The sequence below is a fragment of the Danio rerio genome, chromosome 16 (genome assembly GCF_049306965.1).
Source record: "Danio rerio strain Tuebingen ecotype United States chromosome 16, GRCz12tu, whole genome shotgun sequence".
NCBI lineage: Eukaryota > Metazoa > Chordata > Actinopteri > Cypriniformes > Danionidae > Danio > Danio rerio.
In genome coordinates, this window is record NC_133191.1 from 26,212,143 (window position 1) to 26,334,038 (window position 121,896).

General features: G+C 38.1%; 5 protein-coding genes and 1 long non-coding RNA gene across 10 annotated transcripts in view; 4 read left to right on the plus strand and 2 right to left on the minus strand.

Moving 5' to 3' along the window:
- The window catches only part of spaca6 (sperm acrosome associated 6), a 76,988-nt gene extending 74,896 nt beyond the window's left edge, over nt 1-2,092 (plus strand). For 2 of the 3 annotated variants that reach the window (XM_073924516.1, XM_073924515.1), the window contains exon 10: nt 846-1,913. In XM_073924516.1, the coding sequence (XP_073780617.1) occupies nt 846-900 (55 nt within the window). In that variant the 3' untranslated portion in view covers nt 901-1,913. Of the gene's footprint in view, nt 1-845 lie in introns of all 3 variants that reach the window. The other variant, NM_001397778.1, reaches the window with a different exon arrangement.
- An 18,886-nt stretch (nt 2,093-20,978) lies between these two features.
- has1 (hyaluronan synthase 1) lies at nt 20,979-29,353 on the minus strand. Of its 2 annotated transcripts, XM_021466667.3 has the most exons (5): nt 28,501-29,353; nt 27,070-27,765; nt 25,692-25,917; nt 24,902-25,034; nt 20,979-23,453 (listed from the first exon to the last, which is right to left on the minus strand). In XM_021466667.3, the coding sequence occupies exons 1-5, from the start codon at nt 28,621-28,623 to the stop codon at nt 22,778-22,780; spliced, it is 1,854 nt and encodes a 617-aa protein (XP_021322342.3). In that variant the 5' UTR covers nt 28,624-29,353; the 3' UTR covers nt 20,979-22,777. The 2 variants fall into 2 exon arrangements, with proteins under 2 accessions (XP_021322342.3, NP_001157502.1); NM_001164030.1 differs by lacking the exon at nt 28,501-29,353 and having other exon boundaries at nt 22,778-23,453; nt 27,070-27,750.
- Nucleotides 29,354-54,175: 24,822 nt separating this feature from the next.
- fpr1 (formyl peptide receptor 1) lies at nt 54,176-57,069 on the plus strand. Its single transcript, XM_003200188.6, has 2 exons — nt 54,176-54,247; nt 55,172-57,069. Exon 2 carries the CDS (start codon nt 55,185-55,187, stop codon nt 56,301-56,303), a length of 1,119 nt encoding a protein of 372 aa, XP_003200236.2. The 5' UTR covers nt 54,176-54,247; nt 55,172-55,184; the 3' UTR covers nt 56,304-57,069.
- A 3,588-nt stretch (nt 57,070-60,657) lies between these two features.
- si:dkeyp-84f3.5 lies at nt 60,658-75,260 on the plus strand. Its single transcript, NM_001326353.1, has 3 exons — nt 60,658-60,891; nt 62,697-62,772; nt 71,559-75,260. Exon 3 carries the CDS (start codon nt 71,996-71,998, stop codon nt 73,736-73,738), a length of 1,743 nt encoding a protein of 580 aa, NP_001313282.1. The 5' UTR covers nt 60,658-60,891; nt 62,697-62,772; nt 71,559-71,995; the 3' UTR covers nt 73,739-75,260.
- A 6,836-nt stretch (nt 75,261-82,096) lies between these two features.
- LOC137487903 (uncharacterized) lies at nt 82,097-94,298 on the minus strand. The gene is made up of 2 exons (XR_011006703.2): nt 94,177-94,298; nt 82,097-82,601 (listed from the first exon to the last, which is right to left on the minus strand). It is a non-coding gene; the product is annotated as an uncharacterized lncRNA (long non-coding RNA).
- A 122-nt stretch (nt 94,299-94,420) lies between these two features.
- Nucleotides 94,421-121,370, plus strand: znf1035 (zinc finger protein 1035). 2 transcript variants are annotated; one of them, XM_021466685.3, is made up of 4 exons: nt 94,421-94,642; nt 95,333-95,367; nt 112,350-112,403; nt 112,483-121,370. In XM_021466685.3, the coding sequence occupies exon 4, from the start codon at nt 112,593-112,595 to the stop codon at nt 120,585-120,587; it is 7,995 nt and encodes a 2,664-aa protein (XP_021322360.1). In that variant the 5' UTR covers nt 94,421-94,642; nt 95,333-95,367; nt 112,350-112,403; nt 112,483-112,592; the 3' UTR covers nt 120,588-121,370. The 2 variants fall into 2 exon arrangements, with proteins under 2 accessions (XP_021322360.1, NP_001315144.1); NM_001328215.1 differs by having other exon boundaries at nt 94,453-94,642; nt 95,333-95,410.
- The last annotated feature ends 526 nt before the right edge of the window (nt 121,371-121,896 follow it).

Genomic DNA, 121,896 nt, shown 5'->3' on the forward strand with positions numbered 1-121,896 from the left:
TTAGTATAGCATATTAGGGATAGTTCACCCAAATTGAAAATTCTTTCATCATTTACTCACTCTTGACTTGTTCCAAACTTTATTAGTTTCTTTTTTCTGTTGAATACAAAAGATGATATTCTGAAGAATCTTGGAAAACGGTAATCGTTGACATTCACAGTAGAAAAAACTAATACTATATAAGTCAATGGTTAAAGGTTTCCAACATTCTTCAACTCTTCTTAATCTTCCTTTGTGTTCAACAGAATAAAGTGAAGATGAAATGAAGTTAAATCGAGTCATGGCAAAAATATAAAAACACACAGCTCCTCATTAGATATGGTCAAATTCATGAAAGCACCACCAATGGCAGTAAAAAGTAAAGGAGACAGTTTACAAATGACAGTTTACAAATAATGGAACAGTTTGTAAAGGAAACAACACCCTACAATCTTAAGTACCAAACAGAAAATTCATTATTAAGGAAAATGTTCTGATCAGAGACAAATTTGGCAAATAAAAATATGGCACAACAATTTAATAAAACAATGATAAATTGTACCATTTACATACAGGGAATGCATTATTGTTTCAGTATGATTTCATCCATTATTTATTTTCTTTAACTCTGTTAAGAATGTAATTAGAAAATAGTTACGAAATTAATGTCACAATGTAAAAAAAAAAAAAAAAAAACATTTTAAACAGGCTTAATAATAGACAAAAATCCTTTGTGCACAAAATTATGAATTCATTTTTGAGGGGTTGATGTTTTATTTTTGTTTATTTTTTTGTTATGTTTTGTTTTGTTTTGTTTTTCCCAAAAATGTTGCTTACTGTTTCAATTTGTCTCTCTTTGTCCATAGAGCGATGTGTCGGTTATGGTATCAGATTAGGACCAACGTTTCTAATCCAGCCTAAGAAACAATATTGACAGAAAAGAAGAAATACTTGATTCACTGCTAAACACAGTGTTTCAACAATAAATGCATTTCTAATTAAAACTGAATGGACTATTCAGAATTAATCTCTTCAAATACTATTAAACAGAAATGAGCTTTTGAAGACTTCTGGGAGAAAATGTAAGAGGCAGTGAATCTGAGCGCATGAATGCGACTTCACCACTACGTTCAGTTATAAAGGCTTCTTTATGCTACTAAATATAGCCAGACATGACTCAGGGCGTAACTCCTTTTACAGTTTTTACTCAGTGTTTTGATGCTGTTGTCCCAACAACCCATTAAGTCAAATCTGGGCGAGGAAAATGCTTTATTGTACAGAACTGCAATTTTCCATAATGTTTGTTAGGACAATGTGTATTTTAGAGCTACAAACTTTATTACAATGTCTGGATTTTATCACAGTGCTTAAGATTTAATGGCCTTTTCAAAAATTCAGAAATCTAAACATGCGGGATTTAAGTGATGACCGTTGATGATTATCATCATTTCCAACAGTCAGATTTCTGTTTTTCGTCTCCTTTGGCACCTCTTACCCCTATTTATCTGCAGTAAGATAAGATGATGTCCGCCAATTCAATGCTGAGGTCATGGCTGTTAAGAGAAAACACCCAAAATAGAAGACGGCTTGGTGTCAAAGTAAAGAGGAAAGTAAGATATTTTAATTCAAAGACAACCTCTGCCCTTTTTTTTGGATTTCTTGTCGGGTGATTTATTTATTTATTTATTTATTTTTTTTGCGTCTTTATTCGATGGCTGTTAGAATGAGTATCAAACTACAAAACCAACAACCATCACCCAAAGTCTCAGTTGCAACTGTAAAATTATTGGTACATGTGTGATGCAACAAAAAGATTTAGACAGAGACAAAAATGTAGGTGCAAATATTGTTTTATGAAACTTCTATTCTTTTTTCTTGCCTTGATCGAACAATTACAATGTTGTGAAAGTGTAAAATAAATAGCCATGTCTGATCATTTTGTTTCAATGGTTTCATTAGAGAATTATCTAACTATTAGATGTGTCATAGAAACTTTGTCTTCAAAGATGTTAAGGAGAACTTTTCTGTTCAGAGTTTTAATAAAAAGAGCTGTTAAAATGTTTAATGTCAGTCGACATGAAATTACTGTGGGTACAGAATTTAATAAAAAAAAGAAAAAAAAAGAAAGAAAAAAAAAGAAACACAGCTGGAGTCCCGCAGAACGTGTCTGTAATTGGATGTCAATGAAAAAAAACTAATTATCTGTCAGTTGTAGTCAGAAATATCAAATTCATATTGATCAGAAAAGACTATTAGCATAGTAACATGATAATATAAATATGGAAACCCAACAAAACTTTTTTGATAGTTTTTTTTTATATTCTAAGGTAAATATTTAATTTAAATGTTTTTTAGAACATTCTGAACTATATTATTAAACTGTATATTTGCTTATACTGTAGGGAGAGCTATCTAGAAGCTATCTATCTATCATTCATTATATTTACAGTTGAAACCAGAAGTTTACATACACTCTAAAAAAGGAACATAACCATTTAAAAAAATGTCTGATGGTAAATCATACTAAACATTTACTAATTTAGGTCCTTTAGGATTATCTAAATGATTTACATTTGCTAAATGCCAGAATAATGAGAGAACTTTTTCAGATAATTTTTTATTAATTTCTAGACAGTCGAAAGTTTACACACATTTCCTTGGTATTTTTTTTAGCTTTACTTTTAAACTGTATAACTTTGGGTTAAATGTTTTGGGTATCCTTCCACAAGCTTCTCACAATAGTTTGAAGGAATTTTGGCCCATTTCTCCTGATAGAACTGTTGTAACTGAGTCAGATTTGTAGTCTTGCTCGCACAAGCTTTTTCAACTCTGCCCACAAATTTTCTATAGGATTGAGATCAGGGCTTTGTGATGGCCATTCCAAAACATTCACTCTGTTGTCCTTAAAGTACATTTTAACTAATTTGGCAGTATGCTTAGGGTCATGATCTGTTTGGAAGACCCATGGCCCAGTTTTAATTTCCTGATGTCTTGAGATGTTGCTTCAGTATTTGTACATAATGTTCTTTCGTCATGATGCCATCTATGCTGTAAAGTGGACCAGTCCCTCCTGCAGCAAAACAGCCCCACAACATGATGCTGCCGCCCCCATACTTCACAGTTGGGATGGTGTTCCTAGGCTTGTAAGCTTTCCCTTTTGTCCTCTAAATGTAACACTGGTCATTATGGCCAAACAGTTCAATCTTAGTTCCATCAGACCACAGGACATGTCTCCAATTTTTTTTTTCTTTTTCCCAGTGTAATTTAGCAAATTGTAATCTGTTTTTTTTTTTTCTGGCTTGTTGATTTTCCCATGTTGTCACAAAAGGAAGCAGTGTGTTTGAGGTTTTCCTTAAATAATATTCTACAGTTGTGCCTCCAATTTACTCAAATGTTGTCAATTAGCCAATCAGAAACTTCCAAAACCTTGACACCATCATCTGAGCTTTTTCAGAGGCATAATAATATTATTGTATGTAAGCTTGACTTTCAAGAAAAGTTATAGCAATTTCTCAAAAAATCTCTCTTTCATTATTCTGCTGTTAAGCATAACAGAAACAAATTTGGTAATCCTAACTTACCTAAAAGAGAAAAGTTTACTCACATTAACATCTGACTTTTTTTTAATTGTTATGTGCCTTTTAATACAGTGTATGTAAGCTTCTGGTTTCAACTGTAAGTGAAGATTAAATAAAAATATTCTATCACCATTTCCTACTCCTCCTCTTCCAAACCTGTATAGTTTTAGTTTGAACATATTTGGAACGAGTTTTCAGCTATTTTTGTCTATAAATAAAAGTCAGTTAGTTTTAAAATATTGTTTACCGTGAAAGATGAATGTGGCATCTACTTTTACACCCCTCCAAATCATTGAATTCAGATGTTCCAAGCCATTCTATGCCCACAGGTATATAAATTTAAGCATGCATGCAGATTGCTTCTCGAAAACATCTGTAAAACGATGGGTTGCACTTAGGAGCTCAGTGAATTCAAGCGTGCTATTGTGAGGTACAACTCGAGTCAATCCATAAAATTTCCTTTCTACTACATATTCCACTGTCAACTTGGCCCCTTAGTTTTAAAAGGAACTTAATGCCAATTCCAATGCTCCCAACTTTGTGGGCATAGTTTAGGAACATAGTGTTATAGTTTAGGAACATATGCTAAGGGCATAGTGTCTTTCCGATCCACACTATTAAACAAAGCAAAGTACTTAAAGACATGCATGAGGGAGTTTGGTGTGGAGAAATTGACTGGCCTGCATAAAGTCCTGACCTCAACCTGAAAGAACATAAAGAGTTAGAATTAGTGCTGTGAATCGGGCTCAGGCACGGTTTACTTGGCCGGCCCTGGCCTGGTTGGAAGAGGTGTGCCAGAGCGCAGTTCATTTGGGCTTTGGCATGGTACGCTTGTGTGTGAGTGTAAAACGCTCCAAAGCCCAAATCTGAAAGCAAGATGTGACTTTTAAGGGACTGTTTCATAAGTGTTTATTAATAATATTTACTGTTTAACGAACGCAAACTGCGTAGTTTATTAAAGACGCAAACCCCTCACTGCACGACAGCTGCACCTTCAGCAAACATCAGCAAACCTCCTAATTCCTGCAGCACATGGACTTTATGATAGTTTATGATCGTCAAAAGTGGCTGATCTGTTCGGCGAAATATTTGACTGCATGTCACGGCATATCAAATGACATAGACGATATAACTAGAGAAATCTCCACTGTGCTGAGCGAGAGCGCTTATGACCAGCACATCATCGATGACGTAAACGTGACCAGGCCCGAATGTAATGTGAGCACAGGCCTTCTGGGAAACGGGAGGGGGGACAAGCGTGCTTTGGCCCGGTTCAAGGCAACTGTACATAGTGTGAGTACACCCTTAGAGCAGAATTAGACTTGTGTGCCAGGTCTTCACATCCAAAATCAGAGCATTTCCTTACAAATGCGCTTCTAGAAGAATGATCAAAAATTCCCAAACACACTTCTAAATCTTGTGAAGTTGAAACAGTTATATCTGCAATGGATGGACCAAGCCACATTAAACCCACTGATTAAGATGTCATAAAAGTTCATGTGCATGTAAAGGCATGTCTTAGTTATATGCGATAAGGATGCAAATATCAGTTAGTTGAATTAAATACCAGTACAGTGAAAGGTGGAATTAGCTTTATCAATGACTCTGAATCATTTGTGGTTGCTATGGTAGTGCAGCTTTGCTGTGGTGAGGCCAGCGTGTGAAAAGTGAAACAGAAATGACAGGATGATGAACATACTGTATGAAGTCTACACTGCACGTCTCTTACTCACACAGCTCTGCTTCCTCTTTTAATCATTGCCACATGTGCGGTCTGGGTCTGCAGACCCTCTGACGCAAGCAGGCGAATGGAGACTGGGTGGGCAGGAGCACAATAATTGCAAACATTTGTTGAGGCTGAAGTGTAATTTTTGCCATGGGCTCACTACCAGTAACAGAGGTTTCTTCATTTTCCTCAAGTGTAATCACGATGAGTGTTATGTCTTTAGGTCATTGTATCTTTATATCACTGCCAGTGTGTATCAAGCCAAATAAAACATGACTAAATAAAACAGAAACTTTTGGTTGGAAAATCACTGGTTAGTGTCAGTGTTGACCGCTTATCAACCTCTCAGAGTTCAGTGAGTAAGAATGATTCAGGGCAGGTCTATTACTGGAATTTAACACGAAATAAGGCAATTTTTTTACAAACGGAAGTACTATATCATATAATTGAAGAGCTCTAATTGGTTGTTTGCATCATACCATATAAGATGTGAGTTTTATCTAGTTAAAGGTGCACTCTTACTGTTGCCTGGTGGTCATTTTAATAAGAATAGGTGCAATTAGGAAGATCACCTTAAGGTGAAAAAGTTCCCCTACACAGATTTCTTGCATATTTAAGCAAACCTTCAAATTGACAAAGAAAATTTTCAACCACAAAATCATACTAAAATTTTGCTACATTGCTAATATTATGTTAATTGTTGCTTGTCAAAAAAGTACTTCACAACATCCAGTCGTTTCAATACAAATCCTTACTCGTAAGATGGATTTATTAATAGTTACACTAATAAATGTGAAATTTCACTAACATTATCACCACTCTTACATTTGTGCTTGTTTTACAACATGTAAAATTTCACAGATCTTAGTCTTAACTTAGTCCTGTATTTAGAATTCAGAAACTTGACAATTGCAACAATGACTGTAAAGTGAACTGCAGCTTGCAACAACTTATAAGTCATGCTTGCACTTTCAAAAATAACATACAAGAAACTAAGAACTTAACAAACTAAGCGCAATTGCCTAAAGTGCAAGTTGCAAAAGCATTTAAGTCACCCAAAAACAAGGTTTGTGCTCCAGCACGTGTCTAAAAGGGTTGTGCTAATCCTCTTAATGAGTTGCGTATGTGTTTTGAGCATAAATTGCAGTATTGTACTTTTACTAAAGTACAAAAAAAGAAAAAGGGTTATATCCAAAAACGCTTCCTATTCCTATGCCCCATATGATGATGCATACATCTTCAAACTTCAAACCCGACAGGTGGAGAAATCTAAACTAGTTTTTATTAAAACAAAAATACATATTACATAATACTAATAATAATAATAATAACAGCATACAAATGCAAATTATCATTAATAAGCTGACTACAACATAGACAGATTTCAAAGCCCCTCGAGGTGAGGAAGGTCCAACCGTAAAACGTGATAAAATACAAAAGACAATGGAATCAAGAGGTTTTCTTTTAAGATTTATTTTTGACCTTTTTTAGATAGGACAGTAATCAGACAGGAAGAGAGGTGAGAGAGAGAGAAGGGGGTAGGGTTGAGAAATTACATGCTAACTACTAGGCTATTGCGCTGACGAATCAAGATGTGAAAATAAACCAAAAACTCACCTTTTAAAGTCCACCTACAACTTCACTAAGCACTAGTCACAGCACAGTAAACAAGTACTGCCCTTGAAACATTTCCGTTGTGTTCCGTACTATTATTAAGTGTTGTGAGAAAATGCAGCGCGTTTTTTATGTTTATGCCTTGTAAGGATGAAGATCTTTTCTTAATTTGCTGCTCTTTTTTATAGTTGTTTTCTTAAATTGCAACACGTTTACCTTTCTCAGCCTGCATTCTGGGTGCAAGCCGCTACTCATTTGAATTGAGAAAATATTGTCACATTAAAGTGAATTTGATATAAAATCATGTTGTACACAATAGTCTCTGGACTTGCTGCATCACAGACATCAATATTTTAACAATTTATAAAAAAATTAATCACTTTCATTAGGCATGGATATATGTATATATGTATATATATATATGTATATAATATATGTATATATTAGGGATGCACAATATATCGGCGACCATATCGTTATCAGCCGATAAATGCTATTTTTAAGATTATCGTTATCGATCCGATGTCTAAAATTAGGCCAATATCTTTAAGCTGATAAAACACGTAATTGTACAGACCTGTCTGCCTCGCGCACGCATGGGCGGAACATGTTCAGACTTGCCCAGTGCACTATAATGGTGCTATCCTCACAATGTTTATTCCATCAAAGTCCGTCCTTTCTTTATGTGGTATTGCTGTGCGTCAATAACTCAGTAAGTAACCATGTTCCTTATCATTGTAGATATGTTTGATTGAGTGTCATTGTGTATTTTGCTTCAAATCGCCTCATGAAAAAATATTACATGTTTAAACCTTTCCTGCTTTGACTCTTTGTTACGTTAGAGATAGCAGGGGAGATTCCCTTATTACTTCAGGGACGAATAATGTTAGTTTCGGGGTTAACTACCTTCTCTTTTAGTTGCAACCGGTGAATGAACGAGGACACATGTAACTTGGCCCAATCACCAAAGAGGGAACATCACTGAAATTCTCATTGCGAAAAAAACGCTCCCCTTTTCTGTCTCTCCCTCTTCGCTTCACACACTAATGTACTCATGCTGTGTTAAATAGCTGCGTAAACATTTGAGGTTACTCGATTCATTCGCGCGTCAAACCCCGCTTCATTCGCGTGTCAAATTCACTTCAGAACAGACGCGGATTTGCGTGATGGGCAGGGTTTCTATCTGCCCCGTGACTCTAGCTTCATAGCTAAAGGGCTAACATTGATTTTATAACGAAAAAACAGTGTTTATGTGCTTTATGAAGGATGATAACTAGTGTCGATACGTTTAGGACCGTGTCTGAGACCACTACATCATTTCAGAGGTGCATCCAGCTCTTTAAGCTCATAGACTCCTCCTGAACCTGGCTGATGGAGGTTTTCAGCGGTGCTTCTGACTGAGCCCAGCCCAGTTTGATGAACTTCTTGTCGGTGTCTGCTGGGGGATTTCCCCTGGGACACCGACAACAGGTGATACGTCACAATCACGCCCCCACAAGAACAAGCTCCTGATTGGTTAACGCTGCGTGAATGTCCGCAGAAGTTCAGATTTTCGAACTCGAGTGATTCGCACAAAACGCGCATTAAGCGCTTCAAATGCACAAAACGCTCAATTCGCGCCATGCCATTCGTGTCATGTGCACCGCACAATTCTCGCCATTCGCGCGTATCGCGCCGCAGGATGTCTATTCGCGCGTTTGCATTGACTTAACATGTAAATTACTTGCGCTTGACGCGCGTGCCGCGTCTGGTGTGAACGCAGCATCACACATACACCAAATGACCTGCACACATGACATGCTAAACAAAAACTTGTCGGGCTGTTTGTAATCCAACATGAATATTTGTTATTATCAACGCGCTGCTTGCCATGTGTTGTTGATGTAAGAGTGTATTCAGTTTGGCTCTCAACTCTCCAAACATTCTGTCTTTATATTGTGCTCTGTGTTTGTGATAAAGTCATCTGAGCTCAACTTTCAGGTTTGTTTCAAAATCTGACTCTGAGGGCAAATCTGCACCCTCACAGCGGTTTATCATAAACTTTTCATTCACTTTTTCATCATCAAGCGTTAATGCTACATGTGTTCAAAATAAGAATTTATGCTGCATTTTCTAAAATAATACATTCTGTATTTAGCTTTTCACTTGTACGGTGGCTCAAAAAGGTCAAAACACCTCTAAAAAGGCTTTTTCGAACATGACATATTTGTACACATGTGCATTACTGTGACAAGTTTTATTCAAGAACATTTGAGCTGGTTTTAGTCCTTAGCTCTTTCATTTTCATCCTATTTAAAATATATTTAACTTGCTTGTTGATTATAACCTATTATTTTTATGCAACAGTCAAGTTGCATGTTAATTTGCTGTGAAGAAAAGAAAATAATGTATTGTTTGCATGCTGATTAGTGTGAAATCGTGAATATAGGTCTATAATCACCTTGCAATTTTGAAATGATAGCTTTTTTGCTTTGACTATAGACTATTCAGTTCAAAAGAGCAGTTCAATCTTTTATGAAGTTTGCTGTATAAAAATATAACATTTTGAAATATTTATAATTATCGGCCTATACATATCGGCTATCGGCCTTCAAGTCTGAAGAATTATCGGTTATCGGTTATCGGTATCGGCCAAAAAATCCGGTGCATCCCTAATATATATATATATATATATATATATTTCAATGGTGTTTTTATGAAAATATTACATCACTTTGTAAATGTTTATTATTACCATTTGTCGAGTCTCCCTATACAGTTTGATAGAGCACTTGAACCCGGAAGTCACTTTGCGTGATGTCACACTTAACAAGCAGATAAACATTGCAGCACTATTGTTAACCAGCACTACAATTCAGAACACAACTCACTGCAATGTTTAGGAACAGAACACTACTGCCAGGCAATACTTTGACATCATTAACACAAACAGATTTGCAAAGAAAACTGAATTTCTTTGATCTAAAAATGTGCAATATTTCATGCATGCATGTATCGCGGGTCTCACTCTCTCACACACTTTGTCCTAAAGAGACTACTGTATGATTAGTGGTTGGCTGGCAGCATGCAGGAATTATCCTTATTACTAAGCCATACTGACATGCTTTTTCAGACCGAATATTCAGAGTAGCATATATATATACATACAATATAGTAAACGAGTCACAGGCTCTTATTGTTCAAAGATGAACCAATGTGAATATAAAACCATCTTCACCTCAGTAAAACAGACTTGGCAGCGCTATTTACTTTTGTTTGTTGTTAAACTAAATTAAAATCTACATTATCGATGTTGGCAGGCCATTCCGCTGAGGCGACCCCTGAATAATGAAGGGACTAAGTCGAAAAGAAAATTAAAACACAACATTACCTGCTAAAAGAAATACTTCAGCAATGGTGTCATCCTTCCTCCAGCATGCAAAAGTAACTCCAAAATTGATTCAGGATTTTAAAGTTTGTTGATCTGAACTACATCAATGTTTGTACTGAGCTGTGATTGACAAGGAAAGGAATGAAGACTAGGCCAAAGCCTTGCACAGGTTTAGGTATGGATTAGGAAGACTACCATCAGATTTTCCTTTTGACCTCTGACAGTAAGAAACAGGGCAATGGCCTCAGTTATTTATAGGGATGATGATGTCACATTCTCAGGAGCTGAAGAAACCCCCAAAAAAGTATATATTTGAGGCAAAAGTTTACAAGCCTTTGTCTTCAGGTCAAAGGTACCTATTTTTTACCAAAAATGTACCATGCTGACCAATAGAATTTTGCTTGATTTGACACTGACTTCTGTGTGTTTTTTATGCTTCCTGTATTACAATAACTACTGCTGGTGATGACCGTCACCAATGATATTTCTTCCATGTCTTAAACATATAGAATTATTGCAGTGAAGATTGATGTTTAACATAACAAGACAAGAATATTTGTTCCTCCACAAGTTTTATCTGCCCTGCTTAAGAAAATCAATTCAATAGGCTGTTTAAAACTTGTTGTAGATTACAAGAAAACCTCTCTTGCCCCATGCCTCATGGCATGTTTGAATATACATAATTTTTGACATAAATCATTAACATGGTTGATGTATATATTTGCAGGTCATTTTACTACTATGAAGAATGGTTATTTAAATGACTTGGTTATTTACCAAACCCTACAATGATAATATAACATTGATGGATCAGTGTCACCAGTTACATAATTTGACGTTATTGTAATTTTTATGACAGTGACAAACATGGCAGTTATGGAAAAGAGATTGTAAACATATTTGAAACTCTTTAACAAGAGTCCAAATACTGTAAACCCCACTGATGAATAATACTTTTCTTAAGCACTTCCATTCACTTACCATTTATTCCGCATGACACAAGCTGTTTTGCCTTTGCCATTTGCGTGAAATCAAAATTTACAATGTTTAATTTACTCACATTCTTGAATAAGTAATCTGTGTAAGTTATTCCACTTAACATAAATGTTTGTTTTGATCATCTTTAGAATTTTTTAGTCAAATCAAACTCTTTCGTGTTTGAAGTGGTGGTCCTTCTGTTGACATCAACATGAGGGCTTTCATAGTATCTGTGTAACAGAAGTTTGAATTAAAATTGTGTAAAAGTTCTTAATGTGTGGGTGTGGAAGAAGGCAGGGTTGGTGGAAAAAAAAGAATATTTATTGTAAAATTAAATATGAATAGCAGTGAATGCTCTCTCAGGCTGTCCCCTCTCTCCTTGTGTGTTCCTCTAGCAGCTCTAATCCCAATCTCTCCATCCCAATCACTGCAATGACACAGGAGAAAACAATGTTTTTGATTGACCTACTTTTCAGCCGCTGGTCCTCTTCCGTGTGTGCTGGTATCATCTTCTCCTCATGAAAAATTGTATATTAATATCCTTAACCATGCTCCTTTTACAATTAGTTGGCTATGAGAGAATGTTTTTGGTGTGATTTGTTGAAATTTTCAGATAAGCTCAACTCTAATTTTCACGTTTTGAGCCACATTGTTCATTCATTCATTTTCTTGCCGGCTTAGTCCCTTTATTAATCCGGGGTCGCCACAGCGGAATGAGCCGCCAACTTATCCAGCACATTTTTACACAGCGAATGCCCTTCCAGTCGCAAGCCGCAACTCTGGGAATCATCAACACACACATTCACACACACACTCATTCACTACAGACAATTTAGCCTACCCAAATTACCTGTACCGCATGTCTTTGGACTGTGGGGGAAACCGGAGCACCCGGAGGAAACCCACGCAAACGCAGGGAGAACATGCAAACTCCACACTGAAGTGTCAACTGAGCCAAGGATCAAACCATCGACCCAGCCACCTTCTTGCTGTGAGGCAACAGCACTACTGCGTCGCCCGTGCCACATTGTTTAAAAAGCAAATCCATTTGCGCCACTTTGTGGACTCACAGGTCTTCCAGTCTAAAAAGGAGGTGTTAAGGTGCATTGTTTCTATTTTGAGGAACTAAAATACACTGCTCCATTGACAAACTGAAAGCTGGTCTGAAGTCCGGTGCAGAACACGTTAGTTATGCACCTCTACCATCCAAACGCTTACTCATTGCTTAATACACACAGGATGTACAGCAATACACAAATATCTTTACAAATATCTTTACACAAACAAGGTTTAAATTGTTGCAAAAAATATTTTCTACATAAATATAATAACCGCTATGCTGTTTTTTCAGTTTATTCATGACAATTTGCATTTGTGTAACCAAATTTGTTGTTATTATTATTGGCAATATTAGCTATTATATGCATATTTATATTTGTTTTAATAAAAACAAGTTTAGATTTGTCCACCTGTTGGGTTTTGGAGATCACCATATGGGGCATTAGATATAAGTAAATGTTTTGACCACACTTTGTTATTATTGCTCATTTATTAGTTTGCTAAAAATTAGAACTGAATTTACAAATAGTTTTGAAGCAAATCTTTGCACCTAACAAACTAAATTAAATATGTAGGCTAATGTATGTCTACATTTGAGTGTGTACAACAACGTTGCCTTATTCACGAAAGTAAAGAAATAAAAAGTAAAAGTAAAATAAAGAGAAAGTGAAGAGGCCAAATGGAGAAGGCCCATATTTCTCTAGTAAAGCATTAAGTTGTTCCATTCAGTTTTTCCATATACAAAGTCTGCCTTGTAAATAGCAAATGCGCCATCAAGGGAATGTGACTCTGACTCTTCAAGGGAAGGTGAGAGGAGACTCTAATTGGATTAATGCATGTTATGCTCAAAACACATGCATACAAGAATAAGCACAACCCAGTTAGACCATGCGCCATTTTTCTGTTCTTAAAATAAAAGTGCATTCGGACACGCCCTTAATACTTTTGCGCCATGCGTTTTAGACTTCGATCGAAAAAGAGGACAAAATCTCAGCAACTTCCAGTTCAAACAGACTTCAAAGGTATAGTTCACTCAAAAAAAATTATAATTTGCTCACAGTATACTGTACATAAATAAAACTAATTTCACTTTCTTTTACCCCAAAAATTAAAACTCACTCACTATTTTCTCACCTTCAAACTTTCATGAGTTTCTTTATTCTGTTAAACACACAAAAAAGATTAAAGCAATAACCATTGTCTTTCATTGTAGAAAAAATAAATAATATGGAAGTCAATAGTTACAGGTTACCAGTTTTCTTCAAAATATCTTCTTAAGGGTTCAACAGAGAAAAGAAAAGAAAGAAAAAGAAAGAAAGTGTAATTCTGCTTCTGATTCTACAGTAGATCTTCATTATGTTTTAAAATGTTAAGTTTTAGTACTGTTTGGAAAAAAAACAACTTATTATGTAATAAATTTGAGTAAGAAAGCTTAAATATATTACATTCTCGTAAACACATTTTTATATAGCTTATGTTTAAAGACATTATTATACTGTTTTTCTGTTTGTTTTTGTATATGGTTTTATTGAAACAAATTTTAACCTATAATTTGGGATCCTCCTTGGTTGCCTGTGGTAACAGTCTAAACATGTTTAAACTCTATAAATGTTTTGTATAAAGCAATAACCCCCAAACGGCCCCCACCCTGCTCTGATTCAGCCTGTGTTCACAAATGACCAGATGCCCTTAAATCACACAAGAGGGTAAATCATTTACTTTCAATTGATCGTGCATATATAATTCCACAGGTCAATTATGGGGAGCCATAACTTATCCTTCAGTGTTATTGATTCTGCTGTAAATGACACTCAAACTGATTTATGTCAGTGCTGATCTGGATGTACAAATGTCAGGGAATCCTCCCTTATACTGTCTTTAGTTCAGACATTGCAAAAATGTGTAACCACTTGCTATATAGGAAAATGCCATGTTGTGTTTCAAAAACAATCCAATTTAAATTAGTTTGGGGTGATATTAATTCACATATCATTTCTCTGTGTTAGGGCACATAAGTTATTTGTTTATGTTTTAAGTGATTTAAACATTATTATGATGTGTTAAGGAATTGGATTTTAACATAATGGAAATAAAAATTCTATTAAAAATCTATCTATCTATAAAATTAATATTCATTTTTGCATTTATATAATTTATGTCACACAAGTAGTTAGATGATCTTTGAAGTCTGGCAACTATATTTCAATGCAGCAAGCACTTGTAATATTGATGCAAGAACCAAACCAGCATTATATCCGTAACTTGACTTGTCTACAATCTCTAAATATCAAACTCTAAATTTCTTTTATCTTTAAAATAAACATAAATTGATTCAAATTCAAATTCAAATAACATGCATGCAGAATGTGGTTGTGCATTGCCTCTGTGAAATATGCATGGGTGTCCCTGGAGAAAATGGCAGCATATTGTACTCTAAAATATATTGCTGATAACAGTTTTATGATTCTTTTTTTTTTTTTTTGGTCCAGAGCACACAGGATCCATTCGTTCATTCATTCATTCATTCATTCATTTTCTTGTCGGCTTAATCCCTTTTTTGTTGACACAGCAGTATGAACCGCCAACTTAACCAGCAAGTTTTTACACAGTGGATGCCCCACACAGGATCCATTTCTTCCAAAAAAAAAAACCCTAAAGTACTGACTCATCTGACCACAGTACACATTTCTACTGTATGATGATTCATTCCAGATGCCTCGAGCCCAAAGAAAGCAATGGCACTTCTCGACACTGTTAACATAGGGCTTACCTTTGGCATGGTGTAGTTTTAACTGGCATTTGTGAATGTAACTACAGTACTTGACAAAGGTATGCCAAAGTAGTCCTCAGCTCATGTGGCAATATTATTTATAGATGAATGTGTCAGGAATGGGACTGGAAGGACACAAATGCAGGTTCAAATTAAAGATTTTAATGAACAACAAAAACAGTAGTCAGAGCCACAAAATAACAGCCAAAAAATAACACAAAAATCCAAAGATCAAACAAAGTCTTTAGGGCCTCCTCAGTTACCGGGTAAGTTAAGAAAAAAAAACAATTTCAGAGTCTCTCGCCAGTGGAACGCTGCACACAAGGAGAAGAACAACAAAAAACGGCCGGGGTTAAGACAGCGAAAAACATACAGAGAAAAGAATGTCCTTACAAACTCCTCTGGTAGAGGGCGCACTATGGCCCGGCTGTTTCGGATGTGACCGTGGAGAGCGAGCGAGGGAGAGGGGAAGCCGGGTGGCAGGTGATGCCGGAGTGCTCAGTGCGGAGGGGATGACGGTGCCTGAGAACAGAGGGATATGAGCCAAGAGGGAACATTCACAAGAAGGACAGAGCGCTAGAGGCTAGATGACGGCCAGGCGAAACACAACTGGAAGGGAAAACACCAACCAACACGACAGGACTAAAGAGACAACCCGGAAGACAGTTACACGGACTGACACACAACGATCTGACACAGGATGACACACAAGAGGAAACTAAATAGGGGAAGGAGCATAACTGAATCCAGGTGAGACCAATTAATTCATGATAATAATAAAATAAGGTAACAAGGGGGAGGGAGGAATATTACGGTGATCACTTGGTGACAGACCAAAACAAACAGTACCCCCCCCCCCCCCCCCCCACGGGCGCCACCAGGCGCTGCAGGGAGGGGCTTACCTTGTCGACGATGGAAATCCTCGACCAGCGCCTGATCAAGTATGTCCCGGGCTGGGACCCAGCTCCTCTCCTCTGGGCCATAGCCCTAACGGTCCACTAGATACTGGAAACCCCTGCCCCTGGGTCTAACATCAAGCAACCTTCGTACAGTGTAGGCTGGTGAGTTGGGGGGGGGGGAAGGGGCAGAAGGGACAAGGGGGGAATGTAACACAGGTTTAACCCTAGATACATAAAAAATAGGGTGTACCCGACCAAGCTTGGGGGGAAGCTGTTTGTTTCCTGTGAGGGAAACAAAGGGGGTTGGAAGCCAACAGAACATTCAAATGGGTCTGAGGATGGAATCCTGATGACAGACTCGTTGAAGCCCCGATCTGTCAACAGAATTCCTTCCAGAAGTGGGAGACAAACTGGGGACCCCTGTCAGAAACCACATTAACCGGAAGACCATGAATCCGGAATACGTGATCAATCACCACTTGCACAGTCTCCTTGGCTGAAGGAAGTTTGGGGAGGGGAATGAAATGGACTGATTTAGAGAAACGGTCCACCACCGTGAGAATGACGGTGTTTCCTTTAGATTCTGGGAAACCAGTGACAAAATCAAGGGCCACGTGTGACCATGGGCGGGACGGGATGGGTAGGGGGCGAAGCAGACCAACGGGAGGTGCATTAGAAGTCTTGTTCTGGGCACAAACAGAACAGGCCGCCACAAACTGCCTGACGTCCTTGGCCATGGATGGCCACCACAATTGTTGGTGAATCATAGCCAGCGATCTCCGAACTCCTGGGTGACAGGCTAGCCTGGACGAGTGTCCCCACTGGATGACCTCTGAGCGAAGTCTGGTTGGAACAAACAGACGGCCCACTGGGACCCTCCCTGGTACTGAGTTCTTTTGTATGGCCTTCTCCAACCGTCTCTCAATGTCCCAGGAGAGAGACGCCACCACCATTTCATTTGGTAAATTAGCATCAACTGATTTCTCCTTTCCTGGGACCTCAGAGAGACGGGAGAGGGCATCGGGCTTGACATTCTTGGTTCCAGGTCTGAATGATAGGGTGAATTTAAAGCGGTCAAAGAAAAGGGCCCAGCGAGCCTGTCGAGGGGTCAGCCTCCTGGCCGAACGGATATATTGGAGATTCTTGTAAACCGTCCAGACCAGGAAAGGTTGGGCTGCCCCTTCTAGCCAATGACGCCACTCCCCCAGAGCCAGCCTGACTGCCAATAATTCTCGGTTCCCTACGTCATAATTCCGTTCCGAAGGGTTTAGGTGGTGGGAAAAGAAGGCACACGAATGTACTTTCCCATCCAGGCCAGACCTCTGTGATAGAACTGCACCTACCCCGACATCAGATGCATCCACCTCAAAAATAAATTGTTGTTCAGGATCTGAAATGGACAAAACAGGAGCAGAGACAAAACGGGACTTCAATTCATCAAAGGCCTCCTGTGCATCACTATTCCACTTGAACCATACCTTGGGAGAGGTGAGTGCTGTTAAAGGTGCAGCAATCTGGCCAAAGTTCCTGATGAAACGCCTGTAAAAGTTTGCAAAGCCCAGAAACCGCTGCAGAGTTTTACGAGAGTCAGGAGTTGGCCACTCGGCAACAGCCCTTATCTTACAGGGATCTGCCTGGATCTCTCCCGCTGAGATGATAAACCCCAGAAACGGAATTGACTGAGCATGGAAAACGCACTTCTCCGCTTTGTCATAAAGTTGGTTCTCCAACAACCGTTGTAGCACCTGGCGTACGTGTTGAATATGTATCTGCAGGCTCGGGGAAAAGATCAAAATATCATCGAGATACACAAAGACAAAACGATTAACCATGTCTCTCAACACATCATTAACCAGGGCCTGAAAGACAGCCAGGGCGTTGGTCAGACCGAACGGTAAGACCCGGTATTCAAAGTGTCCCGTAGGGGTGTTAAAGGCTGTCTTCCACTCATCCCCCTCACGTATGCGGACAAGATGATAGGCATTCCTGAGGTCAAGTTTGGTGAAAACCTTGGCTCCCTGCAACAGCTCAAAAGCAGACGACATGAGAGGTAAGGGGTATTTACCTGTTTTTAACGGTAATGTCGTTAAGCCCTCGATAATCAATGCATGGACGCAGGGAGCCATCCTTCTTCTTAACAAAGAAGAATCCAGCACCTGCAGGAGACGAGGAGGTTCGGATGAGACCGGCTTTAAGGGATTCATTAATGTACCTGTCCATAGCCTCTCTCTCTGGACCAGAAAGGGAAAACAAGTGTCCCTTAGGCGGAGAAGTGCCTGGGAGGAGCTCAATGGCACAATCCTACGGTCTGTGAGGAGGCAAGGAAGTGGCCCGGGACTTGTTAAACACCTGGCGCAGGCCGTGGTACTCCACTGGGACCCCAGTCAGATCAGCAGCCTCTGCCTGTAACACAGAGCACACAGAAACAGGAAAAGGGGCACTGCCCAGACAAGAAGACAAGCAATATTGGCTCCAAGATAAAATGGCATTACCAGACCAATCAACATGAGGACCATGCTTTACTAACCACAAGTGCCCCAACACTATGGGGGCACTCGGGGACTCCAGAAGCAACAGAGTGGTCACCTCGTGATAATTGCCTGAAACAGGTTAACAGGTGGGGTAGAATGGGAAACAGTGGTTATAAGGTAGCCGTTGAGGGAGCGAGCAGGGATAGGATCAGGAAGAGGGATAGCAGGAATTCCCCACAAAACAGCTAGGGAGGAGTCCATAAAATTTCCTTCAGCCCCCGAGTCAACCAGGGCTGAACAAGAATTAGAGGAATCACTGAAGTGTACAGGAACAGGAAGAAGAGAGTTGGAGGAGGAATGTAGGAAAGGGGTAGTGCTCACCAGTAGCCCCCTCTTCACTGGTGAGGCTTGGCGTTTAAGTGGACAGGCTACAGCAAAATGTCCAGGCTTCCCACAGTAAAGGCAGAGTCCCTGGACGAAGCGTTGCTGTCTCTACAGTGGGGTGAGACGAAGACGCCCTACTTGCATGGGCTCCGGATTCATGGGAGCAGAACCAGGCGCTTCTGCAGCCAAGACTGGACGGGTATCCTCCACTCTCCGGCACGGAACATAGACCTGCACGCGCCCTCGTTCCAGTCACAGGATGCCGCCAGAGTCTTGAAGGCGATGGCGTATTGCGTAACGTATTGTCCTGCCTGGCATAGACGTGCCAGCTGGTCCGCTGCTTCCTGGCCCCAGACTGATCGGTCAAATAATCTCACCATCTCCTGGCGAAAATCTTCAAACGAAGCACAGCAAGGGGCTCTAGTCTCCCACACTGACGTTCCCCAGTCTCGAGCTTTACCGGTGAGGAGGGTCAATACAAACGCCACTTTGGATTTCTCAGATGCATAAGTGCGGTATTGTAAGGTAAAAACCACTGCACACTGAGACAAAAAGGCTCTACAAGAATTAGGGTCTCCGTTATAGGGTGGAGGGTTGTTGCAACTGGGCTCAGGCTCGTGATGACGGGGAGGGCCCCCCTGGACTGCCTCATGCTGTAGGTCCTGGACGTGTGCAGTTAGTTCTGCCACTTGATTTGCCAGGAATTCCACCTCCCTGGTGGTGTTAGTTAATCTAGCCTCATGCTGGCCTAAGACTGCACCCTGCTGGGTGACTGCGGTTCTGACCGTGTCAGAACCTGCTGCGTCCATTCTATGGTCAGATCGTACTGTCAGGAATGGGACTTGAAGGAAACAAATGCAGGTTCAAATTAAAGATTTTAATGAACAGCAAAAACAGTAGTCAGGGTCACAAAATAACAGCCAAAAAATAACACAAAAATCCAAAGATCAAACAAAGTCTTTAGGGCCTCCTCCGTTACCGGGTTAGTTAAGAAAAAATAAAAAAATTTCAGAGTCTCTCGGCCAGTGGAACGCTGCACACAAGGAGAAGAACAACAAAAAACGGCCGGGGTTAAGACAGCGAAAAATATACAGAGAAAAGAATGTCCTTACAAACTCCTCCGGTAGAGGGCGTACTATGGCCCGGCTGTTTTGGATGTGACCCTGGAGATCGAGCGAGGGAGAGGGGAAGCCGGGTGGCAGGTGATGCCGGAGAACTCAGTGCGGAGGGGATGACGGTGCCTGAGAACAGAGGGATATGAGCCAAGAGGGAACATTCACAAGAAGGACAGAGCGCTAGAGGCTAGATGACGGCCAGGCGAAACACAACTGGAAGGGAAAACACCAACCAACATGACAGGACTAGAGAGACAACTCGGAAGACAGTTACACGGACTGACACACAACGATCTGACACAGGATGACACACAAGAGGGAACTAAATAGGGGAAGGAGCATAACTGAATCCAGGTGAGACCAATTAAATCATAATAATAATAAAATAAGGTAACAAGGGGGAGGGAGGAATATTACGGTGATCACATGGTGACAGACCAAAACAAAACATCCACGCGTGCTCATGACATGAGAACATAAACAAAGGCGACGTGATCAAACCAGGGGTGTGACAGAATGTGATTCTTGATGCAGTGCCACCTGATTATCAGAGATCACAGTAGTTCAGCTTAGGCTTGCGCTCTTGTCGTTTACACACCGAAATTTGTCCAGATTCCTTAAATCTTGTTAAAAAATGTTATGCGCTGTGGAAGGCGAAATATCCAAATTTCTTCCTGTCTTTCTTTGAGATACGTTGTTTTTAAACATTTAAATAATTTTTTTCATGTATTTGTTGGTAAATTGGTAATCCTCTGCCCATCTTTGCTCTTAAATGACTAGACCTTTCTTGGATGCTGCTTTTATAACAAATCATATTTACAATCACCTGTTGACATCACCTGTTTCAAATCACACCATTATTTAACAAAGTTGCCTGATTGCTAGCTCTAAATTGCTTCATTTCTAACTGTTTTTGGAATGTGTTGCAGGTCTAAATGACAGGAAAAGATGTTTATAAATGAAATAAAGTTGACCTGACAAAACATGAAATATATTGTGTTCATTTTGAAATGAAATACGAGTCAAAGTAAATTTGGAAATCATTACTTTCTTTTTTTATTGGGGTTGGGTTGTACATCCTAATCCTATACCCAGTGCTTAATTTGTTAGTGATTAATTTCCAGAACAAAACCAGGAAATAAAAGTTACAATGACTGACGTCCACCAAACAATTTAAGGTTTCCCAGAACATGACATAACTAAGCGGTTATAGCAAAAAAAAAAAATTCGGAATGATCTTTAATTTTTTTGTACAATATAACATTATGGGTCTACCATAGATTAGAAAAACATACAAACATGTAGCTACAAACATAAATCATATAAAACATTATTATTCAGTTCTCTTCAATCCTAAATGTCTCACTCTGTCTAATCTTCAAGAAGAGTCCACAGTCACCTCATCTTTAAGATCTCAAAACTCAGGGCTTCTGGTAGAACCCAGAATAGCAAAGTCTACTAAAGGAGGTCGTGTCTTCTCATTTATGGCTCCTAAACTCTGGAATAGCCTTCCTGATAATGTCCGAGGCTCAGACAAACTCTCTCAGTTCAAAACTAGATTAAAGACCTATCTGTTAGTAAAGCATACACTTAATGCATCACTTAACAGTATGATGCACGAGTGTGCTCCTTGCAGACGAGTGAGCTTAACGACCACCTGTAGGACACACTCCTCCTGTCTTAATGCACAAGACATCTTATTAGAAATGCTCATATGCTAGACATGTTTGTTTCTGTTTGTTTATATAACTGCTGTTTTCATGTATAGCACTTCATTTTTGCATTTTTTGTTTAAATATACTATGAACAGCAGCTACGTTAATTACTTTCTTTATTCTCTTTATCAAACTAAACTCTGAAAACTGAACTGACACAATTTCAATTTACTAGAACTTCTATGTTTAGCTGGTTTGACACAATTCACATTGTAAAAGCGCTATATAAATAAACATGAATTTAATTAAATATAGTGTTTCTTTTAGTTTAATCAGATAAATAGTGTCATTTAGTAGTTTTGTCAGTAAATAGGTTTGAAATAAATGCCACACATCTTTGTTTAAAAAAATAGTTCATTTAATCGTATGTTGTTTCAATAAATATTTGTGAGTTCACATTAACAAAACATATTTCACAATAAATACAGACATAACAAACCTCTTTCAAGTGCTAAAATACAACATAAAATGCCCTGTCACTGTGACGTTATCAGAAAAATGAACACTTATTACAATAAACATTAGGAAATTCCTGCACAATCACTTTTTTGTTAGTAGTCATTCTGCAAATTCATGGTCAGTGCTGTTCACTGTGTTAGGTTTTTAACTCAGGACTATAAATAATGTGTCAAGAAGTGTTGTAACAGGATTTCTTAGTGTTTCCTTGGTCATCTCAACAGTACATGAATATCACTTCAGTAAGTCCAATTGGTGTTCAAATCCCTTCACTAACAACAGAATCTATTATTTAGATTTAATGTTCTATTATCACTGATTACTTTCTGCACATTTCACACGGTCATTGTTAAACTTCATAAAGACATACATTTTTATCAGTACATGTAATACTGATATTATTATATATATTACAATTGTTATACTTCATAAAGACTGGTCACTTCAGGGTGGTCATTTTTAAATACTTTCATATTTCTGGCACTTAACTCGCTGCTAATTCCATAAAATATAATAAATACTACTATCTCCTAAACCAAAAACATCATAAATAAAATTGCAAGTTAAAAAAAATCTATAAATAACATTGAATGTAAACTGTGGAGTTTAAAAAAATGTGCAAGTGTTCGTAAATAAATAAAAAATGTGCCCAAACAAATTGTCTTAAACATTCACAGTGTAAGTCTGAGAGCGTTTGCGGAATAATCTCCGAAACCAAATCCAGTAGAGGCAGATCATTATAAGCCAGTAGCAAACATAAGCTACGGCTCCAAATATCAAAAACTTGATCTCTTCTTGTTTTGCTTCTGTCAGCCAACTCTTTTTGGCCTCCCTGTAAATCGTGTACCCCAGGCCTCCCAACAAGATGGCCGCCCACACTGAAAGTGGTGCCAGGGGAATGTAGTTGCCCACCATCTTACGCCGACCTGATGTACCCCAGCTGCTTTTGTTCATGGTGATAATGGCGAAGTATTTGGCAGGCAGGAGGCTGGTCATGTAGAGGGCAGAGTATAAGGACATGAACAGCATCACTATATCTTGTCGTAGGAGGCAGGCATAGCCCGCCTTTATAAGCCCGATTAGCTGGATGGAGCACAGGACCCACAGAATGTCCCATAGAGTGCCTGTCCAAAAGAGCTTGATGATGGTGGCCGTGACAAAAAAGGGAAATATCCCTGAGACGATGGATTCATAGGTCATCCATAGGTGATGCTTGTGCCACCACATAGCATTATAGAGCCATTCTCGGAAGTAGGATTTGGTCCAGCGGGTTTGCTGGTTGAGCCAACGCAGAAACTGAGCAGGGGTCTCCGTGTAGCATTTGGAGAGGGCTGTGTACCTTGTGAGAACAGAAAACAATAGTTAAAACATGCTTGTTGGAAATGAACTGTGATTTAAGTAAGTAGTTGACAGGACTATATGATGTGGATACTATTGTTTGTTGCTACAAAATCTCAATTAGTAACACTTTCTACGCCATATTGGATTATTGTCGCTTGGTTCTCAGCAGACTAAAGCTCTCCAAAGACTCCAAAGTTTGAGGTTTTTAACTAGATAAGTTTCGATTTTGGGCTCAAGAATATGGTTTGGTTTTAATCAAATTTGTTGCCATGTTAACTTTCATTACATGGCTAAAGCAAGTTTTATTCTGGGTTAGAAATCACAGACCCAAACTTGACCAATCAGATGAGAAAAGTGATAAATCTGATGTAACAATGCCACTCCTAATAAGTCTAAAATTATGACGAGACATTTTTACATATATACAAGTACAATACAAAATATTTTTTGTTGTTGTTAAAAAATATTGATAAAATGGCACCTGTGGTTTCTGGAATTTTACTGTAAAATATACCGTGGATTAGTAAATATATGTAAAAGTTTTTTTTTTAATTTTACGGTGGTATTTTCAGTACTAATATCTGTATAATGCACTTATGTTACACAGACAAAAACACAACAAGGAGGTGTGGGTGAGAAACTACACCATCATGGTAACACTAATGACACTATTGCAATAAACATTATTAAACGCTCTTTTTTAACGTTCTAGGTGCAAAGTCTAAAGCGCATGGCACAAAAGCATAATGTCATGTCCGAATGCAATTTTGCTATTTTAAGGTCTGAAAAATACTGTCTGCGCACTGGCGCATGGTCTAACAGGGTTGTGCTTATTCTCTTAATGAGTTATGGTGTGTTTTGAGTATAACGTGCATTAAACCAATCAGAGTCTCATGTCCCATCCCCTTTAAGGTTCAGTTGCATTGCGCCATGGCACATTTGCTCTTTACATGGCAGACTTTGTAAGTGCAGAAACTGAACGCTTCACTAGCGAGAAAACAGTTAAACAGACCATCTGCAATGAGGATAAAGAATGAGCCTTCCCGATTTGGCCTCTTTACTTCCTCTTTTCTTTGTATTTACTCTTTAATTTATTCCTTTACTTCTCTGGATATGGAAACGTTGTTGTACGCACCACTGAAGCATTTTTACTGTAGCATTTTTAGTTTTTTACCTTTGAATGTTTTAGCTTAAGGTGCTAAAATATCCCTTAAGGTACTAAAATGCTCCCAAGAGAGTTGCAGGAAAATACTGTGTAGATAAATACTTATAAAATACTTGATTAGAAAGCTCTTTTATTGTGTCAATATTGATGAATGTTTTTTTTTTTTTTTTTTTTTTTTTTTTAATGTGCTAAACAGAGCTCAAGTGGAGCTTATTGGGCTAATGACGAATAATTGATCATTGTTTTTATGACTCACAAAATTATTCAGCCATACTACTTACTTTGTAGCATAGCCCATGCTTAGCATTCGATTGGTGAGATGGCGATCATCTCCAAAAGTACAGTGAGTGCCAAGAAACTTCTGGTTGTACCAGGATTCGAGAAACTGTTGCAGCAGGTCATTCCTGTAAAGACCTGAATCAAAGATCAAGAAAACCAGTTAATTTTCAGAAACAACAAAATACTGCTGAGCAATCTTACTAAAACTTACATGTATACTGGATATGTGACATTGGACAACATTAAGTTGAACAGGTACAGTATATTTTGGAAAAAAATGAAAATACACTTGTGTCAAAATGTGTCAAAATGATCTATTTAAAGTAAAGTGAGGACAATTTGTAAATTTTCTTCTTTAATTATATCAAAACTTAATTTTTTATTACTAATATCCATTAAGAACTTTATTTGGATGACTTTAAATGAGTTTTTTCCCTATATTCTATATTTCAAGATTTTTTTGAACCCTCAGATTCCAGATAGTAAGTACAATTAAGTGCATCTCAGCCAAATATTGTCTTATCCTAACAAACAATACATCAATAAATCTTAATTTTCAAAATCTTATGGTTTTGAGGTTCAGGATCATGTTTATAATATGTTTACTCTAAGAAATGTATGGCTTTTCTCAAACATTCTCAAAAATAAACATACTTAAACAGTTTAGATCGTTTTGACTTATATTTCAGAAATTAATTGTCAGAAAGTTAAGAAACAAACCAATCAAAAGAGGAGTTTAAAAACAGCGCCAATATTGATTTCATGCAAACTTTAGGAAATATTCTGTATTACCTAAGGGGCCGCTGATGCAGGAGACACAGTCAAAGAAGGACTGGCAGGACCTCTCAATGTTAAATGCCATCCAGTAGCGCAGGCTGCTCATGAAGCTGATATAGGAGTCTTTAAGGTTAAGTATCATCACATCTCCTCCCACAGCACCATATTTCTGGTTGCTTTCCAGCACCTTGCAGAGCTCCACTGTGGCCAGAGGGTCTAATTTTGTGTCTGAGTCACATACCTGATTGAAAAATACAAGAATATGGAAAGCGTTGAAGTGTTTCTCACAAATACATGTGGGTAGTAAAAAAAAATAAAAAGGCAGTAAAAAATGCTATCCTTTTTTTTTTTTTTTTTTTTTTTTGTGAAACAATTTTTGAAGTCTGATGTTACAGAATATATAAAGAACAACAAAACTATCAAAAATCACTAAAACTTCTGTCATTTTGTAGAGGCTTCACAAAAGCTAAATATGTAAAAATAATAAAAAATAGATAAATACATAAATAAATAAATAAAATTGAGACAAAAACTGCATGGGCTTCAGTCATATGAATGTGGTCCATCATACTTTTTTATATGGAATCAAGATTTAAATATAGTATACAGTGTCACACCAGAGGACATGGTTCCCCAGCAAACAAATTTGTGTTTTGATAGATGTCTAATAGAGCTAGGCTAGTCGTCAAATATACAGATTAGGCAGACTTTATTTGTGTAGTCATTCGTTTCTGTTTTATTAGATTATTAGTTTTATTAGACTAGTTTTGGCCTTTTCTTAGACGTCTATTAGATTTAGCCTTGTTTTAGCTAAGATGACTATATTTAGATGTCTAGACATATATTAGATGTCTTTTAAAAACAAAGAATGAATGAAAGAATGGATGGATGGATGGATGGATGGATGGATGGATGGATGGATGAATGAATGAATAAATGAAAGAGAAAGAAAGAAAGAAAGAAAGAAAGAAAGAAAGAAAGAAAGAAAGAAAGAAAGAAAGAAAGAAAGAAAGAAAGAAAGAAAGAAAGAAAGAAAGAAAGAAAGAAAGAGAAAGAAATGCTTGCTGGGTCCAGTGATAAAATGTTTTTAGAAATATAGATGAAAAAAGATTGCCTTTAACTAGCCACTTGTAAAATTAGGCCTAAGGTAGGTATTAATGATTTTACAATTTTCTTTTTATTTTATAACAGCTGTAATTTATTGAATTAGGCTTTAGACAGTCACACTATAGCACAATTTTGAGATTTGGCTCAAAAATGTAAAAACAAAAAAATTACAACATGACAATACTAATTATATTCATTTTTGTCATGCGAGTAAAAATGCAGTATCATGTCAACACCTCATGTTGCTTTTATCCCTAAAGCGTATTTGTACTTGCACATCACTGACCTGTATGAAATCCACTGAAGATCCTAGTGCCTTAAACGCTGTATACATCACTTCCCTCTTTCCTCCCCATTTCTGCATTATGCACACACACTTCTTGGTCCTAATGATTTCTTCAACCTCTAAGCGTTGAGGGTCTTCAAACAGCACCTCATAATCTGCATCAGGGCCTTCAGCTGCACCCTGGTCTTGCCCATTGGGGTTCCATGAGTGGTAATTGTTCTGCCATATATAACAGCCAGGATCCTGATCAGCAAAGACCTCACGAAACATCTCCAACATATAGCGGTCATCTTCTGAGTTTCCGTCCACCACCATCACAATACGCAGAAGTTCAGAAGGATACTGAAGAGCCCGGACCGACTGAAGACACTCACGCAGATAAGCAGGATCCTCTTGATAGGCTGATATGGTAAAGCCGATGGTTTTGGTGTAAGAGCAAGGTTTGCGTCTCGCATTCATGCGTCGATGCTCCACAAAGGCAAAAAAGCTCTGGATTAGGACGTGGAGGCTGAGGAGCACTCCATAGAAACCGAAGGAGATGATGCCGAATGGAGATGTGGCGATCTGGAAACCATCGATGTACGCCCATAACATCACCCCAAGCACCAGGAGGGCAAAGAGAAATGTGAGAAAGGCTCGGACCAGAGACACAAATTTCTTTAAGACTGGCTTGAGGTCCATTTTAATGTTAAAACGCTAGAAATAATGGGAGGGAAAAATAATTATTTTCATGATGAAAATGTTACTCTATTTTAGCAGTCAGCATCATTTAGTCACAGTCAATAGGACTCAACAAAAGTACAATAGTAATGTTTTCAGTTTTTTTCAGACTAATTTGAATATTTATTTATATATACACTGGTTTTAATATTTACATGATATGAAAAATAAATATACTGTATATCAACAATACAAATAATAATACAATAATACAAATATTGCAGCTATTACATTCAAAAAGTACATTTCTGATTGTTAGTTTAAGTAATGTGTTTGAATAAAAACTACATTTTTTACATATTATTTAAATTTTTAATATGGCAAAACAGAGCATTTTGCATAAAATAAAAAGGTGTTTTCATATATTAAGTATTAGTCAGCACAATACAAATGCACTTAATTTCAGAAGAGTCAGTACCAATATTTTCTGAAATAATCTTGATTTCTAATCACATCAAATAACAAAAGGTGTTCCTCAATTCTCATTTTTTTCTGGGGAAAATGCTGAAATAACAATATTTTATCTGAATTTCAGAAGAAATGTTTTCATCTCTTTATAGAATAAAACAATAATAATATTTTACTCAAACCCATACCTGTGAAATCCTGTAAATAGGTATTTTTCTTTTTCTGTATTAGATATGATTATATATAATGTATATAAAAATCTCTATGTAAATCATATTGAATCAGTCAGTGTTATTCACATACCTGTTTAACCTGGCGGATCTTTACACAGGTTTTTTCACCTTCTTCTTGACCTGCTCTCCTCCCGAACTGAGAGTTCATTGAGGAGCTGGAACTTATAGTCAGGCTGAGCTTGACATAGAACATCCCTCTGCAGATGTAATGAACCACAGCTGTTCCTCAGCTCAGCTCAGATCACACCCCGCTTCAGGACTTCATCGGTGATTCAAACACTCGCAACCTCAAAACTCGTCATCCCCTCTGAAACTCTGACGTACTGCTGTTCTTGTACGGTCAGTACGTGATGCTGGCTGAAGATGCCAGATTGTTGTTTAAGGATTTTATTTGTTGGTTGAGGTTGAAAGTATCTTAGGTCATAACATGATCATGCTCATTTTTCCACTTACGGAAATCAACTATATGTATTTTAATGGATTGCCTTAAAAGCTTTTGTATTATTTGTATATTGTGCTACAGATTTAAGAGTGAAATAGAAATTAATCTCTCACATACACACACAACCATACACAGTTGATGTCAAAATTATTAGCCCCCCTTTGATTTTTTTTTTCTTTTTTGTTTAACAGAGCAAGGACACAGTATGTCTGATTTTTTTTTTTTCTTCTGGAGAAAGTCTTATTTGTTTCATTTTGGCTAGTATAAAAGCAGTTTTTATTTTTTTTAAACAAAATTATTAGCCCCTTTAAGCTATATATTTTTTTCTATAGTCTACAGAACAAATCATTGTTATACAATAACTTGCCTAATTACCCTAACCTGCCTAGTTAACCTAATTAACCTGGTTAAACCTTTTAATGTCACTTTAAACTGTATAGAAGTGTCTTGAAAAAAAGGTAGTCAAATATTATTTACTGTCATCATGGCAAAGATTAAAAAAAATCAGTTATTAGAAATGAGTTATTAAAACTATTATGTTTTGAAATGTGTTGAAAAAAATCTTCTCTCTGTTAAACAGAAATTGAGGGGAAAATTACCTAGGGGCTAATAATTCTGACTTCAACTACTGCTTTTCTAAACCGTAAAGTGATTCATTATTTCTAAATGTGTGTGTCTATGTTAACAACAACAATATTAATGCTTTCTGGGCTTGTCAGTGATGTCATTGCTCATTGTTGCAGTATCTTATCAAAACAAAACAGGGTGTATGAAACAAAAGCTAGCCCTTCTCCTTGTTAGATAGCACATTTATACATAGATAGATCAATAATTGTATTTAACATAATTAGGGTTTTTTCAGTTTGTTGTTTTTTTTTGTATATTTAAATAATTTTAGTTTCGGGACTCGATCTTTTATCCCAGAATTTTTTAACTGAGGTCCAGGGTCAGTAGGTCACAAGAAAGTTTTGATAGGACTGTGGAATATTCATTCATTCCTTGATTTATTTTCCTTGGTCTTAGTCTCTAATTTATCAGAGGTTGCCACAGTGGAATGAACCCTGATGTTGTTTACGCAGTGGATGTGCTTACAATTTGTTTTTACTTATTTTTCTTATATATATATATATATATATATATATATATATATATATATATATATATATATATATATATATATATGTGTGTGTGTGTGTGTGTGTGTGTGTGTGTGTGTGTGTGTGTGTGTGTGTGTGTGTGTGTGTGTGTGTGTGTGTGTGTGTGTTTGTGCGTGCGTGCGTGCGTGCGTGCGTGCGTGCGTGGGTGGACGGACGGACGGACGGACAGACAGACAGACAGACAGACAGACAGACAGACAGACAGACAGACAGACAGACAGACAGACAGACAGACAGACAGACAGACAGACAGACAGACAGACAGACAGATAGATAGATAGATAGATAGATAGATAGATAGATAGATAGATAGATAGATAGATAGATAGATAGATAGATAGATAGATAGATAGATAGATAGATAGATAGATATAAACGAATGAGAGAAAATGCAGTTATTAAAATGTTCAGCTAATAATATTTTGACAATAATTATTATTATGGGAATTTTAGAAAACTATTGATTTATAAGAGGGCTTCATGGTCTGCATTTCAAAAAACAGAATGTTGCCCTCTTGTGGTACAGTTATGTACTCCTGATATTATATTTCTGTCTGTATACCTGCAGGGGTATTCTTGACCAGCTCAGTTTATGATTTACCTTCATTGTTTTTATTAATTGTCTTAAGTCACATGTATCATTTCTGTCATATTATTTTATAATGTATACCACTCATTATGCTACCCTTATAGGATGTTTTATGAAATGTCATGAGCTTGAATGTGCGCTGTTAAATATATAAGTAGGCCTATAAGATTTTTTTATCTGGATAATCTACATAACGTCTTTCACTTACTTGAAGATTATTCAAATCCATTAGACAATCAACATCTTCTGCAGCTATTTTTGCCTATTTGACCGTTTTTTCTTTTCGTCGAGTTTGTTCAGAGATTTTATTTAGATGTGAAAAAAACTTCAGTGCCTGAAAGAGAACCGGTTCTCAATTTTAACTATCGCATCACCAACTTTTGCCAGCAGAGGACAGCATCGGTTCATCTTGTTATTTTACTGCATGACGTGTAAGGAAAATTTTACAGAGTAAGTGCATCAAAGCAGTCTTGTCCCTCATCGTAAAATATTACAGAAAGTGTCATTTAAAGTCACCCAGAACAACATTTTTGATCAACATTCGTCACATTTAGTTTTATTTAACTTTTAGCAAGAAAAACTGTCTGCAGCTGAGAGCTTAAAACAAATAGTAGAAAAAAAAAAAATCAGGCCTGACGTTGAGCTTTCTTGCATACAGTAATGTCAAATTTGAAAACATTGTCTGTAAAAGGGGTACACTGGACCATAGGACATATCTGATAAAGAATACAGATGAAATATGGCATCTACAGTATAAATAATATACTCCAGAATCAGTCATCTGTGTTGTCTGCTGTCGTTTGGTTTATGCCAGTTTTTTTTCCAATTGTTTTGCCGCAAATTTCACAACACTGATGTCCATTTTTTAAAACTCTAGACACAAAACTCTAAACAGTCTCTACTTTTAACACAGACTCTCCATTGTTCAAAACTCCTGCATGCTGCATTCGTTTCCTTAAAGAAGTCTTGCATTTGCAGGATCATTGATTCACATTATCCTTTTATTATACAAATAATACAGGAACACAACTTTCGATTACTAGCACACAAGATGCACATTGTTTCGATAAACACTCTTTAACAATGATTAAATATTGTTGTTTAAAATATATAATACAGGTTTCATCATGGTTTATGTATAAGTGTAGAGGGAACAGTGCAGACAGTGTAAACACCGATCTACTTTTATTTATTCCATCATATTGTGTTTACTGTAATTTCTTTCTCACTGCACATCCCCAATTAGAAAGCCGATATATGACATGATATATGGCAACATATGCAAATTTCAACTGGATTCCACATACTGTAGCCTATATAAAATGTCATAATAGTCAGTATTTTGTCAAAACAGAGCAAAAATCTCTGCTTACATTTTTTTTCAACAATATCATATATATATATATATATATATATATATATATATATATATATATATATATATATATATATATATATATATATATATATATATATGTGTGTGTGTGTGTGTGTGTGTGTGTGTGTGTGTGTGTGTGTGTGTGTGTGTGTGTGTGTGTGTGTGTGTGTGTGTGTGTGTTCATATACAGCCATATGGACACATATACAAATTAATAATTGTAGGGGTTAAATATATAACATAATAGATAATGTATTTACGTAACATTTATGTACATTTTTGTTTTTCTAATAGTTGAAAAAATGCAATTTTTTAACATGCATGACATACATGGTATGTATGACATGTTTTATATATGTAGAATTCATGTGAACTATTATGTCACATATGTAATTTGCATATATTTCTATATATCAGATTTCTGTTTTGGGATCTGTGTTTCCATCAGTCTGGTCTTGTGGATGTGGTCACAGGTTCTCCTTTACATTCCAGTGTTGTTTTCATTACTCAGAAATCTTGGAAAGAACCTTCTGTCAATGTAAATCCAGGCCTGACATTGATCTGCAGTGATTGGGCTTTCTTACATACAGTACAGTAATGTCAAATATGAAAACATTGTCTGTAAAAGTGGTACATGGATGGAACAAAGAAACCATAAATGTGGAATAAGGGTGAAATCTATAGATAATGCAGTCCAGTTGGGTGATCTTCTTTGGTAACTGATATCATTTGATCTATCCTAAAGCTTTCATTATCTTAACGTAATATTGTACATCAGCTTCCACGCATCAAGAATAATGCAGCAGTTATTTATCATTGTGAGTGCTTGTATCGGTTGATAATATCATGATCCTGTTAAGTAAATGAATATGCATTTATTTCAAATGTAACATTTGAGTTGCGTTTTAAAATGTGATCAATTTGATGTTTGATTGTGTTATATTGAATAGGTGATCTTAGTTCAATGAAAAAAGTATCTTTGACTTGTGTGTGTTGTATCCAAGCATTAGAGAGTTAAGAGTTTTGCAAAAACACAATTTTGGCAAAGATTATGAATTTTGTGTCTAAAGCTTTGAAAACTGACATCAGATTTCTGAAATTTGTGGCAAAACGACTGTAAAAACTGTAACATGTAATATTGTACATCAGTTTTTATGCATCAAGTGTAATGTGACACAGTAGTCACATTGCAATCAAGTGTCAAGTAACACCATTTCTATTTTGACACAACTTCAATTTACTTGAACTTCTGTGTTAAGATGCTTTGACATAATCTACATTGTAAAAGTGCTATAAAAATAGAGCTGAATTGAATTGAAATATTGCATGATAATTGTTAAAACATGATAACAGTTACTTATCATTTTGAGCACTTGTATCAGTTGATAGTTACATTGTTTTAATTAAGTGACTGCACAGTTATTTTTGATGTCTTGTGTGACTTACATTTTGAACGATTTTGATGTTAAACTGTGTTATTACGAACAGGTGATTGTAGTTTAGTGAACAAAAGTATCTTTGACTTATGTGCATTGTATCCAAACATTTGAAATAAGCATTAAGAGTTTTGTAAAATGTGAAATTTAATCAATGCTTGTGAATCTTGTGTCTAGAGTTTTTAAAAAATGATATTGGGCTTGTGAAATGCAGAGCAAAATATTTTTAAAAAACTTTATAACTGAACAAAAGGTGGTGTGATATGAAAATGACGATGCTTGACTAGGAAGGAAGGACATGAGTATGAAACTTTAACACCCTGGAGAGGTGAGATAGGTCAGAGTATGTGGCTGAAATGAATATATAAATAAGTTTAGTTGTCAGTATAACTCAAGAAATAGAGTATTACCATGCAGACAGAACTAGAAATTACACAATATCTCCAGATCTATAAAAAGCAACTCGAAAGAGTTTATAAGCATGTTGCATTAAAGCAAGCAAGCTGATGTTTTGCCATGTTTGGTCTTGTGTTCAAGAAAACATAAAGGTTTTGTGTTTTGTAGCTTCATGCTTTTTTTACAAATAACCACATGTATGATTTGTGTGGTAGTTAAACATGTTTTAGGTATTCATTTTGTTTGTCTGCGTATGTTTTTTGACAGTTTTTTTTTTCTGATTGCTTAAGCACAATTTTAAAATTAAGGCTCATTTGGTCAAAACACTACACAATTTACACATCCACACACACACAAACAGCAGAACACATCAGAACTTTTGCAAAATGAAACACTTCATCCAAAACTTTACAACACTATAACAAAACACAATTTTAACACCGTGCAGAACACACACGCCTTATTCAATATAAATGTTTGCTTCATTTACACACTGCTGAAATCAATCCTAAACACTTGTATCATTTTTACTAACTAATACTGATATAAACCGGGTTTGAGGGATATGCTATAAAGTACATGAACATGCTGTATTCACCAAACAGTGATAGACTGATAGCTAAATATTGCCCTAACAATAATAACAAACCATACAACAATGTAAAGCTTATTTATTCAGCTTTCTGGTGATGTATACATTTCAATGTAAAAAAAAAAAAATCCATCCCGTCTACTGTTTACCAATCTTCCTCACTTTCGTGCTTCCTCTTTCATACTGCAACATTGGCTTATTTATTTAAGATTAATATTTATAGCTCATGTAAAACATATTTATTGAAGAGTAATATTTATAGCTATACTACTGTAAACATGTTTATTGAAGACTAATAGTTTATGGGTCAATGACGTGACGCTCATTTTTTTGTGTCCATGTCTTTTAAATAAATTCAAGTAGGTTACAGTTTCAAAATAAATAAGCAAATTACTTGCATACATTCTCTATTTTGAGGACCAAGTTTAATTTTTTGGTTTTAATCCATTTTAAGAACATTTTTAGGGGATTATTGCAAGAATGTCAATGTGGTGTAACCAAAAAAAATTGGTACCAAATAGTTTACCTTGTTTAAAAAATGTGAAAGCCTCAATGAAACATTGTATCGGCTAGTCTGGCATAATTTTACATTAGACATATTTAATAGTAAATAAAGGTAAATATAGCACAATTGTTTTAAATATTATAATTCATTTGGGGAATTTTTTCTGTCACCTCAAATTTCTGAAATGTCAAGATGGTGTAACCACCATTTATTGAGCCATTTTGTTAATATTGTGCACAAGACAGTTAGACAGGAAATTGAATCACAGAGAAGAACTCTTGATAAGACTAATTGCTGCATGCAAAGGTTAGTAACTCTTTTTAAAATGTGAGATACTTTGACCTTTTTAAGGTATGGTCAGCTATTCTTAGATATGCATGTCAAATGGTAAGACCCCAGAAATGCACTGATAATTGTTCATAATTATAAAAATAAGTATTATATTTAAAAGTTAAATTTGAAATATTCCCACCAAGCCCATGTGCTTACATAGATGTTATTGATAATGCCTGTCAAATTTCATTTTAAGTTGAAATGTCAAGGGGTGTAACTGGTTACACCATTTGACTCGTATAGCAGGAGTCTTTCTGTCAGGGGTCAATTTAGTCAAATATCATTAGTTCATGATGCTGATCAAAAATGCGACATAAATTAAACTACTATTTGTGTTCATAGTGTAGATTATTTATTTATTTTTGTTTGAGAAATAGGTGCTTAATCCACAACCTTACTATTAAAGCTCTGTAAACATAGGATAAAATTATTTTACTGCACAACATGAATGTTTTTTTTTGTTTATGTTAATCCATGTTTATATTCACACAATATAATGTACACACTCTCTCATTCACACACACATTCATACACTACAGTCAATTTAGTTTTTCTAATTCACCTATACCGCAAGTCTTTGGACTGTGGGGGAAACTGGAGCTCCCAGAGGAAACCCATGTCAACTCCACACAGTAAGCCATCCTGGTCCATCTTGGACTCAAACCAGCAACCTTCTTGCTGTGAGACAACTGTGCTAACCATTAGCCACTGTATCACCCTCCTTTGAAATGTTGTAAGTATTTTTTTTCTTCTTGAGAAAGTCTTATTTCTTTTAGTTTGGATAGAATAAAAGCAGTTTTTAAAATGTTTAAGCAGTTTTTAAGGTCAATATTGTTAGCCTTCTTAAATACAGAACAAACCACAGTTACCCAATGACTTGGCCAATAGATCTTACTTGCCTAATTAACCTAATTACATTTTTAAATGTCACTTTAGGCTGAATACTAATGTCTTACAAATTATCTAGTCAAATATTATGTGCTGTCATCATGGCAAAGATTACGGAAGAAATCAGTTATTAGAATTTAGTCATTTAAACTATTTTGTTTAGAAATGTGTTGACAATAATATTCTCTCTGTTAAAGAGCACTTGGGAATTTCTTTTTTAAATAAAAGAAAAAATTAACATGGGAAATGAAACAAGGTTGACAAGCCTCTATAGACTGAGTGCACACAGCCTTAAGTTTTGGAGGTTTTCATACTTGATGCGCTTGCTGTTGTACTATTATTATTAACAACTGGAGGTGACTCGGAGGAACTTTAATGATGAAAAGTTGTGAAGAACAAGTCAGAAGTTGCTAAACAAATGAATTGCAGTTGAAATCAGTTTTGTTTGGGTTTTTTTTTTACAGCATGTCTGATAAAAAATTTTCTTCTGGAGAAAGTCTTATTTGTTTTATTTAGGCTAGAATAAAAGCAATTTTTAAAAGCCATTTTGAGGTAAAAATTATTGGCCCTTTTAAGCTTTTTCCCCGCGATAGTCTACAGAACAAACCATGGATATACAATAACTTATCTAATTACTCTAACCTGCCTAGTTAACCTAATTAAGCCTTTAAATGCTACTTTAAGCTGTATAGAAGTGTCTTGAAGAATATCTAGTCTAATATTATTTACTGTCATCATGGCAAAGAGAAAATAAATCAGTTATTAGAGATGAGTTATTAAAACTATTATGTGTTGAAAATGTGTTGAAAAAACCTTCTCTCTGTTAAACCGAAATTGGGGAAAAAATAACAGGGGAGCTAATAGCTCAGGGGGACTAATAATAATTCTGCATAATTCTGAAGTTAACTGTATAAAATAAATAGTTTGTGGATAAGTTGTGGATACACTCATGAAATTATTTGTTGTCAGTCAGTCGTGTATGCTTACAAAAATTGGCCTTTAATCCCAGCACCAAGGCAACAACGAGTAAGCAGCAGTTCTTACGTACTAGTGATTTACGTACAGTGTTTGGCAAATTGTTTCTAAATAGCTTAAAAGTAAAATAGTGGATTTTTTTCTAATATCATCTACTTATTTTTATTTTAATTAAGCCAACTGAAAAGAAACAGTGATGGAAAAGGTGTTAAATGTTAAACATGTTTCTTTAGTTTGTTAATATTCTATTGATGAGGGCCACACATTTAATGTAAAGGATGTTATTACTTGGTGTATTAAAGTTCAGCAACCTGGTTTCATTGTTCTAAACACATTTGTCAATGACAATCCCACTGAAATTGTTGACTTTCATTCTTAATTTGAATTGATTTTAATTGTCTATTTCAAAATCTTTGGCTGTAGAAGCAACACTGTCAGGTGGTGTAACTGGTTTTTGTCAATTGGTGTAACCAGTATTTTACATAAAAATATAATTATGTACATGGAAATAATGTGAAATTAAAATTAAAACACTTAGTTTAGTGTAATAAAATAGTTTTAAACATTTTTTACATAATTTGTCAAAGATTATTTAGAAACCAGAAGTGTTTTTAGCATGTGTCTGGCCGAATATTGCAAAAACTCATTAAAATGTACATTTAGAGATAATGCGAATACAATAAATGTTATTGTGGTATTTTAAAATGAAGTATTTATTTCAGTGTGTACACTTGCATATCATCTAGGAGGAGTAAATTATTTAATATTTCACAATTTTTGGCAGTTACACCATTTGACATTTTCAGTTGCATTCAGTCTTAATGTCTGTAAAAAATGGTGTAAATGTTATTTTTAATTACATAAAATCAACATGAATACAATCTGTACATTTTAAAATATCTGACGGATGCTTTTAAATCAACTTTGTAAAAGATTTTTAAATTTCCCATCTTGCCAAACCTGTTTTGTCACTGACCCTTATACCGATTGCTTTTTTTATTGTGGTTACAGCTGATTGTTGTGTCTACAGTTTTGTAGCAGTGTGTGTGCACACCTGATGGCTGTGTTTAACCTATGGTTAATGTGTGTGTTCATTTGAAGGCCTTTGCTTTGAAATTGCAAGGAAATTCCATCATGAAAAATTTCTGTGTCAAAAGCATCGAAGTGTGTTTAGTGATTTGCATATCACTGTGTGTAATGTTTTGCAAAAAGTGTGAAGCTGACAATGTGCTTACAGTTGTGCAGATCTAGCCTTGTGTTCTGCTCCTTGAGTGTACGCTTTTGCTAATTGTGGGAAAAGTTTAATTTTAATTTATTAGCAGTCATGGAAAAACTAAAAATGCCAGTTGACTTGCATTTGGTTTCCGATAAAAATTGTAATAATTCTAAAGGCCTATCTACATGTCAGTCTAAGGATATAAATGAATGGCATATTGTCTTTCATTTTTGATTTTTTACTCAAGCTTTATAAGGAAGTAGTGTAAGGATATGATTGTGAAAAGCACCACATGGCATGTTTTAAAAAAAGATTTTTTTTTTTTTTATAGAATAAATAAAGAGACATCCGGTACTGTAAGTCTTACTATATATCATAAACTTCAAAATAAACAATACAAGTAAATCAATTAATAAAACTGTTAATTAATAAATAAGATGATTATTACATGAAACATGATTTGGTGCTGTCTGTAACTGAGGGGTTTTAGCAAGAGGTAGTAATTTTCAAAACAACTAATCTTGATAAATGATGCGCAGCCTTAAATGATCATTTTAAGCCGATATATTTAAATATGTTTAGTGAAGTTGTTGCAATATATAGCAAAACACCACTGTCAAGCCCACATGGTAAAGACAGCTCACTAACAAGTGACGTTTTCACATGGTTCAAGGTCACAGCATGACATTTATTCATACAAAGCCAAAAGTGGTCATACTAAGACAAATACTTTTTTTCAGGAAGAAAAGAGAAATAAGGGCGAGGCAGTGGCGCAGTAGGTAGTGTGGTTGCCTCACAGCAAGAAGGTTGCCGGGTCGCTGGTTCGAACCTCAGCTCAGTTGGCGTTTCTGTGTGGAGTTTGCATGTTCTCCCTGCATTCACGTGGGTTTCCTCCGGGTGCTCCGGTTTCCCCCTAAAGTCCAAAGACATGCGGTACAGGTGAATTGGGAAGGCTAAATTGTCCTAGTGTGTGTGTGGATGTTTCCCAGACATGGGTTGCGGCTGGAAGGGCATCCGCTGCGTAAAAACTTGCTGGATAAGTTGGCGGTTCATTCCCCTGTGGTGACCCTGGATTAAAAAAGGGACTAAGCCGACAATAAAATGAATGAATGAATGAATGAATAGAAAAATACACTCACACACACACACACACACACACACACACACACACACACACACACAATATCTTCTAAGTTTCTTTTTTGTTCATCTTCACTAGTATTTTGTGACTAATGCTCTTTTCAAGATGTGATCTCATTTTTGTCATAATAATTTGCCTTTGAAAGCACTGATTTGTGGCAAATGACAATAATTGCACAACTCAGGGAATACAGAAAGTGCTTATTAGTGCAGCGCTCATGTGGATGCACACTTGAGCTGCTTGTTCAGCATTTAAACCAGCAATCATACTTCAAAGTTTAAACTAATATAATATATAACAAAAATCATCACAAATACAAACCCAGGCTCATTCTGAAAAGCACACCGCTATATACATTTCTGGAGAGCAGGAAATGCAGGAGGTACTTTTTTTCAGTTTTTGTTTTCGCAAATCCACCTAAGGCTGCTGTGTTAACTTTTAGAGATTTAAAAATTCTCTTGTAAATGCCATTTACGCCTTCTCTTCTCGCGTAAATCCGCCAGAAGCCGCTGTTGACTGGCTGACTGAATGACTGACTGAATGATCGACTGACCCACCCTCCTCATTCCCTAAACCCAACCAATAGTGTTTTCAAAAGCACAGATTGACCCAACCACCTACTTCCTAAACCCAACCGACAGTTTTAAAAAGCAATCCAGAAAAAGAAAAGCCTTTGCCTGATTTTCACCACGTTTCAAAATTTTACCACATTCTCAGCTTGTTATTAACTTATTAAATGGCTTCTTTTTTGCCTTTTTTCTTATTTACTTGTTTATTATATGGCTTCTTGTCAACGTACATGACTAACTAACTCAACCAACTGATATCAGCAGGAAAGCTGTCTATATTGAGGTAAGTGGTTAGCTGGTAAGCATGAAAAGGAACAGCATCAAACCACCACTGCATGAAATGCATTCATACATACTTCTGGCTGCATAATTTGTGATCTTCAGAAATGTATATAGGGCTACGTTTTCAGAATAAACCTATGTCGAAACCACTATTTCATAGCTAATCAATTCACTTTTTGTTTATTCACTGTATTTTCTCAATATTCTCAGTGGTAAACTGATCAAAGGTTTGGCTATAAAATGTGTGTTTGTGTAGGCAATCATAATGTTATTTTTTTTAATTGAGATTTATATATCACCTGAAATGAAAATATTTAACCTTCTGGTTAATGTTGGATACAATTTTATTTGGTCAAAATAATCTGGAGTATGAGAGATTAAAAAAAAAATGGTGAGAAAATCACCATAACTTTTGTCTGCATTAAGATCTTAGCAATGAACAATATAGTGTTTTAATACAGTTATCATTAATTTTCAAAATGTCCTCATTGATATTTGATAATTGTCACACACATTTTTTTTTAAACAATTAGTTAGCACTGTTTCATTTTTCAGATATAAAGTGATGTTTTGGTTAATTTTGCTGATGAAAATTAAGTCACTGCAGATCTGCTCAGCAAAGGAAAAAGTGATTAGTTGACTTAAACTCGTTGTCTTAAAATTATTAAGTAAATGATCTATGTGTATATTACAAAAATTAAGTCAATTTAACAGTCCTAACTTACAAATGGTTTATTTAAGTATTTAAGTAAGTTTACTCAAGCTTAAGTAACTTAAGTTTACTTTTAAGTAAAGTCAATTTGTTAATTAAGCCCACAAATTTACTCTCTATTTTTAAATAATGTTGTTACTCTATTTTACAATCAATACACAATGTGTTAACAATCAATACACAGTGTGTTAACAATCAATACACAGTGTTTTGTTTCTAAATGAATAAGATTAATACCACATCATGAAAGGTAATTAGATTAAAAAGTAATTGCTTGACAAACCTATGTACTTAGTTCTTGTGTTAAATAATAGCTGCAGATGTGAGGTAACAGATTTTCAGGTACTTTATATTAATATGTGCAAAGGTGTTTATCAGTGGCAGGCAGAAAAATAGATGTAAGGTTACATAACCCCATAATTATATATACTTGACTTTTAAATATAATGCATTCTCATCCAGTATGGGCAAGTTTTCTTCTCCTCACTCTTTATGTCACAGCTGACTTGCTTTTATTTGTTGAACTTCAAAAGGCCATGGTAAGGAGTTCTCTGGGCACTGGTATAATAATAAAAATAAATGCTGTTTTGTTCCCTTTAATGCTTTAATTCTGTTCTCAATGTCTTCTTGGTCATTTACTGTTCAAAAATGTGTATGTTTTAGGGGGGAAATGTTTTTAAAAGTTTTGGCTTTCAAGTTTTATTGACTTGCCTATTGTAAAACCAGAATAAAAAATCTCACTTGCTGAGCAAAAAGAGAAAAGGAAGAGGAGGCTGTTAAAAGAAACGAGGAAGTGGTTTTATTCCTTATGGTGCAAAACAATAAATAAAATTTTGCCAGAATTTCTTTTTTAGTTAGAACTTGAAATGAAACTTAATTTACTGAGAAATAAGCTGAGTTTACAATAAAAATGTAAATACAAAGTATACGCCCTTAAAAAAGAGATTATGTAATCACATGCAGGTTGAGGAAGGAGACAGGGTGACCCAGCAGTCATCAAAACTAATAAGACATGAAAACAAGCAGCAAAAAAATTCAGTGGCAGAAAACAAGAACCGGAAAATGGAAAAAGATAAGAAAAAGGCAACAGACATGTGCAAATGAAAACCACAACAAAGTTGTCCGCATGACAGATGTGGGCAAAATCAGTGTACTTGTATATATCTTAAATATACAAGTATATATCTTATATATATAAGTTGCTGATGTTCAAAATGTCAGATGTTGCATAAAAGCTTCAGCACTTTTCTCTGCTGACGATGACAATGAGTTCATATTCACATGGAGTTTATCACGGACGTGGAACTGAAATTAGAATATGGCTCAGCGCTCCCACAAGAAAGCAGCATGTGCCCAACAGATGCTGACTATTTCACATCATGAAACAGTGTTTGCTGAATGGGGTCAATGGAGGAAATAAAAAAGTGGGAAGACAAAATTTCACTGTCCTCTCTTGTGTGTGTGTATACGGCAAAGTTTATTGACTTTGTCCATATGCCAGTTGCCTGGCCCCGATTTTCCCCTCCCTAAAATGTATATGTGTATTTCTCCTGTGGTTTCTGACAGTTTTGTTCATATGAATAACAAAGGGCCTTTATTTCATGTCAGTCTTTATTCTCAGTAAGGGACACCGTCTCTGTATATCCCAAAATGTTGTGTTCAGAATCTCTTGCGCAATATAGTATCCATACATTGGTCTGCCTGTTTGCTGTCATTGCGGTGAAGACTTATATTTGTGTCGCTGGTTACAAACACTGTGGTTGGAAGTAAAGACAAGTAATAGGAAGTGGGTCTGGCAGAAGATCTCCAGCTTTCCCTCTCTGTTGATTTTTGGTCAGACAGGCAAAGCAAGAGTAGGGAGAAAAATCTTTGACTCCATAACAAAATTCCTGACCTTTCCACAGCTGTAACACCACAGTTTAACTCCCACTCCGCGCCCTCCCTGTCCACACAAATCCTGATGTTGACATAAATGGGAAATGCAGAATTAACCTTAAAGCCTGTTGTTGCAATTTCAGGTTCAACTGTTTCTTAATTAACACAATGATTCAGTTGGTTTAACACAAACAAAAATGAAGGATGTTATAGTTATTTCCCTATTATGACAGTAAAACAGCTTCTTGAACAACACAAAAGTTGTACGGGCTTACATTTTTGGTTCAAGTAGTTTTCATATGTACCAAGAAAAACATCATCAAAGAATAGTACAAGTTTTTGATGAAAGATTAGAAGAACACATGAAAATCACTCTCACCAGCCACTTTATAAGGTACACCTAACTAGTACCAGGTTGCCCTTAAAACTGCCTTAATCTTTTGTGGCAAAGATTCAACAAGGTACTGAGAATATTCCTCTGAGATTTTGATCCGTATTGACTTGAGAGCATCATGTAGTTACTGCAGATTTGTCAGCTACACATCCATGACGCAAATCTCCCGCTCCACCGTATCCCAAAGGTGCACTATTGGATTGAGATCTGGTGACTGTGGAGGCCATTTGAGAACTCATTGTCATGTTCAAGAAATCAGTCTGAGATTATTCGCGCTTTATAACACTGTGCGTTATTCTGCTGGAAGTAGCCATCCGAAGATGGGTACACTGAAGACATTAAGGAATGGACATGGTCAGCAACAATACTCAGGTAGGCTGTGGCACTGACACAATGCTCGATACTAATCAGCTGAAAGTATGCCAAGAAAATATCCTGCACACTATAACACCAACACCACCAGCCAGAACCATGGATACAAGGCAGGATGGATCCATGCTTTCATGTTGTTGATGACAAATTCAGACCTTATCATCCAAATGTTGCAGCAGAAATTGAGACTCAACAAAGACCAGACAACATTTTTTTCAATTGTTCAATTTTGGTGAGCCTGTGTGGATTATAGGCTCAGTTTCCTGTTCTTATCTAGCAGGAGTGGCACCTGGTGTGGTCTTTTGCTGCTGTAGCCCATCCACCTCAAGGTTCGATGTGTTGTGCATTCGGAGATGCTCTTCTGCACACCTCAGTTGTAACGAGTGCTTATTTGAGTCACTGTTGCCTTTCTATCAGCTCAAACCACCCTGGCAAAACTCCTCTGGCATCAACAAGGCATTTGCGCCCACAGAACTGCCGCTCACTGGATGTTTTCTCTTTATTGTACCATACTCTGCAAACCCTAGAGATGGTTGTGCATGAAAATCCCAGTAGATCAGCAGATTCTGAAATACTCAAACCAGCCCGTATGGCACCAATAGCCATGCCACGTTCAAAGTCACTTAAATCACCTTTCTTCCCCATTTTGATGCTTGGTTTAAACTGCAGCAGATTGTCTTGACCATGTCTACATGCCTAAATCCATTGACACTGCCATGTGATTGGCTGATTAGAAATTTGCGTTAACAAGCAGTTGGACAGTTTTACCTAATAAAGTGGCCAGTGAGTATATATGTCAATTTTAGAGAAAAACTCTAAGACTCATAAATGAGCCGTAGATGTAAACCCAAGCAACAGTGTTAATTTTAGATAGAAAGCATGCAAAGAGGTTTATGGTCAGCATTACTTCTCCGAAAAAATCCAGCTGTTTGCAGAAAGAACTTCTAAATCGCTTCTTTTCTCATTTGAGCACAAATGTTTGCCCTGCTAAAATGCGGGCTGGAACTGCAATAGGGTTGTGAGGATTTTCCCCTAACAGCTACATAAACACAGGGTGGAAGTCTGTATGGTGCCTCATTAGATTTTTCACTGCCACAAAATGAGAGCACAGCAAGTTCATTTTAGACTCTTTGGATCTGTTTTTTGGTGACCACACCCTGGCTTCATCTGCACAAAAGAATCTACTCCAACCGAGCCCCCAGCCCAGGCACAAACCTACTTTCTGCCTCATGGTCCCACTAGTTGTTTTACACACCCAAATTGGTATTTATGTTGGCTGACCAAATTGCCAGTTTGAGAGACCTGGGTGCCCGCAAACTACTGCATCTATTAATATCCCATCCAGACACCATAATTATGAATGACTCATAACAGCTTTATGGGAAACTTAGAACAATCAATTAAAATGGAAAACCTTAATAAAAATATGCAATTTAACAAAACATAATTCATATATTTATGCTCAGATTTCATAACTAAACATGACTCGGCAACATTTATAGTCATGAGCTGGGATAATGTAGCAAAAACTATTAAAATATTTAAACCTATAAATCAAAGCATATATAATATTCATATAGGATGGGACAGGAAAGATTATGCAGTGTGCTTTAATATCATTTGGAGATTTAATCTCTGCATATTTTCCCTGCTTCCCAAAATGAAAGCATTGTTCGTGATAGAAAAAACATGATTAGGAAAATTTACTTTCAACTTTATGAGAATTTGGGTGGTGCTTTTCACCATTTAAAAAACAAATGATGCATTTAATCACTGAAGTTTCTCCACCCTTCTGTTCCTCTTCCCTCTTCCTGTCTTTACTTTTTTTATTCTAACTTCATCTTCCTCTGCACACATCTGTATTGGCAGCGAGCATGACTTTCAGATTGGTTGCTTATGCTTTCAAGACTGTAATTGTTAAGTTTGAAGTGTGCAATCCATTTTCAAGCCACATGAATTTTAAAGTTTTGTAAATAAAAAAAAACTGTTAACAGTACTGTTCTGCAGCTGGTTGTAAGATTAAAAGGACCTTTGCTTAAACCCTGTTTGAGAGTTTCAGCACAGGACCTGTTAAAACGTGTCACAAAACGATTAGCTCAAAGATAAATTCCTTCTGCATTTGTCTTTATTGTCAGCACAAATACAAACATCAATCTATTCCATATGCTGTGCATCCACTACAATTACTTTAGCTGTTTTTTACATGATGCACAATAACTAATATACAGTATCTGGAAAGGTTTCAGAATTTTGGGGGGTATTTCACAATAAGTTAGGGAGGATTCATGAAATTAGCATCTTTTTCTATTTTGACTGTTTTTTTTTTCAATATGCAAATAAACTCTTTACTACTCTGCATACGAATAGCAGTTTAATTGCAACTGGCAATGCAGTTATGTAATAAATTGACCATTTTCTGCAGCATGTCTGTTACTTAATTTAACATGTAAAGTGTATTAAAAGTTCTAGATCTTGTGAGTTTTGCCTTTACTCTCTTAAACTAGTAAGTCTAATAACGAATACATTAGAAGCTGCTTTACAGCAGAATCCCATCATCAGGGCAGTTGTGGCTTAATGGTTGATGAGTTGAACTTGTAACCCAAGGGCTCCTGGTCCCAGCTGGACATGAAGGTTTTGGGAGTGAATCAACTCCACACTTCCTTTTCAATATTGAGCAAGGCACCGAACCTGCAGTTGATCCTCAGGCACTGGAAACAATAGCTGCTCACTCTTCCAGGTGTATGAATACAGTGTGTTTGTGTATGCACACTCAAAATGTATATGTGCACTTGCATGGGTGAAAAGCTGAAGACCAATTTTGAATATGAGTAAAACCACAAAAGCTCACCTCATCTTAAAACATTGTCACTGATATTGAACTGAACTGAATCAACATTGATCCCACTGATATAAATAGTGAGACTTTCATGGTTGATTCTGCCTTTTTTATATTCCTGTTGATCTCAACAGGCTGCTTCTACACAATCTTTATCATATAAAAAGCAACAGAATTAACAAAATAGTTCTAGTGAGCAATTTATAATGAGCCGTCTGGGAGACAAAATATGCAATTGAGAAATCTTGAGTGACCCTAGAGATCTCCAATCTATTATTTCCATTGCTTGTTTTGCTTGATATTACTGTCCTGAAGTGTCATTTGTGGGTCATTTTAAATGCAAACATTACATTGTTTTAGATGTCTTTGATTTGTATAGGCAGCAAATATTATTTTAAAGACATTGGTGGTTGAGCTCCAGAAAACCAGTAAGGTTCTTTGTAAGTTACAGGTTAAAAAGAAAACAATAAGCCGGTAAAAAATAACTATAAACTTACACGAAGAACCAATTCAACATAGAAAGGGTTTCTCTGGACAACACAGTTCTAAAAAGAACTGTAAGCAAAGAACCTTGATAGAACCATCTTTTTAGTGTGTTTAGAATTTATAATTAAACACAGAAACATTTCAAGATTCACAAAAGGGTCTGTAACTACTTTTAACAATGATTTCCTAAAACTGTTCCATTCCCACAGCTGTCCAAGTCAAGCACTTCATCCGAAACCCTAGAGAACTCTAGACCCACAAAAAGGTTCACATACCGTCTGCCAATACACCCACACAGCAACGCGCAAGTCTGCACTGCAGGGGCGTATAATAAATAAAGGCATGTAGGGGGGTTCAGAGCCCCTCCTCATCTCTATAGGTTGGGTGTGTCTCAGGAGAAGCTGTCCGATTTCTATAACCTTCATGGGAAGAAGAGGTGGAAAGAGAACTTTAATCTCCCAGCACTCACCCACTCACACAATCCCTTCTGCAGCTTGGACTGATTATGTTTTACTCATATTGCACAGTCAAACCTTTGTTTGTATTTCTGTTTAAAAATATGCTGTCCAAACAAACTTGATACCAGAAAAATTATGCTTATTCAGTAAAAAAAAAAAAAGTTGTCTATTCTAGTTGACAAAAACTGATGTAACACATGGCAACTACATTTCCCATTTATATAGTTTCTCTAGATGTATTGTATTTGAGTAAAAAATTGTCAAGCATACAAAAGACAACGCCATCCAACGCCATCAGATCCAATCACAACCTCTGTAAGTTCCCAATCACCCAAATTCGAAGCATTCACACCTTTCACACCTAATCAGCACTGACATTTTAACCATGCCCTCTCACTCATGCTGCATCTGAAATCGCATACTTCTATACTATTTAGTATGCTATAAACAGTTTGCGAGCTGTGTGGTATGTCCGAATTCATAGAATTTTTTAAAAAGTCTGAGAGAAGTACCCGACCTACGTACTACTTCCGGCTAGATTCTGAAATCAAGAGAATTTATGAATGTGAGTGAAGCGATACAACTGACGCTAGTAGGTCATGTGATCATGACAAAATAGGGGACAAAATTAGTACCATTTAGTTCCATTCATACTACATTCATACTATATAAACAGAGTTTACGATTGAGTAGTAAATTCAAATGCTGTACCTACTGCATAGGCGATTTTGAATGCAGCCTCAGAGTCCAGTTCAATCACCTACCTTGCTTAGTAGTCAGGGCACTGATCAGGAAGTCAGCCATTTTAAGGGCTGTCTCAATCTCAGAATTCCTCCAGTGGATTGACAATGGCTTCCATTTCAAAAAGATCATCCCTATGCCCAAATCCATAGGTCTCAAACTCGATTTCCAGAGGTCCACAGCTCTGCACAGTTTTGCTCCAACCTTAATCAAACAGAGCTGATCCAAGATCCTAGACTACTACTAGACTACCAACTGTGTTTGATTAGGGTTGGAGCAAAACTATGCAGAGCTGCAGTCCTCCAGGAATTCAGTTTGGGACCTATGCACTAATTTATTTAGAGCATCCCTTTGAAGAGATTAGAGAATAGAGATGAACCCTATTGGACTGAATGTAGTGTGCAACACTAATCAACTTCCTGCTCAAAGGATCATGGTTTAATGTGTCCGTAAGTTGTACCATTCAAATTTTTCATTCTGCAGATCACTTTTATTTGAAGCAACACTTCAACATGGTAGCCATGAGCGTTTTCATCTTCAGAGGGTGATATGGCTCGTTTGGGAAAATCAAGTAGCATCGAAGCTTATGTTTTCTTGATGGAAGTTCGAAAGTGTGAAACATGAATCAGCACATTTATCATGCAACCTTTGACGGATCTGCCAAATATCATGTGATTTCATCACTGTGTCCCACAATTAGGTCAGAAACAAGTCTTAAAGTGGGCAACAGTGCGGGGTCTTTGTTGTCATATTTTGGGCTTTAAAATGTGTGACATTCTCTATTGGAGACAGGTCGGGACTGCAGGCAGGCTAGTCAAGTATCTGTATACTGTTCCTCTGCAGCCAGGACTTTGTAATGTGTGTGGTTTTAGATTGTCTTTTTGAAATATGCATGGGCATCCTTGGAAAAGAAGGCTGAATAATGTGCTCTAAAATGTCTATGTACTTTTCATCAATAATTGTGCCATTACAGAAGTGCAAGTTACCTTTGCCAAGGGCACTGACAAAGCCCCATACCATGACAGATCCTGGCTTTTGGACTTGTTGCTGGAAACAGTGTGGATGATTCTTCTCTTCTTTGGTCCAGAGCACACAGCGTCCATGAGTATTTTCATTTTGTTATGCAGTGTTGAAGGTGGATTGTCCAAATTTCTTCTTATTTTTATTTGAGGAACATTGTTTTTAAACATTTCAATCATTTTCTCATGTATTTGTTAGCAAACTGTCAATCCTCTGCCCATGTTCGCTCCTAAAGGACTAGACCAGGTGTCTCCAATCTCCGTCATGGAAGGCCAGTGTGCCTGCAGGCCTTAGCTCCAACTTGCCTCAACACACCTGCCTGAATGTCTCAAGTATACCTAGTAAGCCCTTGATTAGCTTGTTCAGGTGTGTTTGATTAGGGTCAGAGCTAAAATCTGCAGGACATTGGCCCTCCAGGAACAAGTTTGGTGATCCCTGGACTAGACCTTTCTTGGATGCTGCTTTTGTACCAAATCATAATTACAATCACCTGTTGACACTACCTGTTTCAAATCCAGCCTGATCTCACGAGAAAATGTAAGTATTTTATGTTTTGCCAGTTTAGTGGCTAATTCGTACAAATTCGTACGAGTTAAAAAGGAGACATGGCACCTAACCCCACCCCTAAACCCAACCGTCATTGGGGGATGAGCAAATTGTACTAAATTGTACAAATTAGATCGAACGAAATCATATGAATTAGCCACTAAATCAAAAAGTTTGTGTTGTTCAAATCACATCATAATTTAACATAATTTATAATTTGCATTTTGTACTGTTGGGTTACTTTTGAATCATTTGATGGAACTTAAATTTAAAACAAAAAGTCTATTTAATATTTATTGCAAAGATAATAGACAAAATATGTTTGCAGTTAACATATTAACAAAGTCATAGTCATATATTCTAAATAAACAAGATTAAGCTAGTAAATCTAGCACTTTACACCTACTCGTATGTTAATTTGACCCTACTGTCAGGGTAGGTGGAAAGTTCCGGTGGAAATAACACTGTCATTTATTTACCACGCAAACAGCCTTATTTTTCACTTCCACAATTTCACATTGGGGGGTTAGGGGGTTGCAACACTAATCAACTTCCTGCTCAAAGGATCATAGCTCAATGCGCCCATCAGTTACACCCTTCATAATTTTTTATTCTGCAGGTCACGTTTCTTTGGAACAACACTTCAACATGGCAGCCAGGAGTGTTTTCACTTTCAGAGGTACCTTAAGGACCTTTATAGATATAGAGATATTTTTGTTTGGGATGCACCATGAAACGTTCACGGCCTCCATGAATGCACCGTGAAAATCGGGTAGTATCGAAGTTTCTTTGATGGAAGTTCGAAAGTGTGAAATATAAATAATTTAAATCAAACAACTGAAAGTAACAACAAATGAGAGACATTATTGTAAAAAAAAAAAACATATTTAACATGAAGAACTAAGAAGACTGGTTAAGAACAATCTAGCAAACATGTATAACTGTTTAATGTGAAGGGAGGGGATTTTCTGATGGATATCTTCTTCAGGATGGAGTAACACATCCTTTCTTATGTCTTTATGATTATTGATAAAAAAGGAATGTTTAAGGACCTAGATTGTATGATGATAATTATGATAATCATAATTACAATCACCTGTTGACATTACCTGTTTCAAATCACATCATAATTTAGCCAGTTTATCTGATTACTATTGCCATAATTTTCTCGTGTCTCAACTTTTGCAAGAACCAAAATTGGAACACGTGTTTATTTAAAAATAAATAAAATAAATAAATATCATGTACATTATCGAAACACATAAATATCGAACACATTAAATAATATTTGTTGTACTGTATGCAATGAAATAAAAGTCAAAGTAAATTTAGAAATTATTACTTTTTTTTATTTGTATTTTCCATAATGTGCCAACATTTTCTCATTTGGGGCTATAATTTGCATTTTGTACTGTTTGGTTACTTTTGAATAATGTAGTGGAACTGAAATTTTAAATAAAAAGTCTATTTAATATTTATTGCAAAGATAGACAAAATATGTTTTCAGTTAACATATTAACAAAGTCAATCATATATATTTAAAATAAACAAGATTAAGCCAGTAAATCTAGCACTTTACACCACTCGTATGTTAATTTTGTCCCTACTGAAAGGGTCAGAAGTAACAATGTGCAATTTATGTTTAAAACGATATTATTTTGAATTTGTTCTACAAGTTGTGTACAAATTACCACCTGAGAATTGATAGACCACATATATTGATATTGATAGACCACATATATGAGTAACAGTAATGAACCATCTACAGGAGATTTAGTTCTAACACATCATTTACAGACAAGTTTGCAATGTTTGAGATGTTAAGTTCAAAAGGAGGTCATGTCTTAATGGCAAGAGTTCCAGTGGAATTAACACTGCTATTTATGTACCACGCTAACAGCCATACCTTATTTGTCACTTCCACATTGAGTGTGTGTGTTTGAACTCAGATGTTTTATCAAATTAATGAGAAAGTGATGGGGGTTGTGAAGTCTGGGGGTTGTGAAGTTGTGAAGGGGGGTCGGGGAGGGGGGGGGGGGGGGCTGTTGATTGCAAAAGTGAAGACGTTCAGTCTCTGGGCCCCTAAATTGCCAGGGCCCTATGCACTCTGTCACCCTTTTGTGTTGTCTTATAAGCAATATGAAAATGTCTGAACTTTTAAAAACAATTGTAGATTTATGCTGTGGATGACCAAGCGCTTGCCCCAAGATATTTTTTTAATGTTTTAAACACAAAATGACCACCAGTGGGACTAAAATATGCCAAGGAGAGATCTGTAAAATATTACTTAACAAAGAAGCAAGAATAAACTGATCACAACGCAGAGCAGTAGAAGAGTAAAAAACATCCAGGATAAACTTTGTTCATTTATTTCAAAGTGAGATGAAATCATTTCACATTTAACTCACTTTGTCAAACAACTTGACAAACTTGACCAATAACTTGAGCTAAAGTTACCGTGAGCCATATAATGTTATTGCTACATTATTTATACTCTGAGTGGTCCAAAAAATAAAAATCAACTCTTTCATGAGAAATATTTTATTGCAAAAAAAACTAAAACAACCTCTTCAAACTATATGGAGTAAATGTATACAAGCACACATTTATACTATTTGCATATATTCATTCAATACGCTTTGGGGATATGACAAGCATATTGTTAGTATTCCAAAGTAAGCAGAAGACAAAACTGTCTCTGTGTACTCATCAGTGTTTAGTTTGGCTAAAAAGACCTGTTTTTGACAGAAACCCTTTGTAGGTTGGGTCAACACTGAGTGTTTGCAGAGCCTTTTTAAAAGCTCATAATATTTGGCCTTATGGATCTGATTCAGCTTCTATCTTGAGAACTCGATAATGACATGCTAACCCAAAGTTTTAAGGTTATATAAGTCAGTATCAGTGCCTTATTGATAATCTCAAGGCTTTTAAGAAACTTATATTTACAACCTGCTGGTGATGTTTTGCCTTAAAAACAACAAGTCACCATGACACACCGGGCAGCTGTGACCACAGTAAATTGTCGACAGATGCAGTGACTAGACATATGTCATCCTGCATAGAAAAATAACATACATGGATGTTTGCTCATTCAACAGTAGTAAACACATGGTGTGTATTTGAACCTCAAACATTAGCTTGACCCGGTAGAAAAAAAACATTGGGAAAACACAAAAAAGTTTAAATATTTAAAAAATGCTGGTAACCTAAAGGTTTAAAGGTTTCCAATAAGATATATTATTATGTGTCACTTGATTATATGTAAATTAGAAATGTAATCTGTCAAAGTAGCAAATAATAAGTGCATGTTATAATACACTACAGTATAGGTTTATTTACTTATTTGAGAGCCTCTATAAATATTTCTATCAACTTTCCACTTTCAGGAACAGAAAGTAAATTTAAGGCAATCCTTAAAAGGATTTGTGGTTTAGGCTTATTCACCCTCTCCACATCATGCAATCGGGGCATTTGTTTTCATACTGTTTTAATAATATTGCTGCTGATTTTATTTACTTGTGTTGTCAGAAAGCATTTGCTCTTGTACTCAGAATGTTGATTTGTTGATGGTAACCCTGTTTCATGTAGCCTGTCACGTGTGAGTGCCAAAAGCTTTACTTGTCTTATGAGTGTTTGTGTAATGTGGTCATGTGCTGCTATGGTTAGTGGTTATAAGACATATCATAGCTTTATGACAACAACTCCTCTAATTTATTTTTTTAATAATTTAAACATGATGCTTAAGACTTCAGTCACACGTCAAGTATTATTTTTAATAAAGTCCAACATTACTCAATAAATAAACTGAAAAGATTTATTTTAACATTAATCAAATGGAGAAAAATTGTAATACTCTAAATGGACCTCATCAATAGATAATAGATGACTTGACAATAAAAACAGAGTAGGTAATAATAATGTTATGTTAAATAATAGCTTAAATGTTAAGAGTAAGCCTACAATAAGTAGCCTTCAGCATGCATATGTGAAATAGTTAATATACAGTTGTCGGACATAGTGGCGTGTTTTGATACTTCACGTCTGCTTTCTTCCTTCATTTCTCTAAACATGCTGTTTTTGTCAGGAAATTGCAGTTCGCGTTACCGCATTCGGCGAACCGCATTCATTCCGTGGAAAGGTCTGGCTGGAGATATGAGGCAAGTTATAACACATATGAGAGGCTTGTCGCCTCAAAAAATAAGAAAGACTATTCTATAGCCCTATATTTAAACGCTGTGCAACAAAACTCGGTGACACAAACACTGCTTCAACGAACGAAAAAATTTAATAAAACTGATAGAGAAGCGATGAGCTACAACGACCCAGTTGAACAAGGAGGGTGCGGGCGGTGATGTGACGTCACTCCGAACTGGGATTGAGTTTCCAGACAAGAAACAAGAGAGATTAGTGCAGTTTTGCTCTCGCCAGTCACAGGTGTGATTGCGAGTTTAACTCTGTGGAATACACTTACAGGCTTGGTAAGTAATTTTTCCATTTAAAATGTAGCTTTTACGTGTCATTAAATATACTTTGTGTGCGAACATTTTACAGGCTGAATTGAGCATCTTTTATAGGAGTCAACTGAGACGTCTTTTAACAGCAGACCAAAAAATGGGCACAGTTTATCGTTTGCCTGTTTCATATAAACCTTTCTGCTTTAATATACAGTACTTAAACTGCATGAGCACAGATGCTTTATAAGAATTAGGCTAGTATTAGGCTAATATCAGACAAGTTGTGTAATTTACTGACAATTTACTCATTGATTTACCTACAAATTTAACACAGTGTTTTTTACCTCAATGTGCAGTGATGTGCAAAAACAGCACAATGTCTGATACAGTGTTCACGGAATGAACCGATATACAAGGAGAAAAACAAAACAGATTGTTTTTTATTTGTTATGCTCAGTTTAATTCAGTGGTGTTACATCTTCATAAAGCAGCACAATGCATGTTAATTGATAGACAATCCTCATGGGAAATGTAGTGGCCAGAAAAAGCATTCAGATGATGCTCAGGGCTGTTCTGTGTCGCGGAGTCTTACTTTACTTCTCATATTCTGGCCTCCAGTGGACAAAAGCAGAACAACACAATCTTAAATAAATTTAATAACAAAAGGGGCCAGGAAGTAATAGTTTTTTCTCAGTGATACCATATAGGAGATGCTTATATTTCGAACCCCTTGTTAAAGAACATTTTAATGATCTAAAGTTTTTTTTTCAATATAAAGAACTGTTCATTGCATAAAATATTTCCATGGATGATAACATTTTTTCATAAAATTATCTTTGCAATAATGAACCTTTATTTTAAACATCTTTGACACTCTCTACATTTCTAGATGTGTTGTTATTGTTTGAAATGCCTTTTAATTTTTTAATGTTTGTTCTATCGTCCCAGGTTTGAAGGTACAATGATGGATCCATTCAATTTTACTGAGAGTCCCCCTAATCACAACTCATCAGAATATGATGATGATTATGTTGATTACCAAAATTCAGAGCTCGGAAAATCTCTTAACATCATGTCACTCATAGTCTATAGTTTGGCTTTTGTACTTGGAGTGGTGGGAAACGGCATCGTGATTTGGGTTACTGGATTTAAAATGAAAAGGACAGTCAACACGGTCTGGTTTCTGAACCTCGCTGTCGCTGACTTTCTCTTCACTGCATTCCTCCCGCTCAGCGTGGCTTATACTGCCATGGGATTTCATTGGCCCTTTGGACAATTCATGTGTAAATTCAACAGCACTCTCGGTTTCCTCAACATGTTTGCCAGTGTGTACATCCTAGTCGTGATCAGTGTTGACCGCTGTGTGTCTGTGGTGCGTCCAATCTGGGCACAGAACCATCGGAATGTGGGCCGTGCATCTGCGGTGAGCTTTGGGGTTTGGTTGTTCGCTCTGTTGCTGAGCTCACCATACTTTGTCTTCAAGGACACTGCACAGGACAACAGGGACCCAAAAATAATCAACTGCTTCAACAACTTTGCTTTCTCTGATGCTGACACACAAGAGGTGGAGGACCTCCGTATGCTACGACATCGTGCCATGATCATTACCCGTTTCATCATAGGCTTTGTGGTGCCATTTGTGATCATCGTCTCCTGCTATGCAGTCATCATCCATCGTCTCCAAAGAAACCGTTCGATGTCTGGCAAAACTGGACGTCCTTTCAGGATCATAGCTGCAGTGATCACTGCCTTCTTCCTGTGTTGGGCTCCATACCATATCCTGGTGCTCATTGAGATGGTAAACCACATGAGTACTGAATACAGCCCCACCCTGCAACATGTCATCACTGTTGGAATTCCCATTGTGACCAGTTTGGCTTTCCTAAACAGCTGCCTGAACCCACTGTTGTATGTTTTCATGGGACAGGACTTTAAAGACAAAGTGCGCAAGTCAATCCTGAAGGTTTTGGAAACCGCTTTCACGGAAGAAGTTTCACGCACTAATACCTGGACAAATTCAATGACAACTATACGTAACAAAGAGAATGGGAGCAAGTCCTTCTCTGATGCAGAGGTATAACAACGTAACACACATGAATCACTTTTCTAAAGGAGGAATTTACAGAGTGACATGTGGATTAACCACTCGTCATAGATAAAATAAAGACATGCTAACCTGAACAAACTGGACCAGAAGATATTCTTTTAGTTTAAAACTTTACTTTAAAACCCTGCCTTGCCTTTACAGGGAAATGCTTAAGTGATGCAGAGTTATTATATATTTGTGTGTGCAATGTGCATGTGTTTACCCACATAATATTTTGGAGACAGATTTGTTCCCAGAAGTGAGCTAAATCTGACAGAAACAGCCCAAACCTTCATTTTAGAAAATAATCTTTTTTTAAATGTATAAAATGATGAATTATTTTATCATTACTGCTGTTGTTGTGGTTTGTAACAATACAGAAGGTTTTTCAGTTATAATTAGGTTATAGTATCTATAACAAGATGTATATAAAAATCACTAGAAGTAAAGAAGAACGTGTGAGTGTGTGTGCTTGTGTGTGTGCGAGTGGTGGTAAAGGTGTTAATAATATACCCATATTTTGACAAAAATAACATGGCATTGTTGGCAATGTAGACCATATTAGAATGAAGTTTTTCATATATTGTGCATGAGATCCATTGTAGTTTTTTTTCTATTTCATTACTGTGTAACTGTTGCCTGCATATATTATTTTTCATAATGCATATTTTATTTTATATTAAACGGTATCAAGTTTATTTGTGTATTTCAAAAACTAAGGAAAATGCTGAAGCTAAATAAACAAACTAATTGAGGTTCTTATACTGGTGTCAATGTCTACAGATGTCTGGATCTTCATATCCTTTAAGTACCAATATAGTTGTAACTTAAGATTGGCATCTTTTGCAAATGTGTAAAATCATTATATTTATATATATATATATATATATATATATATATATATATATATATATATATATATATATATATATATATATATATATATATATATACACACATATACATAATATACAAGATATTTTGATAAATTATTGGAAAAATCAGTCAACGAAATTCCATTGTAAAAACTAATAAAAACCCCATGGTAAAAGTATCCTACATCGCACAGCTCATTCAAGAAAGAAAAAAGACATGCTGTAAAAGCCTAATAGACCTATACCAATTGGCCCCTCAAGGACGTAGTCAGAACATAAGCAACATTAAATAATCTAAATAAAACTGGTTTGCATAAAACAATTTAAAAATAGCATTTACCACATAGCCTAACATATGCAATAAATTTGCAACAATGATGGACATACCTCTTTGATTTGTTTTTTTTTTTTTTTTTTTTTTTTTTTTTTGTTTTTTAAGGAAAATTGTCTGTTTTAGCTATAATTTTATATTTTTCTTTGTTGTGATGTGTATTGTGCAGCACATTGGTCAACCTCTGGTTGTGTTTAATAGTGCTATATAAATAAAATTAACATTGACATATTACATATACAAGCTTCATACATTCTACTCAACCATTCTTTTTATGAAATTAAAGTGCTCAGTTCATGAAAAATATCCACAACACCTTCTAAGACAAAAAACTTGCAATTGCTTTTTTTAGAAATTGAAATCTGATTACTGTTGATGTTGTTTTAATTTTCAAATATACATGTGTAATATAACAGCATAAAGTGCAAGTAAAGCAAATGCAAAAACATGAAATGCAGCAATTCTGTCCAAGCAGCTAAGCAGATAAGAGATTAAATGTACGCTGTTTTTATACAGTTCGTTGTTTGCATGCCCAAAATATAATAATAGAAATTTTATTTAGAAATCACTGTATGTTATACTAAAATACATCCTTTTTCCAAATCTGAAACTTCAGGGGAGCATGCAGTTTGCTGAGCTGCAAACACAATCTGGCTCTCACATTTAGCTTTTAACATTGCTGGCCTTGGGAATGAGTGCCATCACTCTACATAATGACATGAATTACACAATTACACCATCATTACAGCAACAAACTCTCAAAATCATCTTGAATGACTGCTGGGATCATATGTCGTTCAAAACTCTATGTGGTATCTGCATGTCCAAAAAATGACAGAAGCCTTAAAATATTTTGTATTTATTTCTTGAAGAATGGGTAAACAACCGACTGCAGTGTTTGCATACTGCATTCATGTCATATCATAATGTAGGAAAACTTTACAGTTTGAACTCAAAAATGACCGGTCTGTCAGATGAAGAAGAGCTGGGGTCAGAGAATCAATTAAAAGGAAGTTTACTGAAGATAGTTTGCAGTTGCAGAAACCAGCTTCAACATTCACAATGAGTTTGTGGCCTCTCAGCTTAACCTTTTTTAAAACATCAACAATTATACTCTCACATAATGTCATTACTGTGTCATAGACACTGTAGGCATTTTAACCTGATTGGAAAATTCCCATGTGTGTGTGTGTACCATATCTCAACATCTCAAGCATATAACGTCAGGAAGCCACTTTAGAGCTGACCCCAGACCTGTGAAATGATCTGAAAAATAAATAGAACACACACACTCAAAGTACAATCTGTTTCTTACCCAAGGCTCAGTATAGCAAAACTGGTTCAAAACTGCTACAATCAACATCCAAACTGGCAGCTTACTTACAAAAGGAGTTATCTTTAAAAGATTTAACACATAAAATGGCAAAACTCAGAGGTGTCCATGACCTCTGACCTGGCTGGGTAGATCCTGAGGAAACAAATCATTGGGGAAAAAGAGAAGCAATCACACACATATTATTCAAGCTTTACTCTAAGTGAGATGACACTAAGTTCATTATATAATCTAGGCTTTTCTTATTATTCATAAAGACATAAGAATTTATACATGTTACTCCATCCTGAAGCAGACAGCCATCAGAAAATCTACGCCATCACTAATTACATTTCCAACTTTACGACTAGATAAAATGCATTGACACTGAGTACAACTGAGTTTTCATGAAGCTGAATGCAGCCATGCTTTTACAAGTGCATCTCACTTATCCTGAAATGTGAGGCCAAAACATGTTGATCACCCACTAGTGGCTGGTGCAGTACAGGTTATAAGCGCTGTCCTCTCCATGTATACAAATCAGAAATAAGACAAACTTGTGGTTCAAATTATATTTTTACATTTATGCTGTCAGTTCAGATGTTAACCTGCTTTTTTGATAGGCTACTATAAAAACGCAGTGTTTGTCAAGATTGTGCTCTTGAGTCTGTTGAAGTCTGAATGGATTTTTTTATATATAATGCCCCAATTCATGATCACTATTGCAAAGACACACTGAATCCAAAAGATGACAGCAACCAGTCTGGAAGATTTTTTACACTTTTCTACAACTGAATGAAGGCAGTCCGGGTGTGATATGAAGGGAGGAATAATGTGGGCCAGATAAAATATTCAACAAATACAGAGTCAACTCTGATGTCTTTTGATGCCATGTAGTTTTGCTTGCACTGCTTTATGTCAAATATAAACATATATGAAAATATATGTTTTATGGGATAAAAATGCTCTAGATGGCAACCTTTTTAATGTTTGGAAAGAAAATCTCAATGGTAGTAATAATAACAATAATGTGCTGCACAGTGGCGCAGTGGGTAGCATGTTCACCTCAGCTGGGTCAGTTGGCATTTCAGTGTGGAGATTGCATTTTCTTTCCGTGTTCTCATAGGTTTCCCCTAGAGTCCAAAGACATACAGGTGAATTGGGTAGGCTAATTGTCAGTAGTGTGTATGTGTGTGAATTAGAGTGTATGTTTCCTAGCGAAGGGTTGCGGCTGGAAGGGCTGCTGCGTAAAACAAGTGCTGGATAAGTTGGCAGTTCATTCCGCTGTGGCAACCCCAGATTAATAAAGGGACTAAGCCGAAAAAAAGAAAATGAATGAATTAACATAACAATAACTGTAAATCCGCACTCGCTAAGATTTTAAGTGATCAAAAATGAAACTTTCAAGTGTTTCTTTAATAGATTTCATACTTCTTGTTAAACATAAAACAAGATATTTTGATAAATATTGGAAAAATCAGTCAACGAAATTCCATTGTAAAAACTAATAAAAACCCCATGGTAAAAGTATCCTACATCGCACAGCTCATTCAAGAAAGAAAAAAGACAGGCTGTAAAAGCCTAATAGACCTATACCAATTGGCCCCTCAAGGACGTAGTCAGAACATAAGCAACATTAAATAATCTTAATAAAACTGATTTGCATAAAACAATTTTAAAATAGCATTTACCACATAGCCTAACATATGCAATAAATTTGCAACAATGATGGAAACATTTTTTCGGGCGCACCCAGCCATTTTCTCTTCCAGCCCTGTTAGTGGCGGTATAATCCAGTAAATATCAATCGCACACGAAGAAGAGTGCGAAGAGGAAGCTTTCGTTTTTTCGTCCCCTCTTGTGTTGTCTGTGTTTCTCGAGGATTTAACGCTTTAGGATATACGGTCGAATAGTTCAGTTGACCGATCAAAGCCAAAACCAACGCACAGTAAACACTTAGTTTGCAGAGGGTCGCACTATTGCTACACGCTAGACAGAAAGAAGACGGAAAGCTAGACGGAAACTTGCGGCCAGCGTCCGAACCTCTTCAGAAGTGACATCGAGGTAATTCGCGGACACGTTCCCTTTTTGTTGTTTAAACTCTGCTATAAAACACTCGCTTGTTGGTATTTATATTTTTAAATAGCCTACATTTATACTAATTGGTTGAGTTTACTTTAATATAACTAGTTTGTGACATGTAATCAAATTAAAATGCTAGCGTAGCATGTTGCTTAGGGTTGTAATGTGGCGGTTTTGTAGCGAGTGAATATCTAACGTTATATGAGCGTTAAATCGTACTGTTTACCACAATCGCCCTGTTGTTGTGTAGGTGTACATTGAACTGTAGTTGATTTTATAATCTTTATTGTTATTATTATGGCTATTATTATATTTCTTTCGAACATCTTAACATTTTGTTGAGATCAACATAGCAAAACAGTATAAACAGACACACGCAATATCAGATATCATAAAGGCGGTCCGCTGTAACTACATGTGTAACTACAGGTGTGATGAACTAAGTTAGACATTTTAGCCTCTGTCCATTTGTGTTTGTGTTCGTTTCAATGACGATGTGATGCATGCGTGGACCTCAGTGCCTAACTTGAACTAATTGTAAAATAACTACTTTCTTATATTTATAATCTCTGATAATACAGTAAATGATTTAATAACTATGAGCAAACACTAACACCCATGTGGCAAAAATGTTTTCGAAATGATTCATTTTGTCACAAGACCTGTAAAAAACAGAAATGATCATTTGTGATGTGAATGCAAAAATATAGTTATTCAATCTTCATCTAATTCTGATACTGAACATGTTTTTTCTTTATTATAAAGAAAACAAAACATATTACAGCATGAACTAGGCGTTTAGCTTAAGCTGAACATTTATTCCCAAAGAAATGAGAGGCAACCACTGCACAAAAAAGGCTGCATATATTGGCAGGCATGAGCAATTATTCATATTTTAGATTGTATCATTTAAAAATACACCTACAGAAACCATTTGACAGGCTGAATAAATTTTAATTCACTCTTTCTCTCAGTAGGTGGCGCTTATAGCAGAAATAATCCCATCATGAAACACTCTGCAGCCTGCAGTTTTCTTATTTGTTTCAGGAAATTGACTAAAGCACAAGAATGTTGAATTAATCCTGTTTAAATAGCTACACTGTTTAGATGTTTATTTTAACTGTGATAGTATGATCAGTATTAATTGCTGAAAACATATTAAGATGATTTATAATATACTATCATCACAGTACTCATTTTATTACAGTTAATGTTCTTTCTTGAACAGCAAATCAGAATAGTCAGCATGGAAAGTGCCTCTTTTATTTTTTTAGAGATGCTGTCAAGTCAAATAAAGAAGAAAAAAAGAGCTCATTGGGACCGTAATTGTATATTTTCATTTTCGTGCAGTGGAGGCGGTCTTCACATTTTGTCAACAAATTCACAATGACTAAAGGTTGCTGTTAACCAGTTTCATATTTTACATTTATAATCCAAATGAGATTAGTTACATATTTTCTATGCAGTTTTTATTCTGACTTTTCCATATTTTTGTCAGAGTGGCCTCACCACTGGTTCATTTCAGGAGTAACTGGAAATTGAAAACCGTTAAAGCCATTTTTTTTGTACCTGAATATTCTATCTTGATAGGGTAGCCTTATATAATACTAATGTTTAGATTAATGTATTGTAAGTTCCATATAATGAAGTCTGTTAAACTCTTAATTACGTATGCTGTGTAATCTTTTTGCTGAGCTTGAGGGCTTTTTAGTGTATTAGAGTTTGTCTGAGTATATCTGATTTAACATTAATTATTTGTTTGTTTTGTTGTCTTTTTCCGGTTTTAGAAATACTGGATATTGTCTTCAGTTTGCTCTGCATTTACTCAACGGGGAGTAAATGCTTTTAAAGTACCAGGATTTTGTAAGTAAAAAAACTTTTTTGTGTAGTTTTGTGTCTTATATGACTATTTAATATAAAGAAATGCTGCTCTTCCTGGGCACCACCTGGGCAATTTGTACCACATTTATTTCACATTTAAGCCAACAAGGAAATTAACTAAAGAAAAAATAAGTATCTTGTGAATAAATCCACATAACTATCTATGAAAATTATGAAAATACATTAGTATAATATCTCTTTTTTATATGTAGATTTTCAGTGATTAACAATGTTTAATTGTGTGTAATAAATTGCATAGGATTGACATATAGTATGGTTGTTAATATGCTTGGCACTTGTAATTGTTGTATTTCTGAGTATTGAATGGCCCATAATATGCATTGTGTAGATTAAAATAAATCCTATAAGCCAGTTCTAAAAGACATACTAGCATCAACATCCCCTTATGTTGCTAAAGGTGCAAAACTCCTGTAAAATACATTCAACACAGCACTTTTAATACCATATTATTTCTTTTACACATTATTTATATTGTAAACTCTGCATATTCACAGTTTTCAAAGACCTGCTAGTATGCTGCTTATTTTATACATGGACATGTGAAACTGACTTCTAAACAGTGTAAGAATTAAAATGTGATTTATATAATGAGTTTTGTTCTGCGGTTTCGTGGAGTGCATGTAAACTGGCTCATTACTTATGTTTCCATCCAGAGATTTGAATTACATTTTTGCCAAAATGGGAATATAGCATAAACATTTGCAATTAAAACCCCGCTTCCATCCATCAAGTCAAAGAAAACAAAATATTGTCACTCACTGATAAACTGGCACCAAATACTTATTATATATATATATATATTTATATATATATTTTTTTTTGCTTTGAAAGCAAATGTGGACCTTTTTTCTGGAATAAATTAACCTCAGAAGTCATGGGGTGCTCTTTGGGAATGCATAAGTTCTGGAGATAATAATAGAATAATGATCCACTATGATGATGGTTTTAAAAGATTTATGCTAATAAAAAAGATTTTATTCATTCATTCATTTTCTTTTTAGCTTAGTCCCTTTATTAATCTGGGATCGCCACAGCAGAATGAACCGCCAACTTATCCAGCACATGTTTTTTACACAACGGATGCCCTTCCAGCCGCAACCCATCTCTGGGAAATATCCATACACACTCATTTACATTCATACACTACGGACAATTTAGCCTACCCAAGTCACCTGTACTGCATGTCTTTGGACTGTGGGGGAAACCGGAGCACCCGGAGAAAACCCACTTAAATGCAGGGAAATATGCAAAGTCCACACAGAAACGCCAACTGACCCAGCCGAGGCTCGAATCAGCGACCTTCTTGCTGTGAGGTGACAGCACTACCTACTGCACCACTGCGTCACAGTAGATTTTATACATACTAATGAATTATTGTGGTCTAAAACCAGCTGTTTCATTTTCATTGTCCAACCCCTGTAAATATACAAGAGTTAGACAATGAAAATGAAATGCCTGGTTTTAGACCACAATAATTCATTAGTATGTTGTAGGGCAGTAGTCCTCAACCACCGGGTCGTGAACCGGAACTGTGGATCTATTGGTACTGGGCAACTTGATTAATTATTTTTTTTTGTTATATTTATTTTCTCAGTCTAAACAATCTTTTGTTTTGAAAAATGACCGTATTCTCTTGCTTGCATCTCCATCGCTTGAGTACCAAAATTTAACCCACAAGTTTGCAAAATAAGTAAGAAACAGGCGTCTTTGGAGAGTTTCTTTGCTTAGGGGAAAAAAACCCAGTGATGGACCCGCTGTCTGCCAAGGAATAGATCCGCAACTCATTTGTCAACAAATCAGGTGAATCCCCTATGTCTGTGCAAAAAGATCAACTGCTGGAGATCAAAAATGATAATGGCTTTTTAGAGGCCGTTCGCATATTGCATCTTTTATTGAGTTCACGCAGGTTAGTTATTTCCAATAGAGGTGTGCAGCTTTTGTGCGCAAGCAGCATGACGGGCTCGCGCCTTCTTAACGCGGCCAGTTGAATAAATTCTGGGAGCGCATCGTGAGTCACAAGAACTGAACTGACTGATCAGCTTCATACTTTGTATAGAACGTACACATTTCGGTACACTAATTATCTCTGTCAATACACAGAGCACCCAAACACAGCAATTTTCTCCATAAATAAAACTTGTCTCAGAGTGACAGCAATGATTGTCAGCTTGTCATCCTCTGAAAAAACTGTTGATTGTCACCTGACAACCTACGAACCATAACCCCCACCCACCCCACCAATACCCCAACATCCGCATCATTCGAGCATTGACTGGTCTGTGGTGATAAAAAGGTTTGGAAACCACTGCTTTAGGGATTCTATTTGCAGCCATTTGCAGCATCAATTCATCTTGGGAATGACAGATACAATACCTGCACAGTGACCATAGGGATTTTTAGCCATTCTTTTTGCAGAAACGTGGCCAGGTCACTACGTGTTGCTGGTGGAGAAAAACGATTCCTGGTTCATTCCTCCGAAAAAGCCCCAAAATGACTCAAAAATATTTAGGTCTTAGGTGAATGTGCAGTCCATGGGAGATTTTCAACTTCACTTTCATTTTTATCAAACCATTGTCACCAATTTTTGATGCATTATCATCCTGTTACACCGCACCGCCTTCGGGATACAGTGTTTGAACCATTGGATGCACATGGTCCTCCAGAATGGTTTGGTAGTTCTTGGTAGTGACACACTCATGTAGCAAAAGTGTTGGGCCTAGAGAATGCCATGATATCGCAGCCCAAGCCATCACTGATTCACCCCCATGCTTTACTCTGGGTATACAACAGTCTTCTTTGTGGGCTCTCCACACTGTAAAGGCTGATTTATACTTCTGCGTCAAACGCCGGCCTATGCTACGGCGCTGACGCATAGCCCTTCGCCGTGGCCATCGGCGTCACTGACGTGCACCTCTCAAAAAATGTAACTACATGTCGCAACAACGCGTAGCCCAAGCTCTGTGATTGGTCCGCTTGGTAGCGCTGACGAGTCTGGGCGGGACCAAGACCATAGTTAAAGTTGTTGCACGTCCGCTGGTTCCTGCCTCAAAATGAGCGAGTTTGAGCCACTTTTACATTCCGGAAGTGTTCAGGAAAAGCAAAAAAGCAGCGAAGAAACTCAACACAGAGGAAGATTTACACCTCACTGCCAACTAGCGTTTCGGAAGTGTTAATGCAGACCAACAGAGACAGCGCGCAGAAGTATAAATGTACAGCCACGCACGTTGCGTGCGCCGTGGGTTACGCCGGTCATTTGACGCAGAAGTATAAATCAGGCTTAACTCCTCCAGATTTGGGAAAGACTAGGTGGACTCATCAGAGATTAATACATGTTTCATATTGTCCATAGCCCTAGTGAAATGGCAGCCAACCATCTTTACCATACTCGGGCAAACTCTGTCTTTGCTGTCACTCTGCCCCAAAAACCCAGCTGGCCCCAAGGTATTTGGTGGGCCAAAAAAGGCCAACCGCTGGCCCCAAGAAAGCCCCGCTTTGGCCTGATGGCACTCTGGAAGTGACACACTTGCTTTAGGTGCGAGACCGGAAACCCGGCTAGTTGAAGAACAGTTTTGTTGAAAACAGGAGAGTTAAGGTGCACATTGAATTCTACAGTGAGCTGGGCAGCTGTGGTTTTATGTTTTTGGATGCAAATCAGGTTAGCATAGAACTTCTCTTTCAGACAGCTTTCTTTTGCATCCACAATTCTCCTGTTGGATGTGGTTTGTGGTTCTTAGTGGGATGCTAACATTATCTTGAATACTGCTCTTAATATTTCACAAAGACTTGCAGTCTTGTTCTGCAAGACCAATGTGCCAGCAAGACTTGCACCAACAATTTGTCCTATTTTGTGCATTGAGAAAGTTCATATTTACATGGACATCAGTAATCAAATTATTTGCCAAATTCTTAATTTGTCAACTTTACCTGCAGTTTTGCACTTTCATTCAGGAACATTTCATGCATGCTCCACGTGACAACTGAGATGTTGAATGCGAGAAAGACCTGCTGGAGAGTGTAGTTTTAATGGAATGTTTGTTCCCGCACGGCAAATGGGAGAAAAAAAACTCTGCGTTTCTCAGTAACTTAGATGTACTCGGTAGGTAACACATCGTCAGAAAGCCATGTGTGTATAGACGAGGGATGTCAAACTCAATTCCCGGAGGGCCGCAACCCTACACAGTTTGGTTCCAACCCTAATTTTAATTGAGTCCTTCAGGCTTGTTTGAAACCTACAGGTAAGTGTGTTGGAGCAGGGTTGAAACTAAACTGTGCCGAGCTGCAGCCCTCCAGGAATTGAGTTTGGCATCCCTGCTATAGACTATTCTGCACAAAATGCGGCGAAAATCCTACACGACAGTAACAGTTTGTTAGCGCGAAGCTAATCTGCTCTGATTGGTCCGATGACCCAGTCTGTTGCGACTGGTCGACATCGTTCAGCACAAGACAGCGAGAAAAGCCCACCAAGGCTATGAAATAGCAGCCAGAGAGTATATGAGAGCCCAGCGCAGGAATGCAATAAATGAATGCAGTTAAACACCAGCATATTGCTCTACTCTTAAACCCAACCTAAAGAAATTACAACACACATTCAGTATTAATGCACACAGTGGCAAAAAAATGAACTATTTTGAAAATTCGCCAGCTCAGAAAGGCATTTAAATCGGTAAAGAAAGAAGCTCGCAACGCATTTTTAATGTGGTTTTAGACGCGATATGTGTACAGCCCCATACAGATTTAACCTAAGAAATAAAGTACAAGAAATTATCTATAATAGATACGTGATTACAAGCCAGACTGAGCAATTACAAGTTACAACTCACAATTAAACATATTTTGCAAACTACAAAATAAACGAGGCAACAACTTTAATGACACTTACGTGTTATGATCGGATGGAAGAAGAAACTGGTCCATATGAACTGTAAAAGTTAAGTACTGACAAAGTCACCGTCAAAGTCTGACAAAGTCCCATAGTCTCTGCTGTCTCTGCTCCATCAAGGACCCAGGCGGCAGAATAGAGAGAGGGCGTCGGAGACATCTCCTAACTTTCGTCCATGATAATCTCCCCCACCGCCCCGGTTCTTGCTGTCGTACGTGCACCCCTGCCCACAGCCGAATCTCTTGTCAGTGATCGTCATCTTCGTGTCATGATCAGTCCCGTGGTCCCCTGTGCCACTGCTAATGTGTGGAGGGAAAGCGCATGCACATTTTAACTTTACTCTAAGTACATATTTGGAGATGTACTGTATTGACATCGATGCGATCCAACAAAAGATCCTAACCCAACTCGATTCATTTATTCGACTCTTGAGTCAAATATTTCGCTAAAGAATCAATAGTTTTAAACATGCTGCACTTTTAGATTTAAACCTCAGCTGGATGTTTTCATTCCCTTAGAGCTGTGTTACACACTGCATGGAAGCTTATTTTTAAAAACCCATAATAGGCGCTCTTTAAGATGTTAACGTTTACATTCGGAGAGCAGCATTTACAGCAGATCTTTCAGCCTATAATATTGTACTATAATATTGTAGGGATATTAACATACTGTAAACTTAGTAACTAAATCATTTTGACTAAGGTATGTCTTTAAAAACTGAAAGAGTACTACTGACAATACGAACTAACTTCTGAATGAACAAAGGGCACTGATCAAACACACTTACCAAATCTGTAGAGACAGGACAATCAACACCAACTGGAGCCACGTCTTTTTTAAAAGGAGATGAGTGGTAAATCCGAATTTTATCATTTCCAGATGCGAAAAGCTCTGTAAAAAATGTTCCTTATAAATGTATTTCTGTTGCATGCACTGTAGTCCACATTTGAGTCCAGCTGCGCTCTCATAGCAAGAAAATGAAACAAAACCTTTGTTGCAGCACATTGATAAACTCAACACTGATGACCCATGTCTCCAAATTCTTATTCTTCCATTTGTTTTGGCAACACAACGTGGCGTCTCTGTCGTCTGAACACTGTAACAGATAAAAACAGTCTTCGAAGCTATCATGCATATTAATGAAGTTGTATTGCATACACAGCAGAGCGCGTTGATTAGATTGAGCCAAGTCTGTCTCATGAATTATTGCTTGCTGCTTCAGAGACGTCACGATGCACTTGCAGGTACAGACATCCACTATCCATGCTGTAATACACACAAGGATCTAATCGCTGTGAGACAGCTTCAAAAATTTGTTTCAAACCGGAAAATTAATTTGCTCAAAATAACACTAAAACAACCAATTTTCACTTTTTAGTTAACTAAATGTGTCCTAATAGTGTTTATAGCAGCATGGCACACATATATTACTGTCAACATCTGAAAAAATGTGTTTTTTGTGTTTCGTGACCCTTTAAGCCTCATTTACACTAAGAGCGACTCGCAGCGGTAAAGCGACAAGCAACCGTTCATTTTAACGGAGAGCGGGCTACTTTCGGCAACCTTCGTCTATGCGAATGAGTGATCGTTGGCGACCAGGTGGGCATGTCGAGCAACGCAACAAAGTTGAAAATCCTTCAACTTTTTGCAAATGAAAAGTGACTTTCTTGTGCGACAGCCAAAAGGAGCACCAGTAGAACTCATAGGATCCTCTCTCTGCTTGCTCAGAGGCCGGTTGTATTCTCTGTGCTGTAGACCTACACAGACCTGTTTGCAGCTGGTGGCCACCCAGAGTGACAGGCAGCTAAGTCGCTGCTAGTGTGAATGAGGCATTAAACTAGTTTGACTCGAGTTGCTTTATCTTTTCAAACTGATCTGACTTTCGATTTTCCAGAAAATGACCCGAAAATCTTGGAAAAATCACATTAACTTAACATTGGACCAAACTTTGACGGATCATAACTTCAAAAGAGAAATTTTTAAAAACGTGATCTTTCACAATAAAAGAAGCTGCCAAGCTGATTAAATCTACATGTAAGTTGCACCCCTGGGCAAGAGTGCCCCAAATTTGCTCTTTGACTTACAATGTGGAAGAAACTTACATTTAAGACATAGAGACTTCAACTCATAACATTGGAACAAACTCCCTCTTACTGGCTCCTTACCCTAACAACTTTTCACTTTCTCTACCACCTCCTCTTCCCTTCATCAGCTCTTCTACACCACCACCCCCCACTAGCTCTTTGCCTTCAAAACAACAACCCACCCCCCCAATCAGAAGTGCAGTATTGGAGGCACTGTGCCTTTTGATGCCGATCACTTCCTGCCAGCTGCCTTTGAGTCCTAGTGCAGTCAAGTTGGCTTTCTCAAGCCAACATCAAGTTCATCGATAAACTTTAGGTTCTAGTTAAACCTTAACACTCTGCTCTTGTGGAATGTGTAATCAACGAAGATAGGCCACCAGGCTGGTCAAATTTAGCCATGAAACCCCTGACATTTAAATTGGTCTTTTGTTTCCCCACAGCAACAACCAGAGAACTGCAGGCCTCACTTGCCTCAGTTAAGAAGTTTTCATGACTCCACCATAAGTAAAAGACTGGGCAAAAATGGTTTACATGGAAGAGTTTCATAACTAAAAACCTCTGCTGAGCAAAAAAAAAAAAACAAAGGCTTGTCTCAGTTTTGCCAGAAAACATCTCGATGTCCCCCCAACACTTTTGGGAAAATATTCAAAGTTTAACTTTTTGAAAGGTGTGTGTCCCATTATGTGTGGTGTAAAAGTAACACCGTATTTCAGAAAAGAACATCATACCAACAGTAAAATGTGGTCCTGGTAGTGTGATAGTCTAGGGGTATTTTGCTACTTCAGGACCTGAAAACATACTGTGATAAATGAAACCATAAATTCTGCTGTGTAACATATACCCTGAAGGAAAATGTCCGGCCATCTGTTAGTGACCTCAAGCTGAAGCGAACTTGGGTTCTGCAGCAGGACAATGATCCAAAGAACACCAACAATTCCAATTCTGAATGGCTGAAGTAAAACAAAATTAAAACTTTGGAGTGACCTACTCAAAGTCCTAACCTGAACCCAATTGAGATTCTGTGACAAGACCTTAAGACACAATCCCAATTCTACCCTTTTGCCCTTCCGCTTACCCTTACCCCTCTGTTTGTGCGTTCACATAAAGGGGTGGGAGTGTGCCAATCCTCTTTAGCTTGGAGGCATATGGGTTAAGGGAAAAGCCATAGAGCTCTTCAAACGAAGATGTTTCAGGACCACACTACAAATGAAGGGGTATGATAGTTTTCTCTGACTACACCAGCTACAGTAGCAACACTGCTGTAAACCGAGCAAGGAAACCCACCAAAGTAAAAGTGCTTTAATAAGGATTATTACTACTCAGCAGCTGATTTATTATATTCATGTGTTATTTTTAAAGAAACATTTTGGGGGGAAATCATGATGACATGTGCATGTATAGTAGTGGTGTTCTGATTCTTAGGGGGATATAGGTAGGTCGAGGTGAATAGATATAAAAAAGAATTGGGATTTGGCCAAAGTCGGTTCATAGTCAAACCCTCCATTGTGGCAGTATTACAAGAATTCTGCAAAGATGAGTAAGCCAAAAATCATCAGCAGTGCTTTAACAATCTCATTGCATGTTAGAAAATGAAGCTTGTCATAAACGTAATTGTTGGTAATCGACCAGTTATCAGATTTAGAGGGCAAAACTTTTTCACACGTCAAAAGAATTAGAAATCAGTAAGGGGCAATCACCTATTCACACCACTGTGTGGGTATATCTTTTATGTACATAAGAACCATTGCTTGCCACTAATTATTTTCTCTCTCTTTTTTTTGCAGATGGCAATATCTGAATTGTGAGCCAGCATCTGAATGAAGGCAGGCCATATACCTGACGAGGTTTACATCACTGTTTTATGGTCAAATGACAGATTTTTTAAAACAGTTGATAATGATTGATTTGACAATCAAAGACTTTTTAAATGATACCCTTTAATCCTATATGTAATTTTCTTTTTTTTTATTTTTATTGATGTTAGAGTAGTAATTTAAGTGCTGCTTTGACTAGTTGGGTTTTATTAGATGTGTAGGGGAATCTAGCTTTGTTTAATAACTGAGGTGAGACTGGAACAGATTACATTTATTGGACAATAATTGCAATATTAAAAGTTATCATGCATATATAGAAGTTTCTGAATATTTGCATAATTATGCTCCCAACTTCCTAAACTATTGACATTTATCATTCCTAAAAAGCTGTATTTGGTTTTGTCAAGATGGCATTCTCAATGAACTTTACTCAAGAGTTAAGAGGAGGAGATGCCTTCATCTGTACAGAGTGTGGTGAAGGATTTAGACTGTATCCAAAACTTGTTGAACACATGGCCATACATGGACTTACTGGCGTATTTTCCTCTGATGGTATTAGTAATGGTAGTTCTGTCAACCCATCCATTGAGGTTGCGCTCCATGAAAATGGAACACTTACTGTGGTTGATCGATCCGTCTTGTCTAACTTTACCTTCTTGTTTGGAAAACCTCAACCAAAGAGATTCTGCCCACCCCCCAGTCAAGAAACCATTGTTCCATCTAAGATGCCAGAAAAAGAGCCTGCTCTGTATAAATGTGATAGATGTGGACAACTGTTCAAAACCTCCAAAAGCTTACATCTGCATCAGCAGTATCGTGCTCTTGAACAGGGGTTCAAATGCACTCTGTGCTGCAAGGTGTTAAATGATCGAGAGAGCCTGCAGAACCACCTTCAAAACCATGCTCATGAACGCTTTTATAGTTGTGGGCACTGTGGAAAGCGATTCTTAAGACAAGATTCCTTGCTGTCCCATCAAAAACAGTGGCATGGATCTGCTTCTTCCAGGATTTTGAGTAGATCACAGGAAGATCAAGAAAACAGCATGGATAGGTCATATCCTTGCAAATCTTGTGGCTTGCGCTTCTTTTGGTTGTCTGACTTACAAAGCCACCTCAACAGTCATTCTCGTGTCAATAAGTCGCCCAATGAGGTTATGCAAGATCAAGCACTTGGAGAAGAAAACAGGAAAATTGATGATAATTCAGTTATCTCTCAATTCAATGAACCATGTTGTGGACTGTGTGGCCAAAATTTTCTCAACACTTCAGATTTAAGAGAGCATCATAAAGTCGAACATCCAGATGAGATTGAAGTAAAGGATTCTTCAGTTTTACCAGCTAAGGCAAAACAACAATACCATGGTGTAATGCGACACATGGTTGCAAAGCAGCACAAGCAGTTGCTAAGGGTGAACATAAAAGGAAAACCTAAGAGAATCAACAGGGCCACCTATACTGGTAAATTATTCTCCTGCAAGCACTGCCATCGTGTCTTTGTACACTCAAGCAGTCTCTCGCGTCATATGCGATACCATAAAGGTACTCTGCATGCCTGTGTTTATTGTGGAAGGCACTTTCCACAAAGATGTGATGTCACAAGGCATGTGGCCATGTACCACGCTTCAGAGCTTCAATCCAAATCTCAGGAAGAGTCAACGATGGAACATGAGACTGGAAATGGTGAACAGGAACCTATGAAAGAATCAACACAAACAACAAGCGATGGTGAACAGGAAGATCTTGAAGAAGAAAATCAACCCTCATCCAAGTCAGAAGACCTGTTTGGTTCTCGATTTAAGAAAACTTTCAAGCCAAAGATGAAGTATAAATGCAAAGAATGTTGCAGAGTCTTTGGACTACTTAGTGTTTTTCAGCGGCATATGGTTCACCACAAGAGAAACCCCTACAGATTATTGCTAAGTTGCCCTCTCTGTCCAAGTCGCTTCTCATTCACCTCTGCTTTAAATCGCCATCTTGAGTGTCATCATAAAAGAGACCCGGGGACGGATGTCACAAAACCTCCCGAAACTAATGACATTAATTCCCAAGTTCAACAAGAAGATTCTCCTACCGAATATCCGGATTCAAATGCAAATATTGACATGTCATCAGAAATACTGAATGAATCTTCTGAATGTTCTCAGATCTAGTGATACACAATATGGCCAACAGCATATGGACACTCTTTTGTAATTAACAGATTTGGCTCATCCATAAATGTCAGTATAATGGTTATTCCATAAACCTTTTTTTTTGTTTGTTTGTTTTTGGGAGGGTGGGCATATTTCTTATCCAGCCAGCCAATGTCCCTGTGCTCAGAGCTATCGTCTACTTGTTCATGTGGTGAAAAATGCTAGTGACGTGCAAATCCCTGACCTAACCCCTACTGGAACATCTTAGGGGGAGGTATTGAGATTGCAAACTACGAGCCACTAAAGGGGTTACATAATATTATTTCCTGACCTACTTCATGCTCGGCCTTTACAATAGTGTTCTTTCAAAGAGGGATGAAATCTTTTACTGCAGCAAAAGGAAATACATTAATGCTTTTGTTCTACTTGTGTCTTTTGTCTAAAATAAAATTTTGATTACATGTGAGGTCGGGGACCGATGTTGGAAAATGTGTTGATGTTCTGTACCCAAAGGCATTTAGGTCTTCATGCAAGCTGTCCTTCTGGAAAATGGTTCTACTAATATAGTTGTACTAGAGTTGGAATACCTAGCCACACTGTAAACAAATTCTGTTATTTAACAGTTTCCTTATTTTATGATTCACAAGTGTTTTCTGTTTAACTGCTGTTGTGAATTGCATTATGGTACCTTGATCTCTTCTCTGTTGACCTTTGATGTTGGAAATAAAACTCTAGGGTTTAACAAATTGACTTCTATTGGCATTTTAATAGTTTAAAATGATAAAACGTATACAAAATAATGTAGAGAGAAATAAGTCAATAAATAAAAAAAAATGTATTGGCAGTTTATTACAAGTTTTTTGTACAATAACATACAACACCAACCCAGACAATATATCACTTTAAACTATTAAAAAATATAAACGTGAATCACAAAATATGAAAAAGCTGCTAATTTACAGATATCTTTTTACTGTGCAGACCTATTACAAGAGAGTGTCCACACTAAAGATGTAGTTAATGTCAGTAACATTAACAGTGCTCATAGATACTGAAACATTTTACATTTTCTATTCTTAAAATGTTGTACTTCTATATCATTGGGCTTTTCAGAGGTTTCAAATGATTGTTTTTCTTGTGTGCTGCATTTAATGTATATAAAATGTTCCCATCAAATAATCTTGTGCGTTTTCAGATTTTTGGATATGCTGTTGCAGTTCTAAATTGTGTCATACACAAACTTAAGGGACCTGTAAAAGAATCTTTATAATACCAGAGTATCTGAAATTTAATGCATATCAGAAGCAATTCTGCAATTATTCATTAGTACATTTTAGTAATTTGTATTTTAGATGTTTTTGTAACCAACAACCTAGATTTCACTAGTCTCCATACAGGTCAAACAGCGAAGCTTTTATTTATTTATTTTTATTTTTTGTATCGCCATGTTACGAAACATACTATTACTATTCTCTGACATCAGTAGTTTTGTGCAAGTCTGGTTTCACTTGTTTAAATAAAGAATTCTGTTTTTCTTCTACAGCTTTGTAATTATTGAATTTCTTTTGTTCATTCGAGCTGCAAAATACTTTGTTTTATGTATGCAAACATCACGAGACCACCATTTTTGTATTTTGGTTGAGCTAAATACACATTGCTTAAGTTGCAATAATTTAAGATTTCTGTTAACTGAATTATCTACTAATTAGGTGCACTTACCTTTCATTTTTTAAAATACAAATAAATTAATTAAATCAAATTGTTAAATGCAATGGACAGCTTTCTTGTTATAATTGATGAATTAAAAGCCAACTATACATTGGTTAAATGACAGTTCACATTATAGTTTAGTCTTGCAGGCATGTGGTGGTCCAGATTTTAAAGGTGTTTCATGCTGTTATTATCAGGTTTTCCAAGTGGAATTCAGGTCATTTTGTTTTTAACCATTCCTGGTTGTTTTCGAAGTTTCAAGATTCTCTTGCCATAAGTGGTTGTTTATATGACAACATTTTCAGCCAAAATTGGTAACTTTTTTTTTTTTTTTAAACATCACAACAGCATTCTGGGAACTAAAACTGAGTTTCAAACTGGAAGTATGATCATTGTTGTAATCTCAATAGGAAACCTTGTGGCAAATTAAATGCTGCCTAAGGTATGCTGATTAATAATTTTGTGTGTATTGTCAGAGTGGGTGGTTTGTTCTAACTGGCCTGTTTTTCCCCTGAATTTTAGACTTTACATGAGGAAAAGGTTACATAACTGTTTGAGATTCACTGTATGTTTGCTCCTGGTACTGAACATTTATTATTCAGCTATGCCTATGTATTTCCAGATTTTCATTTTATGCCAACTTTAAAAGCTTTGCAATTGACATTTTTGGCTGTATATTTGAAATTGATCTGAAGCCGCACTGACAGCTGTACTTTTGAAGCAATGGTTCTCATCCACTTTCCTGGAGGACCAATAGCACGGTTTTCATATCTCTTTTGTCTGTCACATCCTTTTCAGGTCTTGTAGGTCCCGTCTACACTGTCAGGTCTTGACAGTGCCCAATTTGTTGCCTGTATCTGATTTGTTTGCCTGTCTGTTTACACGTTGTTTTAATTGCGACCCATATCCAATTCATGTGTTTACACTTGCCAACAATTTATGATCTTTCACATGCATAAAGGCGGGTTCCAGCATCTGTGCCACTCTAGCCACGATGGAAGAAATTGTCTCTGCGAAATATGCGAAGTGTAGTATAAGCAGTGAATGGTTTAGTCCAGATATACCCCCACGCAGTTTATTGAATGGTATGGCCCTGATGTAGCCTTTGCCTGTGTGCGCACTAGTGTTGGAGAATAAAGTTATGTGTAGCCCGCATTGCGTGTATTAATAGCAACAAAAAGCAAGGTTACAACACGAAGTTCGCTCAACTTTAAAATGATTTTGAGGCGGAGGTGGGGGCCGTCATTGCAGCTTGCGCTTATGGTTTATGCTTTATAATGTCCTCCACCATTCAGAGGAATTTGTGGGTGCGAGAGAGATCCCAGGTCCGGTGGGAGCAAATTGTGGCGAATGTCCACTTTCCTCCTCTGTGTTTACTCTGATGTTGTTTACTGCATCGGCATCTCCACACACGCTCTTCTTTCTGTCATTAAACCGCGGAGAAGCATCACATTGTCGCAAGTTTAATGATGTACAGAACGAAATGCCTCAAATCCGATCTGCCTGTTTACATGACAGTCGCATTGTCACATATCCGATCTGTATCTGATTTATTTCCACATATGAAGTAGGCCTGAAAACGATCTCTGAATATCCGAATGCATGCGTTTTTTTTGTGTTTACACGATCATAGAACAGATCCGATCTGTGTCACATATGAGCAAAAAATCAGAATTGGGTCACATTTAACTGGCAGTGTAAACGGGGCCGTAGTCTTTACTAATGAGTTGCTGATCTGAATCAGGTGTGTTTGGTTAAGGAGACATGGCAAAATGTGCAGTGATGGTGGTCTTCCAGGTACGTAGATAAGATTTTGTTTTTGTCATTCCAAAGTGAACTAGTTAGATGTGTGGGTCCAGCTGGCAGGATCTCAGTGGTTAAAATGGATTTGACCACATTAGCTATGGAGCGATGTGGTCAGTTTCTTGTACACTTGTTCCTACACTGTAGCTTCTGTGGTAGCCATGTACTCAGCCAAGAGCTGAGGGACTTGAAATATTTTCATTGAGTTGATCCCATTTAGCTCTTACTGGATCAGTTTCTATGTACCTTATTGTTTGGACCTTGTCTACCGACCATGATAAAAAACATTTTAGGCTCCATGTGGCAGTTGTTTAAATGATTCTGCAGTTGCTGTTGCTAAATGTTTTTTAAAGGGCACCTATTATGAAAGGCATCAATGGTAAGCTGTTTGGAAAGAACTGTGTGTAGATATAGTGTGTCCACTATCATTTTGGAGCAGGCCCGTGCAGAGACCGTCCAAAGGGCATGGGGGGATGGGGGGATGGGGGGGGGGGGGGGGGGGGGAGTGGGGAGTTGCTGCTGCAGATCTGCAGAGTGGATGCGCGCATACTGAAGAGCGGTGTTATCGCGCGCGTACTGAAAGGCGGGACCGAAGGTGTGCCGCGTCGCGGGGGCACTTTTGATCATTTTGGAAGGGCACTTTCTATCCAAGACTAAAAAGGGCATGTGCACTGCACAGGTTGAGCACTATGTGTGCACGTGCCTGTTTTGGAGTAATAAAAACACAAGTCTTTTTTGTCATAATTGCTGTGCAAAAAACGTACAAAGGTAAACATGCATGCTGTGTGCGCGAACATTGTGACAAAATTGTATGCAAGTCATCGTTGCAGAAAGGCTTGAATAAACTCCACAACAAATATATTAAATAAACATTCCAGAGACACAAAAGACTTCTCTGAAATCTTGAAAAAGGGTTAAAATAGGTGCCCATTAAATAAGCATGTTAACTGTCCTATGTCAGAAATCCAATGATGTAGCGTGTGAAATATTTCTTGCCAATCAGTGATAACTGAATAACTGAGGTGGTACCAAAATGCACAATTTCTTGGCACTATACACTTTGGAGAGTCCTCAAAAGCCATACTAAGTCATACTGAATTAAATGAGCCCTGGAATTACGTAAACCAATGGTGGGAAAATCCCCAACATAAATTGCTTAAACGTCCAGATGGTTAAAGCAAGTATACAGAATTTCTCATGTGGAGCACTTTTAAGTTTACATTACAGGACCGGTGGAGAACTCATACACATAGTCGTGTTTTCACTGTCAAACCTAAAGTGAGCATGCCTGTGCAAGTCATGTTTCACAGTAAACTCTGGTGCCTCATCAGGGTCAATGACGGGGCTTTTTCAGGCTTTGGGGTGGGGTGAGTTTCCCTGAGTCTTGGGTCTCAGGGAAGGATGTTAGTTTTGCAATTGTCCTTGAATATAGGTCAGTTGAAGATACAAGCCCTAAGGCTAAGGAGAACAAATTACTGTTTAATCTAGATTTAAAAAGTCAACTGTGCAGGTAATGACCTCATGGCTACTGGAGATGCATTCTACTGTTAGGGCCACAGCTGCAAAAGTTTAGTCACCCTTAGGGCTTACTCAATGCTATCTGAACCGTGCCCGGGAATGTTCCTCAGTTGGTTTGACAAGTGTGAGTACTCCAAAGTGGGCCCAGGTGAGGTTCAGTTAACTGGCCCTGGCTCAGTTGGAAGAGGTGAGCCAGAGCATGGTTCTGTTGTGCTGTGGTGCTGTACGCTTGTAGTGCGAGTACAAAGCGTGCCTGACCGCCAAACTGAAATCCCAAAGGGACTGTTCCATATGGATTTATAGATCATTCTTACTTTTCAATCAACGCAAACTATCATAGTTTATTATAGACGCAAACCCCTCACTGCACGTCAGCTGCACTTCCTGATACCTGCAGCACAATGACTTTTGACGCTCATAAATTACCATAAAAGTGATAAATCTGTTCAGCAAAATATCTTACGGTGTCACTTCATCACAAACTACATAAAATAAAACAAAACGATATAACTAAAGAAATGTCCACTGTTCTGAGCAAGAGTGTTTCTCTTCCTGTTATGCAGTGTGAGTGCAGGCTGTCGGAGGGAAGGGGGGACAACCACGCTTCAGCACTGTTCAAGGCAACCATGCCTAGTGAGAATATAAAGGCTGATTTATACTTCTGCGTCAATGCATAGTCCTACGCCGTGTCCATTGGCGTCGCTGACTTGCACCTCTCAATAAATGTAATTAAACGTCGCAATGATGCGTAGCGCAAGCTCTGTGATTGGTCGGCTTGGTAGCGGTGACGGGTCTAGGTGGGACCGAGAGCTGCGTGAGCGGTGCTAGCCCGATGGAGCAATTGTTTACAAGTGTGGAGTCCCGAGAAGAAGCTTCGGATGGAAAGTTTTGTTTTGTGCTTACCTCATAGTTAAAGTTGTTGCACGTCCGCCGGTTCCTGAGTTTGAGCCACTTGTACATCCTGGAAGCGTTCAGAAAGAACAAAACACCAGCGAAGAAACTCTACACAGAGACACATTAACACCTCACTGCCAACTAACGTTTTTGAAGTGTTAATGCAGATTAACAGAGACAATGCGCAGAAATATAAATGCACAGCTACGTGTGTTGTATGCGCCGTTGGTTACGCTGGTCACTTGACGGCGTAAGGGCAAATGAGATCGGGGGATGGAAAGAATCAGTTGGTTGCAGGAATGGAGTGATTTGAATGCATAGCTTAAGTTGAGCCGCAAGCCTCCTTTTAGAATGGCATTCCTGAGCACTAAATCAACAGTTAAACTCATGAATCTGCACATAGATGGCATCTCTCTGATGATTTCAAGTTGCATACCAAACTAATGTCTTGCAGTTTTCAGCTCCATTTTAAAGGCCCTGGTATACAGCTTTAACTTTAAACAAAGTTCTTTTTCGTTCTTTGAGGGAAAAAAAAGATTTTTAAAAAGGCTGTGTAACAGCATACTGTTTTTGAACCTTCTTACATAATTCATGTTGCTCACATGTACCCCTAAACCAAAATGGTGGCAGCTCTGAGAGAAGAACATTTTAATAAATCCGTCATAAAGCCTTCTCCTGCCTCTCGCACAGGAAGAGCCACTGCGGTGCACCACATCTTCACATTTTTTGCTATATGTCATGAACAAGCATTAAATGGAAACATTGTTTTGAATTTTATAAGAAGCAGTGCCTTTTCGCGCATTGTGTTTGATCCCCTCCAAAATCTCTCCACAATCATACTGGTGTGGATACAACTACACCAGCTCTGCTAATCGACCCTTCTGTTAATTTATGTTGCTATATTGTTGTTTTTGATGTTCTCTTGTCTGACCTTCATGGGTATGAGATATGAAACAATTGCTCTGAAAGGAAGGTGGAGCTCCAGAACACACCCACCTATTGCATAATCGTTACAGACCAATAGTAGCTTAAAGGTGTTTATGAGCCTTAACTAACTCCCTCCAAATGTTTTCTTCTTTCTTCAGATCTCTCCAGAGATGTTCAATAAGATTTAGGTCTGGGCTGTGGATGGGTCACTCAAGGACATTTACTGAATTGTTGTGAAGCCACTCCATTGATATTTTGGCAGTGTGCTTTGGGTCATTGCCCTGCTAGAAGATAAACCGTCTCCAGTCTAAGGTCAGGAGCACTCTGAAGAGTTGCATTCAGGATTCAGGTTTTCGTTCAGGATGTCTCTGTATTCATCCTTCCCTCTATCCTGACTAGTCCTCTAGTTCCTGCTGCTGAAAAATATCCCCACAGCATGATGCTGCCACCACTATGCTTCACTGTAGGCATGGTATTAGCCTGGTGATGAGCGGTGCCTAGTTTTCTCCAAAACGTAACGCCTGGCATTCACTCCAAAGAGTTTATTTTAGTCTAATCAGCCCTTCAGATGCCTTATGACAAATTTCAGGCAGGGAGTGGCTTCTGTCTGGCCACTCCACCATACAGGCCTGATAGGTGAATTGCTGCACAGATGGTTGTTCTTCTGTAAGGTTCTCTTCTATCCACAGAAGAACACTGGAGCTCGGACAGAGTGACCAGCGGGTTATTGATCACCTCCCTGACTAAGGTTCTTCTCCCTTGATCACTCTGCTTCGATGGCCGGTCTTGTCTTTGTGGTTCCTGTTTAAGGCTAAAAGTATGTACGTGTGTACACTATAGCTTTGTCTTATTTCAGAGTCTGCATCCTCCTAAAGATGTATTCGAAGGGTGTTGCGTCATCATGGCATGACAAAGGCTGTCTCATTTTTTTTTAAATTTGAAGGCTTCTTCAAATGCTGCCTCAAAATACATACTTTGTTTCCCAGGTAATGAAGGATACAACCAGTGAATTATACTTCTGCATCAGGTGATCACCATAACCTATGGTGCATACCTTGCACGAAGTTGTGCATTTATACTTCTGCATTTTATTTGTGTTGCTGGAAATACGTGTAATGCTACCTTACTGCACAAGTAGCTCAAACTCGCTCATTCAAAGGCGGGAACCGGTGGACGCACAACTTTAATCAAATAAAACACAAGTCTTAATCTGGAGCTCTACCCCGGAACTCAACAATTGTTGAATACTCGTTCCCACAGGCTTTTGTATGCTTGACAAAAGGCTCACTTCATTGTTCAGACATTACATGACTAACCAAGGTTAATGTGAATAATCACTAGAAACTGCGTTTTAACAATTTTTTCATGGATTGGACAGTTTAAGATGACTCTTGCACATCTCTGAGGCTCAGCACAGGCACAGAACAATATGCATTCTCTTATACACTTTAAAAAACATAAATTAATCTACAATTCAAAATCAGGAAAAGTTGGGACAGTATAGAAAAGGCAAATAAAAAAGTAGTGATTTCCAAATTTACTTTGACTTTCATTACAATATTCATTGCAGACAATATGAACACAAAATATTTCATGTTTTGTTAAGTCAACTTGGATGACGCGATGGCGCAGTGGGTAGTGCTGTCGCCTCATAGCAAGAAGGTTGCTGGTTAAAGCCTCGGCTTGGTCAGTTGGCATTTGTGTGGAATTGGCATGTTCTTCGCATGTTTGCGTGGGTTTCCTCTGCGTGCTCCTGTTTCCCCCATAAGTCCAAAGACATGCGGTACAGGTGAATTGTGTAAGCTAAATTGTCCGTAGTGTATGTGTGTGAATGAGAGCATATGAGTGTGTTTCCTAGTGATGGGTTGCACCTGGAAAGGCATCCGCTGCGTAAAACGTGCTGGATAAGTTGGTTCATTCTGCTGTGGCAACCCTGCTGTGTGACTAAGCTGAAAAAGGAATGAATGAAAGCATCCAAGAAAGGTCTAGTCCTTTGGGAGCAAAGATGGGCCGAGGATCACCAGTTTGCCTGCAAATACATGAAAAAAATTTTAATGTTTAGAAACAAATGTTTTTTTAAAGCTCCTCCGGTGGCACAGCATTGAAAAACCTTCATTAATCTATAAGCAATATCACCATATGGGCTCAGCACAGCTTTGGCAAACCTTAGACAAGTACCAGACAACGTAGTTACATCCACAAATGCCAGTTAAAAATGTACTGTGCCAAAAGGAAGCCCTATGTTAACAGTGTCCAGAAGCGTTGTCAACTTCACTGGCCTTGGAGACATTTGGGATGGATCGTCACACAGTGGAAATGTGTACTGAGGTCTGATGAATCAGTATTTCAAGTTTTTTCTGGGAGAAATGGACGCCATATGCTCCAGACCAATAAAGAAAAGGATCATCCAGGCTGTTACCAGTAACAAGTCCAAAGGCCAGGGTTTATTATGGTATGGGGTTGTGTCAGTGCCCTTGGCAAAGGTAACTTACACTTCTGTGATGGCACCATTACTGCTAAAAAATACATAGAGATTTTGGAGAACAATATGCTTCCTTCTTTTCCAGGGACGCTTATTTTGACAAGACAATCCAAAACCACATTCTGCACACGTTACAAAGAGAAAAAGGTTGCAAGTACTTAACTGGCCTGCCTGCAGTCTTGACCTGTCTGTAATAAAGAATGTGTAGTGCATTACAGGACAACATGGCAAAATATGACAACAAAAATCCTGTACTGTTGCCCACCTTAAGACTTGTTTGCAGGATGAATGGGACAGAATTACACCTGAAACACTTCATCACTTGGTGTTTTCAGTCCTCAAATATCTTTTAAGTGTTGTGGAAATGAATGGACACACAAACAGATTAAATTAAGTGATGATATATTTTCTGCAAATACAAGTCAAAGTAAATGTCCTCTTTTTAATTGTGTTTTCCATACAGTCCCAAGGTTATGTTTTAGCTGAGAGCTTTACGAACTGAACCGTTTGGTCTGGTAAAAGACCCCAACAAAATTAAGAAAGTTATATGTCCTTAGTACTGGGGCATACAGACATGAACTTTTAAAGTAGATTCAAGGTCTCCCATCGAAAATACAATATGCCAAACAGCACTTGATGTTTATAAACTTTGTGGCATTGCATTATGATTGTTGTAACAATTTTAAAATGGGCCACATCATAACCTGGTTACTCTCTGACCCCAAGAAGAATCACTCTGTATGGTCTTCTCTAGCATATGCCATTATCATTCTGGAATATGGCCATAAGCTGTCTTCTGTTATATGTTGTTTAATGGAATACATGACATATTGTATCAGTTAAGATTATTACTTGGATCTCTTATATGATAACTTTCTTGTCTAAAAACATTGAAATAACACTGAACATCTTTAACTTATGCATTCTGCTCATAGAACAACTTACAGGATGTTATGATTTTGGTTTTAAAAAAGACATTTCACTACCATGCTTCCCTTTCTTGAAGCGCTACGTCTGGCAAGATGTACTTAAAGATATTTAGTTTTGAATCTACTTGTTCTTAGAGCCTACTCACACTATGCCATCCGTACTGTGCCCAGGCCCGTTTCCTGGATCGTTTGAGAAGTGTGAGTGCGCTGAATTGGGCTCAAGCATGGTTCACTTGGCCAGCCTTGGCCCGGTTGGAGGTTGGCCTGAGTGAGGTTTACTTGGGCTTTGGCGCGGTATATTTTTAGAGTGATGCAAAATGCGCCAAACCCGAAACTGAAAGCGAGACATGACTTTTAAGGGACTGTTTCATATGGATTTATTAATTATTCTTACTGTTCAATGAACGCAAACTGTCGTAGTTTATTAAATATGCAAACCCCTCACTGCACGACAGCTGCGCGCCTTCAGCAAACCTCCTTATTCCTGCAGCACGAGGGCTTTATGATTATGAGCGCCAAAAGTGGCGGATCTGTTCAGCAAAATATCTGACTGCATGTCACCGCATCCCTAAAGACTGTTTGGCGAAATATTTGACTGCATGTCACTACATATCAAACGACTGAAACAATATAACTAGAGAAATCTCCACTGTGCTGCTGAGTGACAGCGCTTCTCACTGAACAGCACAGCAGTGATGATGTAAGCGTACCGAGGCCCGATTGTGGTGTGAGTGCGGGCCGTCGGGGGAGACGGGAGGGGGGACAAGCGTGCTTTGGCCCGGTTCGAGGCAACTGTACCTAGTATGAGTATGGCCTAAATCTATATCTGTCTGCTCCCACACTATGCTATCTGAACCGTGCCCAGGCATGTTTCCCGGTTCACTTGACAAGTGTGAGTGCTCTGAATCTGGCTCAGGTATGATTCAGCTGGCCGGCCCTGACCCGGTTGGAACAGGTGAGCCAGAGTGCGTTTTGGTTGGGCTTTGGCGCAGTATGCTTGTAATGTGAGTGCAAAGCTTGCCTGAGCCTGAAACTGCAGACCCAACATCACTTTTAAGAGACTGTTACATATGGATTTATCAATCATTCTTACTTTTCAGTTAATGCAACCTGTCATAGTTTATGGAAAAACAATGACTTTTATGATAATTCATGAGCGTCAAAAGTGGTGGATCAGTTTGACAAGATATTTGACTGCGTCACTGCATCCCAACTAACTAAAATGATATACCTAAAGCAATCCCCACTGTGCTGAGCAAGAGTGCTTCTCTTCCTGTTAAACTGAACAGTTGCATCATTGATGATGTAAACGAGCTCAGGTTCCGAAGGCAAAATGCAGTGAGTGTAGGCAGTCGAGGGAAAGGGGAGGGGGGCAATCATGCTTCAACACGGTTTAAGCCAACTTTACCTATTGTGATTACGTCCAAATCCCATTTTACATATTGATCCAGAAAAGGGAAGAGTGTCTGAGTCATACCTGCTCTTTTAAGTGCAAAGGGAATCTTTATTCTGTCCTTCTTACCAAGACCAAATTAAATAATGTTATTTCTAGGTCAGCCTAAAACCAAGGCATAGCACTAAAAGTAAATTGAAAAGTAGAACTCTGCAATTTGATCTACTCAACACAAATCCAAACAGAAAGATTCTTTGGGTAGTGTGCGGTCCTTGACACCACAAACTTGGGATCTGGCTTTCCAGTTGTCAAGTCTTGAATATAATCCAAAATGCATCACTGTATTGTCTTTAATCAGCCATAATTGTACAACCATGTCATGTCACAATTGACAAATTTTTAGGTGTCTACAAAAAAAATGATAGCATACCAGACCTCATAGGAACACATTCTCTCCCTGGAATTGCTGTGATAGTCGTGTTTAAGGTGTTAAGCCACGACAACATATATATCCTTTGTTCACTGCCTCCCACCATCATTTTGATCTTTGTTGAGAATATTGGACTTTTGGGCATGACTTATCCATGTCCTCTGTGGGGCTGTGTTGAGATCATCCTCTCTGCCTGGTAACCATCTGGTCTGGATATGGAGCATATTCAAGATCATGTGAACCTCAGGATAAGGAGAGATGGATGGAATTAAAGGGACTGCTCAAAACAGTGTGTCAAATGACAGTTGCCTCAGAGATCAGGTCAGGTTTTCATTTGTTCTTGTGATGCTGTTAAATAATGTGCCCATTCCAGAGAGGATGGGCAGCTGACAAACTGAAAGCTGGCATCATTTTTACATGAGAAAAATTAAGCTGGCAACATTTCAACATTTTCAATCATAAAGTAGATGTAAACCAAAAGTTTCCATCCAGAGCTCCACTGTGAAACTCAAGCCTTAATAAACATTCACACTACTATCTCCCAGGACTCAGGACTCAACCACAACCACACCTGTTTCCACTATCAAGCTGACCAATCACAGATCATACCATGATGTGTAATTATTTTGAAAGGCATGTATCAGTGTTCACTTCAAGGTATGGCTAAGGATTTGCAATGTGTATACTGGACCTACTGCGTGCACTCTGCCCAGAAGTATAAATTGGTCTTCAAGTCCATATTGTAATCTCACCTTTCTTCCTGTTTTCTGAGATACCTTCATCAGATGCCATCTGAAAGCTGGAATACCTGGTCATTGTGTATTTAAATGTACATTTCTGACCAACTTATTCCACTCCTAATGTCATTTCTTGCAAAAAAAACATCAAAGCTTTTTGTTTTGTTGTAGATGATTATAACCCATCATAGTGCCTCAAATGTCCCTGTCCGCTCAGCCATTGCCTGTCAGTTCACTTATGTATTACTTTCGCTTGGTACCTTGTCTCCATTTTGTTGACCCAAAAGAATGTTTTGATTACACTTTACTGCTAATGGTGAAACCTTTGCAGTAGGGTTAGTGTATACGTTTCAGGTGCTTGAAGCATGGTGGAAAGTAGCCCTGTTATGGCTTTGTTGAATGATAGAAACTTTAAAAATTTGTATCATTTTAGGGGTGAACCTGTATTGAGAACCACCTGAATTCAGTATTTTGCTGTGCCTCCATGGTTGACAACCACTCAATACAGTGTATTGTAGAATAATTCATACCTTCTCCAACACATCTGGAGACAGACTTAAGGCCTGAGATAGAAATTTCATAAACATCTGGCAAACAGCCTTCTCCATGAGGAGACCCACCATGGCATGTCATATCTTTATTTTGTTTTCTATTGTTACAGACAGACATTGAATAGTGTCGCCAATGTATTCAAACTCATCGAAAAAAAACATGTCGTAACAAGGGAAGCTTCTCATTCGATTTGTGACCCTTTCCATTTCTTTAAAATCTCTCCGTGATTGATCGTACAGGTGCGGATACATCTGTACCACCTCTGCTACTTGACTCTCAAGCATATTTATGGGACTAGTGTTGTTGTTTTAGATGTTATTTACCTGTCTGACCCCCATGGAATGAGAAACTAATAGAAAGGAAGATATTGCGTGCCACAGAAGGCAGAGTTCCAGAACACACCCACCAATTGCCTAATCGCCATGGACCAATGGGAGCTCAAAGTTGTTTAGGTGCCAAAAACAAATCCCCTAAAATTTTCTTTGATGAGCTGTTTAAACCTTCCTAAATAAACTAAAAAAATCACTTTGTTTGGGTAAGATTTTGTTTGAAATGAAGTAATTTCAGTTTGTTTTTCGATTTGGTTTGAAATATACTGGGGCTTTAATATGTTATGGCTGCCTCCTTAAAGCCCTGGTATACTAAGTTCAAAAGGCTTACAAAAGCTTTCTGGTGGAGTTTGTTTTGTCACCAAAACACTTGGAGCTACCATTGATCTGTAATGATCATTTAAACAGTGGGTGTTTTTGGAACTATATTTTGACATGAAGCAAATAATCTTGGCACTTTGAGGGCAATTCAAATAGCCTTGAACCTCTCTTGCTAGGCATGCACTGTCCAGTCTTGAATGTTTTAGCCACACTTTGTTGTATGTATTCTTGAGATGTTTCAGCAGCTTAATTGGAGTTTACCTGGGGTAAAATCAGTTGATTGCACGTGATTCAGGGTTGACAGTGCATGTCAAAGCACAAATCAGGCATGAAGACAAAGGAATTGTCTGTAGGCCACCGAGACAGGATTGTCTTGAGGCACAAGGCTTGGGAAGGTTACAAAAAAATTTCTGCTGCTCTGAATGTTCCAACGAGTGGCGTCCGTCATCTATAAGTGGAAGATGTTTGGAACCACCAGGACTCTTCCTAAAGCTGGCCAGCCATCTAAACTGAGTGATTGGGGGAGAAGGACCTTAGTCAGGAAGTTGATCAATAACCCGCTGGTCTCTCTGTCTGAGCTCCAGCATTCTTCTGTGGAGAGAGGAGAACCTTACAGAAGGACAACCATCTGTGCAGCATTCCACCCATCAGGCCTGTATGGTGGAGTGGCCTAAAGCCACTCCCTGCCTGAAATTTGTCAAAAGGTATCTGAAGGGCTCTCAGACCATAAGAAACGAAATTCTCTGGTCTGATGAGACTAAAATTAAACCCTTTGGAGTGAATGCCAGGCATTATGTTTGGAGAAAACCACGCACAGCTCATCACTAGGCTAATACCATCCCTACAGTGAAGCATGGTGGTGGCAGCATCATGCTGTGGGGATGTTTTTCAGCTGCAGGAACTGGAAGACTAGTCAGGATAAAGGGAAAGATAAATGCAGCAATGTACCGAGACATCCTGAATGAAAACCTGCTTCAGAGTGCTCTTGACCTCAGACTGAGACGACGGTTCATCTTTCAGCAGGACAATGATCACACCACCAAAACATCAATGGACTGGCTTCATGACAGCTCAGTGAATGTCCTTGAGTGGCCCAGCCAGAGCCCTGACCTAAATCCTATTGAACATCTCTGGAGAGATCTGAAAATGGCAGTTTACTGTTGCTTTCCATCCAACCTGATAGAGCTTGAGAGGTAGTGCAAAGATGAATGGGCAAAATTCTCAAAGACAGGTGTGCCAAGCTTCTGGCATTATATTCAAAAGGACTTGAGGCTGTAATTGCTGCCAAAGGTGCACCAACAAAGTATTGAGCAAAGGCTGTGAATACTTCTGTACATGTAATTTTTCAGATTTTTATTTTTAATAAATTTGCAACAATTTAAAAAAAAATCTTTTTTTACATTGTCATTATGGGGTATTGTGTGTAGAATTTTAAGGAAATAAATCAATCTAATCCATTTTGGAATAAGGCTGTAAACATAAGAAATAATGATTTTTTTTATGAATACTTGCCAGATGCACTGTATACTGTCAAGAAAATCTTGGCGTCCTCATATTGTAAAGTCTGGCAAAGGCAATTTTTCCCCTGACAACATAAACAAGCCATTTAAAGGTTTATGTCCAGTACATACACATTTTGCCATCTTATCTACTCTAAACAATTATACCTTTTACTGCTTGCTGCAATAGTAATGCTTATTTGTACATTCATTTCAGCTTAGTCCCTTTATCAATCAGGAGTCACCACAGCGGTATGAACCGCCAACTTATTCAGCATGTGTTTTACTCAGCTGATGCCCTTCCAGCCAAAACCCAGCACTTTTTGAAACACTCTTGCATTCACACCCTCACATACACTACGGCCAATTTAGCTTATTCAATTAACCTATAAGGCATGTCTTTGGACTGTGGGGGAAACCGGAGCACCCGGAGAAAACCCACGCCAACTCGAGGAGAACATGCAAACTTCACAAAGAAATGCCAACTGACCCAACCGGGGTTTGAACCAGTGACATTTTTGTTGTGAGGCGACAGCGCTGGACACTGTGCCACCTTGTTGCCCATAATTATTGGTACATAATTGTATTGTGGCAAGGCAGTGGCGCAGTAGGTAGTGCTGTCGCCTCACAGCAAGAAGGTCGTTGGTTCGAACCTCGGCTCAGTTGGTGTTTTTGTGTGGAGTTTGCATGTTCTCTCTGCCTTTGCGTGGGTTTCCTCCGGGTGCTCCGGTTTCCCCCACAGTCCAAAGACATGCAGTACAGGTGAATTGGGTAGGCTAAATTGTCCGTAGTGTATGAGCGTGTGTGTGTGTGTGTGTGGATGTTTCCCAGAGATGGGTTGCGGCTGGAAGGGCATCCGCTGCGTAAAAACTTGCTGGATAAGTTGGCGGTTCCTTCTGCTGTGGCGACCCCGGATTCATAAAGGGACTAAGCCGACAAGAAAATGAATGAATGAATAATTGTATTGTTTCGTATTGTACTATCCTCAATGGTTGCCACATAGGGAATTTTGGCATTCCAAAATAATTTCAGATGAAGGTATCTAATAGAGCAAGTGTGTCAAATTCAGTTCCTGGAGGGGCGCAGTCCTGCACAGTTTAGTTCCAACTTTGCTTCAACACATCTACCTGTAAGTTTCAAACAAACCTCAAGAACTCAATCAGTATGATCAGGTTTTTAAATTGTGCAGGTTTGACTCTCCTGGATTTTGACCCGGTTTCCCGGATCGTTTGAGAAATGTGATTCCGCTGAATCGGGCTCAGACACTGTTCACTTGGCCGGCCCTGGCCCGGTCGGAAGAGGTGGGCCTGAGCGCGGTTCACTTGGGACAAGCCCAAAACTGAAATCGAGACATGACTTTTAAGGGACTGTTTCATGTGGATTTAATAATCAATCTTACTGTTCAGTGAACGCAAACCGCCGTAGTTTGTTAAATATGCAAACCCCTAACTGCACGACAGCTGCGCACCTTCAGCAAACCTCCTCATTCCTGCAGCACAAGGGTTTTATGATTGTTTATGAGCGGCAAAATGGATCTGTTCGGCGAAATATCAGACTGCGTGTCACCGCATTCCTAAGAACTAAAGCGATATATCTAGAGAAATATCCACTGTGCTGAGAAAGCGCTTACTGACCAGCGCAGCATCGATGACAAAAGCGTATCCAGGCCCGATTGTAATGTGAATGCGGGCTGTCGGGGGAGACGGGAGGGTAGACAAGCGTGCTTTGCCCCGGTTCAAGGCAACTGTGCATAGTGTGAGTTCGGTCGAAGAGCTGGGGTTGGGGTGGTGCGGTGTTTCTAGCTGCTTGCACTCTACACACATGTAACATTTTTTTCATTTATTTATTTATTTAACCATAGCCTCACTCTTTTTATTCATTATTTTGCCACAGTTCCGCTCTTCTTATTTATCGTCTCGCAGCCCCCTGAGCAAAATGCAGCCTGCAGGGTAGTAATGATGTAAGTATTATTCTGGCCACACAAGCGTAACAGCGCCATTGTGGTCCAGTGGTTAGCATGTTGCGTTACAACATCGTCGATCCGTGTTCGATCCTCACCTGAGAAATTCTTTTTATTATTTATTTTTTATTATTATTGGTAAGACATATAAAACTGTAAGGTTGTTGAACATTTGAAGTTCTAAAGCAGCTGTTTTCTTGAAAAAGATGTGATAGTGTAATTTGAAACTGAATTAGAAATGACCTTATTTTAATATAGTCAGTCGTGAACTGAGGTGGGCAGGTCTAATGCTTGAAACTCCAGGGCTGAAAAGGAGTCCCACTCCAGCCCTGGTGGTGAATGTGATCACTGATGAAAGTGAAGAGCGGAGGGGGTGGGGGGAGGGGGTGGGGTTGAGGGCCTAACTTTCCCCCCCTAGCAGCGCCCCAACAATACCTCTGAAATGCTAGCTGGCAGTAGGTTTTTATGTTCCTCTGTCTCAAGTTTGTTTGTGGGTGTTTTGTTTTTTCTAAACACTACCTTAATGTACAAGTAGCTCCAACTTGCTCATTCAGAGGCAGGAACCGTTAACCTCTAAGTAGAGGTAAGCACAAAACAAATGTTTCCATCTGGAGCTCCTTCGCAGGACTCGACACTTGTAAACACTCGCTCCATCTGGCTCGCGGCTCTCAGCACTGCCCACACTCGTCAACACTGCCAAGCCGACCAATCACAGAGCTTGATCTACGCATCGATTCAACAAATAGTTAAATTTTTTGGAGGGTTGTGCATCAGGCGTGACGAGGGCTTTGCGACCGTGTGAAGACTGCACCAAACCATATGCATGCGCTTGACGCAAAAGTGTAAATCAGCCTCAAGGGTGTACTCAAAACTAGGCTATCCCTATCACACTTTGACGTGTGTGTGTGTGTGTGCTCCGCACTACACCTGGGTGCAGTTAATTTGTCAACCTCTGACCCAGTTAGAAGAGGTAGGCCGGAGAGAGAGGGGGGCAGTCGTGCCTGAGCTTGCGTAACGGAGGCCAGCTAGTAAGTGCTGTGCAGGTAAACCTCATTCCTCTGACCTCTAAAGGTGCTCTAGCGACAGACGCTAGAGGCCATGGTCTTTAGCCTCCTTGTTAGAGCAACCAACTCCCATGCAGAAGATCACCGGTTAGATCCCAGCTCAGACCGGGTTAGGTGGTGTAGGACCAGCGGGGTTACACTTGGTTCAAGGCAACCTGCCTCGTGTGTGTACACACCCCAAAGTGGGCGGCGACATGTCCAGTCTCTACATGGTTGTCTCTATATTACAAAGCAATGCTATCAGATGCCAACTGGCAGCCCCAGTGTATGTACCCTAATAGAAAGCTGTTTACACGATTCAAAAAGGTATGGCACCTTGCCATATGTAGATGGTGTTATGAGACTGCTGTCACTTTAAGACCTTATGAGCAGAAAATTACTCAAACCATTTTCTTTCACTTTAGACATATACCTTACTATGTTAAGTATAATATTCACAGATGCAGGCATTTCTACAGTATTGGACTATGAAGGTTATTTAGAGGTTTTCATATTACCTACACCACCCCCAACACTTTGAAAACCACTGTCCTAGCTATTTAGGGCCCTTGTCCACTGTATGATATGGTTCAGTTTAGGAGGGTTTTCCAATGTACAATCTACTTAGTACTTTTTGGTAGAATCTTTGCGCAAGATTTCAAGCAAACTGTACCAATACTAAAATGTGACATGTACACATCCCCACAAGATTTAAATAGTTGGTAACTGCCACCGCAGGATCATTTTAATTGACTGTCACATGCAACCTAAAATGGCTGTATCGTGGCAGTAAAGTTGGGACAACTACAATCATTCATTCATTTTCTTTTCGGCTTAGTCCCGTTATTAATCAGGGGTCTTATCCAGCATATGTTTTACACAGCGGATGCCCTTCCAGCTGCAACCTAACAATGGGAAACACACATTTACTATGGCCAATTCAATTATGACCCTATTCAATTCACCTATACTGCATGTCTTTGGACTGTGGGGAAACCCGGAGCACCTGAAGGAAACCCACGCAAACACAGGGAGAACATGCAAATTACACAGAAATGCCAACACAGAAATGCCAAGGCCCAGCCGGGGCTTGAACCAGCAACCTTATTGCTGTGAGGCGATTGGGCTACCCACTGCGCCACTGTGAGGCTCACAACTACAATCATGTGTCTTAAACCCTACCCAAATTAAAGCATTTTAAACCTGCAGAGAAATAGCAAACTGAGCAAAAGTTAAAGAAGCTGAATCATCCATATGCTATAGTGAACAACATGACCAGAGTGTGTTGTGTTGATTTGACAATTTTTCCTCATTTAATTGTTCCCCTTCAATTCCTGGCTTGCAGGCACCTTATTCTTATATGAAGGTACAACTCTGAGGAAAAGAGTAAGGGGTAATCGAAATTTAGCTGAGGTAGGTAGGTAAACAGTTAAACCAGGAGGGTATATCAAGAAAACTAAGGGGGAAAATGAAAACATTCAGGGCTGTTTCTCTCCCTGAACACAATGGAGCCTTTCTCTGGGTGGGGCATTTGTGCGTCTTTGCTAGGACATCCCTTGGGGGAGATGCCATATGTAAGCCTACAACTTGCTCAAAATAAAGACATGCTGTAATGTTGCAGGGACAGATGTTTTAGTACTCACATGGTTAATCCGATTCATCTTGGTAAACCAGAGGAACCAACGTAGAATCATACTAGTTGTTTACAAATACAATTTCAAACATTATTTTAGTTTTTTAAATGTGTCTTGTAACACAGATCCAGTTAACAGTGTATTTACAGAGGGTTATCAGGAGCAAAGGTGAGGTAGCCTAGGCTCCAAAGTAGGTTCTGAGTTTTTTGCCTAAACCCACAGCATAATAAATACATTGCAGCACCAAGAACAATATACTTGTGGCATGGATTGCTACAGCTCTGGGCAAACATACTTGCTATGGTTCTTTGAGAAGAAACTGTTCAAGCTCCCTGCAACAGTCCTAAAGGCACCACGTAAGATGGTCGACAGAAGATCTAACAAGCTCCTCCCACGACATCGGCAGCCATTTTAAGCTACGTTCCTTAGAAACCATGCGCAAAAAATGCTTCCACGCATTGGAGATTGAAATGGAGGCCCCGTAGAACTGGAGGCGGGTCATCGTCTCCGTTCGCTGCCTTCTCATAGGTTCAAGAGGTGGAGTGTCACGGAACATCCCGGGTTGAGCCACATTGTCTGGTGTTTGTGCCTCGAGATGTACTAACATCAAGCTCTTAATTATCTATTTTAAATCAACGAATTGCTTTCTAAGTATCTCCATATGCTGCTTTGAAAGTTTGGAAATAGCGTTCGTGCGCATTGTGCCACGGGAAGGTAGTCTTTCAAAGGACCACGACAACAGCAGGAAGCCGAGCACGACGGTAAGTACGAGCCGTTCTAAAGGGGAGTGAGCCCATGAGAAAATGCGTACACTTGTTTTACCGCGTGATCCATCGGTAATATAATAGGAGTGTAGCCTATAATGCACTATATATTAATAACAATTCAAATTCGGAAGATAACTCCTGTTGTTCCACAGATTGCTAAGTCTTGTTTGTGTCCTCGGACTCCAGGTTGCGAGCGTGCAGCCCATTTTGTTTTGTGACGTTGGACTTCCATGTTCCTAGCCAGCTTAGCGTCGGGATTTTCTCTTGCAGATTTATCCGTTACAGTTATGTAAACAACTAAAGAGCAAGTTAAACACACACACGTATTAACGTTAATAGGGAAACTTTAACGTAAATGTTACAATGCTTATCACACGATTGTTTATTTATTTGCGAGTTGCAGGTTTTCGTTGCAGGGACGCTTGCATCAGTTTAAAACAGCCACCGGCTTGTCACCGTAGTGGTGTTAGGAGTTCTGTATTTTTAAGGTCATCGTGCCGAATTTATAAAATTAAAAATAAACAATGTGTTTGTTTTGTCCTTAAAATATTTTATTTGTACTGGGGAAATCCTAGTAACGTTGTTTACCATAGTAAATGGCCTCTTGTTTATGTGTTTTGCAGCTAAAATCTGTTCTCATTCTACACAAAGGCTTTATAGTGATGTGAACTTTTATTTCCACAGAGTGGATGACAGAAGAAAAAGCAGCTATCACAGGAGTGAGTCTACTTTTGGAATGTGTAACGATAGTGGCATATTAGGGTAAGTTGGGCAACACTAATTCTTCAATATAGTTTGTAGAATGTATGGATGCTTGATTGCTTTCAATTACTGCTGCACTTTCTATTACTGCAGCTTTATTTTACAAATAAATAACATGTGCAATATTCCCCATACATTTTTACTTCATACACATTAATGTAGTGAACAAGTTTTTGACAGAATTTGTTGTAAGGTAATTTGTAGCATGCTCATCGTGTGCACAACCTGAGCATCTTATTTGAGTGACATGAATGCAGCCATTTGTGTATGCCAAGTTGCGTAGTACTAAGTTTTGTTTGTGTCAACAGGGCTGATTTGCAGGCTAGTGATCTTTTTTATTTATTTGTTTATTAATTTTTTTTGCACATTTATATTGTATTTACACTAATTATAATTTAGACGTGACTCGCATGGTCATTTATAGAATTTTCTACTAAATTAAACCAGTTACAAGCGTAACAGCAAGAACATCAAATCCAAAAATGTGTTTATGTAGTTTTAGAGCCAAGTACAGTTGTTGTGAAAAGAGCAGGACTATCTGTGAAAAATTGACTAATTATACATGGAACTAATAGTGTTCTAGCATTCAGATCAGTAACCTAATATAAAACTGATTTATTTCACATAGAACATGTCACCTGATGGTGGCTGTCATGTTTATCACATGGAAATGATAATATTGGGAATAGTTCTACTGGCCTATAATGACCTATTACAGGACACATTGGTGCTTGTAGTGCTAAAACCTTGGTTCATTTACAAGGTAATATCAACTTTAAGTAAATGTGCAGTTTCAGTGCAGTGCAGTTTGCTTTGAAAAGCAAATGCATGCATAGTAATTAACAGTTTCTCTTTTGGAAAAGTAATTTTTAGGCTTTCAGGTAAATGTTGTTTTTCTTTTAGTGTCACTGCATGTTGTATTTATGAAAATAAAAGTAATGGTTAGAAATTGATGTTTTTAGTGGCAATTTAGCATTTTTTTTAAAACAGTGTATTAAATAATTTTCACTTACTAACAAAATAAAACGTCTTAATTTCTATAATAATATTTAATAAAGTATTAAAAATATAATAGTTAAGTATGATAAAGTAATATTAGTTGGTCATATGGCAGTCAGATTTGTTGTTTTACAAAGCAGCACAGACACTAGAACTCAAGCATATTTGGCGCATAATGTTTCTGATCTCTGTTTTGGTGAACAATCCCTTTAAGATGTGTTTTGTCAATCTGATCAATCAGACAATGTTAAGTACAGTGGGGTATTGCGCAAAAATCTGGATAAAAGATTAAGCTGGGATTTTCAAACTATCCTGGCTGAATTTAGTCTTGACTCGATTCCATGAAAGCAGGCAAAATTAAGTAACTACAGAGATTTATTCTTTGCAGCTAAAAACCAGACTAAGATTAATCCTAGTGTTTAAATGTTAGTTTTTTTTTAATGTAACTAAAAACAAATGTGTGTTACAGTCACCCCATGCACATGGCCAATTAGAAATATTTCCAACTAATTAATTATCTAACTAATTAAAATATGTCTGTTCAATTGTATAAGCAATAGTTTCCATTTCATTTTTATTTTATTTTATTTCCATTTCAGGTTTAAGTATGTATTAAATATAATAATAAAGAGCAATAAAATAGATGAATGATTGGAGGGAAAAATAGCTACAATGCTTAGCATTAATGAGTACACTCCTTTTTGAAAATTAATATGTGTATCAATTGTATCATATATATATATATATATATATATATATATATATATATATATATATATATATATATATATATGGTGCATTTAATCCAGAGGTGCCCAAGCTCTGTCCTGGAGGGCAGGTGTCCTCCATAATTTAGCTCCAACTTTCTTCACCACACCTGCCTGAAAGTTTGTAGCATACCTACTAAGAGCTTGGTTAGCTGTTTTAGCTGTGTCTAGTTGGTGTTGGTACTGAACTCTTCAGGACAGTGGCCCTCCAGGACTGAGTTTGGGCACCCCTGATTTAAACACATTTTTTTAAACCATTATGTGCATTATAAGACAAATATAGACACTTTTTATATTTAGTTAACTGTACAGCTCCAATTTTAACTTCATTTCAGATAGATTTTTTTTAAATACTTTTTCCCGTTTTTTTAAGAATGCATATTAATTTGGGTGTATAAAGTATTTGTGGAAAATATTTGGACTTTTTTTTTAAACTACTTTTTAAATTTTAGATTACTTTTTGCTTTTTGTTACTGGCTGATCTTATGTGCATACACGCATAGTAAAGCATTATATAGAAAGTTTATATAAAAGAAAGATATGTGAGCACTTTACATGCATGCATACAGTGTGTGTGTGTGTGTGTGTGTGTGTGTGTGTGTATATACTTAAACACACACACACACATACACATATATGCATACAGGGGTTGGACAATGAAACTGAAACGCCTGGTTTTAGACCACAATAAGTTGTTAGTATGGTGTAGGGCCTCCAATTGTGGCCAATGCAGCATGACTTCCTTTTTGGAATGACAGATACATGTCCTGTACTGTGGCCAGAGAGATTTTGAGCCATTGTTCTTGCAGGGTTAGGTGGCTATGTCACTAAGTGTTGCTGGTGGAGGAAAATGTTTCCTCGATTAATCCTCCAAAAAACCCAAAAGTGGCTCAATAATATTTATATGTGGTGACTGCAGGCCATGAGAGATGTTCAACTTCATTTTTATGTTTATCAAACCACTCTGTCAGCAATCTTGTTTGTGTTTATGCATTATCATTTTGATTTACGGCACCGCCTTTAGGATACAATGCTTAAATCATTGGATGCACATGGTCCTCCAGAAAGGTTCAGTAGTTCTTGACAGTGATGCTTGTGGTATGCTTCTTTAGGGCTTCTCCACACTGTAACTCTTCTATTGTTAGGGAAGACGGTAAAGGTGGACTCATCAAAGAACGATACATATTTCACATTGTCCACAGCCCAGTACTTTTGCTTCTGGTACCGTTGGCACGAGCGACTATTTTAGATAGATGCGCCATATAGGTGTCTCAATTCTCATTAGTTTGAAGGCGTAGGGCTAAGGGAAGGGCTAGATACCCCTTCAAACAGAGATTTTTTTTTTTTAAGAACCACACTCAAAACCAAGGGGTAAGAATTTCCCAGAATACACCATCTACAGCAGCAACATGGCTTCACACTGAAGTCAGGAAATGCACAAATTAGTATTTTTTTGTCATTATTACTTTACTTTTTAAAACAAACAAGCATATGTTTTAATACATCCATAATGGGGTTCGTGTTGTACCTTCTTGCTTTAAAAAAATAAAGATAAAAACCGCAAAATTTTACTTTCCATAATCCACAGTAATAAATACTGTATTGCAGTTCCACAAACTTTCACTTGATGACACTTTTTACTGTGTCTGGCATAATGTTAATATTGTTTTCATATTTACTTGGATTAATATTGCCACGGTGTAAATAAACAGTACAGTTACTTATTGACACATTATATCGTTATGATAACATGATATATACCTTCAGTGATTTCCTAAAGATAAATATACAAAAATAACGCAAAATGATCATTGATCATTGTCTCTGTTGGTCTGCATTAACACTTCCGAAACGCTAGTTGTCAGTGATGTGCAAATGTTCCTCTGTGTCGAGTGGCTCAAGCTCGCTCATTTTGAGGCAGGAACCGGCAGACGTGCAACAACTTTAACTATGAGGTAAACACAAAACAAAACTTTCCATCCGGAGCTTCTTCATGGGACTCCACACTTGTAAACAATCGCTCCATCAGGCTCGCACCATTCACGCGGCTCTTGGTCCTGCCCAGAGTCGTCAGCACTACCAAGCCGACCAATCACAGAGCTTGCGCTACGCGTCGTTGCGACGTGTAGTTACATTTTTTTGAGCGGTGCACGTCAGTGACAGCCGACGGTGAAGGGCTATGCGTCAGCGCCGTAGCATATGCCGGCGTTTGACACGGAAGTATAAATCAGCCTTTAGGGTAAATTGCGTATAAATCGAAGTCTATGGGGCGAAAAGTGCATTGTGACTGGCTTTACTGATGGAATTTTCAATCAGTGAAGCCACTAAGCTAGTCAAATTTAGCCATGAATCCTCTATAACTAAATTGGCTAGTGTTTCAGTTTCATTGTCCAGTGTGTGTGTGAGACTGAGTGAGCGAGGAGTTTTACCTGTGCTTTCAACAGCTAGTATAATGGACAAACTGATCTTATTCCAAAACTATTTTGTTTATAAACTTTTATCAAAAGCCCCTTTAGTTTATATATAAATATTTGAAAGTTATATTAGAATTGCTTAGTTGAAAGCCACAGAGAGCTAACTAAAACCTTGTAGTGCGCATTAATTTACAATGCTTTAACTATTGTTTATAATCCGTGTTTGCACCAATGGTACCCTTTTGATGGGTGTGGTGTTTGACAAATGGCAGTCCTTTCCATGAACATGATTTGATTATAACTGCAGATCAGTGAAATAGCCTACTGTAACATCTGCAACTAATAAAATGAATAAATGTGACATATGAACACATACAGGTCCTTACAGTATCCAATATGTTACCAATTAAAGATAAACTACACACAGCATACTTTGTCATTATTTGGCTACAAAAACAGCAAACAACATATAGTCCAGTCAGTGCAAACCTCTTCTCTCTATATTTAATCTACACCAGCACATGTAACCTCTGTTAGAAAATAATTACGTCATTTCAAGTTCATAATAGTTCAAAAGGTGATGATGATGGATAAACATTGCAGTTTGTTTGTTTCTGGTTGCTGAAAGAATCATTTGCTCCTTAGTTTTTCTTCGGCTTCTCTTTTGTTTCTTCGCACTTTACTCCTTTGTCCATTTTTGAAAGGATCAGAAGTCAGAAGCACTTCAATAATCATGCACATGTTATTCTCATCAGCTCAAGAAGTTTTTCAAATATAGGCCCGCATGTGAGCTCTCTTATGAAAGTAAAACCGCTTGCACTTTAAGCCTGATTTATACTTCTGCGTCAAGTGACCGGCGTAACCCACGGCGCATGCAACGCGCGTGGCTGTGCATTTATACTTCTGTGCGCTGTCTCTGTTGGTCTGCATTAACACTTCCGAAACGCTAGTTGGCAGTGAGGTGTAAATCTTCCTCTGTGTCGAGTTTCTTCGCTGCTTTTTTGCTTTTCCTGAACACTTCCGGAATGTACAAGTGTCTCAAACTCGCTCATTTTGAGGCAGGAACCGGCGGACGTGCAACAACTTTAATTATGAGGCAAACACAAAACAAAACTTTCCATCCGGAGCTCCTTCAAGGGACTCCACACTTGTAAACAATCGCTATATTGGGTTCGCGCCATTCGCGCGGCTCTCGGTCCCGCCCCTACTCGTCAGCGCTACCAAGCTGACCAATCACAGAGCTTGCGCTACGCGTTGTTGCGACGAAGTATAAATCAGCCTTTAGACGACTTTCGTAACCCACTACGGTGCTCAGGGTTGATTTTGCTCTTCTTCTTGGTTTTGCAGCTGACAAGGTTTGTTTAAGCTGGGGTCGACCAAGCCTGTTTACTTTATGTAAATATATTTACAGTGTAATGTCTCAGCTGTGTATTTAAAAATGGCAGCTCCTTTGGTTTCATTTTTCTGCTTGTGTACATGCTAATGACATATCTTTAACCAAAAGCGTTCAGCTGCACGTCTATCTTTTTTGTACCCTTTTGTTGTGATGGGTACCTTTTAGAAGGGGTACCAAAAAAGTAGTATGGTAAGCTTTGCTTTTTTAGTTCCTTTTGATAGTGGAAATGGCCATAAAAGTGTACCATACAGTACCACTCCATGGAAAACAAGGCTAAAGAAAGTTAAACCCTACCCTAAAATTGTACCCTACAGTACCACTTTTTGGGTACGCTTTCAAAGGGGTACCTAATGCAACAACAGGGTACCAAAAGGCAAAGCCAGACAGGCAGCTGAACGCTATTGGTTTACAGAGATGCGTCACTAGCTTGTACAAAAACCAGAAGAATAAAAATAAAGGACTGACCATTTTTAAATGCACAGCCGAGACATTACACCTTAATAACGTAATAACGCACAGTGGTTGACCCGAGCTTAAACAAACTTGTCGTCGTCTTGATAAACAGCCACACAAAGCCAAGAAGAAGAGCAGAGTTTACCCTGAGCCCTATAGTTGTTTACAAGGCCGTCTAAAGCCTGGTTTATACTTCTGCATTGAGTGATCTGCAAGACCCACGGTGCATGTAATGCATGTAGCTGTGCATTTATACCTCTGAGCGTTGTTTTGTTGCTCTGCAATAACTCTTCAGAAACGCTAGATAGCAGTAGGTGTTTATGCTCTCGTTTCTTTGCTGGTGTTTTGTTGTTTCTAAACACTGATGGTACAAGTGGCTCAAATGCGCTCATTTTGAGGCAGGAATGGGCAGGCATGCAACAACTTTAATCTTGAGGTAAACACAAAACAACAGTTTCCATCTAGAGCAGTGGTCCCCAATCCCCGGAACCGGTCCGTGGATCAATCAGTATCGGGCCGCACAAGAATTAATTATCTTTAAGCTGGCAGATAAAGTAGCTGCATTTAAAGTCAAACTGAGGCATATTGGACATGTTTCAAACATTAGTGGGGATTTTGGGTGAGCTGGTGCACGATCATCAGTCTTCGCTGTTAAAGGAGTTTGAGCGCTACTTCCCAACCTCAAAGGACCCACAAACGGCTAGGGAATGGATGCATGACCCATTTGTCAACAAACCAGCTGAATCCAGCATGTCTGTGCAAGAAGACCAACTGCTGGAGATTGTAAATGACGGCGACCTTAAAACAGTGTTCAAGACAACAACTCTGCCGGTGTTCTGGATTAGAGTAATGGCAGAATACCCAGAGATTGCTAACACAGTGCTGAAAACCCTGTTGCCATGTCGAGATGTACATGATGTGTGTTCTGGCGCTCACGGGCTGTTTCACGGGCACACGCAAAGCTTGAAGGTAAACAAACAACGGCTTATCATAAGCATCTTATGGATAATTATTTACACGGCATTAATATGAACATATAAACGTTATCCGCCGCCTAATTTCTATCAGCTAAATGTTTCTGTAAAAATATTCAAAGGCTTTTTTCTTTTAAATCGCGCGGACGTGAACACGTCTCACGTCAGCACGTTCTAGACGTGCACGCGCTTGTTTCTCCTGGTCCGCAGTAAAATAGTCAAGCGTTGACCAGTCCGCAGTTAGAAAAAGGTTGGGGACCACTGATCTAGAGCTCCTTCACGGGACTCGACACTTGTAAACACTCACTCCATTAGGCTCCCGCGGCTCTCATCTCCGCCCACACTTGTCAGCACTACTAAGCCAACCAATCACGGAGCGTGATTGTGTCGTTGCAACTTGTAGTTAAATTTTTTGAGATGTGTGCATTAGTGTTGCCGACAGCCAAGGCGAGGGCTATGCAACAACGCGTAGGCTGCGCCAGACCATGCGCTTGATGCAGAAGTACAAATTGAAACCGCTCACACTTTAAGGTTGATTTCATTTTTTCCTCTTGCCACGTGTCTCTATTTAAAACTATATAACAAACTTTTTGAGCTCAAAATAATAATAATAATAACAAAGCATGCATGATTATTGTAGTGCAGCTGACACTCGATCCTTTCAGACACAGACAAACATGAGAGTAAAGTGCAAAAAAAAAAAAAGAGAAGCTGGAAAAAAACAAAGGAGAAAATGAATCTTTCAGCAACCAAACTGCCATGTTGAACTTTTTTCTTCACCATTTGGACTATTATGAACTTTGAATGACGGAATCACTTTCTAACAAGAGGTTACATGTGCTGGTGTAGATTAAAGATACAGATGAAACTTGGTTGTCCACCAATGCTACCCTTTTGGCAGTGAAAACGCAAGTCCAATTAGCTTGACCCGTACCGACCTGTACCGTATTATACCACTCAGTGGAAACGGGCCAATAGACACGTTTATGTTGATGCCACATTAGATTGCTTCAAACTTGTCGACACTGGTGTCATTTTGGAATGAACAGCATGCTGCCACTCACTGTAAAAAAATCTCTTAGATGTGCAATATTGTGCAGGTCCCAATCTCTGCTGAGGTTTAAACTAGGAATTGTTCACAGATAAAAATGTGTGTTTTAGTAGAATGTTCATTGTTATGCGTTTTATTAAAGCTATAGTTATGTTTACATTTGTTTGGTATATTGGCTCATATATAAACAGCCATCAATGGGCATTGTAAAAAAAAATAGGCACAAACGTTATGTTGGTAAAATATGGAAACTCATGCACGGCCATTATCAGCTTTCTTTGGAGATGTGCTTGGGCTCAAATGTGCTAGGGATTGTCTTTTTCAGAAGGTGAATCTTGTGCCTATATTGAAGTGTTCTGAGCTGGGTTTTCAGTCAGGATATCACTGAATGTTACACTGGGCTTTACTCTCTACACCAGGGATGTCCAGACTTGGTGTCCTGCAAAGTTAAGTTCCAACCCTAATCAAACACAGCTGGCCTAGCTAATCAAGCTCTTAAGCTGCGGTCACACGAGTTTGTGTGTGCGAAATTCTGTCATACGGCGCTGCAAAAAGAGGCGGGATTAAACAAGATGATTAGACATTAAAAAAGCAAATGATTATTCCATGCTTTAAATTTCTGTCCAGAGAGGTCATGTTTTTATCCTCAATTGTTCTCATGCAAGGTCAGAGTTCACCAAGCTTGAAGTTTGCACCGCAGCATCCTGCGAAATTTGAAGCATGACCCTGCGTTTCCGGTCTGACGCATTTGCCTGCATATGAATGGAAGTCTATGGGAGGAAAAGCCCAGTGCGACTGCTGCTTTACTCAGCAGTCTAGAAGAATCCTTGCAGGTGTGTTAAAGCAAGTTGGAGCTAAAATCTGCAGGACACCGGCCCTCCAGGACCAAGTTTGGTCACCCCCTGCTCTACAACTTAGGTCTCAAACTCTATTTCTGAAGAGCTGCAGCTCTGCACAATTTTGCTCTAACCTTAATCAACCACACCTGATCCAACTAATCAAGGTGTTCAAGACTACTAAAGACTCTTAACTGTACATTCACACTGAAAGCATTGAGAGCGACAAAGTAGCCGGAAGTCATTCATTTTCCATCTTCGCCGGTGTGAGTGTCGAGTAGAATTGAAACAAGTCAACTTTATGGTAATGAGTTATGATGCGGTTCGGTGGCAAGCAATCAGAATGTAGATGTCGACCGCTTGAGAGGAGTCCAGAGAACATAGTCACTGTGAACTTTGGTTCAGACCACAGTTGTTCCCAAGGCTTTGATTATTGCAATCACCAGATTGCCAATTATTTACAAAGTTACTGGCGAGTTACTGACATGCAATAATGTTTTATATATATATATATATATATATATATATATATATATATATATATATATATATATATATATATATATATATATATATATATATATATATATATATATATATATATTTACTTTTTAAAAAAAAGCGGGAATCTCATGCGACAAAACGGTATTGCTGCTTCAGGATATTTCAGACATATGGAAACATTGGATAATTAAATAGTGCAAAGCCACACCACATACCACTTGATATTACGTTGTTAAATGAATTTGATGAAGTGCACAATATTTCCTCACTAAAAAGCATGTCTTATGCGGGAATGTAACTGTTATGATATACTGCAATGACTCCTTTAAATACGAGATCAATGTAGCGAGTAGCCTTCGGTGTGAACGAATAGTAAGGCTAATTTATACTTCTGCGTCAAGTGATCTGCATGTGTTGCTCTGCAATTAACTCTTCCTTAAGTTTAGCTGACAGTAGGTTTTTATGTTCCTCTGTGTTGTGCTGGAGTTCCTCTGGGACTCAACACTTGAAAACACTTGCTCCAGCAGGTTCGCGCGGCTCTCTGCCCCACCAACATAGGTAACAGCTACCAACAAACCAATCACAGAGCTTGCGATATGCGTTAGTGCAACGTGTATTTGCATTTTTTGAGAGGTGCGCTTCAGCTACAGTGAGGGCTATGCGACTACGCGAAGGCTGAGCCAAATCATACGCTTGATGCAGAAGTATAAATCATCCTTTAAGCAGGTTTGAGTTGAAGTTGGTTAGAGCTGAAGGTGGTTAGAGCTAAACTCTGCAGATCTGTATCCCTGATTTCTTTATTCCCTGCCACTGAAAATCCCCCGTTGCATGTCTCTGCCATCACCATGCTTTATGTTGGAATGGTTTTGAGCATCCCTGATTTTCTTCCAGCTATGAGACCTTGAATTTAAGTTTCAGAGATCCTCATTTTTGGCATTTTTACAGTTCTTCATGGCATGTATTTTTTCAAAATAATTTGTGTTGTCACTGACAAGATCAGTTGAGTATTGCAGCAATGTTTATTTCTGTAAATTTCTTCCATGTCTATACATTTGGGAGATTATACAGCGTTCTTAGGTTTTGTGATTATAATAATAACAGCGGGGCATTAAATAAATGCATATTTTCCGTGGAGCAGGCAATTTGAGGAAGTCTGCGATTTTTATTTCACGGAAGAAAAAAACATATGATTGAAAAAAAAAAGCATATGCCGGTTATTAAAAAGAATCAGTCTGTATTTTCGTTTTGTAATATAAATTAAATATTTAAGTGAAAATAATTCAGGGCAGTCCTATTTATTTTATTCATTTTATTTAGATTATTCTGCTCTTCTGTGCTAAACACTGCAGGTGCGTGAAGATGCTCTGTTGTTCTGTTCCGCTATTAATATTCTAACATTTAAAAATAAATCAGTATTTTAAAATGCAATATTTAATGTGTCAGACACAAAATAGACACGTCAATTTGTTTAATATAAAATTAATAGTAATCTGACCAGTTAACCGTTAATAACCGATTAATGAGCAGCGGTTGTCGGTTAGCAAAATTAACTAAATGAGCATCCCTAGTAGCTATTTAATTTACTTTTTCTGTGTAAGAGAACTTGATTGAAAAAGAATTTTCAACATGCTTGAACCATCTACACAATGGAGTTTAGTTCTGTTTGGTTTTTCAACAGTATTTTGTTACAAAGAAAACAGAAGTGATATAGCTTTGGCTATTTATTTATTTTATATATGGCTATTTATATTGTTAATAATTTGCATAGTTAATATTGTTCTTTGATGTTTAGTTTATAAAGATTTTTCAAATGTTATTTAATAAAAAATAGTTTTAAAAATCTTTTTTTACCACCCCACACGAAAAAAAATAATAATAAAAAATCGTGTTACGAACCGAATCGTGGGTCAAAAATCGTGATACGAACCGAATCGTGGGTTTGGTGTATCGTTACAGCCCTAAGAATTAGCATTCATCTATAATCATTACATGGGCTCAGGACCACTACTTTAGAAAACTTTTGTCAAGTACCACAATATGCAGTTACATCCAAATATGCCATTTGAAAACTGTACTGTGCAAAAAGGAAACATATTAACATGTCCAGAAGCGTCATCGACCTCTCTGGGCTCTTAGGTATCTGGGATGGGTCATCATACAGTGGAAACGTGTACTGTGGTCATGGATGCCATGTGCTCCGGGTCAAGGAAGAAAAGGATTTTACAAACTGTTACTGGTATCAAGTCCAAAAACCATGGTCTGTCACGCTTTTGAGTTGTGTCAGTGCCCTTGGCAAAGGTTACTTTCATTTCTGTGATTGCACAAATAATGCTGAAAAGTGCATAGAGATTTTGCTGCACAATATGCTGCCCTCTTTTCCAGGGATGCCCATGCATATTTCAACAAGACATTGCAAAATCACATTCAGCTGTTATTTTAAGATAATGTCTGATTGAAGACCTCTATTCCCTGGATTTGATTCTATGAGAACCTCTGTGGACTCCATACATAGCCTCAGACGTCATGCTAAGAGCTGTCCTTTGGCTCAACATGTAATGTATATGGGAGGCTGTTTTTTGGCCCTGGGGGAAATTTTAACCCCTATTTGCCCACCATTGTTTTTAGAAAGCCTAGTAAGAGCTTGATTAGGTAGCTCAATTGGTTCTGTGTGGGCTTGGATCTGGGGGTTAAATACTTTGGATTTTTGGAAGTCAACTTTTAATGTTAACAAGGTCTAGTCAATGTTGAATAGACGCTGAGATGTCATCAATAAAAACCAAGATACAAATGTTTTAAGACATGCCACAATTTGCGAGTTATTGGCAGCAAACATGCTGTTTGACAGCTCATGACATGTTGCAAAAACAATGCAACTTTACCAATGACTAATTTGTGCTAAAATGCACTTATCACTTCCTCAACATCCTGTACAAGTCAAGTACTTTTCATAGTTGCTGGCTCATCTTGCTTATCAGAAATCTCAATGCACATCTTCACTGTGTTCACCAGGGATGATATTACACATGCTTTGAAGTTTGTCACATCTCCAGCGGCTGTGCACTTTATGGTTTCTGCACGTTTCATGGTTCATTCGCAAAATGTCAGCATCTATGCTTGGCAGAGCACAACTGCCAATTACATTACTTTTCTAGGGTTGCATAAACGTGATTGGCTAGCATCTGCTTAGGGCTATTTGCATAAAATCACCTACATTGCCTATGGAAAGTATTCAGACCCCCTTAAGTTTCACTCTTCCTTGTATTGCAACCATTTCTAAATTAATTTTAAGATTTGTTTTTTAACTCGATGTCCACACTCATATTGACCGAGCAACAGAGAATTGTTGACATTTTTGCATAAAAAAGCAAAACTGAAATACCACTTCTAAGTATTCAGACCCTTTGTTGTGACACTCATATATTTAACTCTGGTGCTGTCCATTTCTTCTGATCATCCTTGAGATGGTTCTACACCTTCATTTGGGTCCAGCTGTATTTGATTATGCTGAAAGCCACACACCTGTCTGTATAACCCCTTACAGCTCACAATGAATGCCAGAGCAAATAAGAATTATGAGGTCAAATAACTGTCTGAAGAGCTCAGAGACAGAATTGTGGCAATGCACAGATTGTGGCCAAGATTACAAAAAAGTTCTTCTTCTGCACTTATGGTAAGAGCACGGTGGCCTCCAATTCTTAAATGGAAGACATTTGGGACGACCAGAACCCTTCTTAGAACTGGCCGTCCAGCCAAACTGAGCTATCTGGGGAGAAGAGACGTTGTGAGAAGAATATAGAAGAACCTAAACATTACTGTAGCTGAGCTCCAGAGATGCAGTCAGGGGATGGGAGAAAGTTGTAAAAAGTGAACCATTACTGCAGCCCTCCACCAGTTGAGGGTTTATTGCAGAATGGCCCAACACATGAAAGCCCACATAGAGTTTGCTAAAAAAAAAGAAATAAGAAATAAGATTCTCTTGTCTGATGAGACCAATATAGGACTTTCTGGCCTATTGTTGTATGTGTGGAGCAAACCAGGCACTGCTCATCACCTGTCCAATACAGTCCCAACAGTTTTTCAACTGCAGGGACAGGATGGCTGGTTGCAATTGAGGAAAGATGTATGCGGCCAAGTACAGGGATATCCTGGATGAAAACCTTCTCCAGAGCTCAGGACCTCAGACTGGGCTGAAGGTTTACCTTTTAAAATGACAATGATGCTATAGCACACAGCTAAAATAATAGTGACTTCACAACAGCTCCAGGCTTGTTTTTGAAGGGCCCAACCATGTTCCTGGAGAACCCCAACATCTTCAGCTCCTCATTTCTTTACAGAAACTCAAGGAATAAAAATGGCTGTGGCAGACAAAGGAGACACGCAAAATGTGCAGTGCTGGTTTCCCCCAGTAACTTGGTTAACAAGTAAACAAGAGTAAATGGAGTTGAAATTGAGTAAAAGCCTGATTGTTGGTGTGCATGATTGTTAGGTGTAAGGTCTTACTCAACTGAAATCTTTGGGACCTACCTCCTGGAACATTTGAGATGACTTACCTACATGAAACACAAGCTGATGGTTTGCAAAACATGTTTGAGTTGTTACATTCCATTGTTTAATTTTTTTCCCATTGGTATGGTGTGTAGATATGCACAAAATTGTCTGTTTGACTGTTGCGTTTGCATGAATAATGGCACTTTTTCAAAGTTCTGTGCAATAGAACCTTTTGTGTGTTGTATAGGTAGACATCTAATACATTCTAAATATTAAACCCTCAAAGTGTGTGCACACATTCTAAGCAGGGAGCAGTAAGAGCACATATAGAGGAGTGGTCAGCTTTTCATTTATGTATTTGATTATTGCTTCTGGTGCTCAGTAAGCAATTGGGGGTTAGGTACCTTGCTAAAAATATGGAATAGGGCACCACTTTTTTAACATTTTTTCCAACTACAACTGCTGTGCTTGTTTCAAGTCCTGCACCCACAGTACCATTACCTGTAGGCCTATGTAGTCTTTCAAATAACACCTGGGAATTGCTATTTTAAACCTTTTGTGGTTGTTGTGTTGCTTGCCTTTTCACCAGTCTTGTCCAAAGACTAACGTGATATAAAGGATTATAATAAGTCTCAAACTTTCGTGAAGACTACTAATAACTGTTGAGCAGGTGTGAGGTGGAGCTAAACTCTGTAGAGCTGTGGCCATCCAGCAATTGTTTTTTTAGACAATTGAGTTATATGGTTTGGTCCTAATATTTAGAGCACATAACTTGATGGATTTCCTGAATGTGTGCAGTGTTACATGGTCAGTTATTTGATTTTTAAAAAGCCATTTCCAACAGTAAACGCCTATTAAATGGGTGTACCTTTTCTGCAACAATGCTTTGATAGGTACATCCAGGGTATCCCAATTAAACATTGCTCAGATCTTTACATTCCTCCTGCTAGCTTGTTGCTATCTGGTAGTACATCACTTCTCCTGATAAACGCCACACGTGTATATCCATGCACATGATGGATTGACCAAATGTGACCCTGCTCCAAGGTTTAGTTCCAATCCTTTTACCTTTGGTTAGCAGTTGGTTGTAGTGAAGTAGCGCTACTTCATACAGTGCAATGCCTTTTTCTTTTTAGCGAATTTTCTCTTATTGGACCACTGTTAGTAAATTCTTACCACAGCACCCCAGCTATTTCAATGATACTACAACCCAGTCACAATGCCAGTTTATCTACCAAGTTGGTAGTAGGGTTGTAACAATATACCGGTATGACGGTTTACCACGATTTGAACGTGCACGATTATCATACCATGAACAATTGCATATCAACGGTTTTAACCCTTAAAGACCGAGACAGCCGCCCGCGGCTAAAAATAAGTATTGCTCTTAAATGTTTAATAACTTTTGATCCGCTGATCCGATTCATACAATTCAAAGATTGGCATAAAGAAGAGAATCTCAGCTTTCCAGTGCCGTATCACATAACATTCGCGGACTTTCAGAGGCTCCGGAATCAGTGCGGTTACGTCATCAACATTTGACAACGCTGATTTGACAAAGAAACGCTCGTCACTGTGTCTCCGGACAAATCAGACATGATACATTGATGCATTGTCCCTCCTCCATGCCCAGATTGGTTCAAACTCGCTATATCACAACCAATAAGCATAGGTTTCGCTTTTGTTTGTGGACCAAGCTTTTTGAACAACACGGAATGAGAGAAAGGCATACATTTATGCGCGGCTAAATAAAACGCAAAAAAAAAAAGTTTTGCATGAAATAATTCTCATACTAAGTACTTTTGCATGCACAGCAGCACAGAAACATGACAAAACAGTGACACAGCAAAGACGAACTGCTGCTCGTGCTGTTTTCAAAAGACGCAAATGAAGATGCAGCTGTTTGTCTGCATTGCATACAACCACATCCAAATCCATGCTGGCACATAAAACCTAAGGATGTTCCATATTGAATCTAGTTTCGTTATGTAACTATTTATAGTATAGTAAATATTTATATCTATTTTTTACTGAGGATTTGCACCATGTTTATTTGGACTTTGACACATTATTTATTATTTTCTTATTTTTTTATTTGTTCATTGTAAGTGGTGTTGTTTATAGTAACTGAAAATATATTATTTGGAAAAAGTCAAATTTGCTTCACTGTTCTATTATTTTGTAACATTTGTAACATACCGTATACCGCGAAACCGTCAAACCGTGGTATTGTTTTAGACGATTATCATACCGTGAAAAACTCATACCGTTACAACCCTAGTTGGTAGTCCCTGAAAATCTTGGAATTGTTCCTTTCTGGCCAAGGTGTGTTTCCTGATTATCCTGCTCTTTGTACAGTCGCCGTTTTGCAAAGTTTATTTTTGCCTGATGCAGGCCATTTCAATTGTGATTTTTATTTTTTCCCCATCAAAACTCAAGACCATGCATTAGTTTGGTTGATTTGAGATTTCTTATTTTATGAGGTGATACTTCACTGTTAGTACTAGGTCATTTGGAGTTTTGTGTGTCTGTCTGCATTCCTAGCATTGCATTAAACAAATGTTGCATATTTGTCCATGCTACTGTTGCTGTACTCTACTTATTCATTTTAAACACTTGCGTGACAAAAACAAATCACAGTTTTGGGTTCAGTACCTAAAGTTTTATTTAGTAGAATACCTTTGCTGGTGCATGATTGTACAGTTTGTTACGCTGTTATACTGCTGACACTGTATTTTCTGCTGAAACCTTTCTTTTCACTAGACTTAATCCAACTATAGTTTTTTTTTTCTTGCCTACACAAAAACTGGAAAAATGATGTAGTTTACTTGTTTTCTTAGTGTCCTTTATCGTGATTTTAATAGTAACAGCAACCACTAGTCATCATGTGGTCTGGACATGAGGGGACAACTAAAATTAAGCTTTTAGACTATACATTGAATGCTTTGATTACCTTCAGATTACATAATATTAATATGTAGACCTGTTAAAGTAAAGAACTATTTTTAACAAAAAATGTATTTGCTGTTTTTTAAATATATTTGCTTTTTTATGCAGGTCTTTGGGCAAGTCACCTATAATGTTCCCACAGATATGTATCGGATAAGTGAGGTGAGCATTTCATTCCTTTATCTAAATTTTATTTTAAAAATGTGTGCTGTTTTGGTAATAACATGGAATTCTTTTTCAGAGTTTGATAACTAATCCATGGAGGAGAAAACAACGAGGGCTAATACATAAAATGCACCCCTGCAAACACAGATTCTATTTAGCCAGATCCCAGAGACTTCTGTAGGAACTATGGAATGTAATGGTATTCCTGCAGAATCGGAGGACACCTTTGCACATGAGATAGAACAATTAATTGAGAAGGAGAACTTCTCAAGCATGATGGATTTGCAAGACATTGCTGATTCTGACATGAAAGATTTTGAGTCTAGTTCTCTGCAGCACACATGCTTTGAATCATCTTGGCAAGATGTGATAAATGCACCTGATCTTGAACCAGATAAAACAGAAGATAAAGGAGAATATAATAGTAACATGACACCTTGTCCCTTGCCCAACTCGGTAGAGGTTGAATCCACATTGGAAACAAATTCTGACGAGGTGTTGTTAGAAGCTGCATTTGAAACCAATGCTGGTCTGGTAGAGTATTCTGATATAAGCAGCTGCTCTGACTCCGAAACAAATCTTGATTGCAATTTGAGTTCATCCATTAAAGATGACATTAGTGGCAACCAGGCTGATCAGTCTATAGAGGGAAGAGACCAGAATCTAAGTAATACAATTGACTTTTCTGCTGAAGTTTGTCATGGTGCTTTGGAGGCAGATATGAGTGGCATAGAAATGCAGGACACTAGGCCTACAGAGACCATGGAAGAGAGCAAAACTGAAGAAGTAAGCTATACTGGCAGTAACTGCAGTGAGGGCTCAGTTCCTGTGAATGCTGATCATCCATGTACAGAAATGCAAAGTGTGGATAGCCCAAACAGTGTGGAGCCTTTGTCAAACGATGTGCAAATTGAGGAGAGAGATGTTCATTCTTGTGATGTGGAGCAAACACTGGAGCATTGCAGAGAACCTGATACCTCCAATGGTGGTTCCATGTGTGCCTCAGATAATGCAAATGTAGAGACCTCATTCATTTCTAATGGAAATGAAAACTGTTCTGAAATATGCCCAACTGCAGATCCCCCAAATGATTGTCAGTTGGAAAAGACAACCCCAGATACTGAAAACAAATCATCAAAACCTGAATGTGAAGATACATCTGTGATTTCTGGGAATGGAAAAGATTTACCTGAGGTTTGCCAGTTGGATAAAATGGACCCAGAGCCTGAAAAAGCATTACTAATGCCTGAAATTCATAAAACTGATGAGATATCCAACTTCGAAAATGATTCACTTGGTGGCTGCCAGTTGGACAATAACCAACCAGACCCTGGATGTGCCATTCCAAATCTTGATCTGGAAAATTCTACTTCACTGGAGGTGCAAAAACATTTAACTTCTGAAGATGAACATGTTGAGCGGGGAAGTTTCGGATTCCTTGAGTCTTGTTTTGGTTTAAAAAGTGCATCACAGAACACTGAGGAATTGAGACACCTGGAACATGCACATGTAAATCAAGTCACTGATTGCAATCAGTTGAATTGCACAGAACCACCAGTTCTACTAAAGATTGCTATTGAAGCTAATGATCAGAAAGATGAAGCCAATCTACAAGAAGATCCTCCAGCACTTAGTGCTGTTCAAGGTTCTGAGAACTCTCTAGTTCCTGGACCACCAATATGTCTGACTGGAAGTGGCACCAATGCAAGCAAGGATTCACTATCTTTGTTAAAAACCCAAAAGAGAAAGCTACAGCCTGTTGTTGTCCTTAAAACAACGGAACAAAAAACATGTGATGGAAAAAATTTCCATTGCTTTGATTGCAAAGAGTCAATGCATAGTGTAGATGAGCTAATTGAACACTATCACTGCATGCATTCTTTCCATAAGGCTGAATATTGTCCTACTTGTCAATGTTTTTTGACTGGTGATGCATTGGCAAAACAGCATTTCTGTGGAGAAGTTGAGCTTAATGACAAGTTAAAATCATCAGCCTCGTATACAAAGAACCTAACTGGGGAGAAACCAAAGTACAAATGTAGGTACTGTGGGAAGATCTTTGTTAAAAAACCTTATTATGTACTTCACGATCTGAAGCACAGAATTGTCACTGATTATAGATGTCCCCGTTGTGGATTATACTTTCCTACAGATAGCCAATGTCAATCACACCAGCACAAAATACGATGCACGCCCTTGCTACTGGAACCTTCTTTACAGACTGCACACTCATCAAAATCAACTCTTAAAAGGAAATATATTCCAAATGTCATTGAAACTGCAGACTCCGATGTAGAACTTCGAAATTGCTATGTGAAATTATTGGATGTTTACAAGAAAAGTGAGTCACCTGAAAAAATACATTGTCAAGTTTGCGGGAGGAATTTCAGGCTCAGAGCACAACTGAAAGCACACCTTAGATCACACTCTGATGAAAAACCATTTAAGTGTGACTGTGGAAAGGCATTCAAATATACTTGGAATCTAAACAAGCATAAAAAACAGTGCTTTCAAAAGATCATCCCTCATTCAACCATGTCAGATTCAGAAAGCAAGACTCCAAAGTTTAAATGCCCCATATGCTTTCGCCTTTTCAATTACTTTTACAATCGGACACGCCATTTACGTGAACAGTGTCTTAAGGAATACATGAGAAAAGGCAAAGGGAAGGTTGATGATAAGTATCGTTGCCCTTTTTGTAAAGATGTGTTTACTATGGCATGCAACCGCAATAGGCACATCAAGCAAACTTGCGTCAAGCTTAAACTCTACACAGCAAAAGTAAGGAAAAGAAAGGAGTTGATATTTTCGTCTAAGAAAAATGAAAGCAAAGAGTCACTGGCTGTGACCTCACAAAAAGTATTGCGGTACAAATGCACATTTTGCTCGGCTATGTATTCAAGCAAGTCTGGTTTCTACACCCATCTTGCGAAACATAAATTGCTTGGAAATTCCAAAAAGGCAATCAAACACAAAAATGGTAGTGATGTTCGTTTAAAAGGTTCAAACTCTGCTGATAATAGCTCAAACCATCCTTTCTCTTGTCGCTTTTGTGGAAAGAATTCATCTTCATCTGACGCGCTAAAAAAGCACTTGAAACTTCACAAAGGAAACAAGCCTTTTCGCTGCTTAGACTGTGGGAAAAATTTTTCCAGACATGGGCATCTGATCTCTCACAAGAATGTGCACAAGCGAAATATACAGTGCTTAGTCTGCTGGGAAGTTTTTTCATCAATTGGAGACTTGTTAAATCACAGAGAGTCTCATCCAAATAAAGGCCTGCTTAAGTGTCCTGATTGCCCATTAAAATTCAGGTTTCCAGTATTTTTCCTTCGACATGTGGCTGTGCATGAAAGACGACACAAACTTATGGCACCTCCTCCAAAAAAAGTTACAACTCCAAAGGACCAAGCTCCATCCTGGAAGGCAGAAGAAACTTGCGAAGAGGAGTTTAAATGTCGCCTCTGCCAAGAAGACTTTGCTGACTCGAAGGCACTTAGTGAGCATTGTTCAATTCATATCCCTGCCTCAACTGTGTCCAAATGTCCATTCTGCAAAAGCAGTTACTCAAGTCATGCTGTTCTGATTCGTCACATTCGTATTCACACTGGTGAAAGGCCTTTTCAGTGTACAACTTGTGGCAGACACTTCAGCAGAAAGGAATATCTTAAAGTACATGAGGAAAAATGTCAAGTAGAGCAACCTCCTTCATTGAAGAAATCAAAGTCTAAAAAAATAAAAGCAGAACGCAGTGTGGACACAGCAATCAACCAGACCAGCAGGCCTTATTTTTGCTCATACTGCCCACATGCTTTTCGTTTTTCGAGTAATTTGAAACTTCACGAAAGAGCCCACTTGGCAAAGACAGTTATGCCTTGTTCAAAATGTGGGAAATACTACAGAAAAAGAAAATATAAGGAACATGTGGAGCTCTGCAAAGGAGGTCAATTACAACCTTCTTGCAGAAAATGTGGAAGAGTTTTTACCAGAAGAAACTACCGAAATGGTCACGAAAAGCAGTGCCAGGGGAATCTGCCAGCTGAAACCATAACTGGAACAAAGGAAAAGCGCAACTTAAAGCATCAATGCCCTGAGTGCTCTAGATGTTTTAGATCTAGCATTTTTCTACAGAGACATCTTTCTCTTCATTCAAAGGCAATGCCATATTCATGCATGCGTTGTGGGCAGAAATTTGGAAGCCAGCATCGATACTTGCAGCACGAAGCTTTTTGTAATGGTGTGTCCAAGCAGCGTAGATTGGAAAGTTTAAAAGGATCTGAGAAAATCAAATCAATCTGTGCCGAGTTAAATAACTTGAAAGATGTCACTGAAGAAAATGGTGAAGATTTGAAGTGCAATTTTTGCACCAAGACATTTTTGTGGGCCAAAAGTTTAAGACGCCACATCCTCACTCATACAGAAGTCAAGCCATACCAATGCAAGAACTGTAAAAGTGGTTTCTCTCGCTATGATCATTTGAAATTGCACCAAGCCCGCTGCAGAGGAAAGAAACAACTTGAGGTGAGAGTACTAAAGATCAATCTTGACCGCTTAAACGAAAGTTCTCAAAGTCAAACGCAGCAAGATAATGAACTGCAGTGCAAAGTTTGCCTTAAGGTGCTTTCCACTCCAAGTGATCTACGACGTCATATGGCGATGCTCCACATTACTGATAAACCTTTTCCCTGCAAACGATGTGGCAAAACTTACAGTTCTGAAAAAACTTTGAAAAGGCATAACGACACCATCAAATGCAAAAGGATTCCAAAGGTAACTGTGAAATCTGCCACAAATGTTCAAAATCAGCCATGCAGAGAAACTTCCAAACTTTTGCAGCGTATACAAGTTCACTACATGAATAAATTGAAATACCAGTGTGACTATTGTCCTCGACGCTTTAAAATGTCAGGACAACTGAAAGTCCATGAACGTCTTCACACCGGGGAAAAACCATATGGCTGCGCCAACTGTGGAGAGCATTTCATCAGAACAGACTATTTGAAACGACACTTGGCCAAATGTAACGGAAGGGTAGAAAATCAAGAAAAGGTGCTTTGTGACAAGTGTGGTGACCTGTTTACCTTTGAAGCACTATCTGTACACCAAAAGACTTGTGTTGTGAATTCAAAATCTCCTGGATCTTCTCGTGTGGTAAAAAAGGACAAGAGCCCCAACAAGATAAGAGGTTTTTCCTGTGCTAACTGTAGTGCCCGTTTTATATTGTTTTCACAGCTCCAACAGCATTTTTTGGCAAAGCACAGGTCTGATCAGCCACAAGTGACCATTAACAATCAACAGCAATTGGTATCAAGTCAACAGCAAGTCATAAAGGAAGAGACAGTTGATGAGGTGCATGGGCAGAAACAAGAAAGCAGCCATGAGGTATCTCGAAGGGAGCCACGTGCACGTTCAAACATAGAGATTATGAAGCCTCTCAAATGCCCACAGTGCAACATGCGGTTTTCCAGGAGTACCGGGCTAGGTATGCATATGCGCATACATAACGGAGCGTACCCGCATTCTTGCACAAAATGCCATATTGGTTTTTGGACCAAAAAGACAATGGAGAAACACAAGAGAAAATGTAGAGGTCACACAATCATCTCAAACAATGCATCTGTCTTGGAAAGTGCAGGTGACGTAGAAAGTGCTCTAAATGACACTGTGCTAGTATTTAACAAGGGTTGTAATGCCACAGGAACTGGAGTACTGCAGACTAAGTTCTCATGTAAAGATCAAGACCAGGAAAATTATGCTGAGAAAGGAGATGCTTCTGTTCACAAGTATCAGTGTTCTGAGTGTGATCAGAGTTTTACAGATGGACTGAGACTTATAAGTCATTTGGAGGAACATGGCCGTGAAGAACAAAAGCGCAAATCAGATGTTCACAAATGCCATGTGTGCAGTAAAGTCTTTGCTCAAGCTGGTATTTTGCACAGGCATTTGAGAGTTCAACATCAGGAAAAAGTGGATTACACATGTAATATTTGTTCCAAGAAATATCGTTTTCCTTCAGACTTGGATATCCATAAAACTTACCATGACCCTAGTCGCCCCCTTGTTTGTACTACCTGTCAGATGCGGTATTGGACTGAAAAAGCCCTGGCCCTTCACCAAAGGATGGCTCATGGACATGTGCAACCACCAAATTCAAAAGAATCTGGCCTGAAAGCAAAAACTGAGCAAGTATATAGATGTGAACCATGTGACAAAACTTACACAATCAAAAAATCATACATAAAGCACTGCCAAGTAAAACATAAACCGGAATCAGTCCAAACTCCCAATGATGAAACAAAAACCTCTACCAGTGTTAGTCAGGCATCGGATAAGGAAGAGTCCGACAGAAATTTCGAAGATGATGATGACAGTGACAATGACTCTGATTCAGCACCCTACTTTCCCTGTCATGTTTGTGGCAAAACATTCTTAACATCGGAAAAACTTGAGGATCATCAAAGATGTCATCTTGGTGAAAAACCCTTTGAGTGTGAAGAATGTGGGAAGTGCTTTGTTCAGCTAACAAACTTGCAGCAACATCAGCGATCCCACAAGTCTGAGTTTCAGTGTCAAATGTGTGGTAAAGGCTTTACCTCTCTCTTTAGTCTGCGCAAACACAAGCAGATGCATGTCAAGAAGAGTGCTCATCGCTGTACCAAGTGCCACCTGAGCTTTACACGTTCAACTGAACTAGCTGAGCACATGATTACCCACCGTGATGAAAACTTTCCTTGTGACCTTTGTGATGAAACCTTTTCCTGCAAAACAAGTCGAGCTGAGCATCGCAAGATGCACACAGAGCAAGAAGAGGAACTTCCACCATTGATTCCACCCAAGCAGCCTGAAACAAAGAAGGTGACTACAGCTATCCACAGTAAGAGTCTTTCATCAAGTAACACTGAGCAGTACAAGTTTCGCTGTGGAATTTGTCAACTAAGATTTCCAGATCCAGAACAGCTCTCAGAACATGGATGCAATCCAGCTAAAGAGCGTCCATACTCATGTCCGGAATGTAACAAGCATTTCTTACATGGTTCCCACCTAAAAAAGCATCAGCTCAGTCATCAGCTGTCAGGACCACGTTGTTATCGGTGTAACCATTGCAACATGAGCTTCACACAACACCACCTTTTTCTCACTCATTTAAGAAGCCATGGAAATGAGAAGGCTTCCAAGAACAGCAACTTTGCAACCAGTGAAAAGATGGTCCATGTGGAAACCAAACGTGACAAAATTTACCAGTGCCCCATATGTCCTTTGAGTTTTTACCAAGCCTTGGACCTTGCAAATCACCTCTCTGTTCATTCTCATATGTGCAGTGTTTGTAATATGACCTTTCCCTCTCAGAATGAGCTTGACGAACATGAACAGTGCCATCTAACTGCTGCTACGCAGTATGAATGCACAGAATGCGGAGACCATTTTATTGGAAGTGATGCTTTCCGCAGGCACCGCTGTAGTAATCGAAGTTTGACATTTTCAGAAAAGCATCGTTCAGAGTCTTCTTCCTCTTACTCTAAGAATCAGAGTTCAAGGACTCTCTTTCAAACAGGTGACGAAGAGGAGGAGGTTGATGTTGGAGAGGACTTTATTATTTGCCCTATCTGTAAAAAAAGGTTCTCTTCTAATAGCAGTTTAATGGAGCACCATAAAAAGCATCATGAGGAGCCACGTCCTTTCAAGTGTTTGGTTTGTCAAAAAACCTTTACGAAAAAACGGTACCTTACACAGCACCAGCAGACACACAGTGAACGGCCTTACCAATGTGAAGTTTGCTCCGAATCTTTTAAATCCGAAACGACTCTAGCAAGTCATTGTAAAATACATGATGCAAAACGGCAGTATCAGTGCCACATATGCAGCAAAACCTATCTTACGTCAAAAGATCTCGCAAAACATCAACAGAAACATTCTGAAAACCTCAGATTCACAGCTCAGGACAGCAGAGAATACCGGTGCGATATGTGCAATAAGTCTTTCACTATGTTCGCTCATTTGCAAAAGCACCAGGAAACCCATGTAGGTCAAGTGGTCTATGAGTGTACGGAGTGTGACAAAGCTTTTGCTTTTCTACATCTTTTAGAGGAGCATCAAAAAACTCATGCCGCTTCTGTTTCCATAGATTCAATTCAGTCCCAATCACCAAGCCATTTCCCCTTCCAGAGCCCAGTAAATGAATAAATTAAAATGCTCAAGTTTCCTGCAATGCAGGTTATTCAATATGATTCAGTTTTCTGAACGATATTTAAAATTAGGTGTACATACAATTCTTTTCTTTTTTTTTCTATGCCAAACTGCTCTTATCCACTTTTGACATATTGCATTGGTGTTTTACTTCTAAATCAGTCTGCTAATGTTACCAATCTACTGTTTTACAGTTCTGTGAACTGCTCACTAAATTCTTTGTACAGTGCTCAGACTGATGTGTATAATAAATGTATGCCAGTTAGATGATGTATTGATCTGTAGGAGTATGTGCATGAATGAGGTGGTTCCAAACCGGATGTATAGTTCAGAATTACGCCTCATTCCTTCATCGTTGAAGTCCTGTTTGACTTTGCTAGATTTACTAGCCATTTACTGTTTTTAAACATCCTTTTGAAAGTAATAGGAAATCTGTAGATTCATGTTAATATTTTTTATTATCCTTGTGTTTCTAAACATTTAAGGTCCAGTTAAGGGGTTATTGAATATTAGTTATCCATATTGTTCATGTCTTTCTAAGTTGGAAAGTGTATTTTGTTACTTAAAAAACATTTACCTTTTTATTGAGTCTAACTTGGATGTTTTTACTCAAAGTAAACAGCAAAAATTAGGCTTGACACATAATACTGTATTTTTCTGTATGAGTTTGAACTACATTAGTGCTGCCATTTCTGTCTGTGTTAACCTGGTGTTTAGTTTTACTTTTGTATTATATGGCAATGTTGAGGATTTCTTCAACTAGTAAAACAATTACATCTACCTTCTTGTAGCTTGTGCAATTTGTTTTTTTCTTGCTTTGACGAAGCTTTAGGTCTTCAAATTTAATTGCTGCGTTATTAAAAGTTTGAGTCATATAATCTAAACCAAAACCTGTTCCTGGAGGCCTGCAGCTCTGCAAAGTTTAGTTTCAACCCTAATTAAATACCTGATCAAACTAATTGATTCCTTCAGCCCTGTTTGAAACCTACAAGTAAGGGCCTACTTACACTGTGCTATCCGAACCATGCTCTGGCCCATTTCCTGATTCGTTTGAGAAGTGTGAGTGCTCTGAATCGTGCTCAGGCACAGTTCACTTGGCCGGCCCTGGCCCGGTTGGAAGACGTGTGTCTGAGCGTGGTTCACTTGGGCTTTAGCGCGCTATGCTTGTGTGTGAGTGCAAAACATGCCTAAGCCCGAAACTGAAAGCAAGACGTGACTTTTAAGGGACAGTTTTATATGGATTCATTAATCATTCTTACTGTTCAATGAACACAAACTGTCGTGATTTAATAAAGAGGCAAACTGC

Bases quoted from the DNA above. Each gene is read 5' to 3' on its own strand.
- si:dkeyp-84f3.5 (NM_001326353.1), top strand. From the start codon at position 71,996: ATGGCATTCTCAATGAACTTTACTCAAGAGTTAAGAGGAGGAGATGCC.
- has1 (XM_021466667.3), bottom strand. From the start codon at position 28,623: ATGTTCTATGTCAAGCTCAGCCTGACTATAAGTTCCAGCTCCTCAATG. The intron at 27,766-28,500 runs GTATGTGAATAA...CATTATTTCTAG, and splicing joins AGATCCGCCAGGTTAAACAG to CGTTTTAACATTAAAATGGA. The intron at 25,918-27,069 runs GTCAGTGATGTG...TTTTTCAATCAG, and splicing joins CTTCAGTGGATTTCATACAG to GTATGTGACTCAGACACAAA.
- znf1035 (XM_021466685.3), top strand. From the start codon at position 112,593: ATGGAATGTAATGGTATTCCTGCAGAATCGGAGGACACCTTTGCACAT.
- fpr1 (XM_003200188.6), top strand. From the start codon at position 55,185: ATGATGGATCCATTCAATTTTACTGAGAGTCCCCCTAATCACAACTCA.